Source organism: Vigna umbellata, chromosome 8, assembly GCF_029865625.1.
Source record: "Vigna umbellata cultivar VRB3 chromosome 8, Vumbellata_1.0, whole genome shotgun sequence".
Classification (NCBI taxonomy): Eukaryota; Viridiplantae; Streptophyta; class Magnoliopsida; order Fabales; family Fabaceae; genus Vigna; species Vigna umbellata.
Window position 1 is genome coordinate 48,131,041 of NC_142172.1, and position 142,623 is coordinate 48,273,663.

General features: G+C 32.8%; 14 protein-coding genes, 1 long non-coding RNA gene and 4 pseudogenes across 32 annotated transcripts in view; 9 read left to right on the forward strand and 10 right to left on the reverse strand.

Moving 5' to 3' along the window:
* The first annotated feature begins 4,458 nt into the window (after positions 1-4,458).
* Positions 4,459-6,278, forward strand: LOC124832715 (3-ketoacyl-CoA synthase 19-like). The gene has a single exon (XM_047306989.2). The coding sequence runs from the start codon at positions 4,537-4,539 to the stop codon at positions 5,986-5,988; it is 1,452 nt and encodes a 483-aa protein (XP_047162945.2). The 5' UTR covers positions 4,459-4,536; the 3' UTR covers positions 5,989-6,278.
* A 2,916-nt stretch (positions 6,279-9,194) lies between these two features.
* Positions 9,195-10,997, forward strand: LOC124832074 (3-ketoacyl-CoA synthase 19 pseudogene; annotated as a pseudogene).
* A 2,427-nt stretch (positions 10,998-13,424) lies between these two features.
* On the forward strand, positions 13,425-15,521 carry LOC148194849 (3-ketoacyl-CoA synthase 19 pseudogene; annotated as a pseudogene). Of its 3 annotated transcripts, none has more exons than XR_015781350.1 (2): positions 13,425-14,953; positions 15,030-15,521. The product of XR_015781350.1 is annotated as a 3-ketoacyl-CoA synthase 19 pseudogene, transcript variant X1 (transcript). The 3 variants fall into 3 exon arrangements; XR_015781352.1 differs by having other exon boundaries at positions 13,425-14,915; positions 15,003-15,521; XR_015781351.1 differs by having other exon boundaries at positions 13,425-14,915.
* A 1,032-nt stretch (positions 15,522-16,553) lies between these two features.
* On the forward strand, positions 16,554-17,138 carry LOC148194850 (3-ketoacyl-CoA synthase 19 pseudogene; annotated as a pseudogene).
* Positions 17,139-18,489: 1,351 nt separating this feature from the next.
* On the forward strand, positions 18,490-23,483 carry LOC148194851 (putative protein phosphatase 2C 11). Of its 2 annotated transcripts, none has more exons than XM_088095687.1 (8): positions 18,490-18,718; positions 20,534-20,691; positions 21,961-22,059; positions 22,188-22,346; positions 22,655-22,741; positions 22,859-22,950; positions 23,060-23,131; positions 23,223-23,483. In XM_088095687.1, the coding sequence occupies exons 1-8, from the start codon at positions 18,549-18,551 to the stop codon at positions 23,349-23,351; spliced, it is 966 nt and encodes a 321-aa protein (XP_087951813.1). In that variant the 5' UTR covers positions 18,490-18,548; the 3' UTR covers positions 23,352-23,483. The 2 variants fall into 2 exon arrangements, with proteins under 2 accessions (XP_087951813.1, XP_087951814.1); XM_088095688.1 differs by having other exon boundaries at positions 20,549-20,691.
* A 1,038-nt stretch (positions 23,484-24,521) lies between these two features.
* Positions 24,522-28,156, forward strand: LOC124832076 (ankyrin repeat-containing protein ITN1-like). Its single transcript, XM_047306195.2, has 4 exons — positions 24,522-24,725; positions 24,808-25,335; positions 26,091-26,500; positions 26,967-28,156. The coding sequence occupies exons 1-4, from the start codon at positions 24,701-24,703 to the stop codon at positions 27,798-27,800; spliced, it is 1,797 nt and encodes a 598-aa protein (XP_047162151.2). The 5' UTR covers positions 24,522-24,700; the 3' UTR covers positions 27,801-28,156.
* A 3,315-nt stretch (positions 28,157-31,471) lies between these two features.
* On the reverse strand, positions 31,472-33,081 carry MAKR4 (membrane-associated kinase regulator). The gene has a single exon (XM_047306190.2). It carries the CDS (start codon positions 32,824-32,826, stop codon positions 31,729-31,731), a length of 1,098 nt encoding a protein of 365 aa, XP_047162146.2. The 5' UTR covers positions 32,827-33,081; the 3' UTR covers positions 31,472-31,728.
* A 2,239-nt stretch (positions 33,082-35,320) lies between these two features.
* On the reverse strand, positions 35,321-47,149 carry LOC148194852 (structural maintenance of chromosomes protein). Of its 2 annotated transcripts, none has more exons than XM_088096588.1 (18): positions 46,776-47,145; positions 46,320-46,544; positions 45,652-45,747; positions 44,850-44,902; positions 44,396-44,492; positions 43,322-43,395; positions 41,960-42,074; positions 41,082-41,192; positions 40,212-40,288; positions 39,773-39,839; positions 38,372-38,437; positions 37,869-37,976; positions 37,640-37,770; positions 37,341-37,407; positions 37,169-37,236; positions 36,866-36,959; positions 36,256-36,326; positions 35,321-35,975 (listed from the first exon to the last, which is right to left on the reverse strand). In XM_088096588.1, the coding sequence occupies exons 1-18, from the start codon at positions 46,923-46,925 to the stop codon at positions 35,615-35,617; spliced, it is 2,031 nt and encodes a 676-aa protein (XP_087952714.1). In that variant the 5' UTR covers positions 46,926-47,145; the 3' UTR covers positions 35,321-35,614. The 2 variants fall into 2 exon arrangements, 1 of the variants encoding a protein (XP_087952714.1); XR_015781590.1 differs by having other exon boundaries at positions 35,897-35,975; positions 36,256-36,761; positions 46,776-47,149.
* A 5,164-nt stretch (positions 47,150-52,313) lies between these two features.
* On the forward strand, positions 52,314-54,942 carry LOC148194853 (chalcone--flavanone isomerase). The gene is made up of 4 exons (XM_088096969.1): positions 52,314-52,471; positions 52,562-52,720; positions 54,332-54,555; positions 54,666-54,942. The coding sequence occupies exons 1-4, from the start codon at positions 52,339-52,341 to the stop codon at positions 54,840-54,842; spliced, it is 693 nt and encodes a 230-aa protein (XP_087953095.1). The 5' UTR covers positions 52,314-52,338; the 3' UTR covers positions 54,843-54,942.
* Positions 54,943-56,408: 1,466 nt separating this feature from the next.
* On the forward strand, positions 56,409-59,027 carry LOC148194854 (chalcone--flavanone isomerase 1B-2-like). The gene is made up of 4 exons (XM_088097806.1): positions 56,409-56,566; positions 56,719-56,874; positions 58,326-58,549; positions 58,646-59,027. Exons 1-4 carry the CDS (start codon positions 56,476-56,478, stop codon positions 58,826-58,828), a joined length of 654 nt encoding a protein of 217 aa, XP_087953932.1. The 5' UTR covers positions 56,409-56,475; the 3' UTR covers positions 58,829-59,027.
* Positions 59,028-59,406: 379 nt separating this feature from the next.
* Positions 59,407-60,725, reverse strand: LOC124846774 (chalcone--flavanone isomerase-like). The gene is made up of 3 exons (XM_047324120.2): positions 60,387-60,725; positions 59,890-60,113; positions 59,407-59,754 (listed from the first exon to the last, which is right to left on the reverse strand). Exons 1-3 carry the CDS (start codon positions 60,646-60,648, stop codon positions 59,566-59,568), a joined length of 675 nt encoding a protein of 224 aa, XP_047180076.2. The 5' UTR covers positions 60,649-60,725; the 3' UTR covers positions 59,407-59,565.
* A 2,214-nt stretch (positions 60,726-62,939) lies between these two features.
* LOC124846773 (cationic peroxidase 1-like) lies at positions 62,940-64,871 on the reverse strand (annotated as a pseudogene). Its single transcript, XR_015781780.1, has 4 exons — positions 64,636-64,871; positions 64,193-64,384; positions 63,916-64,081; positions 62,940-63,488 (listed from the first exon to the last, which is right to left on the reverse strand). The product of XR_015781780.1 is annotated as a cationic peroxidase 1-like (transcript).
* Positions 64,872-67,312: 2,441 nt separating this feature from the next.
* Positions 67,313-71,565, reverse strand: LOC124846770 (protein RDM16-like). Its single transcript, XM_088097804.1, has 6 exons — positions 70,923-71,565; positions 70,280-70,567; positions 69,684-70,139; positions 69,397-69,591; positions 68,850-69,010; positions 67,313-68,476 (listed from the first exon to the last, which is right to left on the reverse strand). Exons 1-6 carry the CDS (start codon positions 71,505-71,507, stop codon positions 67,594-67,596), a joined length of 2,568 nt encoding a protein of 855 aa, XP_087953930.1. The 5' UTR covers positions 71,508-71,565; the 3' UTR covers positions 67,313-67,593.
* Positions 71,566-83,791: 12,226 nt separating this feature from the next.
* Positions 83,792-86,321, forward strand: LOC124835037 (ABC transporter G family member 6-like). Its single transcript, XM_088096038.1, has one exon. It carries the CDS (start codon positions 83,888-83,890, stop codon positions 86,153-86,155), a length of 2,268 nt encoding a protein of 755 aa, XP_087952164.1. The 5' UTR covers positions 83,792-83,887; the 3' UTR covers positions 86,156-86,321.
* A 1,533-nt stretch (positions 86,322-87,854) lies between these two features.
* SAC3A (SAC3/GANP/Nin1/mts3/eIF-3 p25 family) lies at positions 87,855-97,930 on the reverse strand. 4 transcript variants are annotated; one of them, XM_088096302.1, is made up of 15 exons: positions 97,584-97,929; positions 97,399-97,470; positions 96,066-96,905; positions 95,572-95,790; positions 95,341-95,463; positions 94,986-95,087; positions 93,621-93,718; positions 92,599-92,773; positions 91,331-91,822; positions 91,086-91,226; positions 90,651-90,710; positions 90,024-90,154; positions 88,959-89,092; positions 88,641-88,876; positions 87,855-88,337 (listed from the first exon to the last, which is right to left on the reverse strand). In XM_088096302.1, exons 2-15 carry the CDS (start codon positions 97,456-97,458, stop codon positions 88,236-88,238), a joined length of 2,913 nt encoding a protein of 970 aa, XP_087952428.1. In that variant the 5' UTR covers positions 97,459-97,470; positions 97,584-97,929; the 3' UTR covers positions 87,855-88,235. The 4 variants fall into 4 exon arrangements, with proteins under 4 accessions (XP_087952428.1, XP_047165852.2, XP_047165851.2 ...); XM_047309896.2 differs by having other exon boundaries at positions 92,599-92,770; positions 95,341-95,790; positions 97,584-97,930; XM_047309895.2 differs by having other exon boundaries at positions 95,341-95,790.
* Positions 97,931-101,839: 3,909 nt separating this feature from the next.
* On the reverse strand, positions 101,840-107,772 carry LOC124835038 (nifU-like protein 4, mitochondrial). 2 transcript variants are annotated; one of them, XM_047309894.2, is made up of 6 exons: positions 107,512-107,766; positions 107,280-107,441; positions 107,018-107,193; positions 106,216-106,319; positions 105,685-105,796; positions 101,840-102,468 (listed from the first exon to the last, which is right to left on the reverse strand). In XM_047309894.2, exons 1-6 carry the CDS (start codon positions 107,696-107,698, stop codon positions 102,397-102,399), a joined length of 813 nt encoding a protein of 270 aa, XP_047165850.1. In that variant the 5' UTR covers positions 107,699-107,766; the 3' UTR covers positions 101,840-102,396. The 2 variants fall into 2 exon arrangements, with proteins under 2 accessions (XP_047165850.1, XP_087953933.1); XM_088097807.1 differs by lacking the exon at positions 101,840-102,468 and having other exon boundaries at positions 105,568-105,796; positions 107,512-107,772.
* Positions 107,773-109,352: 1,580 nt separating this feature from the next.
* LOC124835036 (uncharacterized) lies at positions 109,353-115,195 on the reverse strand. 6 transcript variants are annotated; one of them, XM_088096205.1, is made up of 5 exons: positions 114,958-115,195; positions 114,757-114,828; positions 114,068-114,321; positions 111,176-113,970; positions 109,353-111,079 (listed from the first exon to the last, which is right to left on the reverse strand). In XM_088096205.1, the coding sequence occupies exons 3-5, from the start codon at positions 114,089-114,091 to the stop codon at positions 109,711-109,713; spliced, it is 4,188 nt and encodes a 1,395-aa protein (XP_087952331.1). In that variant the 5' UTR covers positions 114,092-114,321; positions 114,757-114,828; positions 114,958-115,195; the 3' UTR covers positions 109,353-109,710. The 6 variants fall into 6 exon arrangements, with proteins under 6 accessions (XP_087952331.1, XP_087952330.1, XP_047165846.1 ...); XM_088096204.1 differs by having other exon boundaries at positions 114,547-114,828; XM_047309890.2 differs by lacking the exon at positions 114,757-114,828.
* Positions 115,196-120,838: 5,643 nt separating this feature from the next.
* On the reverse strand, positions 120,839-127,642 carry LOC148194855 (uncharacterized). Of its 3 annotated transcripts, none has more exons than XR_015781460.1 (6): positions 127,455-127,642; positions 124,676-126,148; positions 124,381-124,513; positions 123,645-123,893; positions 122,281-123,314; positions 120,839-120,975 (listed from the first exon to the last, which is right to left on the reverse strand). It is a non-coding gene; the product is annotated as an uncharacterized LOC148194855 (long non-coding RNA). The 3 variants fall into 3 exon arrangements; XR_015781459.1 differs by having other exon boundaries at positions 120,845-120,985; XR_015781461.1 differs by lacking the exon at positions 127,455-127,642 and having other exon boundaries at positions 120,845-120,985; positions 124,676-124,841; positions 125,346-125,413.
* A 12,764-nt stretch (positions 127,643-140,406) lies between these two features.
* LOC124835032 (LisH/CRA/RING-U-box domains-containing protein) overlaps positions 140,407-142,623 on the reverse strand; it is a 3,933-nt gene continuing 1,716 nt past the window's right edge. Inside the window, exons 5-7 of the mRNA XM_047309885.2 lie at positions 141,551-141,684; positions 140,869-141,055; positions 140,407-140,776 (exon numbers count right to left, since the gene is read on the reverse strand). Of these exons, the coding sequence (XP_047165841.1) occupies positions 140,675-140,776; positions 140,869-141,055; positions 141,551-141,684 (423 nt within the window). The 3' untranslated portion in view covers positions 140,407-140,674. The remainder of the gene's footprint in view (positions 140,777-140,868; positions 141,056-141,550; positions 141,685-142,623) is intronic.

A 142,623-nucleotide genomic window follows, 5' to 3' on the forward strand; every position in this document is an offset into this window, starting at 1 on the left:
ATAGACCTCTCTTGATATAACATGTCACAGTTTGTCTCTTAGCTATCAAATAAATGCTTATATGCCCTAAAATTGACTTCAAAATGCATGCATACCAGTCTTCTATTCAGACTCATAATGCAGCATTCCATTTTTAAGTCTCTTTTTAGGGTTCCTTCCAGCAACTTAAAAGATCAAAAAAAGCTTTCATGTTTATCCTTTTTTTTTTCATCATGTTTATAACAATGGCTTTAGAGTGCTTACTCAAAAAGAAATTCCCTGTTTTGATGTTCAATTTAAAAAGATATCCGTATTTTAAAATCCACAAATATTTATTTAAAAAAAAATTATAGCTTTTTAAAATAAAAACTAAATAAAATTATAAAAAAAAATATATAACAAATTAAAATTTAATTTTAATATAATAAAATATAAATTAAATTTTAATTTTAATTCTTTTATCGATAAGTAAATAATTAAACAAATATTAAAATATCTAAATAAATATTAATTACTAATTATCTATAAATAATAAATACTTACGTATTAAATGTTTGTCACGAATTTTATCTAAATATTTATAACTCAGTAGAAAAAAAATTTATATAATTTTATTAAAAGATAAATTGGGGACCTCTTGAAAAAAATATTTTTTTATATTTTAATAATAAAAATCATATATAAAATTTTAAAATATGGACAGATTTGTGTTAAATTATTAGATTAAATTATCACTTTTTTCAAAATCTATGGTTTGATTGATAATTTTTGTGATATAGATTATATATGGAACTTATTAATAAAAAAAGTATATCAGTATATTTATACCTTTGATTTAAATATATATTTATATATATATAAAGTTGAAAACGTTAGTGTAGTTGAGAGATTTATGAACCATGCCATACCATCTTATCATCATCTTTATTAAATTCGCATCAGAATAAAGATATTCGTAAAACGTTGTTTACTAATTAATATAATTTAGAGAATATCTAGAAGAGTTGCTATCATAATTCCTCTTTTACTTTTTACTTTTCGAAACGAACTCAATGAATTAATGGGAAAAATATTAACTTGGCATAAAACTTTTTTTTTTAAGTTTTACGTTTTACTTTATACAAACTAATTTTAACTTACAACAAAGTAAAATTTATTTTTTCTTTCTATTTTTTTAAGTGATAAAAAAATTAGTGAAAATGTGTATTTATTATGACCAGGTCTTTGGAAAAAAAAACTTTTTCTGGCTATTAAGCATTATTTTGCTCTGGTCATGTTTTTAATAAAGTCTGTATGAGCCGTTGGCAAACATTAATTAGATTCATAAATTTTGCTTAAAGCTTTAATACATAAATTAATTTAAGATTAATATTACGACAAAACACGTCGAGATGATGATACTTGCTTGAACATGCCAGACATCACGATACACGATCGAAAAGGAGAATGCCATTTCAGTATATTTTTAATAGATATATTATCTCTTAGTTTGATTGAAATAATTTGAATCTACATTTTTCCTTGATGCAATAATATATTAAGAAAATTAAACTTTATCAAATAATATATATATATATTTATTAATTAAATAAAAAATATGTTATGCTTTAAAATTGGACTGGAATGTAGTATACATAAGGATAAACAAAACATTTAAAGAAGAATAGTCTAAGTAAACGAGTTTTAATTGTAATTAATATGGCTAAGAAGTTTTAAACACAGATATCAACATCAACAACTACGTCTTCTTGAGGGCAACGTTGGAGTCATGCTCAATTAATTAATTAAAAGGAAAGCTAATTATTCTTTACATCATGGCCGCTGGTACAGTCCCATGCCAATGAAAGGCTTATGGAATCGTAGATGGTTTATTTTAGAGAAATATTATATCATATGTTTGCTTTAAATTTAAGTAATAAATGAAGAAAAAGTAAAACCTAAAATCAAGAACCAATAGGCAAACTAAGCCAGTTAAGTTTTTATTTCTTATCAACACAATTTATTTTTTAACAGAATATATAAATACATTCAAATTTTGAAAACAACATAGACATCGATTTCTAACTTTGTCATCTTGTAATTGTATTTAATACAAACATATTATTTATTGGAGTGATAAGATGATTTAGTTAAAAGGAAAGTAATAGAAAAAAAATTACGAGTTCAATTTTTTTATTAACAAAATATTAGTAACTAATATTTATGGATAGAAAAACATTATATCATTTACATGAATGATACAAACCTAATAATTTAAACCGTTCATTATATGCTTAGCTACATCTAAATAATTTACAACAATATGTCATCTTTAATACTTTTTAATACATTTTTTTGAATCAACAATGAAGAAATTAAATATTTAACTTAATAGCAATAGGTCATATGTCTCATTCTCAATAAAAGTTGCATAGCTCAATACCAAGAGCTGCTTCAACAATTAAAAAAAATCTTCTCAATAATTAAATTTAATAAACTGTATCGAAACAATATTATACAGCATAATGGCACAGAACAAATACTTATATATATATATATATATATATATATATATATATATATATATATATATATATATATATTTGTTGTTAGAAAAAAAATGATCTTTTTGGGTATGTTTTATTCTTGAGAGCATAATTCTCATGTCCAAGACATTTTTCTTTTTTTACTTCCATAAGAATAGATGGATATTTCATACTTGGGGAGGGTAGATGTTATTTCTATGATAATAGATATTTTAGAAACGTGAAAGTATAAAAAATATACAACAAAGTAGTCTTTTGAATAAATAAAATTACAAATTGACATGTATAATGCACGGTTAAGACAGAAGAATAATTTTACAATAAAATAATAGTGAATAAAATATATCATAATATAATTTATCATTCAATAATTTAAATTAATAATACATATTTTTTAAAAAAATAAAGAAATAGAAGCCCTAAATGAGACTAAGGCTAATGCTTTATTGCACTAGTAATTGTAAAAAAAAAAAAATCTTATGTAAGGGATTGTAGATATTTACGAATAGCTTCTGCTTTGTTTTTTCAATTATTTTTGGTAGTTAAGATGTCAAGCAAATGCCATCTGATATGATAGCAATTAAAACAAAACATTTAAATAAAATAACTCCAGATCCATGAGACTGTGATTCATGCTCCTCTGGTGACGTTAAAGTTTAAGTTGAGAACAACATTTACGGAAAACAATCAAGAAATTAATTAAGCCACTCCATTGGTTCAAAATATTATAATTGAATGCAAAAGAATACAAAATGTACAATGACACCATGTACTAATAATACACACATATATAGTAAACTGGTAGCAGAACTTTATTTAATCTATGCATGGGCTAGTTGATTGAGATATCATAAATATGGAAAAAAAATTACGAAAATGATTCTTTGACACACCTAAATATTTTACATTCATTTGATACTATTTTTATTTACTTTTTATTCTATTTTTTCTTGAAAAAATATAAAACTTTATCCTTTTTAGACCATTTTATCCTTATATCATGTGTCAAATGAAATGTAAAAGTGTGTCATAGTAGCATTTCTCAACAAAATATTGACAGATATTATATATAGTAGACATATTATTTTTTTTACTAATTCATTATTTATTTACGTATTTTAAATTTAATAAAAAAATAATAAGTGTGTTTTGTCAAAATATTATAAAAAAAATATATCATTTTCTGTCAAAATGAGTTGTAACCCGTGAGTCAACCTAGCTTACCACGGGTAAAAAACGGATTGAGTTTGAAAAAAAATTAATTTTTGTTTGTCTTTTGTGCTTGTTTTTTAATTATACGACCTAGTGAATGAATCCGTTTAATCGATCAATATTCATATTTTTTGAGTGGGGTTGGGTTGACTCGTGATCAACTCGTGATCAACTCGTGATGGAGACTGAGTTGAGCCGGTTAATAGTTCTGAAATTACATTCGAGTCTTAGTCATTAAAGTTTCTCAACTCCATTGGGGATGTTAGTTGAGTTCTGAAATAAACATGGAAGATGAAGTTTTCAAATGGAGTTCTGGTTTCGCTCTTCTTCGCAAGCTGGTTGGTCCACACCGTATTTATTAACTTTGACCTACTCCAACGAGATTCCTGTTTATCCAGCATCAATCATAACTGGCCGAAAAAGGGTTAGAAATTTTGCAGCGTCATTTCATGAATGAAAAGTAAATGGAAAACACCAGGGATCACTCACCACAACTCACACTCTACAGTGTTACTATTATTTATTTACTTATTTATATTTACTCAAAGTGATGAAAATTTTTATTTTATTTTTGAGAATGAGAGAGAGACACTTAATCACAGTCAATATCGACTGGTTAAGAGTTGTCTGTAGGGCACATCCTTACCTTTTCTCAGGCAACTTGTCAAACTGGGTGACGCTCAACTTGCACATCGACGTTACATAACTGCCTCTCTCTGTGTATATATATATACACATGTCTTTGCACTTTCAACATCCACAATTACAAACATATATCCTCCTCCTCCCCTTATCCCTAGCTTCTTTGCTATAGCTAGAGATGAATCTTTTTTTCTTCTTTCTCCTTCCCTTCTTATTATACTCTTTCTTTTCACTTTTCAAGTTGATTCTTCAACGTAGAGGCCAATCATGTTACATGTTGGCCTACGAGTGCTTTATGCCTCCAGAAGACACCAAACTCAACACTGACTCCGCCACAAAGATTGTCCTACGAAACAGAAAGCTGAGGTTGGAGGAGTTGAGGTTTCTCCTCAAAACCATTGTCAGTTCGGGGATTGGGGAGAACACTTACTGCCCCAGAACCGTTCTTGAAGGGAGAGAAGAGTGTCCATCTCTTAAAGAGACGTACGAGGAAATAGACGAGATCATGTTCGACACACTCGACAACCTCTTCAAGAAGACGGCTATTTCACCCTCCGAGATAGACATCCTCGTAGTCAACGTGTCCTTGTTCTCGCCGGCACCTTCTCTCACAGCACGTATCATAAACAGGTACAAAATGAGAGAAAACGTCAAGGCTTTCAATCTTACAGGAATGGGGTGTAGTGCAAGTGTCGTCGCTATTGATGTGGTGCAGCAACTCTTCAAGACTTACAAGAACTCTGTCGGGGTTGTTGTGAGCACTGAGGATCTTGGTGCACATTGGTACTGTGGAACGGACAAGAAAATGATGCTTTCTAACTGCCTCTTTCGCTCCGGTGGCTGCTCTGTGATGTTGACAAACAAGCCTTCTCTGAAGAACCGTGCAATATTGAAACTGAAGCACATGGAGAGGACCCAGTACGGTGCTGATGACGAGGCTTACAACTGCTGCATACAGGTGGAAGATGAGCAGGGGTACTCGGGTTTTCGCCTCACCAAGAGTCTTGTCAAGAGTGCCGCTCAAGCCTTGACGGTGAACCTTCAAGCGATGGCACCCAAGATTCTGCCAGTGTGGGAAATGTTAAGGTTCCTTTTTTCCTCTGTAAGGTACAGTGGGATGAAGAAAAGGGAAATGGTACCCTTTTTCACTGGGCTGGTTCTTGGCAGGAACAAGATGAAAAAGACAAAAGTTAATCTGTTGGGAGGGGGGTTGAATTTCAAGACAGGAATAGAGCACTTTTGTGTGCATCCTGGAGGGAGGGCAGTTATTGACGGGGTTGGCAAGGGTTTTAGGCTCACTGAATATGACCTTGAACCTGCGAGGATGGCACTTCACCGATGGGGGAACACTTCTGCTGGTGGTCTTTGGTACGTTTTGGGTTACATGGAGGCGAAGAAGAGGCTGAAGAAGGGTGATAGGATCCTGATGATTAGCCTTGGAGCTGGGTTCAAGTGCAACAACTGTGTTTGGGAGGTGATGAAGGACTTGTCTGATACCAATGTGTGGAAGGACTGCATAGAAAGTTACCCTCCAGAGAACCTGAATAACCCTTTCAAGGATAAGTATGATTGGATCAATGAAGAGTATCTTAGCTTTGTGAGGTTGGATTTTAGCAGGATGGTCCTTTAGGTGGGGTACAGAGGGAGAGGTACAGTTCAGTAAAATAAGAAGAGAAAGGAAAAGAAATATAAACTCTATATCAAACTATACAGGTTAATTATTCAATTAGAAGTTGTGGAATATGCGATGACGTTAATTTCCAGGTTTGAAAGTATTTTATTCTGGTTCGTGTTTAAACACAAAGATCCATATAATTAGTCAGAGGAAGAACAAGTGTAGATTTGATTTGTTGAGAGAAACTTGATGACAAACATGTACTATTGTTGTGCTATTTATGAAATAAAGTTTCATGTTATTAATGTGGTGTGGTTTTATTCACAACTGGTGAATGGCATCTCTGTTAAGATCTAGAAAACATTAAACAAATATAACTTTGTCGAAGATGTCAATCAGAAACACTTTCATGAATACAATCGTAATTCTATATCTTCTCAGTGGCAGAAAAAACAAAATCAAATAATGGAATATATATATATATATATATATATATATATATAACTCTAAGTCTACATCTAATGTACTTAAAAGCTGATTGATACAAGATATGGACATACGTCTCTGATTGCGTATTTTATAAACTCATAATTATCTTATGCTATATTAAACATAGCAAACATACCGATGTTATGTTGTTTCAATTGATTCGTCAAATTTTATAAATAAAATCTCAAATTTTAATCAGTGAATAAAAGAACAGATTGAAAGCGAAGATCTGTTGAAATTAATTATTTAGTGCTATATACTAACAGAAAGAAAAATCAGTGGCTAAAAATACTGTTCTTAGACTAAATGCAACTGAAAATATCTTATTTTATCCCATCTTTTGCGGCCCAATGTCTCTATAAAAGTATAAATAAGATAAATTCACTATTATTAATTGATACAAGTTAATTAGGAAATAGTAAAAAATAAAGAGCTGAAGATTATAGATAAATATAAAAATAAAAATAAAAGATAAAATTAAAAATTAAAGACAAAGATGATAATATAAATAAATAAATAAAAAATAAACCAAACTCTAAACTAAAAAAGGTTGTTGAACAATATTTACACATGTATTGTACATATTCGTATATTTTAATAAACTGTACAGATTGAAGAAACTGTTGAGCTAAACTTTTGTGGAGCATAGCATTAATGACAGAAGGATTTATCTCATATCTAACTTTTTATCTTGCTTTCCTGTGAAAATCATGACTCATCATCTATAAATATTCTAAAGATTGCATAGGTAATATTCTGGAGAGACAGTGTAATATTGAGATGGAGAATATATAACAGTGATGAAATATATAGATATATATATATATATATATATATAATCAAATTTCCTTTTGCTTCAAAATTACATCGATAAATATAAAAAAGTTCATTACATTATAAAAGAGTGCACATTGATTATATTAAGATATTGATTAGATTAAGTTTTTCTATTGAAGTAACATAGTATATTATTAAAGAATGAATGTAACCTTTGTAATATCTCTCAACGAATCCATCTGTATTTTCTGAATATTATAGTTTGCTGAATAATGCAGAAAAAAAAATCTTAAACAGATAGAATACAAACATAATTTCAACTGATTAGTTCAATGTTGCGGTGCCTTTTTCTGACTCCATCGTTTTCCCAATTGGCTGCTGTGAACCTTTTTTTTTTCTTTTTCATTTTTCTGTTCATTTTAGGTTTTGGTACGTACATATTCCATGCAATATATAATATACATGCACATGTCATCCTTCTATATCATATTGTTAGAATTTTTTAACCTAAATCTTTCTTAAGATATTGTATCATTTATCACATTATATATCACTTCTTTGTTTTGATATTTTTCTCCTCAACATATATTAATTTCACAACTTAAAAGAATGAATTCACAACAAAATTATTTGTTACAAATTGAAATATTAATTTTTTGAGTAATCTTCTTTTTTGAATATATGAACGTTTTGTTTTTCAAATTAATGATTGTTTTTTTAAATATCCTTTTTTATGCTACTATACTCAAAGTATTGTACCATATGAGAGATCGACTATAACAAATATCATCATATTGGATCAGTGTGCTATTATGGTAACAAAATACATCTAATTAAAGATTAAAATATCCTAAACACATCATTCACGTATAGTAGATATTGTTCATTAATTCTTAGGATATATATTTTGTCGATTTGAGTATCAAAGTGTTTTCCAAACACCCATTTCACATCTTGAGGGGGACGAAGACTGTGTCAAGAAATACATCTTTAAAAACACTAAAATTATATTACCTATACAATAAAAATCTGTAGGCAATTCAATAAATTCGTAATAATACAATTTTATTTATGGATTACTTACAGAAAAAGATTATAGGTAGTCGTACCAATCTATGAATTCTTTTTGTAGATAATTACATGTGTCTATAACAAAATTACAAATAAATTTATTTGTTGGTAATGACTTACATATAAATTCATATGTAATTATCTTACAGATCCAAACCTGGCATGTACATGATATTACTGCAACAAACTGACATTTTACTGCAATAGAGAATTTATACAATATTTAAGTAATACTCATTAAAACAAACGGTGTCAACATACAATATTGTAATATTCGTAACTAAGTTTAACAAATGTGAAAAATCCAAACAATATAACACTAAAACGATCTGAATATAAAAAACCTATCTTAACATGATTTCGAAAGATAATAATAAATAAAGTCCTTCGAAATAACAATAAATAAAGTCCCTTAATAACCACTAATTTTGTAGTGTTGATGAATGAAAGTAAACATAAAAGAGCATGGGACAGTCAAAGGCCAGATTACTTATTTATTATATTTCCTTTCTTCTCACGCAAGTTGTCAAAGTGAATGAATTTAAGTGAGTTTATTATGAAAAACTGAACGAACTTTACTAGTTAATGAGAGTAATTATGACTAATTCAATAAAATTTATTAGTTATAAGTGCATCCAATTTAAATATTATAATTCAATATTGTTTGCAGTTAAAGTGGATTCTTGAAAGGTGAGGCTCATCCAACATCTTTGGACGTGTGTGTGTGTGTATATATATATATATATATATATATATATATATATATATATATATATATATATATATATAATACTCATGCATTTGCATTTGTAACATTCACAATTACAAACATATATCCTCGTCACAATTACAAACATTCACTGCTTTCTTAGGTACAGCTAGACATGAATCTTTTGTTCTTATTTCTCCTTCCCTTCTTATTATACTCTTTCTTTTCACTTTTCAAGTTGATTCTTCAACGTAGAGGCCAATCATGTTACATGTTGGCCTACGAGTGCTTTATGCCTCCAGAAGACACCAAACTCAACACTGACTCCGCCTCAAAGATCGTCCTACGAAACAGAAGGCTGAGGTTGGAGGAGTTGAGGTTTCTCCTCAAAACCATTGTCAGTTCGGGGATTGGAGAGAACACTTACTGCCCAAGAACCATTCTTGAAGGGAGAGAGGAGTGTCCATCTCTTAAGGACATGGACGAGGAAATAGACGAGATCATGTTCGACACACTCGACAACCTCTTCAAGAAAACGGGAATTTGACCCTCCGAAATAGACATCCTCGTAGTGAACGTGTCCTTGTTCTCGCCGGCACCTTCTCTCTCAGCACGGATCATAAACAGGTACAAAATGAAAGAAAACGTCAAAACATTCAATCTTGCAGGAATGGGTTGTAGTGCAAGTGTCGTCGCTATTGATGTGGTGCAGCAACTCTTCAAGATTCACAAGAACTCTGTTGGGATAGTTGTGAGCACTGAAGATCTTGGTGCACATTGGTACAGTGGAACGGACAGGACAATGATGCTTTCTAACTGCCTCTTTCGCTCTGGTGGCTGCTCTGTGATGTTTACAAACAAGCCTTCTCTGAAGGGCCGTTCGATATTAAAACTGAAGCACATGGAGAGGACCCAGTACGGTGCTGATGACGAGGCTTACAACTGCTGTATACACGTGGAAGATGAGCAGGGGTATTTGGGTCATCGCCTCACCAAGAGTCTTGTCAAGAGTGCCGCTCAAGCCTTGACGGTGAACCTTCAAGTGATGGCACCGAAGATTCTACCAGTGTGGGAAATGGTAAGGTTCTTTTTTGTCTCTGTAATGAAGAAGAGGGAGATGCTACCGTTTTTCATTGCGCTGATACCTGGCAAGAACAAGACGAAGGTGACAAAAGTTAATCTGTTGGGAGGGGGATTGAATTTCAAGAGAGGGATAGAGCACTTCTGTGTGCATCCTGGAGGAAGGGCAGTTATTGATGGGGTTGGCAAAGGTTTTAGGCTCACTGAATATGACCTAGAGCCTGCGAGGATGGCCCTTCACCGTTGGGGGAACACTTCTTCCGGTGGCCTTTGGTACGTTTTAGGTTACATGGAGGCGAAGAAGAGGCTGAAAAAGGGTGATAGGATCCTGATGATTAGTCTTGGTGCTGGGTTGTGCAACAACTGTGTTTGGGAGGTGATGAGGGACTTGTCTGATACCAATGTGTGGAAGGACTCCAAAGAAAGTTACCCTCCAGAGAACACAAGTAACCCTTTCAAGGACAAGTATGATTGGATCAATGACGAATATCTTAGCTTTGTGAGGTTGGATTTTAGCAGGATGATCCTTTAGGTGATGATGTTAATTTCCAGGTTTGAAAGTATTTATTCTGGTTCATGTTTAAACACAAAGATCCAGATAATAAGTCAGAGGAAGAGCAAGTGTAGAGTTGATTTGTTGAGAGAAACTTGATGACAAGCACGTACTATTGTTGTGCTATGGATGAAATAAAGTTTGATGTCATTAATGTTGTTCAGAACTGGTGTTTCTGACTTGCCCGCCGTAACCTAAATTTCTGCATGGCCGTCGCTTAGGGTGTGTTCATGTTAGGTGACCTGGGGGAGATAACTCAGGAGAGCAATTAAATGCATTTAAGGGAATTTGAGGATAATATTTTTATTGTTTTTTTGAGTGAATTTGTGAGTAACTGAGAGTAGATTTGAAAGTAAAGTATGTGAAAATTAGTGTAGGATTTGATTGATGTAATAAATAAAAAATGTGTTTAATGGGTAAAAGTTGAAGATTATCAAAATGTCTCTAGTTATTAAAGTAATATAAAATTATAATTTTTAATGTTATATTTAATTGTAAAAATGTTTATAAAAAAATTAAAATTAATTATTAAAATTAATTTTAAAAGTTTATAATTTAGTAAAATAAAATAAGAGAACAAAATTGATGAGCATAGGAGGAGACAGATGCTTGCTCTACAGGAGAAAAAACAATAATGATTCAGTAATGAATTACATAGACATAAAAGTGGACAAAATATGTACAAGTTGAAATGTTAGAAATGAATATATTAAAAAACAATACGAAAATGAAAGTCGAACGATGAGATTCACACATTGGAGCCGAATAAATGGGTTGAAAGACTTCCTGCATAATGGAGGAACTAAATATAGGGACATTGGAACCAAATACGAGTTCCTTTGTTTTTGTTTAGAAGCTTGGAACCAAATACGTTCATTTTTGGAACCGAAGTTAAATTTCATTTTTCTTCGTCTTCTTGAGTTTGAAACACTCGAATAACGTTAATATTATCGTGGTATTTTACAAAGAGTTTGGGACATGATATTTCATTGCAATTCAATGCAAATCCAAACAACATAACGAGATGGATAAAATAAGGATATCTCGCAAATCAGTACAATTCAGTCTTCACAGATCAACCCAAACGAATAGAAATTAATCAACAATCCATCTGCACAAACAATTGTCCATAGAAGTGAACAAGGCCTTACTGTGATATTTCCAACTAATTCTTCCTTCATTTTTATTTTATGTTGGTGATATGTTAAGTAACTGTCCTTTTTCTGATTTCGATTTCTAAACCCATCCTACCAAAATAATTAAACGCGCAAATTAATGAGAAAGGAAACTTAAATTGTCAGTATATGATTGCTATAGACAAATAATTTTCATTTTGCCCTGTCATGTGTCATTTTCTACAACCCATTGTTATGAATTAATATAGACTCACTGATCATAAAATTTAGGTGCGGTATAAAGATCTAAATATATTAGTTACACTTTTAATTTGTCTCTTTATTAGTTACCATGTCCGTAACGTAACATTCTCTTAAATGTAATAAACTTTATACATTTACATACATAATTTATTACAAAAATTAGGTATAACTAGCTAGCAGTAACAATTCACATTAATTGATTTCTTATATTTCTTTTACCATAAATTAACAATTGAAGTATGAAAGAGGTGTATAGACGTGTCTTAGTATAACATGTCACAATTTGTCTCTTGGCTATCAAATAATTAATCCTTATATTGCTCAGATTTGATTTCAAAGGCATGCGTATCGTGTTGTAATGCAACTTTATAATCATGACTACGATTAGCATTCCATTTTTAAGATTTAGCTGCTATTTGTAGGGTTCCTTTCAGCAACTGAAGGTAAAATAATTCATCATGTTTATCCTTTTATATCATCTTGTCTATCTTTTCAGCCAATTCCTTCCTTTCTCTGATCCTAACGATCGCACACTATTGTTATAACAATGTCTTGAGAGGAACATGGGCAAGTTATGAACTATCATCTGCCTACATATCATTCAATCAATATCTGATGGTTACGTTTTACTTCCCTTGCAATATATGTTTCATCTGCTGCTGCTGTAATAACAAAGGAATAAACATTGTTGATGTATGGTTTCTCACAGTAGCTAGTATAATATGAAATTCGCGTCCACTCTATATTGTGAATTATCACTCTAGTCAAAGTGTGACTTTGAACAAAGGTTACTCTTTATTTTAAAAACATAAATTATGAAAATACATATTTTCATTTTCTTATACCTACTTAAGACTATTTAAAATTAATATATCTCAATTTATTTTATATTTTAAAATATAAATTTACTCTTTTAAAATTATTTTATTCTTATAATATAAATGAATATGAATATAAATGTGTAAATTACTTTTCATTTTTATCCGACATATAGATCATAAGTGGTCGAAGAAGGGTTAGAAATTTCGCTGTGTCAAATGAAAGTAAACTGAAAAGATCGGAGATCAGTCACAAGCCAGATTATTTATTTGTTTATTTCCTCCCTTCTCACGCAACTTGACAAAGTGAATGAATTTAGTAAGTGGGTTTATTATGACAAACTCAATCAAACTCCCTAGTTCCTAAAAGTAATGAGAGTTTATCGCTAATTAAATAAAATTTATTAATAGTATATAAATGCATCCAATTTATATATTTATATATTACAATTCAATGTTATTTGAAGTTAAAAGTGGAATCTTGAAAAGTGAAGCTCATCTTAGCTTGTTAACATTGCATAGCTGCCTATGTGTATATATATGCTCATGCATTTGCACTCATCCCCATATCTCTAGCTTCTATGATATACCTAAAGATGGATGTTTTGTTCTTATGCCTCCTTCCCTTCTTATTCTACACTTTCTTTTCCCTTTTCAAGTTGATTCTTCAACGTAGAAGCCAAGCATGTTACATGTTGGCCTACGAGTGCTTTATGCCTCCAGAAGACAACAAACTCAACACGGTCTCCGCCACAAAGATTGTCCTACGAAACACAAAACTGAGGTTGGAGGAGTTGAGGTTTCTCCTCAAAACCATTGTCAGTTCGGGGATTGGAGAGAACACTTACGGCCCCAGGACCATTCTTGAAGGGAGAGAAGAGTGTCCGTCTCTTAAGGACACGTACGAGGAAATAGACGAGATCATGTTCGACACACTCGACAACCTCTTCAAGAAGACGGCTATTTCACCCTCCCAGATAGACATCCTCGTAGTCAACGTGTCCTTGTTCTCTTCCGCACCTTCTCTGGCAGCACGTATCATAAACAGGTACAAAATGAGAGAAAACGTCAAGGCTTTCAATCTTGCAGGAATGGGGTGTAGTGCAAGTGTCGTCGCTATTGAAGTGGTGCAGCAACTCTTCAAGACTTACAAGAACTCTGTCGGGATTGTTGTGAGCACTGAGGATCTTGGTGCACATTGGTACTGTGGAACGGACAAGAAAATGATGCTTTCTAACTGCCTCTTTCGCTCTGGCGGCTGCTCTTTGATGTTTACAAACAAGCCTTCTCTGAAGGACCGTGCAATATTGAAACTGAAACACATGGAGAGGACCCAGTACGGTGCTGATGATGAGGCTTACGACTGCTGCATGCAGGTGGAAGATGAGCAGGGGTACTCGGGTTTTCGCCTCAGCAAGAGTCTTGTCAAGATTGCCGCTCAAGCCTTGACGGTGAACCTTCAAGCGATGGCACCCAAGATTCTGCCAGTGTGGGAAATAGTAAGGTTCCTTTTTGTCTCTGTAAGGTACAGTGGGATGAAGAAAAGGGAAATGGTACCCTTTTTCACTGGGCTGGTTCTTGGCAAGAACAAGTTAAAGAAGACAAAAGTGAATCTGTTGGGAGGGGAGTTGAATTTCAAGAAAGGAATAGAGCACTTTTGTGTGCATCCTGGAGGGAGGGCAGTTATTGATGGGGTTGGCAAGGGTTTTAGGCTTACTGAATATGACCTAGAACCTGCGAGGATGGCACTTCACCGATGGGGGAACACTTCTGCTGGTGGTCTTTGGTACGTTTTGGGTTACATGGAGGCGAAGAAGAGGCTGAAGAAGGGTGATAGGATCCTGATGATTAGCCTTGGAGCTGGGTTCAAGTGCAACAACTGTGTTTGGGAGGTGATGAAGGACTTGTCTGATACCAATGTGTGGAAGGATTGCATAGAAAGTTACCCTCCAGAGAACCTTAGTAACCCTTTCAAGGATAAGTTTGATTGGATCAATGAAGATTATCTTAGCTTTGTGAGGTTGGATTTAAGCAGGATTGTCATTTAGGTGGGGTACTGCGAGATGGTATAGTTCAGTAAAACTCTTTATATCAAACTATACAGGTTAATTATTTAGTTACAAGTTATGGAATGTGATGATGTTAATTTGCAGCTTTTAATGGATTGATTCTCGTTATAGGAGGAACAGAGTGTAGAGTTCATTTGTTGAGAGACTGCTGTTGAGATAATTGGGTGACGACAGAACATTTGTTCACATTGGGATGAACACAAAACAGATATGTGGGGCTCTTCTGATGCAATAGCAATTGCATGTCCTCCACCACCTTCGGAAGACCAGCGGTACCTGATGGCTGCTTGGATTTGAGTTTCTAGAGACAATTATGGTTTTCATGAAGAAGCATATACATATCTTATTCACTTGGAACAGTTCCTCCTCCCGTTTAACCGAAGCTTTACAAGAATTTCATTGAAGCTTTAGAAGAATTTGCCTTGCTTTTGTTTGTGTGTATACATCAAAGAATGACTTTTCAAATAAGGCTTCTTATTATAATATGTAGTCTATCTTTTGAAACAAAGCTTCCTGTTGTAATATCTAGTTTCTGTTATGAAACAAACTTCCTGTAATAATAATGTAAAATTTAATAGGTCTACGAAAAAGTTTTTGATTTAATTACTTCTTTTTTTTCATTCTTGTTTGTACGATAGATGCTACAAAGTTGATAACACAAGTATATCAAATTTCATAACTAAAAAAACATTAACTTAGTCATATTTTACAAACAACTAATCATGTGCTGCCTCAATCTCTAATAAAGCTTCATTCAAATTTTGGAATGGTGCAGCATCTAAAATAGTCTAACTAAATTCTAATGATTGATTTGATGCAATACATCATTTGGCATATTTCTTTGCCTCTTTGAGTTTAGATAGTTTTTCATCTTCTGTTGTATAGCCCAAATTCTCTTTACCTCCTACATATTTACTCATCAAAAGATTCCTTTTGTTGGGTGTGAATTTTTGTTTAGAACTAGGGTTGCTGACGGGCGGTAATCTTAAATCTATTTCACACCACAACACAGTGTATAGTAGATCACGACAAAAGAGAGTATAATAGAAAGAAAATCCAAAAGAGAATAAAACATCCGAATACGAGAACGGATTCGGTGCACCTTGTTCAACGAAGTGAAGGTTATAAGCACCACCAACTACCAACCAAGAGCACCTCCCACACAATGGTCCACCACGACAGAGAAGAAACAAAGAAGAAGGACCACCGGTAGAAATGGAAGCAGAATGGAAGGTTGTTGGAAGTTACTGTAGTTTGCAAACCTTGCGCTTAAAAGTGGAACTTGAAAAGTGAGGGTCATCGTAGTACGTTAACATGAAAAATATTTTTTTGGTGATGGGTACATTTCAAATATTTTTTTTAAAATAAATTCAAATGAAGTCAATAAAATAATAAAATAATAACATGATAACATGTAGTAAATTGTTAAAAAATTATTATAAAAAGTTGTTAAAAAGTCCCGGTAACATTATCTGTGTGTATATATATATATGCTAACGCATTTGCACTCATCCCCATATCCCTTTCTTCTTTGATATAGCTAGAGATGGATGTTTTGTTCTTATGCCTCCTTCCCTTCTTATTATACTCTTTCTTTTCCCTTTTCAGGTTGATTCTTCAACGTAGAGGCCAATCATGTTACATGTTGGCCTACGAGTGCTTTATTCCTCCAGAGACACCAAACTCAACACCGAGTCCGCCACAAAGATTACCCTACAAAACAGAAAGTTGAGGTTGGAGGAGTTGAAGTTTCTCTTCAAAACCATTGTGTTTTCGGGGATTGGGGAGAACACTTACTGCTCCAGAACCATTCTTGAAGGGAGAGAGGAGTGTCCATCTCTTAAGGACACGTACGAGGAAATAGACGAGATCATGTTCGACACACTCGACAACCTCTTCAAGAAGACGGCTATTTCACCCTCCGAGATAGACATCCTCGTAGTCAACGTGTCCTTGTTCTCGCCGGCACCTTCTCTCACAGCACGTATCATAAACAGGTACAAAATGAGAGAAAACGTCAAAGCTTTCAATCTTATAGGAATGGGGTGCAGTGCAAGTGTCATCGCTATTGATGTGGTGCAGCAACTCTTCAAGACTTACAAGAACTCTGTCGGAATTGTTGTGAGCACTCAGGATATTGGTGCACATTGGTACTGTGGCACGGACAAGAAATTTACATTTTGTGTTTTATTTTATGTGTTGTTACTCTTCTGGGTTTGAGTAGCATGTACTGTTGAGTTCGGTTTCCATGCTATATAAACCGTACTAAAAAGCCTATGGTGGTGTAATAAAAAATGAGATAACCTAAAACCTAAAAATGAGATAACCTAAAAATACCTTTTTGTTAAAATGTTAAAATATATAAATAAAAGTAAATACAGATATAAACAGAATCAAATATATATTACTGAAAATGGAGTTTTTGAAACATGAAACACGGACAGTGTTCCAAGCAAATAATGCAACTAATGGGAGCACAAGCACAGTGACTCTGAGTGCCCTCATTACTACACTGCAGAAGATGGTAGAAGCCTTAACTGCTTCCGTCACTGCAGCCAGAAAGAAAATAACAGTTAAACGAATTCATATTGGGTAGCTGAGGTTTAAAAGAGAACCAAACCAAACCAAACTACCACATTCATGGAAAATGTTTTCTCCCAACACCTTTGTGTATTCTTGACATGGCTTCCTCATAACAACCACTGAATCTGTTCAGAACTTCACATGTCTCTTCATCTATTGCTTTGTTTGCCTTCAAAATTTCTTCTGTGGGGTATGATCTTATCACCACCCTTACCCTTTTTAATGCTTTTTTACTACTTCTAACTCTACTACAACTATGATAGGATGTGATATGCGAATATTATATACAGAAATACACAAACATAACATGTGCTTTAATATCATGTTTTCTTTTTCTGTCTTGTTGATGTAGTTCAAACCAACACTATATCAGTTTATTATATTCAAAAACAGTGAAGCAATGCATTGACGTGGGATATATATGAGTGTGCATGCATATATATATCCTTACATGAGGAGACAATTCTTATTATTGGTTAAACATTACGAGGTTTTGTCCTTCTTTGACACTTCCTTCCGTTCAACCAAACCAGACCAACCGAATATGTTGGATAAAGTACAACAACCTAAAACTATGTTTTATCAGAGAAAAATAATTACATTTCTTTGAGAATTTCTCGTTGTTGTATCCTATAATTAGTCTGATAAGAAAAAAAATTACTGTATTAATTAAGAAGCTACTATTACAAGAAAATCAAATCATTTTTGTGAAGTAGAAAATGGAAAGGAGCATGTCAAAGCCAGTAACTTATATTGTTCGTTTGAAAGAAGATGATAATGTAGTAATTTGCATGACAATGGCGTTCATTCACTGAAGCTCAGTATGGTGTTAGCCATCAAACGATGCTTGATTGTAGGCCAGACATGTATTGGGCCTTTTGCTCTCTTATGCTTATTTGGGCCTTGTTTTTTTTTTTGGCTTCGTTGAAAATGAGTGGACCCAAAAAACTGAAAACAGCGAAATAAACTACGCGTAAAGTAGATAGTGCAAGAGAGAGGTATAGAGGGAAAAAAAAGAGGGAGAAATGAGAACGAGGAGATGGTAAAATGATCTCAAACTCCGACCCTGTAGAACCACTCACTGCGGCCGCGGCCACCTCCGCGGTCGCGGTAACCGCTTCGTCTTCCGCTGAAGGTCAGCCTGCACCGCCGGCGACGCCAAACATTGTGATGTCCTCCAAGGATCACGATTCTCTCTTCAGCGGTGGCGGCATCAGGTGCTTATTTCCATTTACTGTGGGCCTTCCCGCTTTTCTGGGGCCTTTCCTCTTTTTTGTTTCAATTTTCTATTACTTTGGAGTTTGAATTGAGGCTTTTAATCGGCAAATTTGTGATCGACGCTATGAGTAGAAGTTGAGCTCGGAAATTCAATTATCAACGGGATTAGATAAAATGGGAAAATAAATTCTTAGCAGGACCGGAAAAATACGATGATAGCATGCTTGTAAATTGTGACCGTAATTTATTGCATTTTAATGCCGTGGGTTGATGGTCATGTGTTTGTATGATAGGATATGATATGGCGTCGCAAATTGATGATAAGAATACTTGGGTTTGCTCCTTCTTGATATTTAAGCTTCTGAAAGCAGCGAGGAGGGAAATTATAGTATCTATATTAATCTATGTTACTGTTAATTAGAAATGGGCGTTATGGCTTAGTGTACCCTTCTTTTATGTTCATGTTTGTTAAATAATTTCTCGTGGTGCCTTTTTGTACTTTTTATGAATTACAAGATTGTTTTATAAATTTTTCATCAATTGACCACTCAGACCAAACCCTGCATCTACTACTGATTTTAAGCAATTTTTCTGTTGATATTTATATTTTACAGTTATAGTAAGACGTGAAGTTATAAAGTTGAGTGGCGTTGAGGTTGCAAAGTAGTGGTTCTTGTATGCCCATTAAAAATTTGTAATGCCTTTCAAGTTTGTATCATCAGTTTATTTGCTTTGTCCTACCTGGAAGCATCCGTTTCTTACCACATTAGATGAAGAATTTAGGAAATTATGGAATTCTTTTTCCTTTCATTTTGTTGCATTCCCCCTCCCCCACTCAACACCAAAACCCGATAGTTCCTTTTAACTATTCCATGACTGGTTGAACCAGTCAAATTTGGAATTTATTCCATGCCGATTTGCCTTGATTATTTGATCAAATGTGTTATTAACTCGGTCAGTCCTCACATAATCGAACCGGTCTTAAGACTGATACAAACCAGTTTTTGATCCAAGGCCCACTTTGCAATCACATCCAATGCCATGCCTAACTGAACTTTCAATACTGGCAGTCTGGATTTACAGTCACATCCAAGGCTGTTAGGCATTTTGTAGGCTACTTGATATTTTCTCTGGCTTGCTTTTGTGCTACAATACTTGACATTTCAAAGCCTAGTTGTCTAGCTCTCATGCTCTAATGGTAGGTTCAAGTGTTGATATTTCAAGCAATGAAATAGGAAAATTGCGTGAAGGAGGAATCAACTCGAAGACCTGAAATTCATAAATTTAAGTTATACCACTATGCCATGATAATTACTTGGCACGTACATGGAAAATATATGTACAATTTTATAACGCTGGTTTGGGTATGTATTTGGCTTGTACCCTGATATTTGTGAACTTGAAGCCAAAGCAATGGTGGGTCATTTATAGACAAGGAAATTATGGACAGAGAAATTATAAGATTGAAAGTAAAGTGTAGTATCATAGTCATGATTAGGTTTTATAATGTTGATTGTTGAGCAATTAACAAGCTGTAGCTTTTTTCTTACGAGATATTTGTGGTTTTTTAATCAGTTATACATTTTGGTCATGTTTATATAAAATTCTATTTTCTTATATATGTATATATTTTTAACTTTGTGTCCTGTAATGGTACCAAATTATTTGTTTATTTACTGCCATCAACATTTTTTTTTACCAAAATTCATTCAAATTAAATTGTAGGGTTCTATGAAATATATTTGAATTTTGGTTCAGGTACCCTCTTATGTTTTCTAATAATTGTCTCCCAACTCTCAAATATTCAAAAAAAGATTATTTTTGTCTAGCTTTCTCTCTGGAAGTCGAAGTGGAAGGTTCAGCTATGGATATTCCAGTTTCAAGGGTAAAAGGTCATCAATGGAGGATTTCTTTGAGACCACCATATCAGAGGTCGATGGTCAGATGGTTGCGTTTTTTGGTGTTTTTGATGGTAAGCCTGTTTTATGTTCCCTAAATTGGTTTTTTTATCTTTACCCCATTTCCTCTTTTTTTCTGATTTGGTGTGCAACATAGCCAATTTACAAAGCAATTGTAAGATTTTGATTACTTGGTATGGCATTTAGAATAAAAACTTGTGGTCCTGTTTCGTTTTTATAACTTATGTCTTTTTATTATCTGTGCTGTTGGGTGTTGGTGACATGCTTTTTATCATAGGATCAATCTCGCTAGCATGTGCCTCCATGGTGAGTGTCTCAGCTTTTGTGGCAATTTGACAAACATCTTTCCTGTGCGTTCAACACTGTTTCCATTTTCCATCTCTACTAGATTCATCCTACCCTTTGCTTCTTGGATCTGCCACCTTTGCTTTCTTGATCCATCCATGTTTTCTGTTATTTACATGTAGCTCATTTTCTCGCTGTCCAGCCCTTTTTGTTACATGTGGTTGATTCGGACTCTCTGAAGGCTGAACCAACATAGTCTTTCTCTCTGTCACGTCTCAGCAAGTCCCCGTTCTGTTTTGGCCTCTTCTCTCCTTTGAAGGATCGTCTTATTGTTTGACTTCTGTCCCAGTCTCTGTTGCACTCCTCATGTTTGGTGGCTGCACGTGGCTTCTAGATTGTTCTTGCAGAAACCTCTTTGTTAGAGTTCTTTTGTCTGCTTGGTTTGCTCTGGTTTGACTTTGGTTTGCCTACAACATTGGTTTCTATGCTTTAGTTCTCCATTTTCTGTCTTCAGCAGTCTCAGACACACTCTGACCCTTCCTTCTAGTCTTTCGTCCTGGGTGCACTGCCCCTGTAGATATTTTGTACTGGGATGATGATTGTTGAAACCCAACATCAACTATAGATAGGGTCGATAGGGTCAAAGTAGAGCTAATAAAGACTTGGCAATGGACACTTCTTGAGTTTGGGATTGAGTAAGGCACAGCCCAAATTAGAAAATTATTATTCCAACCATGGTTGGTGGAGTCTATATTATATTTTAAAACGGATTTATTTGTAATAAAGCTTAGTCACGTTTAAATAATGGTTTCTAGTTTTTACTTTCTATATTTCCTCTAATGATTTGTTTTCTTATTTGTTAGGGTTATAATCTAGTACATTTGTATAATTAAGGGAATGCTTCATTTATCTCTGGTCCTTATTCAATATTAATTTCTGATATTGATAAAAATGTTATTTATATTATTTGATTAGATATGTTAAAAATAAGGAAACAAAATCAAAGAGTAGTGTTAATTTGCTTCTTATTCTTTTAGGTCATGGAGGTTCCCGGACTGCAGAATATTTGAAAAATAATCTATTTAAGAATTTGAGTAGCCATCCTGACTTTATCAAAGACACAAAGACTGCTATAGGTATGAACTTCATTGTTGTAAATTTATACATATGTTAAAATTTTCATATCACATTACAGTTGTTTGGTTTGCGCCTGGACAGTGTAAATATTAACATGTTTTCTGTCCAATCATTTGTTTCATTGCAGTAGAAGCATTTAAACAGACAGATATCGACTACCTCAATGAGGAAAAGGGCCATCAAAGAGATGCTGGGTCAACTGCATCAACAGCTATGTTGTTGGGGGACCGAATTGTTGTTGCAAATGTTGGTGATTCCAGAGTAGTTGCAAGTAGAGCTGGTTCAGGTTGATGCCATGTCATTTATGTTTTAGTGAGAATTTGATTTACATTGGGCATAATCCGCATCTTTTTAATATGGTGATGAGTGGAGGGAATATGCAGCATGTTTCCTTTCAATGAAGTGCATTGTCAAACATTGGTTTTGGGTCACTTCAGTTTTCCTAAGTTTCCAGTGTTATCCTTTTCAGTAAAATTTCCTTACAAATTGTTTATGCTAGTTGGATAGGCAAAATAGGCTCAAGAAGCAATATATAAATTCCTGTTCCGTTTTTTTTTTCTTGCCTTCTTTTGATGACTTTTTGTTTTAATGTAGCTATTCCTTTGTCTATTGATCACAAGCCCGATAGATCTGATGAACGTCAAAGGATTGAAAAGGCTGGGGGATTTATAATCTGGGCTGGTAAGTTTCTTCCTGTAGGGTTGTACTGTCTTTTTTTTGGGCAGGGGCAGTGGGGGGGCATACTTCACAATAAATTGATAATAAATAAATAGCTTGTACTGTTGCTGGTTGATCCAGGAACATGGAGGGTTGGTGGTGTTCTTGCTGTGTCCCGTGCATTTGGCGACAAACTTCTTAAGCCTTATGTTGTTGCTGACCCTGAAATTCAGGTTGCCTAAATCATAAGCGCATAAACTTTTGATCATCCATTTGGTATTCTGTGTCGTTCTATTTTTTATGCCGGCTAAGTTCCCCTTCTTTTGTTATTTTATGGCTTAGGAGGAAGAAATTGACGGTGTAGATTTTATTATAATTGCTAGTGATGGCCTTTGGAATGTCATATCAAACAAGGTGAGACTATCTTACTCGTTAAAGTTGACCTAAACAAGATAGATTTATTTTTCAATTTGATTTTGTGATTGATTGTGCGTTGCCTTTTCAGGAGGCGGTGTCGTTAGTACAAAATATCACAGATGCAGAAGTGGCATCCAGAGAACTCATAAAAGAAGCTTATGCAAGGGGAAGCTCTGATAACATCACTAGTGTTGTTGTTCGATTTGATATATCCTGATATGCTTGTACTCTTATACTTTAGGTATCTCTCGTTTCTAACAACTGAAATTCTGACCGTAGAAATCATAAATGGGTGTGAATGTGTACTATCTTGTTTTCTAACGAATTGCTTTATTAATTATTTTCATCATGATCTTGCTACTCCCTAATTTATTTTGGTCTTCTATAAATCTTAGTTATAAGGTAGTAGATCATCCACTTAATGTTAACTCAATCTAAAAGATTGCTTAGAAAGTTAAGGTTTCTCTTCACTTAAATTAGTCTCATTTTATCATATTAACTAAAAAAGTACCAATCCCACTTTTTTTTCGTTTATATATCTAAGAATAAAAGTTATTTATTATATTAACTATAAAAGTACATCATTATATGAAGACAACTAAGGAGCAAAATAATAATATTCAGGTCACTTAATTAACAATTTTTTAAGTGATTCAAATAAAAATATATAAATTTATCATGTACTTAAAATTTAATTAAACATTTATATTTCTGTGCGGGTATGATAAGATGCCTATCTGAATATACTAATCATATAGTAAATTTATACTTACTCCCTTAAATATGATAAAATAAAATAACTATTTTTCACATATAACACCATATACTTGACATATATTTGAGTGTAAGGATATGAAGCACATTTTTTTTCCTTACTATTTGAATTATCGTCAAATTCAAATCCACATGTCCAGAATCAAACACATGTCAAAGGAATTTCTCCCCAAAAAGAAGAAAAATATTGTGAGTTAGGTCATGAATCATGATGATGCCAGCCCGTGAAATCGAAGCCTTCAGCTTGAGTCAAAGAAAAGTGTTATTAGTTATAAGAAACAACTATTTAGGTTCACATTACATAAATCAAAATGATTACCAATTTGTTTATTTTATGGAACGGGAAAGAAGGCAGTAAGACTTTTTTTTTTTATTAATTACTTATTTTTTAAAATTTTAAAATAAAACATTTCAATATAAATCAGGCTACTTTGAAATCAATTTGTAAACTTCATCCAAATTTATTTAAATCTGATCATAAAAATATAAATTTTATTTAAAAAACATATATAAATAATGGTTATGTTAAAAATGTTTTACTGATAAGGAAAAAAAAGAAAAAGACAGAAAACTATAGGAAGGACAAGTAAAAGAAAAGTCCAAAGTGTCTTCCTCCGAATGCGTGTGTTTCTCTGAAGTTTCGTGTTTCTGAGTCTGTTTCTCCACTTTCCTTCCACCCATCTTCCTTTACTTTAAGATTCTCAATATCTTGTAATCATAACAATCCAAAACCATCTTCCTCTTACTCCCTTCACTTCCACACTCTCCTCTGTTCCTTCTTCCACCATCTCAATGGCCTCTCACCCAAACCAAACAGGTTCTCCCTCTCTCTCTCTCTTTCTATATTTCTTCACTCTTCTAAATTTTTCATTTTTCGATCACCCTTTTGCTTGTATCAGGAACGGGAGCTGACGGGCAAGGAGAAAAGGACCCCCCATCGCCGATCCCAGCATCAGCCTTTCAGAATCCACTTTCTGAGATATCGCCGTCACCGTCGCCGTCTCCGTCCTCATCGACAGCTCCGGCGCTGGTGCTTTCGAACTCGGGGAAGCGCATCGACCAGACGGGGAGGAAGAAGTACGTGAAGCAAGTGACGGGGCGGCATAACGACACGGAGCTGCACCTGGCGGCACAGAGGGGCGACGTCGGCGCCGTGAGACAGATCCTTCTCGACGTCGAATCTCAGGTTATGGGAACTCTCGGCGACGGCGACGACGACGATCTCGACACCGAGATTGCGGAAGTGCGAGCTTGCCTCGTCAACGAAGAGAACGAGCTCGGTGAGACCCCTTTGTTCACTGCAGCTGAAAAGGGTCATCTCCATGTCGTGAAGGAGCTTCTCAACCATTCCACTGCTCAGACTGTTTCCAAGAAGAACCGATCGGGATTTGATCCCTTGCATATTGCAGCTAGTAAAGGCCACCACTGTATGTAGTATCTCTCTTTCTGGTACTTGTGTTTCTTTGTGCTTTTTTAGTTAGTTATACGAGGAGTTAAGTTATGAACTTATGAACATATGCTCTGCTGCTTGAGGTTTAGGAAAGAGACTATAAAACCTGTAAAGTGAGCAACTCATCCTTGAAAGTGAAGTAATTAATCTAATTCGTTGAACAAACTCTTCGGTTACCCCTAGTTTCTTTAGTTAAAGAGAGTTCTTTGGCAGATGAATGATAATGAGTCTTCTCCACAACAATATTCCTATTGTGTACTAAAGGGTAACAGGGGATTGTTCCGGTGGTGGAGGGATTCTGCCAGATTTCTACTAGCCTTGAAATATGCCATTGGTGGTGATTGTCAATCAGGCGAGGGTTTTGCAGCCTCGAGGTTTTGGTAGCGCCCCCTTATGCGCGAAGTGGCTTTAATATAGGATTGATGGAGTCATGATCATAGCCATTGATTAGAAATTTAGCTGTTGGTATTTGAAGTATATGCATAATGTGTTGAAGTATCAACCTTTGCTTTTCTCATCAGAGACTGAGATTATTTACTTTATTTTTACTTACACTAGAGGAGCGAGATTCAAAGTATAAATGTTTTGGTAGCATTGGGAAAGTTCATTGTGATGATGGACTTCAATTTTTTGGTGTGTAATCTGATGAGATGTTCTTATGTGCCGATGTAGTGCAATGTGTGTTTGGTTTTCTATTCTTCCATGTTATTCATGGTGTATTTTGGTTTGCAGCGATTGTTCAGGTTTTGCTAGATTATGACCCGGGATTGAGCAAAACTATTGGTCCATCCAATTCGACTCCACTTATAACTGCAGCGACAAGAGGACACACGGAAGTGGTGAATGAGCTGCTGTCGAAGGATTGTAGCTTGTTGGAGATTGCTAGATCCAATGGCAAAAATGCTTTGCATTTGGCAGCTCGTCAGGGCCATGTGGAGATTGTGAAAGCCTTGCTCAGTAAAGATCCACAGTTGGCTCGAAGGACTGACAAGAAAGGGCAAACTGCATTGCACATGGCTGTAAAAGGGCAGAGTTGTGACGTGGTAAAGTTACTTCTTGATGCAGATGCTGCCATTGTTATGCTTCCTGACAAATTTGGTAACACAGCATTACATGTGGCAACCAGGAAAAAACGAGTAGAGGTATGTCAACAGTTTCATAGCATTACAAGCACCATATCAGTATAGATGAGGCCATTTAAATGAAGTTGCTAGAACTGATGGGGGGCTCTCACCAAATGGCTAAATATCTCTTGTTGTATACCTGGGTTACTAAATGCTGCTTTTAACTGTCTAAATGTGATGAGTTTTTATTCAAAAAGGAAACATTATGACTTTTTGAATTTCCAATGTAATGTAATAATGTTTTCTTTCCTAATTTTGGCTTACCACTTATAGATTTTCCATAATATTATATAAATGCAACTAAACATCTAAACGAAGGTGGTAACTTGGTATGGTTGAACTTACATTTGTCCAGAAGTTTTGATCCTTTTTGTCTTTGAATTTTTCTTTATAAAACCATGCAAATCCCCTGTATATTTTTAATCAGCCGTCTAAGTTCCTCAAATGAAAATCTAATACTATGGTTTCTCAATTCCCTGCACAGATAGTGAATGAGTTATTACATCTGCCAGACACCAATGTTAATGCATTAACCAGAGACCACAAAACAGCTCTTGACATTGTTGAAAGCCTTCCACTCTGTGAAGAGGCATCAGATATTAAAGAATGTCTTTCTCGATACGGAGCACTCAGAGCTAACGAGCTCAACCAACCAAGGGATGAACTGAGGAAAACTGTTACTCAAATCAAGAAAGATGTTCACACGCAACTTGAACAAACCAAGAGAACCAACAAAAATGTTCATAATATTTCCAAAGAGTTAAGGAAGCTTCATAGGGAAGGAATCAACAATGCCACAAACTCAGTAACAGTGGTGGCAGTGTTGTTTGCTACAGTTGCTTTTGCTGCTATATTCACTGTGCCTGGTGGTGATAACAATGATGGCTCAGCGGTGGTAGCAGCTTATGCTGCTTTTAAAATCTTCTTCATCTTTAATGCTATTGCACTTTTTACATCTTTGGCCGTGGTGGTTGTTCAAATCACCTTGGTTAGAGGTGAAACTAAAGCAGAGAAAAGGGTGGTGGAGGTCATCAACAAGCTCATGTGGCTGGCTTCTGTTTGCACTTCAGTGGCATTTATTGCTTCTTCTTACATAGTTGTGGGTAGGAAGAATAGGTGGGCTGCTATTCTTGTTACATTAGTAGGAGGGGTGATAATTTCTGGAGTTATTGGCACCATGACTTTCTATGTAGTGAGATCTAAGAGAAGCAGGTCAATGAGGAAGAAGGAGAAGCAGCTAGCCAGGAGGAGTGGATCTAACTCATGGCATCATTCTGAATTCTCCAACTCTGAGGTTGATCGGATTTATGCTATTTGATCTTGAACTTGCAACCTACAAAGGGGATCATGAAGAACAAATTGTTGCAAAATGGATGCAGGTGTTTAGAGTTTCCCCATTCTACCACTTAAGAGTTCACTGTACAGGAAATTGTTCTCTCAGACTTCTGCAGCTAATGCTGCTGTTGCTGCTGCTGGTTTTCTAGGAGGATCATGAGGAATTAGAATGAAGCTCTCATCATCATTGTAACTATTAAATGATGCACTGCAGGGCGAATGTAAGCACCTGTGTCTTAATCCCAGGTTGTGATTTGCTAGGAAAATAAATTGAACATTGCTTTAACTTTCACTTTATGTATTGTTGTATTATCAAAATATACCTGCCAATCCTGTTCATTACTGAGTATTTTGTTACAATTTTCTTGAGGCCTAATCATTACAACTACCTAGATTACATACTGGACCCTTCATACATGCATCATGTGCAGTGCTCATACAGAATGAAATAGTACTATACCTGTTAATTGTATTTTTATTTTTATTTTTATTTTTGATGAATTTGTGAGGTGAAAACGAGGTTTGCAATTTGCTGATAAGGGTATGATTGAGTTTGTAATGAAGGTTTTGCTTTTGTTCTCTGATTGACCATCTGCTCTTCTAAAGTGTGGTGTCAGCTTGCAGTTATCCATTTCTAGTAGCGACGTGTAGCAGCCAACTTTGAAAATATTATAGTGGTATACTAAGATGGCCGTTGTTTTCAATATTTATAATAATAAATTAAATAGTTTATGTTGCATAGAATCTCAATTAAAGAATTTTATTATAAAAAATAATTTAATTTACACAGTTGCTACCGATTTAGGAGTAACAAGAACACAGTGATGAAGTAAAAAAAACGAAAAAGGATGGAGCAGCTAGTTTTAAAACAGAACGATAATTAGTCATAATGGATAAAAATGTTTTAAAATATTAAAGTTTTTAAATTTTGAAAGTTCGATATATATTTAGTTATTAAATTTTAAAAATGAATGATATAGTTTTTTTTAATTCAATTATATTAAATTTTTTACCTGAATGTATTTTTTAATAAATATTAAAGTGAGAATATATAAAACGATATAAATAATTTAAATATTAATATTTTTTTAACAAATATTAAAGTAAGAATACATAAAATGATATAAATAACTTAAATATTAAAAAATAGAATATAATTGAATTAAAAATATTATTTTTATTTTTATTTTTATTTTTAAAATTTAAAAACAAAAAATGTGACGAAATTTTAAATAAAGATAAATTCTAATTTTAAGTCAAAAGTTATAAAAAAGAAACATAGTTAACTCTAACAAAAAATAGGATAATGATATTTTGACAATATTTTTTTGACAACATTTTAATATCATCTACATGTCATTTTATGATTGGTCCAAAATTACTCCACAATCAATAATAATAATTATAAATACTAACATGGACCAGTCACAGAATGACACGCAGATGATGTTAAAATGTTGTAAAAAAAATATTGTCAAAAGTATTATTATCCAACAAAATAACACCGAGTTAGGAAATTTTTTAAGAAAAAAATTGATGAACACAAAATAAAGCCTACTCGTGTTTAATAAAGTTGAACAAATCTCGTATTTAATCCCATACATAAGCTTTCATTATTTATAAATTAAATTTATCAAATAATAAAAGTAAGTGAGCAATAGCTTACAGTTTTTTTTTTCTTCTGTTTTTTCAAGTTGTAGCACATGGAAACATTGAAAACCTAACATTTGACAGCTGATAGGACAACAATGGCTGCTACTTTAACATGAAAATCTCTCCAGTGCTCTATTGACTACACTATAATAAGTGATTAACTTCATAAGGGAAGTGTTAGTACAATAGTTAGTTGGTGATCACAAGTTTCGAGTCAAGTAAAAATAAAAATAATAACTTTGTCACCTTTGAAATCGTGAGATCGAATAGGAACACTGAATGTTAAAAGTAGCCTGCCTGAATGATTTATTTATTTTTGAAGAGGAGTAGCGTGGATCTCAATGGAATTTAACAGCATTAAAACCACTGTCTGCACAATAAACACATACAAAATTACACAAAAACGAAAGCAAAAGGAGAATTATGTATTGAAATCTATTTAAGGGAGTGACTTTTCTCAAGAGATGTTACATTACTCTATGCATACAAGCTTTATGATAACTTGTGCTTAGAATATAAGGAGCTGACACAACAAAAATCTATTCAGAATAGGCAAATTTTGAGGACCCAGAATACCAAAGTTGAAAGCAGTTGTCATATATTAAAATTAAAAAAAATAGAGATTCTTGAAGGCATCCACATTATACATAAAATATATTTCATAGCTACAAAGTTGCCAAACATCTGATAACTTAAAGAAATCAGAATAGAACCACCTGAAAAGCTGTTTGTCACCTTGTCTGCACTGAAGGATCCTTTTATACTTCAGGTGTGAATATTTTAACATATTCTTGTACGTATGAAGTTCACTTCCTCCTAACTCTTCTTTTTTCTTCTTTCTCAGTTGCTCTGACAAGCTTTTTGCATTATAATAGAATAAGCTTACTTTAATGGTCAAGAAATTTTCTTCACAGAGAAACTAGAAGCCAGTAAATGTCTTAGAGTAGTAGCCAAGGGACGAAGACATGTGGGCTTCAACAATCATAATGATTGTGACCCTCTTGGTTTCTGATAATAGAATTTAGAAAGGACCTAAGAAACATGTATTTTAATTTTAAAAGACATTTATTTATTACAAAAATTGCAGTATGGCAATCACATTTATTTATTCATTAAAGAAACCTCATAAAATTAATGGAGAATTAGATGATCAAAGCTGACAGATAAGCAATTACAATTCAGTGGCAAATGACATGAAAAGATTGGTGTTCTTTATTTCTTGCCATCATTTGAACACAACTGAGTTACTAGTATTGTTTTGTTGGGTCTATCAAGAGGTCCACCTGAGAGATACAAACATCAATGAGATCCGAGTCCAATAATACAAAGGATTGATACTATTCTCTATCCAAAATCTTAAGACAACATGTTAATGAATTTTTCACCTTTACATAGTACCCTACTTTTTTATTTCTATTCAATGTGAAACTTGGACTCAATGTTGTCTACCTTGTTTGTCAGTGAGAGCCTGGGATTGCATTAGTAGATTCCTCTAACTTTCTCATTTGTTTTGTATGTCCAACTTTTTCTTTTTCAGAAGATCTTGCAATGTACCTGTTCTCTCAATTTAATAGTTGTACATATTATTATGCTTTCCACTTCAACAATTAGGTTTTGATGTCCACATTACTCTTACATTCATTATGTCTGTACTGTGCCTGCATTAATCATTTCTTTCTCATGATTGGTAAAAGTAATTGCATAAAACAGAATCAATTTCTTAGTATCAAGTATCAAACATTTATAGTGCTTGTTGCATTGTCACCATTCTAGTTGACAGCATTTACAAGCAATGAGATTTCTAGTAGAAGATAAACTTTTAATCTACTCTTCTTATCACTGTTCCTTATGTATTGAGATCCATGAAAATGCTTGATGTATGCATATAGAGGCCTATCATAGTGCAATAATTGATTGTTACAGTTGATTTACAAGCTGGAGAAAGATCAAATCAGTTTTTCAGTTGACAGGGTCCAAATTTCAGAAAGAAACTAAAATAAATTTGTCACTGTTTAGGTTGTTTCGATCACCAAGTGATTCTTGAAATATGGGGGGAAAGTTTTTGGCTTGGAAGATGATAGCACAAAGTTGGAGTTTTATTTTCAGAAGAATCTCATTCTGTAGCCATCATCATGATAACCATGAGTGTTTCTAAAATTAGTGCAGGTGAATGAAGCTATCTTTCACCAAAGTTACTTTTGAATTGAAAGACAATGTGTGAAGAATACAAAATAAGCAAAACTACTCTTCAATTCCCGTCAGCCCCTCCAAAGCTCTACCCTCTCATGATCCTCACAAACTGAGGTTCTTGATGATGCAGACACCGAGTAGAGTCCTGCTTCGCTTGCAGTCTTCTTTGAAGAGAACACTTGCTGAGACTTCTTGCAGTGTGCAATTGCTCCCTGGATTGAATTTTCTATCTCTGAATTTGCACTGCTGCATCTTTTCAGTAGCTGGCGAGCTTGGCATCCATATGATTTGTTTGAAAACGAAAATGAAGTTGAGCCAGACAGAAACGAAGATGATGACGATGACGATGATGACTTGTTCCCTGGAAGAATTTTTATGCCGACCGAGAAAGACCTTCTGTGGTGGTTACTTCCATCCTCACTTGTCTTCTCTTTGTAGCTTCTTATGACAGAATTAGAGGACTGATATCTGTCCCTGTGAATTTGGCCATATGGGTTCTTCTTTGCCACTTGCACATTCATATTTAAAATTTCCCTGGCCTTTGAAACCGATCCTTCATCTGCAACTTTGGTTGAGGTTGCATAGGTTTCATATGAGCAACCAGATTTTCCAAACCATGATTTGAGATAAGCCCTTGAAGCCTTCAACTTGGAACCTATTGAAGACTGCTTCAGTTTCTTTGTCCAAGACTTCTTCTGGTTTTGAACAACAAATCCACCACTCGTGTCTGTTGGGTAGGCAAGGTTGTAATACTCTTCAGGGTTTAATTCTCTGCTAACTTGGCAAGAATCTGATGGAGAGATGTTGCAGGATTCAAATGGGGTGCCTGCAATTGGTGTTGTGTAGGTAGTGGCTAGAGGAGTGCTAAAGAACTCCTCAAAGATATCATTTTCTTTGTGGAAAGGAGAGGTTGAGTTTTCAAGGAGTTTTTCAACCATTTGTAACCGAGGGGGGAGGTGAAGAGGGAGGAGTTTTCCTTTGTAGAAAAGCTCATCAGCTGGGGAGGTTGTTGGTTCTTTCTCTTGAACAATGGAAGACATTTGAAACTCAAATTCTCTAGGCTGTGGATAAGATTGAGAATGGCAGAAGAAGTTGGAGTATGAGTTGACTTCCATGTCAATGTAATCATCATCTGCAGGGTCACATGCTAAGAGTGTTGTAGCCATTGTTATTTCTCAGGTTCAGTACCACTCTTCTATTTTGGACTTCTTCTTATGAGGGGATACCAGCTAATGGTTGCAGAGCTTTTATTATGGAAAAATGAAGAGTGGTATAGTACCTCTTTTGAAAGTGCAAAGAATGATTTATTCTAAAAGCAGTAGTATCCTGGAATTAGTGGTATTCTAATCTTGTTGCTTTTTATTTTTTATTTCATGTCTTGTCATTATTGAAGGAGTTTGTCTGCAGGCATCCGAATGTAAAATTAGGACCTCATTGATTTTCTTACGGGGAGAAGCACTGACCCACCCAACATAAAATTGTAGCTTATTTCTAATTGGGATTGCTACTTTTATACTTCTTTTGCTGCTAATGGTAACTAGCATGACATGATTTAAATTATTTTGTTTCCTCAAGAAATTAATAATGCAGACAAGTGTCCAAAAACTTCACCGTGTCGCACTGCAGGTTGGTTACTTGCTTAGTGCCGTTGGCATCATGAAGTCTCGCACAATGGGAAGCTAGAATCAACATATTACATAATGATTGTAGCCATTCATTTGATTACTTTCTAACAAAAACCAATGTTTTATTGTTGCCATTTTAAGCAGAAGGGGATTGTTGCATGATATTAATATTTGGGAATCTCCTGGCAGTGGTAACAAAAGTATTTGAGTCTGATATTATGGGTACTTTTTGTTGTTATCCAAGATGAGTTTTATTGAGAGACACGTTACCAAATGAGATACGAGTCTAATCATATAAAGAACTGACATAATTAATTGTTCAAGACCTTAATACAATGAAGTAATGGGTTTTTCACTTTCATACGAGAGTTGGACTCACTTTTTTGATATATGGGAAAGATGGTCTGTGAATTAAAGAGCCTATTTTGGAACCTTGTGTAACACTAGCGATTTCCCATGCAAGAAAAATGGGTTTATGAAAAAGATATGTCTGGGGGCATGCACTTTGGCATTCATGTCAGTACTTAACTACTTATCATTGTGATGTGCACCAAAATGAGTTAATGAAGAACAACCACAGCATACATTTTGGAACTTTTAACTGGATTCCTGCCTTTGTTTTAACGCACTTTAGTGAATAATTGCACACGGGAAAAGCCCTGGCAAAGCTTTTGGTGTACACGGGTGCAAAACATGGGCATCTTTTTGAAATTATTGGTGTGTTCTTTTGTGTTTATTAATTTGACATTGAAAAATGAAGTTGTGTGGTAAGTGAATAAAGTATTATAGTGAATGCAGAGAGTGAAGAAGAATGAGCAACACATGACCCGACAAGCAATGGTGGGAGAAGAGACTGAGGCCGGAATGCCTGCAAAGCTCGAGAGTTTCTTTGTCATCATCTTTTAACACACTCCTCCTGCCTACTTTTGAGTTTATCATCCTTTTCCCTTTTATATTTTTTAGTCGCAAAACAAAACGATAAGCTCTTACCTTTTTCTTTTTTTTTCTCCCTCTGTGCAATTTCTTTCAGATTATTATTTGCCAACATGCTAACAAAACACCACCAAATGGTTGGTTCTTTCTGTCAATGCAGGACCTATGCTAATGCCCACCTTACTTTCATGTCCAATTTGTCGCCAAGTTAGGTTGTCAAGCATTTTCATTTATTTTCTCAAACCTACTTATACATTATAATATAATGTCAACATTGATCAAACTGCATCTCTATCAGAAAAAAAACAAAAAAAACACTACTTTACTTTTGTTACATCAGATTGAGAAAAAAAAGGACCAAAATTGTCTCGTTGAGCCAATAATTTTTTTTGTTGCCTAATCAAATATAGCAACATCCATCTCAAGGCTAATAATACACCCGGTGCATTTACATGGATAGATTCATGAATTGATTTTATGAATCACATTAACAAGATTGACTAGCAGCTACATGGTGTATGTTCCGTGCTTTGCATGTTAGGTACAGAGTTCACAGGCAAAAATTTCCGGCTATACTTAGAAGGGTTCTTTGAACATTAGGCACATTCGAAACAAGGTTTATTTGCATATAAATTCATTAGAAATAGAAAGAAAAAAAAAACAAGAAAAAGATAAAACATTCAAATTTTCATTGTTTATTTCGAAGAGAAATTAGAAGGAAATAAATAATAAAGAAGCACTGTAAAATAAGGAGAAACACTTGCTATATTTCTTATTTTATTTTATGATAAAAAAATAATAAACAGCTCTTTTTCTAAAAAAAATACAGTACAAAGTTTAATTTTCACTCCACTTTTAAAAATAATAAAGAACTCTGTTAAAAAGGGAGGAACACCTATTATATTCCTTATTTTTTACTCTTTGATTTCTATCTAAATTCTCTTTATCTTTTTCAAACATGCCATAAATGTAGAAAGCTCAAAGAGAAATGTTACCAGACTTTAACACTACTGTTAACTAAAATTTGTTAGAGAAAAATTACATATATAACTTAATTTTGCAATTTTTCAACCAATAAAAGAATGCAAGGTGGGCTAGTAACACTAACCAAAAACAAAATATGACATAAGAACTTTTCCAGTCATTCGATGTAACGGTTCTAGGGTAACCATACTGATTGTTACAAATAATTTTTCGACTGGTCTACATGTTACATATTCATTAATTTACAGAAGAATCAAGAAATTATGCTCTAATGTTTACAAATTAAAAGATATCGGGATACAAACTGAGGCTTCATTAACAACCGACCCATGCTTACAAATTTATGATACTTGAACTTGCCTCCTTATAAAAATACAACAGCAAGCTTAATTACTCATAAATAAGATTTGACCTAACTAGCCAATTCTTTTTCAAGCTCATCAAACTCCCAATCACCAATTTCTTCTGACGAATACTCGTCACTAACCCTTCCAATCTCAGATTCCAGCTTAGCTAACTCGGCTGCATGGTCTAATAGCTGGTCTGCCTTAACTGAAGATGATTTTGGCTGTTCATCCGTCTCAGGCTTTGAAAGCTGTGCACCATGAGCTGGTGCAGAAAGTGACGGAGCACCATCCAACTTTTTCTCAGAAGGTGGAGTTTCAACCTTTGCAGGACTCTCTATATCAAGAATTGGCCTCTCAATAGACTCAAATTTAGTTCGTAACTTTTCAATGGCCTCAAACAGCTCTTTAACTCTATCTTCATCGCTCCTGGATTGGTGCGACCAATAAGTGAAGGCAAAAGGAAAAAATTCAGTACAAGGTGTCTGATGCAACCATAATCTTCTATTCAATAAATGAGAAAATGTTTTTCACAGGGAGAGAACAAAATGGTTTGTAAAAGGTGAGTCTGGGTGAAAACCAGTTAGAGAAATTCTAAATTTCAGCTGGATTTACACAACACATTTATTTTGAACTTGTATCAACCAACCGTTCAATTCTTCGGTTAATAAAGCCACCCAGTAAAGTTAATCTAGAAAGAAAACACAACCTGGAAACTTTCCCATGCTGAGCGTAAAACTGCTGTTTCATAGTATCCACAACACTGAAAGTGGTAATAATCTGAAGCAACGAAAGAAAACCATCAACAAATCCAAGCAAATCATATCACTACTCCATTGTTTTCGTCATGAACAAAGCATGCAGCATACGACATATATCAGAAGATCAAACTCATTTAAGGAGACAAGCCCACAACACCGATAGTCTTATCCTATTAGGATAAATCAGTACAAGCCCACAACACTGATAGTCTTATCCTATTAGGATAAGTCAGATCGAATTGGATACCCTGTAGTTCATTTTAAATCTGCAGCGTGTGTAGTTCAAGAGATCTCACGATTCAAATGTTTAAAGTTTTTTATTTAAAAAAAAAAGCAAATACAGTTTTAAAACTCGTGGGTTATTGGATACAACTGGAGAAGGTGCAGTTCATTTTTTTAACTGCCGAAGATCTGCCTTCAAGGTCAGTTACACGGATCGCATGTTGCCATTAGGCTGAGTCAAAAACCAAATTCACACTTGAACAAAAAAAAACGTTATCATAAAAAAAATAGGTAAATAAACTGCTAGATGAACGAGCCAGTGATATGCATATATACCTTGGCCTCGTACGTCAGATATTCCTCCTCAAGGTTTTTCCTTGGACTTAATCCTTCTGAATCCTCGGTATCTGGATTGGGTGTCATCTCTAACCTGTATCCCAACACAAACATACACACAAGAGCACACACACGAAAATTTTTAAAATTAAAACTTAATACTTTATAGACAAATGAAAATATCAATGATTTGAATACCAGTTCATTTATAGAAGCAAGAAAATCTAAGCTTTTTTGTTAACATGGAGAAAATACTGTACTCCCAAAGAAATTTACAATCAAAACACCCTTAAAAGGTATTACCTCTGATTTAAATTCTTGAGGTTCACGACAAATGTTCCAATATGGTTAATAGAAGGCTCTAACTCTTTCTGCACACAACGTAGCAGGTCATACTACTAAGGGGGAAAACCAGGAGGGAAGCAAAAACCAGGTCATACACCCATTATTTGAATCAGTAAAGCGTAGTATGTACCTGGTAAGCTGTAAGAAGTTGAATGGCCAAGTTCACAAAGTAGTCCTCATGTCTCTCCAATTCATCACTTTAAAATGTAAGGATAAGTCAATAATAATTCGTGAAAAATAAAGAGCAAAGGCAGAATAAGAGTAAGTATAGCCCATAGAATTCTTGTTGAAGGATGTAGTCAACTAAGTATATGTGAAATTGGAATTATTCCTAATATAATAAATATATACACATCCAGGGTCATACTCAAATTAGTTTATTTTACAGGCAGCAAAAACATTTATCATTGCTTAAGTTCAGTTACATACTTGACCAGCTTGTCGTTAGTTTTTGCATTTGACTGCTGAAGAACCCAAGTATCTTCCAGAAAATTAATCCAGGTTTTGATAACATCTGCTTCAACCTTACATGAGTTAATGGATTTTGAAAACTCATCTTCCTGTCGATCAAGGTCAAACCAAAATTTCAGACAACCTGGATGCTGAGCTATTCAGGAATATTCAACCATACGTGGAATAGAAAATTAGAACCTCGAACCTTTATCTTCAGGTGCTCAACTATCTGATTGTTTGCTTCCTCAAACTGGTCTCTCTCTTCCCTCACATTCCATAGTCGTGCTTGAGCAGCAGCCAAAGAAGTGTTAACCTACAATTCATGCCAGATTTCAGTTATTTATAAATTAGTTATGAAAGTCGTCACCACTCCTCCAACAGCATCCCATATATTAAAGTTGGAGTCGTTTTAACAATATAATAAGACAAACAACCATTTATTGCTATTAGCAGTAAACTTGAAGAACAAAATTCACATTCAATGGCCAAAGAATCTTACACATGTTCAAAGTTAAAAAGAGGCAATACAAGGTTCCTCAACAAATATCAATCCATAAGTCGCAAGGATATAAACAGACAACTAGAGTACAAAAATCATCACATTGCATGAGTAGAAATGAAGAAAATAATAAATAAACCCATTTTCTCAAGCAAATATCATTTACCACTCTCACCACCACAAAAAAAAAAAGTTGAATATGGTCATACCTTTTTCAGTTCAGCTTCAAGATCTTCTTTTTTACGTTGCAGTTCAGATATCTCTGCTGTCAGTTCCTGAAATTGAGGAAGAAAGAAAAATCAGTTGTCCCCTACAATAGATGGAAGACATAGTACTGACAGGCAGATGCTAGTTTTTCATTATGGTCTTGGCTCCTATGCACACAAGGAAATTGATCATCTCACTACAAACTTAATCAACCACAGCCCCCAAATAAAAGTGAACCAATTTAAGGGCGTGTGTGTGTGTATGTATATGTATACGTATATACATATGCATACATACATACATATATATATGTATGTAGATATATGTATGTATGTATATATATATATATATGTATGTGTTAGGAATAAAAGAGAATGAGTTAGACACGTGTGAGACACGTGTAAGGAGAGTAATATGTTATAGTTGTTAGAAGAGAGAGAAGGTATAAATAATAAACTAAGTAGGGGGAGAGGGGGATGGGAGAATTGGTTCAGACTGGATATTTTCCAGAGGAGGAAGGTTAGGCTTCCTTGGGGTGATTCTTGTATTCTAATTCACTCTTTCATCATTAATACATATATACATACTTTTCCATTCTTTATTCGAGAGTTGTGGTGAGAAGAGAGTCTTGATTAGGTTATTGGCATAAAGTAACCTAACAGTATGTATCTATATATGTATATTTATGTATCTATGTATCTATATATGTATGTAGGAATGCAAATTAATACGTTCAGGAAAATATCCAGCATAACCTATGAAGAAAGAACAAAATAATAAAACAATTACATATAAACTCCAGATGTTAATGCAATAAAGCTGTTATCAATATTGATCACATTGTTCATATATCATTTTTGTTAAGAGACCCTAATTTGACTAGAAATAGGGTAAAATTTTAGTATATAAATAGATGCAAACCTCACTTTAGTTTTGTGAGATTGAATTAAATTTAAAGTTCATTTTCTAAAATGGTATTAGAGTTTATCCTACCAAAGCTCTCATAGGCTTATCATACCACCTGCTATGGTACCACCCACAATATACAGTCACAAGCTTGAGATGTCAAGTCTTCAGTGTGATAGAATGGGTTGGAAATCCCATATTGATTAAAGACATGACCAAATCATAGTATATAAATGTATGTAAATATTACTTACAAGTTAGTTTTAAGGTTGAATTAGACTTAAAAACTACATTTAAAGAATTGACATACAGAACAACAGCTTAGATAAGTAGACATACAATGAAATCCCCATTTGAAATATGATACATTCCAAAAGCAAATACAAACCAGTAATATTTAGCAATAAACATAATGATTCCCTGTTGACCTTTTTAACTACTCTTTTTCACTAGCTTATACATTTGAAATATAATACATTCCAAAGCAAATACATTACCTTCTCCTTTTCACTAGCTTCACCATCTTTAGCTACTCGAACTTTTAATGCTTCCTCCTTTTGTACTCTGTAAAATTAGAGAGAGAAATATGGTTTAGTGTTCATTAACTTGAGCCAAATAGAATAACAAAAAACCCCAGTTAATCAGTAACATCATCTACAAAAACGGAAACAATGAACTAAAAGAGTAGGCAGAAGGTAGAATTATACCACCACCACTACAATTTCCTAATGAATGGATATACGTCTGGCATGTTTAAACCCACTTACAAATAAAACAGATTTATTGATCGGAAACTGAAAATAAAAACTATAAAGCAAAATGCTAAATAAAGTACATTCAACAAAACCTATTTGTCCGGTGAGTATAAAACTATGAATTCAGATGACAAAAAGTAAAGACAGGAGTATAAGAGAAGATAATATTATGACAGGCTACCTGTTATCTAAAATACGTTTTTCAGCTTTTACAGCAGAGTTGGCAAGAGATTCCGTCAAAACCTTCAGCTTATCAACCTACTTAAGCACAACAGTATTGACATGGATAGAACAATCAAAACATTACCAGAAATATGGGGAACATAATAGACAGAACGACAGAAAACAAGGAACTATATTCAGTGAATAAGAGACTGAGAACATTTCAAAGCAGAATAACCCCAAATGTAAGTTCTACTTCTACCATCTCATTCACTCTAAAATAATAGTTAGATCCAAACTAGGACACCTGGTAGTTTATTGTTTTGCAATTTGAATACAACCTGATAACAAAATGTAGAGAATTAATGTTTACTTTTCTATAATGTCAAGTTAATGGAAAGAATAAAATAAATAATAGAATTAAAAATTACCCGTAATATTTTGTTTATATGATTGACAACTAGAGAAGGGTAAATGTTACAAATCCTTCTAATTTTCTTTTCTGTTTCTCCACGTTCTCTGAGTGATTCAATTTTTCTATTTTGGTGAACTCAAGGTAAGCCGTTCCAATTTTCTTAGCCATAAAATCAGTTTTTCGTGCAAGGAAATATAATCTGTACCTCTAGTAAACATCTTTTTCATATGATTGACAAACTAGAGAAAGGTAATTATGAAAATTAAAAGTGCTAAAAATTCTTTCTAATTTTTTTTTTCAGTTTCTCTCCATTTAATCAGTGAATAAATTTTTATTTTGGTGAACTCCAGGTAAACCATTCCAATTTTAATTGCTCCAAAATATTAGTTTTTCATATCAGGAAATATAATTTTAACCTCTTGTTTTCCTTTCTCCGACCCTTCCCAAAGAAAATAATAAAGGAAGAAAATGTACCTTTTGAGCATGAACTTCAGGGGAGTCTCCATTGCTTAAATTTTTTTTCTTCAGCAATAATGCTTCCAGTTTGGAACAGATTCTAATTTGAGCAAGGGCAATTTTCAAAGCCTGCAAAATTATTGGTTGGTTTATAATCCACTCTCTAACACAGAATGGTCTACACAAAATATAATAAAAAGTAAATTATTATATATAAATCTATATTACATTACAACATAGTGATTAGAATCTTAAACTTAGAATGTAATTTGGCTACCTCGCACTTCACCATATCATAAGATCAATCGCAAATGACTTTGAATCTCACTACACATGAATGAATCTATGAAATTTTTTATCAATACAAATTACAAGATTCAATAATTGTTTTTTTGTTTTTCTTTTTTTCCTTTCACAAATTCTCATGAAAGAAATTGAAAATGCATATAAGCATGAATTGTTCAATGAAAAGCAATTGAAGGAACACTTCTAAACTCATGTATACGAATATTCCACCACTTCACCCACTCATTCAATGCATGCACTCTATTCAACCACACTCCATTTCGGTTGTCATGATAGTTGGTAAGTAAACCAAAAATGCTCATAACAAAAATGCCAGAAAGTATGAAAGCATCACAGTTCAATTAAGAATCAATCACAGTAAAGAACCAAGGAATTTACAGTCTACCAACACCGCTTCTTCAAAAAACATGGAAAATAAGCTCATAACAAGAAACAATAATGGGAGCAGCAGCATACTCGACTAATAAAAAATGGCTGACTCAATAAAAGTTTCAGATAAGCTTGTCTCATATTATTACTATATTAGTCGATGAAAAAATTCATTACTGGCAGTGAAAGGCTTTGAAGAGGAAGTGATGACAAAAACAAACCTCTAGAGTTGATGTTGTTTCCTCGGCAGCTTTAAAATCAACTTTATTTACAGACCCCTTTGAAGTTATTATCTCAGTGAGCTTTTTCTTAAGAGTAGAGGCTTCGGAATCTATTCTGCAGTCAATAAGGAAAACGAGACATGACTTGAGGTAGATTGCAGGCAGTTTTCTCACATTATATTATAACAACATGGATCTGCTGATAACAACTAAAGTAATATCTGAAAAGTACACACTAAATAGAACATTATTTCATTTTTCTTTGATATTAGTTAAAGGAATATATCAGTTAACTTTGTAGAGCTGTAGTGACTGGTTATGCTTATTACATAAATCCAAAGCATCATGGCATTCATTAAGGATAATGAAATAAAGTTAATAATTGTAAGTTGAAGTAAATAACAAGGGGGAGACAGAGAGGTCTCACGCCGTGAAATCTTTGAATAATATGTTCCTAGTCAATGCCAATAAATATATATTTCTCAAAGTAATCACTTTTGTTGAATTTCACTTTTAGTTGTTCATCTGCTAAAAAAACATATTTGTGCTCCATCTCAAATCAATGTGGTTCTGTCCCTGCTCCAGTTGCCTAGCCTAATTGACAATATGGAATACGATAGTGTTTAAGTTGTAACCTCTGAGTCTCTTTGAGTGCTGTCCAGAAGTTTATGACAGCTTCATTGCAGTTTTTAACCTCTTGAGGCTCAATGTTTCTTATTATCCTTTTATATTAAGGATGATGTGGGTTTTGCTCCGTTATCACTTTTATCTATTTACTAAATTCCATCCATCATACAACAGTAATCCGCATACCCCTATTTTTTCATTTCATTGCCAACCACTTTCTCCTAAAATCGAACATAATGGAGGCCTGATGCTGGAGGGAGGTACAAGATTACAATCCCATCACCTACTGCAATAGGAAAAGACATTTTCCACCCAAAGTTACTACTGTTGAAATCCTACCTATAAATTATTCAGGCATTGTATAAGATCAGAGCTACAAAGCATTCAGAGCATGATGTTCTCTGGAGCAACATTATCCTTATTAGAAAAATTGTCACATAAATTGTTTCATTAATTAAATGGGATTATCTATATAAATCACTTAGAGAAAAAGGCTAATAACCAAATTCATAAACAATTTATTACAACACAATTTATATATCAACTGTGCTACAAGGTGAGGTGGCTACATGAATTGCCAGACATTATTTGGCTAATTTAAAGACCAAATCTTCAGAAATATGATAACAAAAGTTATAGATTTTGATATTTGAACTTAAGATCAGTGTCAGACTTGGTTGTCTACCAGCTAGGAACAAAGAAAATGACAAAGGAAACCCATGTCTTCACACTGACCTTGCAACATCAGAATTGATTTTCAACCCAGTGATGGCACCTTGTGCAAATTGAAGCAATTCCTCTCGCTTCACCTAATGAAAAAGGTAACATATAACAATCTTATTGAATGCATAAAGAGCAAGTTTAAGAGGAGAAGACATTCGAGGCCCCACTGAGAGATGATCAATTGAAATGAAATGGCAGCAAAGTGAATTTCAAAGTTTAATGTCTCGACTCTATCTACTGAGTTGTCTACAGAGGACTACATTTCATTTCAATTACTTTCATTTAACACTTATATTCAGGTCGCCTTTTAAATTATGATTAGATATGGATATAAAAATCCATAATTGAAGTTATAAAATTATTATTTTAATCCCATTTTCTCCATTTTAATAAGTTATAAAATATATCATTAACTGTAAAATTAAGTCACGGTTTAAAATTGATATATGAGAAAGAAAAAATTGACTATGTGAATGATAATGCGATGAAAGATCTGAAACGGGATTATTACGCTTGCTGAAAATGTGTGGTGATGATACCATACAGTGCTTTATTTAAAATCAATGATGATTCAACCTAACTTTCAGCAATGAAATATGACACATTTTCCTATTTACATAAAGATAAATTCAGTTCTTTAAGAAGGATAACCATGTTTGGGAGAAAGGACAACTTCCCAATTTGGTTCTCAAAAGTAATTTAGTACTATTAACATTAACATCACTAATACATTATTTAAGGTAGAATGTTTCCAGATAATTTATTTTATTTTATTAGTCTTTTCAACAAAATAAAGTTAGGTTCCTCGTTTCAGAATTCAAATGTTTAAAACCAAAACTCAAAACTTAGTCAAGGAAAATGCTATCAAGGTATTAAAAATGTGCACTCTCAAAATTTAAAGTTCAGTTCAAATTCATATACTGATTAACAAATGGTCTACACATAAAACAGCCTTCCAAGATTTTGTGAAGTCACAACTAAACACCAAAAATACAATTAATCAAAGAGAGGAGAAAACAGAGGAAGCATTTACTTCTGAGCAATACCTATGTCCACAGATACGAGGGAAATAAAAATCATCCTTACCAGTACTTCATCTTCATAGCTTGAAAAAGCGGTTGCTAAATCTTGCAGGCTGCTCACTATGGCATTATGAACTTCTTTTCCTCCAGTAAGACAGAGTCTATATAGATAAGGATAGAGAAAGTAAGATTAGATGTATCTTCAGCTGAACTGCAATATTAAAAATTTCCCACAAAGGCACAAATGAAATTAAAATTTTAGACATTTTTTTCACAATAACAAAACATTGATCATACCCCACGAAAATTGCACCAAAGGATTTCATATACCATATAAGCTAGACTCGGATGTCATTCATAAACATAAGATCAAAGATAAATCATGGCATGAAAATGCGACATGCAAGTTGCCAATGACAAATCACAATGAGAGATCTAAATATCTATCTATCCAACTATTTATATCTATCTATCTATATGTGTGTGTGCAGTTGTGTGTATAAAAGCAATAAACTCACCCAAACATCTCCTGGAGAAGGGAAACCTCTTCCTCGTGGGGAGCATGAATAATCTGAGGAATAGAAAAGAGTTAACCCTGCGGTTAACCTCTATTATCAGCAAAAGAAACAAATTGACTTATCCAGAATGATATTCTTTTACCGATATAATGAAAATGATAAAACAAAAAGCTGCATACACCAAAGAGAAACTGAGGAGAAGAAGGTACGTAACTAGATCAAATTATAATTGATACAATATTATTGGGAAAAACCAAGTCTCACGATGACTAAATATAGAACCTGAAAAAAGTATATAAATGAGGACAACCCTCACCTTCCAAGACGATTATGAGGTTAAATTATGCAAAAACCCACATTGTAAGAAATATTCACAAGAATTTATTAAATTTATTGAAGTAAAGCAAATTGCATTAACTTTTAACATTAAATTATTCTTTTAGACATACAAGGTGCAAACCCACTCACAATCACTAAAGGAAAAGAAGGCAATATATATATATATATATATATAAAGAACATTGTACTTATACTGCATGTGTGTATACATTCTTTACAGTCTGAGACAGTGCATCTCAAGCTTACATCTCGGGCTTTCACCATGTTAATCTCATGTCTCACTTCAAAAGTACACTTGAAACTCGCTTCTCTTTTTGCACCCATTTTGCTAAGACAATTAAAAACACTAAGTTTTATGCTTTACAGAACAAACCATAGATATTTATGTTATAAAGATACCTACCAATATACCATGGGAAGTTCAGGATATTTATACATAATAATCAGCATTAATTGAACATACCATGGATAATGCTATACCCTCTAATGCCTGACTTTGAAGGAAAACATCACGAAAATTTAATGGTTCACCCCCAACATCAGAATCATAGTAAAGAACCTGAAAAGAGACAGTAGAATAGCAAACACAAACGGTTAAGGTAAAAGGATGCAATGTATTCGCTATTTTTAGGAATACATTACCAACATAAAAATTTGGGCACCAACTACCTACCAACAGGGAAGATGTCCTCATGTAATCTAGTTGTAAGAAGGAAAAAAAAAAGAAGCCGACAACAGGAGAATTTTATTATCATCCAAAATACGAGAAGACATTGTAGTGCAAAAACAAACAGCAACAGCTTCTGAAGTATACTAGACTTAGCTAGGGAATGGCATCAATACGCCAGAAATCAGGAGGATTGCTATCAGTGACATCACACTCCTATTAACAATTTTTCTACTATTGCTTAAATTCTACGCAAAACTACAAAATCTGAGGTAGACCTACAAAATTTTGTACTTTGAATAATACAGTGTATTAGGAGAAGTGTATTAAAGAGAGTGTTGCTAGCATTTCTATAATTTTAGAGACAGTATAGTCCTCAAACATATAACGAAATTTCCGCAAAGTATAAAATCGGTCATAGCAAACTACTGAACATATGAAAAAGGAAGGTTCCGAATTCAAACCAGAGATGGTCTCCTTGGGTTCTCCTTGGCTTCTTCAACTGCAAGGTGCTGCTCTAGAGTCCTCTCTTTACCTTCGGCCAACGAGGCTTCAGACAACTTCTGAATCTCTTGAAGCACAGCCACCCATCTTCTAAGCAACTGCACTCTCTCAGGTCCCCTGTAAGAGATAGCAGCGTCTTCCAACCTCTTAATGGTCTCCGCAACACTTCTGTAATTCCTAGCACCCTGCATAGTGTGCACAACAAAACATAACACGAAATTAATATTCTCCTATCGAAATGTTTACACGTCCTAATATTGGTAACATGGCAGTTAGATTGGAACTACGCACACAAAGAGGATGGTTATGGATTGGTCTCAGTTTAGTGACTAGCATACGCACTGATGCGTTAATTAAAAACGAGAGGTGCCATGAGAGAAAATAAAAGAGGAACTGAGAATGGGGAATTTATTTACAATGCGATCCTGAAGGATTTTGGCACCCTCGGCGACCGCTTGACCGGCTTGCTGTACGACGGTGTCGGCGTAGTTCTTGACGGTGCGAGTGAGGTTGTTATTGTTGCCGACTTCGACGGCTTTGCTCACCGCAGATCTCAGCCACGACATGATTGCTCTCGGCCACTCCGAGTCGGAATTCGGCGATTGAAGAACGAGGCAACAAATTTATTTAGGATTTGGAACGTTAGGAGCGATAACGAGACGATAAAGAACAAGGTCAGGGAGAATCACAATGAACACCGACCATCCTCTGTCTTACTCTGTTGTTTGCTTCGTATCGGATTTCCAGAGGGTCAAGATTTCGAGACTCAACGACGCCGTTTCGATCTTCAAACTTTTTTTTTTTTGAGTTTCACTTTTATTTAATTTCTAAAAAAAGTTTGGTCGGTTATAGTACAAACGGTATGAATAGTATGTAAGATTGTAAATGAAAAAATATGACTTGTCTTTGATCATTTTTCTCTAAAAACACTTTTTTAGTAATTTTAAAATCAAATTTTCTCATTTTGGTTAAAAATAAAAGTAAGGATAAGATTACATATATTTTATATTTATTTGACACATAATAAAAAATAAAATTATTATAAATGAATAAACTTTTATATATTTTTTTAAAAAAAGTAAAAAATATGAAAAGTTGTATCAAATAAATATTAAAAGTTTTAAATTTTATGTGTGTGAAAATATTATTTTTTTAAAAATAATTTGACAAGTTATTTCTTTGTGGTAATTAATTAGATGTTAAGTAGGTCCTTGTGTGTTTATTAGGGTAATAACTAAGAATTCAATTTGTTAGGCTCACACGACTAATGTGTATTCAATGGTTTTGTTCTATAAACTTAAATTTGTGCTTAAGTTATGGTAAAAAAATTGAAGAAAAAACTTCTCTCGATATTTGTGAAAAACTTAAGAAATATCCATTGCGATATATTTTTGTTTAAACTTTGTGTTATTTTTTCTCATTTCAGAAATGAAGAATGAGATTGCAAACGAATTAATTTGTGAATGTATGATATTTTTTTAGGTATTTACATAATTATGCAACATCTTATTCAAAATAAACCTCAATTTACTATATTTTTTAGGACTTCAATTTTGAATTGGGTCGTATTATGATGCTAAAGATAACAGAGATGGATACTACATATATGTTTTGATGTAAATGCTTGTTTGTTGTTATTACAAAGGTTTTTGTTAGCATTTTGAACTTTGTTGTTTTCATATTTTTTATTTAAATAAAGAAAAAATACCATTTGGAATTTTTGAAATATAAAAGCTGTAATGTGGTGTGTCAAACATTCTTAACCATATTATTAGGGGAGTTGGGGTACAAGGTGTCATGTTAATTTATGGTGAAAGTTTAAGACTGTTGATGAGTTGAAAATGTTAAATAATAATGTTTTAAATTAACGAAATATGTTTTGAAAAATAATTTTAAGGAAAAGAAACATCATAGTACAGACCTGAAACATATGATAAGTTAGTCCGTAAACCCATATAAAATGAAATGATTCAGTGAATACTATTCAAATCAAATATGTTGGTATTTAATTAAAAATATATTAAAATATGATATTGTAAATTATGAAAAACATCATTTCTCGTAAAAAAAATAGTTATCATTAATTATTTCTTTCTTTACCCATTTGCTAAAAGGTGAATTTGTCGATTTGACTCATCTTACAAAAAATGGTTCTAACTTACATTGATTAGAATAAATAATTCAACAAAATAAAAAGTTTGTATAAGAAAAAGTTTTTAAGGTAATGACAACAAAAATTCTGTGAACACCAACCCATCACTCATTTTTTTAAGTAACAATCGTATTTAAAAATGAAAAAAAAAAAAAAAATATATATATATATATATATATATATATATATATATATAAGTTAAGCTAATATCATCTTAAGTTTATTAAAATGAGACTAGGTGAAACTAAAACAAATAAAAAATATAGATTAAATAAAAATAGATCAACTCAAGTGAAGTTAAGCACGAATTACGACAAAATAAGTCAAGTTGAGTCTAAGATAACTCAAATCAAGTTGAGATAGTTATGTTAGGATAAGTTGAATTAAATATATGTTAATAAAATTAAGTTAGGTTTAAGTCTAGTTAAATCAGGTTGAAAACAAATATTGATTAGTTGATATCATATAAAAAAAATAAGATTAAATTTGACCCAAGTCAAGTACTCATTCGTATTGAAAACCATATCAATTTGATTAATAAAAGATCAAACCCACGTGAAACAATTTTAGATTAAGTTAAAACTAAGTTTGATTAAGTTGATTCAATTAAAATATAGTTGGATCTAATAGACATATTAAGATCTAAATAATCAAAATTAAGTAAAAGTTAATTTATAATTAATAAAATATTTTAAAAATATTTGTAATTTAAAATATCATGTTATCGTAATTGTTTTTAAGTTAGTTAAAATGTTATAATAAATCAAAACTATCGTCATCCATTTTAAATGGGTTTTGGAAGTTGAATTATTTTTCAACTTAATTATTTAATATGCCGATAAAGAAAAACTTATTTAAGAAATGAATTAAGGTTAAAAGCGCGAATTGTGAATCAAATCGACCGCTTTACGTTTTTAGACAAAATATAGTAAAAAATAAAATGCTGGCCAAACTCACCACATAAAAAGCAAGACAAGTGAGTTTTTATATATTTATTTCGAAACGCAAAAATCTACAGTAATAATCTTTATATCCTTTTTACTTGTTAAGAAATTAATCGTTGAACGTAACAGAAAAATGTGAAATCTGATTTTTATATTTTCAAATTCCTAAAATTACAAATCACATTTTCTGCGCTCCATTACGATCTTATTTTGATTAGAACGGATACGTATTAGAGTATATAAACTCGAATATTCTCTGGATAAAAAATTATTATTTTTTAGCTCAAAACATTTATCGTTTATTAGGTTTGGTCAAGGGTGTTATTTATTAAGGGTTTTTGTTCTGACACAACAATAATCAATATTTTAAAATTACTGGTTAATTAAGGAATTGATTTTGTGATCATGATACATAAATGTATGTTCGTTATCATATCTTAATGGATTTGTATTTAATTAAAATAGGGTGTTGCTTCCTCTATTATCACATCTTTCTCTCTTCATCTTCCTTTACTATTTTGTCCCTCAGTAAAATTTTATTTAATTTTTAATTTTACTCATTCATAACCTATTTCATTAATAATCTATTATAGTCTTGTACATGAATAAAATATTTTTCTTTCATTTTAACATTATATTTCTTCCTCTCTTTTTTTCGTCGTTGTGAGATACTACAAATTGCAAAGATTGGTGGTGGTGAAAAGAATTATCAAGCAGTATCCCTTTCGTGGTGCAGTGCGTGGAGTGCTTCCTCGTATTCCAATAAACCTTGAAATAAAATCCTAAAATAAAAAACGTAACTTTTAAATGGAGGTCAACATCCTTCAATGGATGTCAACATCCGTTTGAGGAAAAACGGATGTCAACATCCGTTTGAGGAAAAACGGATGTCAACATCCGTTTGAGGAAAAACGGATGTCAACATCCGTTTTACCTTAAACGGATGTTGACATCCGTTGAAGATGTCACCTCCAGTTACGTTTTTTATTTTAGAGTTTATTTTATTAGGGGACATCCGTTGAAGGATGTCACCTCCGTTGATGTATACTTCCTCATGCTGGTTGATGCTCTGGACGTTCCTCGATGTTCCTCCACATCACGGCGGCAATGAAAGCTTTCAAACCAAAAAAAATACTGGGAAGAAAAAAGAATGGAAGTGCGGGAGGTGGGGAGGTGAAACGAAAATGGAGAAAAGGGAAAAGAGTTCCGTGGGTGGGTGCGGGAAAGTAAAATTAAGGTTTCAAATTATTTAAAATAAGGTAAAAGTAAAAATCTTTTTAACTTAAAGATATAATTGTATTTAAAATAATGTGGGGTAGAGGAAATATAGGATAATGGTGTAGGGAGCAACATCCATTAAAATAATGCATATAAACTCGAATATTTAATTAGAATATATAAACTCGAATATTCTCTGGATAAAAAAATTATTTTTTAGTCCAAAACATTTATTGTTTATTAGGTTTGGTCAAGGGGTTACTTACTAAGGGTTTTGTTCTGACACCAGAATAATCAGTATCTTATAATTACTGGTTAAGGAATTGATTTTGTGATCATGATACATAACTGTATGTTGCTTATGATATCTTAATGGATTTGTATTTAATTAAAATAATGTTTCAATACTTTTAATCTGCTTAAGGACACGTGTTTTTTTTTCGTGAGATGTTAGGTGAGATATGTGTGGATTTTTCTAACATAACATAATAATCAAATGACCCTCCCACTCATACAAGTCAATTTTGGCTCCTTTTTTTTATTTTATTTTGCTATTATTTTCTTTTAAGTCTGCTAGTTAGGTGGGTAGGTGAGAAAGGAGAAGATAAACACGAGTCAGCAGTGTCTTTATGCTTTTAGCATATACAATATATAGAATTTTCCATGTCAGACATTCATTTGAGATTATAGAAATAAATAATCATAACAAATTTTATTTTTTATATTTATAAAATAAAATAAAAATAAAAAAATTATGTATTAGAGTATTGTTACTTCTTAACAAAACATTTATAATTGAATCTATAAGAACGAAGTGTCATGTTCACTGAATAAATACGAGTTAGGTAAATGAACTTTTAAAGTGATAACTAAATTCAAAAAAATACTACCAAAGGAGTTAATTAAATTTAATATCAATAAATTTCCTTTTCAAATATTTTATATAAAATCAAAGATCATGAGAATATCAAAGGAAAGTGGTCAAATAATTGATTAAGTCTTGGAAATTTATTTTCTCAAAATTTTCAAACCTATTGTTGTGATGATGGCATAAACATATAAATATAAATTAGTGAATTTTATTTAATGATTAAATAAAATAGTTATTTTTAACTAATAATTAACTTGTTCATTAAATAGTATACTCCAAGTTTATACTTTTCACATTAACGAAAGTTAGTAAAGTATATTTTAAGTTTATTATTTTGAGAACGTTTTAATTAAAACTTGTCATATATATATATATATATATATATATATATATATATATATATATATATATATATATTAGAATACTGGATATAAATTAATTAGCTCTACAAATATGTTCTGATATTCAGTTGGAATATGCATCGGCAAGATATAATAGAAATGTCCTTTAAGATAATTTTGTTATAAAAAAGTTAAATTAAAAAAAGTATGGGATGGATAAATATGTGGAGCATAAAAAGATGAAAATTGAATAATATTAATAAAAATTCATTTAAAACATGTTAAAAAATATTTATTTTATAAAATTAGTTTGTAGGAGGAAATTTACATTTAAATATTTATTAATTTTTATTTTTAGTCGACATAGATTAAAAGAAAAAGAAAAAGAAAAAGTGTATTACTGGACATGGAGTGCGTCCCTTCCTATATAAGTTTCTGCATTCTTGCATTGTCATGTCATTAACAGAACAGAGTTTGAAAATGGCCACAGCACCGACGATCACCGACGTTCAGGTGGAATTCCTCCACTTCCCTGCGGTGGTCACTTCATCGGCCACCGGAAAAACATATTTCCTCGGCGGCGCAGGTTCTACAACTTCCTCTATTTATGTATAATATTCTGTGTATTTGAATTGACCTATATATATATATATATAAGAGATGAATTATGATGCAGGGGAGAGAGGATTGACGATTGAGGGGAAATTCATAAAGTTCACGGCCATCGGAGTATACTTGGAGGATAAAGCAGTGGCATCACTCGCCGCTAAGTGGAAGGGTAAGCCTTCAGAAGAGTTGATCGAGATTCTTGACTTCTACAGAGATATCATCTCAGGTGAAAACCAAACTTTTAACTTTCAACTTTGAATTTTAAATTCTCAATTCTGAATTTTGAACTCTGAATTTTGAATTCTAAACTCTGAGATTTAACTCTAAACTTTAAACTCTGAATTACGAATTTTGAACTCTAAATTATGAATTCTAAAGTGTGATATTTAACTCTAAACTTCCTTTAAACTCTAAACTTTAAATAGTAAGCTGAACCCGAGCTCTGAACCCTGAGCTCTGAGTTCTGAACCCTGAGTTCTGAACCCTTAGCTCTGAATCCTGAGCTCTGAATCTTGAGTTTTGAAGGATTCTGAATTCTGAACTGTGAACCATTGAATCCCGAACTTTGAACTCCGAATCCTCAACCCTCAATATTAAACTTTGAACCTTGAATCCTGAATTCTGAATCATAAATCCTGAATCTCGAACCCTGAACTTTAAATCATAAATCCTGAATCCCGAACCCTGAATCATCAACCTTAAACCCTAAAAGTCGGCGTAAAATTAATTTTGTAAATGATATAAGTAAAATGATTTGATTTGATAAGTTGGAGGAAGTTGAAAAGATCAGTGTGTAGGTGAACAAAATCAATTAAACTAAATTACTATATGTCCTAACTAAAAATTAGTTTTTCTTGACTTAAGTAAAAATTAATTTAAATGAACTAAACTTCTTTTTTTTTATCAAACTACACTAAATTGTATAACTGCTAATTTACTAATACTAATCGATAATCAATAATTTTATTATTTTTTAAATTATAAACTAGAATATATTTAAAATATAAAAAAAAAAAATTTTTTTTCAAAAATTCAAAATTTATACAAAACAATAAAATAATAATCATTAATTTTATTATCGGAAAATTCAAAATTTATACAAAAATATTTCTTTTATAATATATTAAACACTCTATGTCTCATTAATCCTTTTTCATGTATAAAATAACGAATGCATACAATTTACTAAAAAGTAACGTTTATTTAAAATCAATAATATAAAAACTTTAAAATAAAGTATAAAATCAAAGAATTTACAATTAATTATCTTACCTGTATTAGTTGACGAAAAAACATTAATTAAATTATGCATCAAAACATAATTAAATTATCTTAACTTAACTCTTATTTTATTTATATTACTTGATACTTTCTATTTTAATATTAAAATAAAAATATAACTAAGAATCTTACTTAAAAACATTAAAAATGTTAAATATTTAAAAATATTAATTTTTATACTGAACCACGATATTTTTTAATGACTCTATTTATGTTTTAATTGAATTAGATTAGTTGGGAATAAAACAAAACGACAGTGGTGCAATATCTCAAAAAACGACATTAAGTTGATTTGCATAGACGTGAATTTAAACAAATAAAAAATAAGTTAAGATTGATATACTTAGGTTGGATTTTCGATAGAATTATTTATCTAATTTACGTTTTAGGAGAAAATGAAAATGGAGGAAAATATAATAAGTTTAGCTTTTAATTAAAATAGATTAATTTTTTTTAAGTATAAAATCATACAGTTTTCAAATAATTTAATATATTTAAATTATTTTTTCCCGGCGCTAGGGTATGGTGTTGAGACGTGTTTTTATTGTATTTTTAGGACCCTTTGAAAAGCTAATAAGAGGGTCGAAGATTCTGCCATTGACTGGCACAGAATACTCAAGGAAGGTGATGGAAAACTGCGTTGCACACTTGAAGTCCGTTGGAACATATGGTGATGCTGAAGCTGCAGCCATTGAACACTTTGCAGAAACCTTCAAGAAGGTCAATTTTGCACCTGGTGCCTCTGTTTTTTACAGGCAATCACCGGATGGAATCTTGGGGGTCAGTCTATTTCTTACTTTACCTAATTTAGTAATAATTCCTACGTTAAACATGTTTTTGTTCCTTTGAAATAGTTGAACAATAATGTTTTGTTTTATGAACCCTTACAGCTTAGTTTCTCTGAAGATGCATCGATACCAGCAGAAGAGGCTGCAGTTATAGAGAACAAAGCTGTATCGGCTGCAGTATTGGAGACTATGATCGGAGAACACGCTGTCTCCCCTGACTTGAAACGCAGTTTGGCTTCACGATTGCCTGCGGTATTGAACGACGGCATTATACTCTGAAAATTCAGGATCACACATTATGAACTCGAGTTTTTCAAATATTCTTGTTTTCCATCATCTTCTGCTTTATCAAATCAATAAAATCTGAGTTTGAGTTTCATCGTGTATATGTTTTATATGTGTAATTTAAACAGCCTTCTCCAAACCAAAAAATAACTGTCATGGAGAATGCATGGAAATAATTTGGCATAAAGTAAAAAAGTATTGGTTACACACATTAATATTTATTATAAAAAAAGTGATTATTAAATAATAGATTTTTGTATTTATAAAAGATAAGAAAAAAAAATAGTGTAACTTTAAGTACATTAGTATAGATCTCTAAATAAATATTAATTAAGTACAATGGTATAAATGTTAGGAATAATTTTATAGTTTTAAAAATTTAAACTCTTTAGTGAATCTATTATACTTAAGAAATCAAAATATATTTTAATGAGTTTGATATTATATTAAGAAATAAAATTTAAATTGAACTAGATATCCTCTTTATTTAGACAATATAACGTGTTAAATATTTATATAGATAACATTAAATTTTAATAAATATTTCTAAAACTTAAATTTTGAACTAATTTTTTTTATCTGTATAAATAATTGTCTGAGAGAATCTATTATGGAGATAATTCTTTGGTCTATATGTACTCTTGGGTAAAAAATATCTTGTCGCAATTTTTCCAATCACGACCAGTTGTGTTGCATAATATTCAAAACTTGTTCTCATGAAAACAAAAAATCATTTTCACTCCGAATTTAGATCGAGAAAAAAAAGGGGAAATAGATGATAATTAACATGCTGACATCACTGGCTGCTTTTTAAATTATTAATAAGTCTATTTTTTTCTTCTTCTTCGTTTTTGATATATTTGTTTTGTTTCTATCATCTATTTTTTCCCTTCTATTTTTTATTGTTTCTTAGTGAATCACAACACCCGATAACATTTCAAGAATGAGTTTGAGTGAAATTATTATTTTATTTTATGTTTTTTAAGATTAAAATTTTACATGTGATTAAAAAAATATTAGTATAGTGGCTGATACCTTTTATTAAAGTGTTACATTTTTTAATTTATCTTGAATGAGGTTTCGGTCGGTGGAACAATAAAATGATATTTATTTTTTCTAGCAAGATAAGAAACACAAACAATAAAAAATATAGATAACTGCTAGCTGTTAATAAAGAAAAATAAAAATGGACAATGATTCTTTTACAGACAAAATGTTTTTACACCAATTTATTATTATTATTCACTCTCTCTTTTTTCTTTATAAATATAAAAAATTAACCTTATAGTGAATTATAAAATGATAATTATTAGTAGTCAATGCAGTCCTAGTTTAAAATATCATAATTTTCTTGAGGCAGTCTGGGTCAGGAGTTGTCTCATTTGATGGGATAGGTGATTATGTTATTTCACTACCAAACCAAAAATTATATTAATTTAAAAGCTCGTGATCCATTTTTTCTACCATCAGTTTTTTTAATTAATATTGATTGAGTAAAGAGATTGGTTTGTGTAAAAAAATGTAATGAGAGTTGAAAAAAAAAATGAACCTATGGCTTCTATATAAAGCATCTGAGTTCTTGAAGAAATCAGAACACAAACAACACTCTCCATTTGTTGCTCTTACAATGGCCACAGCAGTCACTGTTGAGTTCCTTGAATTCCCTGCGTTTGTAACACTTCCTTCCTCGACCAAACCCTATTTCCTCGGTGGAGCAGGTCGATTCTATCATGTTTTTCATCATTTAGTATTGGTTTTTGTTTTAAGATTTTATTCTTAAACAGATTCTTAAAAAAGACAGACATGTTTTTGCAGATGATGTGAGATAACAGACAAGTTACCATCTAACATGCAATTTGATTTTGTTTAGGAGTGAGAGGGTTGAATATTGAAGGAGAGTTCGTGAAGTTCACGGGAATTGGGGTTTATTTGGAAGAGAAAGCAGTTGCATGGCTCGGTTCTAAATGGAAGGGCAAAAGTGCAGCTGAATTGGAGTCCCTTGACTTCTATAGAGATATCATCAAAGGTCAAATTTCATCTTTGACTTATATGTTACTCATTGTTTTTCTGTTCTAACATTTGAAAATCTAGATCCAAGTTTGAATATAAAGTTAAATAAATATAACAAAGTTGAACATAAGAAAGTTAAACATGGATAACAACGGTTGGGTGTCCCAAGAAAAATAATTCATTGACTTGTTATTTATAGGATATTTGTTTAAAAAATATTTACAAATTTTAAAATGTTTGTGAATATCAGGAATATCCAATTTATTTTAAAAAATTTATAAATTTTTAAAATAATATATAAATAAAGTTACAAAACAAAATATAAAATATAATATAAATTAAAATTTTATTTTAATTAAATTTAACTTAATAAAATATAAATTAAATATTCATTTTAACTTTTTTTTTACAAGGAATGGATACTTGCACTTTCTTGTAAACCACTTTTCCCAAATACTCATCATTAACTTAAAAAATATATTGATGTTTCCTAGTTTTTTGATATTTGAATATTTTCTTTAATACATTAATATATTTTGAAAACACACTACTAAAAAACCAGTGGAGAAGTTAAATCGGAATTGTACCTTATATTAGTCAAATTCTTTTGAGTGAGAAAATTGGATATTAGTGAATCACTCATTCTTTAATCCAGTTCATTGGTATTGTGTCTTGTTAATCTCTTTCTTCCAAATATCTATTATTAACTTCAAAATATATTGATGTTTCCTGTTTGGTATTTGAATATTTTTTTTTAATACATTAATATATTTTAAAAACACTACTACTGTGGTCTTATTCACTTGAATGGATTTGGGGAAGAGTGATTAAGGAGATTTGAAAGGATTTGAAGGTAAATTTTTTTGTTGTTTATTTGAGTGAATTTGGAGGTAAGTGAGAGTGGATTTGGAACTAAAATGTATTAGTCAAATTAATTGTCATCTGTCCGCATCTTAAAAATATTGAATTCCTTTTAAGTGTATAAGAAAATTAGGTAGTAGTAAGTTACTCATTCTTTAATCTATAACCTTAGAGACTTGTGTTGGCCTTTTTGAAAGAGTAGTTAATGTGACTGTAATTTTCTGAGCTTATAATATATTAACTCTTTTACTATGAAATTATTGGTTCAAATTTAAATAATTTCTTAGCACATGCATTGAAGACAACCTGAGACTCAGGATTTTGTCTTTTATAGCCTTTTTCTTTTTCAATAGTGTCATTCTTGAATTATACAATTAGTTTTGTTTGATACATTCAATGCATAAACTCAACCCCATTATTGTAAGTAGTTCAGATTGAAATGCTCTGTCTTCTCTTTTATGTCTTTATTCGTGGTAGATATTCAATGAGATTTTTTTATAGTTTGTTGTTGATTTTTATAACATGTCCAACAATTATATTCTTTATACGATTGAATTATTGTCATTTCATCATTTACAAAATTGTTGAATGAATGTGTCTAATCAGGTCCCTTTGAAAAATTTATTCGAGGGTCAAAGGTAAGAACATTGGATGGACCTGAATATGTTAGGAAAGTATCTGAGAACTGTGTGAACTTTATGAAATCCAATGGAAGTTACGGTGAAGCAGAAGAAAAAGCTATCGAGGAATTCAGATATGCATTCAAGGATCAACATTTCCCACCAGGTTCAACTGTTTTCTATAGGCAATCACCCACTGGAACATTGGGGGTTAGTATAGTCACCAACTGTTTGTGGAATTGCATAGTATAATGAACCTGTGCACACATACAGTTTACAACATTTCTTTTCTTCCACAAATTGCAGCTTAGTTTCTCAAAAGATGAGACGATTCCAGAAAATGAGTATGCAGTGATAGAGAACAAGGCACTTTCAGAGGCAGTGCTGGAGACTATGATTGGAGAGATTCCTGTTTCTCCTGCTTTGAAACAGAGTTTGGCTACAAGATTTTATGAGTTTCTGAAAGAGGACAATTCCAAGACTGAGTGAAAACTGAGAAATGCATGAGATATACAATGTTGTCTCCTCAGCCATTGGTGGTACACTTCCTGTGTTACTCTTAATCTAAATAAATGTATTCATAATCTGAATAATGTAAACCAGACATTCGAGTAATCCTTTTTTTTATACTATTGTTGCCCATTATGGCGTAATCACTTTCATTGAAAAAACAATGTTCTTTTGTCCATTCTGTTTAGTATATAATTTTTCCTTCAATTTATTAATTTTTGATAATATATGAGATGGACCTGATCAAACTACTATTTTTAGCACTGCCATGATCTTTAATTTACATCACTCTCATCATTATGCATTATTAAATTATTATAAAATTAAACTTTAGGCGCATTATTACTTTACATTTTTTTTTCCTTTTTTATCTTATTCTTCTTTAGCCAACCCACGAACATGTCTCCCGAATCAGGTTGAGCCAAATTGACATTTTCTTAAACTTATTATAAAGGTAGTCAAATTAAGTTGACTACTTTTTCACAACTTTTTTTCATTCAAATTTCATGTACTGTGTTTGATTTCAATAAGCAGAAATCCTGAAGCATGCAAAACAGTTAAGCATAATCAGTTGATTCACAACGAAAAATCAAATACAACAATTCAGAACTTATACAACAAAGGATAACAACACAAGTAAAATCTGAAATTTCCCCCTTATTTATTGGTAACACACCAAAGTGGTAAAGGATTTTCATCATCAGATGGTGATAAAATCAGTTATGAGATTCAGGGACACCCCCCTCTTTGAATAACTCAGATAATCTGGTGGCCAAACTCTGTTTTGCTGCAGGGGAGACGCCATGCTTACCAATCATCGACTCCAACACAGCCTCTGAAAGTAGTTTATTATCTATAACAGTGCTGGCTTCTTCTGGAATGGATCCATCTTTAGAGAAACTTATCTGTTTGCAATATAGATTTCTGATTAAAGAATGAAAAAAAAACGTACTAATATTTCTAGAAACAACATAATGTGTAAGAAATGACATGATGTGAAATTGATGCATGACAACAGCTAGAACACCATAATCACTAACCAATAATGATCCATTGGGTGACACTGTGAAAAGGATAGAGGAGCCTGGTGGGAATGTTTCGTCTTTGAAAACAGTAACAAACTTGTCTATTGCCTGAGCTTCTGCATCAGTGTATATCCCAAGAGACTTCCAAATGGCAACACAATTTTCTGCAACTTTCTCTGAGTATTGCTGCCCCGTCAAGGGTAAGATCATTGTCACCTGCATAAATTTCTCAAACGGCCCTGAACAGTGAACAGAACATCCTTTAATTTCTTCGCATTCACATGCGGAAAACAACTCTAAACCTTACAAAGAGGTTCCATTACATGTTACAGCACATTTTCAGAACACTACATCCACAACAGTCATATGATTATACCATTATTCAGAATATTTAATTTTAATACATGTAAAATTAATTTTTTTCAGTGAAAACAACTTCTTAATTAGATATAACAATTGAAAAGGAATAATGACCAGACATATGTAATTTCAGTTAGTAATAGGTTGATTACCTGTCACGATGTCTCTGAAGAATTCGATGGATTCCGTTAATTCTTGAACAGACTTGGCGTTCCATTTGACGGAGAGAAGAGGAACGGCGTTAGGTTGGAGGTAGATCCCAATGGCAGTGAATTTAACGAAATTGTCTTGAATCTGGAGGCCCCTGACGCCGGCACCGGCGAGGAAGAAGGCGGTGGCGGAGGAGGGAGGGTTGAGGGTGGGAGGGAAGGTGACGTTTTCGACGTCTACGGCGGTTACGGAAGAGAGCGACATTGGTAAAGCAGTGAGTGAGTTAATTTGATATGTAGGAATGGGAAATTTAAAGAAAAAAGAAAGGCGAAGGGTAGGTAAGAATGAGAAATGGAAGGTGGCGCCATCAAGCATTCAATGCAATCTTAAATATTCGGTCTAACTTCTTAACTTATTTAAAAATATTAACCTTTTTCTTTTAATTTGGATTTATTATTATTATTATTCTGACATGCTTTCGAAATATTTCATTTTGAAGTTTTAAAAAATATATTTTTTAAAATATTGTATTTTTTAAAATACATTTTGAAGTTTTTAACAAAATCCAATAAAATACATTTCTTAAAAGGATTTATTTATTTATCCTTAATTCAAGCATCATCAATTCTCGTTATGATTTTCCTCTTTTATTTTTCTTTCTACTCCTACCACAACCCAAACAAAGTCTCGGCACTTTTAATATGGAGTGTGCCTAACATTAACACTACGTACAATGCTTTCCTTCTTAAGTAGTTCAATCAATGGCAAATTAATAAATTAATTTTTAATACAATTATTTTAATTTTTTTTAACTACATTTACTATTTTTTTCTCTATTTTTTTTTTACTTTTCTTTAATTCGAATAACATCACTTCTCATTTTATTTTCTCTATTTTCTTTTTCCTTGTACTCGCTTCCCCCATTCAAACTAAGTTTTAGACAAATATTAACTTTTTAATATAGTGTGTCTAACATTAAACCACGATTATTTAGAAAATAAATTAAATATTTTCTTCCCTAAAAATTACTTTTTATTCGAATTTCCATTCAAATGTGTATATTTTTAAGTGGCTATAATAATATGTAGACACGTTATATTAAGAAAGAAAGAAAAAATATCAAATTCTTATGATTATTTACTTATAAATAATTTTATGAGCTAACTCGTATATCTTTTATTGAAAAATTGACCGAGTTCATGCATTTTTTTTCTATTTAATCATTTTACGTATTGATCATATACACTAAAAAGTCAAAAGAGTGCAAAGGTATTCTAATAACTTGTAAATTAAAAATATGCTCTTTTTTCTCATCCATTTAAGGATACCACATAACAAGAAGGTAATTATAATATTTTGATAAATTCAAAGAAAAGTTGGTGAGATTAATGATTCTCTCTTATTTTTTATATTGTCTTAAACACATGCTTTCTTATATATATATATATTTTTTCATCACTCATCATTATATATAGGTCACTAAAATTACATATTTTTTTTGTCTTTAAAATTACTTTTTTTTTAATATTTTGTTGTATTGATAAGAAGGAAAACACTAAAATGGTAGTACCATAGACATTTATATTATATATATATATATATATTATATATATATATATATTATAAAAGTAAAATGGTCATAAAATGAAAATTTTAAAAAGTAAAAAGAGATTGTGTCAAATAAATATAAAAAATTGTGTGTTAAAATATCATTTTTTTTATAAAAAAACAACAAATAGCCTTAAAGTTTGTTGTATAAGTAGTATGGTGAGGTGACATATTTATATTCATTTGATACATGAGAAGTAATAAAATAATTATAAAAAAAAGAATTTTTTGTATTTTTTTTTTACGTGAGTAATTCTATTTTATGCTATACTCGTGATTTAAGGGAAGTCAAAATCTTAAAATGTGTAAAGAAAGGGCTTACGCAGCCCCTCTGTCAAGCAAAAACGCGTTTCTTCACAAATACAGAAGCCTTCATAATACTAATATAATATAACCTAGAAAAGATCTCTCAGTGAATTTGATGATCTAGCTTCAATAGTAAATATATATTTGAAGCCACCCAATATGCTTTGGGATTTATGCCATTTTTTAAGTTTCTTCAAAATCAAACACATGCATGCACCCACCCTTATTTTAATTTAATTTGTTATATATTAGGTTATAAGTGTGAGTCACATTAAATAAAGGATTTTTTTGAATAAAATTTAGAGTCAGAAAATTTAGCTGGATTAGAGTTTTACATCATATAGAAAAAAGAAAAACTTAAACAATATATAAAAACACATTAATGAATAAGGATATCATGATGTACATTCAATTCACATAGGGGTAAGATAATTTTAAAAGAATACATTTTTATAATTTTTCAGAAAAAAAAGTAAAAAAAAAAGAAGGAATAGTATTAAACGAATGTATAAAAAATTATGTGTCTCAAAATATATTTTTAAATTTATGACTTTTTCATGTAAATATTACATGAGTTTATCATAGAACCATATAAATTACAATATAATTTGCAATTATGATAATATATACTAAATCATTTACTTCAAGAATCTTCATATATATGTTTCATTGATTACTTTAGTTAAGAAATTGCATTAGATTACAGTTGAAGGTGAGAAACAGAGGAAAGAAGAAGGCTTTATTTGATTGAATACATATAATTGAAGATGAAGTTGGTCAGGTTGAAGGAGGATTCACTCGGCTGCACTTTTTCCTGATCTCACCGTCTGAACCAGTAAGTGGGGTCATCATGCTCATCTTCAACATTGCAGCTGCGAAATCCTTCTTGAATTTTGCCATGTTTCTCGCATAAATAACTACTTGATCCTTTGTGGGGCTATTAGTTCCATTGACGCCGTTGAAGAGCTGTTGATCGGAGTGGACCAGACCCTTTTGCTGCAACAAGTTCTTGTAGAACGCATTGTCAAATTTGAACGGAGTGGTCGAATCGAAAGCACTTAAGTTGTCGTCACCACCTTCGAAGGGACACTCTTGTTGCTTTTCCTCTGCAAATGTCTGGTCGATGTTGCTCTCGTTATAAATCCTCTTTCTGAAGAAACGACACCTCACCAGTCCTATTGAGTGACCACCTGAACCATCAAGAAAAAAAAGTTTATCAAGATCGATACTTTATCGTGTTGCATCCATCGAGGAGGTTCACTAGATAGAAACAAGCACACGTACGAAGGATTCACACCACTCTTTAAAATAACATTAAGTCTCCAATTTATGGGTCTTTAATTTTTATATATGATTCTACTTTCTTATTTTTATCCTATTGTTGTGACTCACACTCGAATTTTCAATGATCATTTCAACAAGCTATTTTGTATATGATATGTTGGATCTATGTATATGAGTTCAACCATATAAAGATTCACACCACAGAAAACTGTAAGACAACTAGTTAACGAGTATTTCAATGTACAGTGTTTTACTTTCTCATTTTTATCCAACTTGAATTCCCAACGTATCAATCATTTGAACAAGCTATTTTGTATATCAGTGGTGTTTTACCTGATAAAGTAACTAGTTCTTGGACAGTGAAATTTTTCTTGGCGAAAGCACTGGTGAGGCCATCGAGATCGAAAAAAGGAGCTGGTAAGTCTGAATTAGATTCGGCTAAACTTGCTGTGGTTGAATCTCTTCTGCCTAACGGTACTTCCCATCTTGGTCCACCAAGCTGAGATGATTTCAACTTATCTTAGAAATCACTTTCTTTTAATGCATGTCATTGAATTCTGCAACATATCTACGAACCTTAATCGAACAAGATAAAGTAGCAAGTACTTACTTCAAAAACAGCGTCTCTCGCAGCAACGGCTAAGATGTCTGCACAAGAGACAACATCTTGGCACATGTTTTCCAACTCTGATTTTATGTTATCAATCACATCAAAACCTCTAAGAGAGTTAGCATTTGGAAACGAATTCTTCTCCCCAGTGAAAGTATCCGTGTCGTCTAACAACACAGATGCATCACATCCCTGTAATACCAAAACAAAACAGATCAATGTCAATTGATTTTCTCTCAACCAACACACACTCACTTTTCATATTCAGTGTTTATATATAAACTCATTCAGTTTGGAGAGTGATCATTATTCTAGACATTGCTGAATGCATATAGAGTATTAATTGTAGCTCATGCATGCAGCAATGCACCATGGAGGAATTAGCTAGAATGTAAAGTTTTTATACGTAAACATGATGGTGTTGAGAGAGAAATGAGACTTGCTTGAACGAAGCAGTCATGGAAATGGAGTCGGAGCAAGGATGCCCCCATGCGAAACTCATTGTGCACAGCTTGTTTCACTGCTTTCCTTATGGTGGCAAGAGCACCAGGGCAACTTTTTCATAGAATTTAGCAGATAACTGAGCTGAAGTAACCCCAATTACACATGCAATCAGAGTCAGACAAAGTTTTAGTTTGAAGCCAGGAAAAGACACACTGAGAGAATTTGTAGTGGCCATTGCAAAAAGCCAAGAATTTTAAGATTAATGGTTGTTGGTTATCATGGCCATGAAATGATACTCTTATATACTGCAACATGATTTTGGTTAATGTAGCTATATGGTCCATATCTTCCGGGTCAATTGTGTATATATTGAATCATATCTGAGGAAGAATCATTTGACTAAAACAAATTGGAGGAAGAGACATGCAAAGGCGTGGAAAAATGATTGAAATTACGAAACCGTGTATAATATGAAGTTGTTAGTTAGCTGTATTGTGCTAAACATGTTTGACTTCATCAAATTCTTGCAGATTTCACTGCAAGGCACTGCATCTGCACTCAACCTATAAGGCTGGATCGATTCAAATATAAGAGAAAAAAAAACTATAGTTTGGTTCCTACTTGTTGGGTTATGATCCCTTTGTCTATAATTTGGTCGAAGGAAAACTATATAGAAAGCTTATTGAAATTTAGGAGAAAAGATGTACTTTGTAAGAAATAAGACATTGTTACTGTGATAGCTGGTCCATTTTTTTGCTGTTTAACCTTCTTCCCCAAGATCCCTTTCTTTAATTTGGTGTACCAAGAAGACAAATATAATATATGTTAAGAAGTTCAATTAAGAAGTGAGTTTTATTCTCCCTAATAAAAATAGGAAGTTAAGCTATATGAAAAAAATTGTAAATTTATTTTTTTAACATTTTGAGTTGAATGTGATATCAATATTTTATGAGTTAAATAATTACTTGAATTTTTTTTTTACTGAAAATAGTATTAATTTTTTTATATAAATTTATAAAAATGTCTCTCATCATTTGTCATAAAAACATGTTAATTTTTTTTTAGAAATCTGATAAGTTAAATTATTAGAACTTAAATTTATTGATAGGTCATCTATAGCAATCTACGCATATAATATTAGGAATTTATTGAAAGTTAAAAAAAAAAGAATTGGAACTTAATTGATTGGTTGATAAGTTTCTGATAGCATAACAAGCATACTTATATATGTGGACATATAATGATTAAAAATCAGTAAACTTATATTTAAATTTGCTCTTACATATCAGACAAAGTACGCTTCATAAAAAAAATAAAAGTGAATTGATTAAGTACGTGCTTATAATAATTTATTTAAAATGAAGACGTTAATAAAGGAAGAGAAAAAACCTCTTTTTTAAAAATTAGTATGAGCAAAATTGGAAAAAGTGTAACTCTTAGTTTATAAGTTATATACTACTTTAAGTATCAAATAACAAGAAACTTTGTTTTCCCAAAAAGGCTTCCTAAGCAAACATTTCAATAATCTTATTCCTAATAAAGAAATAATTGCAAATTTATAAAATTATCATATCATACACATTTAAAAGAAATATATACGAAAAAAAAATTACGTTTGATTTAAATTCTACGAAAAAATAATTACTGGAATTAGATACGGAAACAAATAGATAATTCAAATAGATAATGAAAATTATTATCATTCAAATATAAATATATAGTCTGCACTAACTTGTGTCGCTTCTAATGTTTTTTAAGTAGATATATTCCCACCTTTAAGCTAGGTATCTCTTAATAATTACAGAGAAAACTGATATTCCATAATAAAAGGAATTTAGTTAAACAAAAATATTTAATGCTGGTTGTTAAATCACATATTCAAGTGAAATGTAAAACGATATCATAAAACTGAATTGATAACTTCCATTTTCATACCATTGCATTTTGAAAAAACAAATAAAAATTAAGTGCAGTATCTTAGAAGTCGTCAGTTTTAAGCTTTGAAATGTATTAAAGCTAAAATTGGCTGTGGTAAATGTTGATGTTTTTTTCAGTTTCAAATATATATGATTTCAGTTTCTAGAATTTTGATATCAAGGGCTGAATTCAAACTAGGAAAATGACTTCATAGTTAGGTTTGTCGAGTAACAAGGGAAAATTTTGGCAGCCAATAAATAAGCGATGGTGGGTGGATACTGTAGATGATGGAATGAAAGTAGACCGTGAATTTATAAGCATTTCACTATCGTTTTTCAAAATCTCTAAGTCAGTGGCTAAAAAGTTAGAGGGCACCGGAATAGTTTTTTGTGGAAATAATTAGTGAGTGTTCACAGCACAATTTGATCCAACTTTTGGAAATAAGTCATACGAATTATACAAATTCAAATAAACTAATCTCTTGCACAACAATTTGTCAGGTTACTAATTAAGCATTATGAAACTTAAGCTATTTTTGATTTGATAATTGACAAAATAAATTAACATAATCCAAATTAATATAACTAATTCAATTATGATCAATCTGAAAAAATGACATTTGTATAACTACCAAGTAATAGGCTGAGAAGTTTGAAGTTCAAAAAGGCTTCATTCAACTCAATCAACCAGCTACTTTTTCAAAAATCCCTCGTACCACCTTCTATTATGAATAACGGCTTTTCAGTGGGTAATAGGGTATGTAGGAAGGGAGATCAATAAAATATTAGTATATCAAATCAGAGACATGGAGACATAGTCAAATCACAAAGGCTTCAAATCTAAGCAAATGTTAGCAGGCAACCATTAACATATTTGACTGGATCCTATCCAAACCAACATGAAAAGGGTTACACCACCAATTGATCTGTCGTGTGTATTATTTTGTTTAAAACACTGCTAAATGCAAATTATAAAACTGATAACTCACCAGAAGGCCTTATTAAGGCCAATAACGAAGAACAAAAACACTTTAAGACATGTCAAACAGCTTCATCGTCTACGTAATTCACAGCTAGGTCCCAATAATGAGGAACACCAGCATCCACAAAAACTTTACGGCCGGCTGCTTCAGTGATGCAATCATGAACGCTGAACTTATTGAAGCTGGGTTTCGCAACACTTCCTTGCCACACCAGAACACACTTATTGACAGTCTTATCATCATCTGAATCTTCATCTTCTTCTTTCTCTTTTGAAACTTCACTCCAATTAATACGCCTGAGCATAAGTTTCCCATACCTCTTAATCGACTTGCTTCCACCCTCAACCACAACAATACTAATACCATCGCAGATCACAGCACATCCAGTCAAACGGTTCTCTTGAGCATTAACATCAACTCTAAAGCGGGACTTCGGATGTGAGAGATCATTTATCTTGTAAAGAGAGACAAGAGTCTCCGGTGTATTTGGGTCATCAAACAGCTTCCTTTCCTTTTTCTCCCGCAGCTCAGCAGGAGTAAGCTTGCGTGCAATGTTTCTATCTATGTGAGCCTGTTCACGCTCAGCAGCTGCACTACGGACTTCTTTTTCAAGCCGAGTAGGATCTTGAGTTGCTTCAGTGCCAAGTACTTTCATTAAATTGCTAATCTTGACCTTTGGTTTTGGCGGTTCTATGACACCCTGTCTAATCATCTCCTGTCGATCCTTCTCCTTAGCTATTCGTCTTTGTGTCCGGAGTTTCTTCTGTTCTTGCTTAGTTAGTTTGAGTGGTTGAGGTGGTGGAGGGGCAGGCTCAGCAGGTGGTTCAATTGGTCGAGGATGCTCCACATAAATAGTGAACTTTTCCATTTTCAGTTTATCTTCGCCTATGATTCCATTGTCAATATCACCATAATTTCCAGCATGCAGAAGAGGCACGTCCCTGTTAAATTCAAATAATTAACAGGACACAATAAAATGAGACAATACCACACTCAAATAGATTCCCAGAGTCAAATGTTCATTGTCAGATTCAATTTACCAACTATTCAACCAGTCTGTTTTTAAACTACTCGACTAGTTTATTCCAGTTTGTCACATTGTATCTTCTAACATGATTATAGTTATCATTATAAACAGAAATAAAAGAACACAAGGTCATAACTACTTGAAGTCTTAAACCAACCAAATACAGTATACATGCTGAATCTGAATTGCTATAATTTGTGACATTCAAATAACACCCTAAAAAACAATCATGAACCTTTTATGAACGCAAATAGAAAGCTGCAGTTCAGGCTGTGTCATAAACTTACCACCATTCAATTTCTGGAATTTGGTCCTTGGGTTTTTCCTTAATTACAACTCTCTCTGTTATTTCTATTAAGTTTGGATTTATATCAGGAGCAGCCTTTGCCTTTGCCAACTGTGCTTGTTTGGCCCTGTGCTCTTTTGCTTGAGCTTCTCCAAATTTACTCTGCATAAGCCAAATAATAATGACAAAGCTGTCAAAGCACATACAAGGCAACTGAAAAGATTATACGGAACTACAAGAAGGGGATAGACAGGTAAAGATTACACGGAGCTGAGACACCCTATTAGGGGAGTCTATGTCTACAGAAGCAGATATAGGAGGATCAAGGGATGAAGCCCTGTAACATTGTAACAAAAAGAAATAACTAATAACTGACTATAAGTCATTGATTAGGTGGGTATCATAAAAGAAGCAATTGAATTTGGAATGGTGGTATCAGAATTGATCATTCTTGAGGAGAGGACAAGTCTCTCAAAAACCCGTGACTCAGTTTAACATGCAATCAACAAACAAAGACTTTTCTTTCTACTCATTTTCTGTTCCAGTACCTTCAATTTTATTGATTCAGCATCTCGTGACCATTTTCCTTCCTCCACAAACTGGAAATTCATCCTCTTCGGTCGCAGAAGCTTTGTTTTATTAATACCCATCCTTTCATCAAAATAAGGATCAGATTCAGGATCGATATCCAATACAGGTTTTAGTATTTCAAATGCGTCTTTCTTCTGTTTGTTAATGTTGACCTGGAATGTTAAGACACAGATTCTACAGTTAAGACAGGAATCCCAGAAAAGGATAACATGTATACGAAGAAACAACTAAGAAAACACCAGACCTTTAATGTGCTAAGGTTGCTGGGCTTAGTCACATTAACAACATTTCCATGTTCATCTATTTCCCGTCCCTGAGCATCAAGACGAAGAACAGGGGCCTTAGTGGGTTTCTGTGGAATGGCAACATCTGTTACAATATGACCAGGAAACGTATTTATTAGAGGAGCAAATTGTGGATCCGGATGAAATCCCAGCCTAGCAGCAAGCTCTTGAGCACGCCTGACAGCTTCAAGGTTGGGTACATTTGCAATACCAGTAGCGCTAGTGCCACTAGCAAGAGAATTTGCAAAAGTAGCAGGAGCAGTTGATGGGAAAATTGACATATTTGCAACTGGGCCCAGAGAAGTTGAGGTGGAAGTTTTTGATGTGACTCCAGCAATGGAAGAGGGCGCTGTAGATTCACCCTTTGAACCCAACTTTGAGTCTCCTTGCAAATTTTGGGTAGAACTCTTATTCAACTGCACAACCAAAAAGCATGGCAATGAATGCATTCGGAGGAACAAGCATAGCAACAACAAAATATATCAGTATCGTCTGGCTCTGGCGGCTATTAACGATAACTATCCAACTGACAATAAAATGTGCAACATTAAAGTACCTGAGGAATTTTCTTCAGTTTTTCTGCCAACTCTTTCTGCATTTGTAAAGCTTTCTTAGCCTTGGCTAGTGCATCAATAGAGAAGCTTCCGGGCTTTCCAGCAGTTGAAGACGGCCCATCTGTACTAGATTTTCCAGTAACCTCATGAGACCTGGTAATACTAACACCCTTATTTTCATTTGTGGTAAAATTCGAAGATACCTTGATGGGAAAAGAAGAAGAAGAAGAAGGGGTCAAAGATGTCTCAGGCACAGCCAAGGGTGCCACAGCAGATGATCCCAATGCACCCTGAAAGAGCAAGGATAAAACGCCAGTGAACGTATGTCCCTCTCCAAGTATTCCAACAGGAGCGATCAATTAACAGAAGATAAGGAATTAGAAAACACAGAACATAAACAAAATTCGCAATTAGGTAAAGAGAGAAAGGATCAAATTACATATCGATAGTTGGTTAAGTAAACTAGCAATCCCATTCTAGTTCATTAAGCAGTAACTGAAATCAGACAACTCTGTAATTTATTAGGCACACTATGGAACCAAGCACATTGCAATTCATCTATAACCAAGAAAACTAAAAGAAAATGCTGTGAAATATCAGAACGTTAGTTAAAAAATAACATTGACATAGGGGAAAGAAGCTCACGTTTTGGACAGATGCAGCGTCTTCGAAAGAAGCAGAGGCATGGGAGCCATTGGTGACTTCCTCCTTGACATTGGCCTCAGGTATGCCCCCGATTTTATCATCACCGTTTACTTTCTCTTCTTGTTCTTCCTTCTTTACTTTATCCCCAAATTTCCTCCGTTCCCTCCGCTCGTCGGAAACCCTAATTTTCTTATCCTCGAAGTCTCTCTCCTCGCTGAGCTCCCTCTCTTTGCGCTTGTGAGAGTGCGAGGAGTGTCGCGGCTCCACCGAATCTTCCCTCTCCTCATCGCGTTTCACCTTCGACCTACTCTCTCTTTCTTGAACCCTATCCCTGTCCCTATCTCTGTCCTTGCTTCCTTCTCTGTCATGAGCCCTATCCCTATCTCTGTCCCTGGATTTGGGGTCGCGCCTGTGATGCCTGTCTGATCGATGATGGCGGTGGTCGTCGGAGTCGCGAGCTCGGTGGTCATCGGAGTCGCGAGCTCGGTGGTCATCGGAGTCGCGAGCTCGGTGGTCATCGGAGTCGCGATGGCGTTCGGAGTGACGATCTCTGCTTCTCTTTTCGGATTTGTCTCTGTCGTCCATTTCAGGGTTTGGATTGGAAGACGCTTCTTCTGCTATTGTAAATGGGTTTACCTTTTATTATACTTTGTACTATAATTCTATATTTATATATGAATTCTTTTCCTTTTTGCACAATATATATTAGCCTGAAATGAAAAAAAAACTAATAAAATTTGCTCTGATGGCACGAATTGCGATTTGGTGGCGCGAAGTGAAAAAAAAAAATACATTTTTTAATTAAATGTAAAATTATCTCAATAAGTTCAATATAATTTTACCAAATGAAGTAATTTTTATTTAAATTCAAAATCGAATTTATTATTATTATTCAACTTACTCCTTTTTTTCATCTGAATCAGTTTGTTAAACATTTTCTTACACGCCCTATTTATGTAAATTGTTCATTTTCTTATCAATGTTTACTTTGTCTTTATTTACATTAGATTATTTAAATCAAAATTTAATTTTTATATAAAAATATGTATACACCTTTTCAAAACTACTATGAATACAAGTATTTTAAATTGTATAATGCATTTTTTAAATTTTCTATAACAATGTTATGAAATTAATGGAAAAGGCTACTAACATCAATATAAAAAATATAAGTGTAAAAATATAATGATAAGTATCATGTGTTTTTTTATATTATTTCACTCTAGATAGTTGATGAATTTGTTAAGGCAAAAAGTCTGTTTGCAAACTGTTCTACTTTTGCATCTTTATAATCTATTAAAAATCCATTTATCTAATTCGTTTTTTATTTTGATCCATGTTTTAGATTTTTTTATCTCCATTTTATTTATATATATATTTTTTAAAATTAAAAAATTAAAATTGCAAAGTAGTGGAAGTGACAAAAATCAAAATGTTTGTTGTCATGTGAAACGACTACAATCTTCCTCCACCACCATATTTTCTCCCTCCACCTCCCCAATTCTATTACATATTTTTTGAATCACAAAACTAACCTTTTATAATTACAAAAATAACATTTTTACTTTTTAATCCTAATTATTTACTTTAACCCTAAAATTTATCTTTCTATCCCTTCTCACTCACCTCTCAACCCTCTCAGATTCTCACCCAAACTCCATCACATCTATTTCTCATCTTCCATTTTTCCTCCATATTCGTTTTCTTCCTCCTTCAACGGTTCGACGGTGTATACTAATAACAATAAAGATCCTCAAAAATACATTATTAAAATACATCAAAATATATTCAAAAATAATATATCAAAAAATATAAATTATATTATTTAAATATCTTCAAAATTAATATAAAAAAACGGTAAAATATAAACCGTATAATCTTTAAACGGATGTCAACATCCGTTTAAGGGAGAACGGATGTCCACATCCGTTTAAGGGAAAACGGATGTCGACATCCGTTTAAGGGAAAACGGATGTCGACATCCGTTTAAGGGAAAACGGATGTCGACATCCGTTGACGGATGCTCACATCCGTTTAAAGATTATACGGTTTATATTTTAGGGTTTTATTACACACCTTCATGCCTATGAACTAGCACCTTGAAGCACCACCACACTCACGGCTGAAGATAAATTGCTTTCCCCACTTTCAATCTTACTAAACACAAAGTCCACCACACTCTCACGTCACAATTCTATAAAAGAGAAGAAGTGGAACATGAGAGACAACCCAATGATAGTGGAACAAAAGAGACAACCTGGGAAAAATAATAAAGAGAAAGAAGAAAGAATGATAAAGAGAATGAATGTTCACGTGAGATTTTAAATAATATTAACCTTAAAATTTTAATAAGGGTAAAATATGAATGAAAAAAATAAAAAAAAGGGTAAAAGAGGAATGTGGTGGTGGAAGAAGCAAGTTGTGGTGGTGGAGGAAGCAAGTTGTGGTGGTGGAGGGAGTAACACCCTTAACTACATGGATCATTACGGTTGTTAGTGGGTGTTGCTCCCTCCACCACCACACCTTTCTCCCTCCACCTCCCCAATTTTTTTTAATTCCAATTATATCCTTAAATTAAAATTTTTTACTTTTACTATTTTAATTTATTTCAAACCTAGTTTTCCTTACATTATTAAAATATATTCAAAAATAATAAATCAAAACATTTAAATTAAATTATTAAAATATTTCAAAAATAAAGAATAAACTAATAAAACAAACCCTAAAATTAAAAATGTAACCTTTGACATCCTTCAACGGATGTCAACATCCGTTTAAGGAAAAAACGGATGTCAACATCCGTTTAAGGAAAAAACGGATGTCGACATCCGTTTTTTCCTTAAACGGATGTTGACATCCGTTGAAGGATGTTGACATCCGTTGAAGGATTTTGACATCCGTTGAAGGATTTTGACATCCGTTGAAGGATTTTGACATCCGGGATTTTGACATCCGTTGAAGGATTTTGACATCCGTTGAATGATGTCACCTCCGTTTAAAGGTTACGTTTTTTTATTTTAGGGTTTTATTTGAAGGTTTATTCGAATACGCACCTTGAGAAAGCAACACACTGCACCACGAGAGCGACACTGCACCACGAGAGAGACTGCTTGATAATTCTTTCCATCACCACCCTTTACAACTTGTAGTATCTCACAGCGACAAAAGAAAGAGATGAAGAAATATAATGTTAAAATAAAAGAAAAGTATTTTACTCATATACGAAGAACTAAAATAGGTTATTAGTGAAATAGGTTGTGAATGGGTAAAATTAAAAAATAACCCTAAAAATAAAATTTTAGTTAGGGACAAAATAGTAAAGGGGAGGTGGAGGGAGAAAGGTGTGGTGGTGGAGGGAGCAACACCCGTTGTTAGTGGGCTAACCCACGAGTGATGGGTCCAACAATCTGGAATAAATGTTAGGGTATTTATTTATGTACCTCCATACTTTCTTCTCGCACCTCTTTAAGCAAAGTGAAAGGACAAATTTGTCCTCATTTTTTTCTCTACCTCTCCCTTCACTTCCACCCCATCTTCTTCTTCACCTCCATCTGCATCCAAACCTCTTCCTCCATTGGCGTCCATAACCAATTTTCTTAACAAGTCAAATTTTAAGTTGGATTCCAATGCCATTTTTTCATTTCAAAATTTAAAGCCATTGATTACTCGAGCAACTGCGATGGATGTTCTAAACTTTCCCAGACCCTTTATTTTGGAAACTGGTTCCCCATGGATAACTATTAGTGCCACTTGAAGCCAAGATCATAATCCAATTTCCTTTGTTTCAAAGTAATTCACTCATTAATGCAGAAATATAGTATGCAGAAGCAATTTACTGATGTAGAAAACAATACATATAAATTTATATTGTTTGTTAGTATTTTGAAGGTTGTGAAAGGAGTAGTTGATGTGGTAGAGAAAATGTAGAGATAGTAGAATGTAGAAGTAGTAGTTGAAAGAAGTGTTGTAGTTGTCTTTAGTTGTAATAGATGTTAGCTCATACAAATGGTAGATGTTGGCTTCATACATCAAATGGTAGAGTTCATGGGTATTTATAGACCCATAGATTATTCTAGAACATACTAGCCACAACTTATGTGGAATGTTCTAGATTTTTACCTATGTAGAATATTCTTGATTTTTCTTCCTATCTTAGGTTTTTCTAGAATATTCTAGAACTTGTATTACATTTCAATTCTTCTATTTAAGGAGCTTCTACATTCTTCTAGAATTTGCATTACACTTTAATACTCCTCCTTAATGCAAATTCGGTAACTCCAAGCATTGTGCGCAGTAGTTCAAATCTTGGTCTTGGTAATGCCTTCGTAAATATATCTGCAATTTGGTCTTCTGTTGGACAGTACTCGAGTCGAATTTGTTTAGTTGTCTCTTCATCTCGAATGAAGTGATATTTAATGGCTATATGTTTTGTTCTTTGATGATGGACTGGATTTTTTGCTATTGCTATTGCCGATTTGTTATCGCAATAGATAATAGTCGGTCCATCTTGTGGTTCACCCATTTCTTCAAGTATTCTTCTTAGCCATATTGCTTGACTTGTGGTTTCAGCAGCTGCTACATACTCTGCTTCTGCTGTTGATTGTGCCACGGTTGCTTGCTTCTTTGATGCCCAAGATAAAATACCCGATCCTAGTGAGAAAGCATATCCTGACGTACTTTTCATGTCATCCATTGATCCTGCCCAATCACTATCTGTGTAGCCAATCATCCTTGAGTTACTCATGGTTTTGTACCATATACCAAACTCCTTTGTGCCTTGTAGATATCTTAAAATTCTTTTTCCTACTCCATAATGAATTTGACTTGGCTTTTGCATGAATCTTGATAGAAGACTTGTAGCATACATAATGTCTGGTCGTGTGGCTGTGAGATAGAGAAGACTTCCAATTAAACTCCTGTAGCACGATGCATCTGCCTCTTGTGCTCCATCATCTTTCTGTAGCTTCTCATTTACCACCAGTGGAGTAGTGACAGGTTTACAACCATTCATCTTGAACTTCTTTAATAGAGCTTCAATATATTTCTTTTGAGAGATAAATATACCTTCCTTTTCTTGTTTCACCTCTATACCGAGGAAATAGTTCATCAAGCCAAGGTCAGTCATTTCAAATGTCTTCATCATGTCTTCTTTAAATTCTATCATCATCTCTATATTGTTTCCTGTATAGATAAGATCATCGACATATACAGAGACAATGAGATGGTACTGACCTTGTGCCTTAATATATAGTGTTGGCTCACTCTTGCTCCTCCTGAATCCTTGATCGATGAAGTATTTATCAATCTTGCTATACCATGCTCGAGGAGCTTGCTTCAGGCCATATAATGCTTTTTTAAGTCTTAGTACTTTGCCTTCATTGCCTTCGTTGATGAAGCCCTGTGGTTGTTCAACATAAATCTCTTCTTCGAGCACCCCATTTAGAAAGGCTGACTTGACATCCAATTGATAGATGTTCCATCCTTTTTGTGCTGCAAGAGCTATTAAAACTCTAATTGTATCTAAGCGAGCAACTGGAGCAAATGTCTCATTGTAGTCTATTCCTGGTTGCTGTGAGTAGCCTTTGGCAACCAATCTTGCTTTATGCTTTTGTATAGTTCCATCAGGATTGAGCTTTGTTTTATATATCCATTTGACTCCAATGATGTCTTTTCCATGAGGGCAATTTACGAGTTCCCAAGTGTTATTCTTCTCAATCATTTTAATCTCTTCTTCCATAGCCTTGACCCATACTTCTTGCTTTGATGCTTCTTCATAACAGTTAGGCTCAATCACGGCCATATTGCAAGTTTCATATATGTCTACCAAAGATCTTACTCTTTTTGGACTAGATTCAGGTGAAGAATCTTGTTGTGCAGGTGGAGAAAGCGTACCTGAATTTTCTTCCTCTTCTTGAGTTTCTTCTTGAGATTGTTGCACTGGAAGTAAAATGTTACTTTTAACAACTTTTTCTTCTTCCCAATTCCAAGAAGCATTTTCATCAACTTCAACATCGCGACTGATGATGAGCTTTTTCGTTTGTAGGTTGTAGACTCGATAGCCTTTTGATTGTGTGCTATATCCCAAGAATATTCCTCGTATAGTTTTGTCTTCAAGCTTGTGCCTCCTTTGATCAGGAACATGTATGTAGCAAATAGACCCAAATACTCGTAGGTGTTTAGCCGATGGCTTTCTCCCACTCCAAGCTTCAATAGGAGTCTTGTCTTGGACTGCTTTAGTTGGACATCTGTTTAGAATATAAACTGCAGTGTAGACTGCTTCAGCCCAAAAAGTATTAGGCATACTTTTCTCTTTCAGCATTGATCTTGCCATCTCCATAACTGTGCGATTCTTTCTCTCTGACACGCCATTTTGTTGTGGAGTATATGCGACTGTAAGTTGTCGCTCTATGCCTTCATCTTCACAGAATTTGTCAAACTCGTGAGATGTGTACTCCTTGCCACGATCACTTCTAAGTACTTTTAGCTGTTTTCCACTTTGCTTCTCAACAAGGGCCTTGAATTTCTTGAATACTCCAAAAACTTCTGACTTTGCCTTTAAGAAATAGACCCATGTCATTCTAGAGAAGTCATCAATGAAGAGGATGAAATACCTGTTGTTATGATGTGAAGGTGTTCTCATCGGTCCGCAAACATCGGTATGAATCAACTCCAATAAGTCTTTTGCTCTCCATGCTTTGTCTGTCGAGAATGGTAATCGATGTTGTTTTCCGAGGAGACATCCTTCACATGATTCATTATTCTCCTTCAAGCATGGAAGATCTCTCATCATGTTTTTCGTATATAGAAGTTTTAAGGCATGTGTGTTGAAGTGGCCAAATCTCCTATGCCAAAGCCATGAGTCATCAACTTCTACCTTCATGGCAATATTAGTTCCAGGTTTGAAGCTTATAGGAAAGCTTCTATTTCTCTTCTCCATTTTTACTTGGCCAATTTCTATCATTTTATTGTCATAAATTTTGCATGTATCTTTCTCAAAATGAAGAGAATATCCATTCTCCATCATTTGGCCAATACTTAAAAGATTTTCTTTAAGATTTGGAACTAGTAAAACGTCTTTGATGAATTTAGTACCTTTCTTTGTCTCCACCATGACAGTTCCTTTGCCTCGAGACTCCACTGTGGTACCATTTCCTAGCCGAACTTTGACATTGACAGATTTATCAATGTCTTTGAAGATACTTTGATCTTTTGCCATGTGATTACTGCATCCACTATCCAAGTACCAACTTCCTTCTCTACCAGAAGATTCTTGATTAGCGTAGAATAAGAGTTTCTCTTGATTATCTTCTTCCGCAAAGTTTGCTTGATACTTATTTTTATTACGACAATACTTTTCTACGTGACCAAATTTCTTGCAATAGTGGCATTGAGGTTTTCCATGATGCCAACAATCTTTTTCCAAGTGACTTGTCTTTTTACATATGCCACATGGAGGATATTTTTCTTGACGAGTCTTCGAGAAGCTTCTAGGATTTTCTTTATTTCTAGAAATTTCTTCTCTACTTTTATTTCCTTCATATTCTTTATTCTGAGACCGTAATTTTAGTTTTGATTGAAAGGCATTTTCAACCGAGTCTTCTTCATGCCTTTTCAATCTTTGTTCATAAGCTTCAAGAGAGCCCATTAGTTGTGTGACTGACAATGTAGCCAAATCTTTTGTTTGTTCAATCGCGGTTGCGATTGCATCATACTTTTGGGGAATAGAAATTAAAATTTTCTCAACGATCTTTTTGTCAAGAATATTTTCCCCATAGGCTCTCATCTGACTAACTATTTCTTTTATTCTAGAATAGTAGTCTTTAATGGTCTCAGATTCTTTCATTCTTAATAATTCAAACTCTCGTCTTAGAGAATGAAGTTTAATATTGCGTACCTCGTCACTTCCTTGAAACTCCTCTTGTATTGTATTCCAAGCTTGTTTTGCACTTGTGGCACCAATTATCCTTGGAAAAATTGTCTCATCAACTGCTTGTTGAAGAACAAATAAAGCCCTTGAATCCTTCTGCTTGTTTTCTTTCAACTCCTTCTTTTGAGCTGCAGTAAGAGTAGAGGTGTCTTCTGGAATATTGAATCCCTCTTCTATGATATCCCATAAATCTTGAGAGCGGAAGAATGTCTTCATTTTGACACTCCAAAAATCATAATTTTCTCCTTTGAAAATAGGTACTGGAATTGATGATGTTTGATTAGTAGTAGCCATGTGTTGAGAATATATTTGGAAGTAGTAGAATGAGTTATAGTTTTGTTTGAGGTAGTTGAAAATTTTATCTACGCCCAGTAGATGACCGAACGTAGCTCTGGTACCACTGTTAGTATTTTGAAGGTTGTGAAAGGAGTAGTTGATGTGGTAGAGAAAATGTAGAGATAGTAGAATGTAGAAGTAGTAGTTGAAAGAAGTGTTGTAGTTGTCTTTAGTTGTAATAGATGTTAGCTCATACAAATGGTAGATGTTGGCTTCATACATCAAATGGTAGAGTTCATGGGTATTTATAGACCCATAGATTATTCTAGAACATACTAGCCACAACTTATGTGGAATGTTCTAGATTTTTACCTATGTAGAATATTCTTGATTTTTCTTCCTATCTTAGGTTTTTCTAGAATATTCTAGAACTTGTATTACATTTCAATTCTTCTATTTAAGGAGCTTCTACATTCTTCTAGAATTTGCATTACACTTTAATATTGTTGATGTTAGAAGTCCCAACTAAAATCAAAATATAATTTGTATTTTAGATTGACTATTCAAATTTAAATTAATGATTGTATAATTCAAAATATAATTTTATTTTACAGATTATGTAATATAAAAAACAGAGCATGAAAATATATTAGATATAGTAATGATTGAATTCAGTCGTAAATTTTAATATGGCAAATGAATCCAGATACTGAATCTTGAAAACACAAGTTATGGCCATGAATCTGAAAAAGAATCTAGAAAGTTAGAGAATTATGAGTCTAAAAGTGATAAAAAAAAAGTTCTTAACACACGGTTGAGAGTGGACCAACAACTAAAAACCTAATAATATATTTTCTTAACACTTGAACACGAAATCAAGGTAACTTTGCAAACACATTTCTTTATTTACTTTTCTTCCTTAATTACAGTGTCTGACTTTCTTCTTCACATTTGACAATATCCATAATTTCATTCTCTTTTGGGCATGTCGAAGGGTCTGTTTTTTTTATAATGATACGTTTGACAACATTTTAACATCATTTACGTGTTATTGGTCCAAAATTATTCCTCAATCAATAATAATAATCATAAACATCAACATGGACCAATCACAGAATGACACGTAAATGATATTAAAATATTGTCAAAATATCATTATCTTTTTTTTTTTCTTTCTTGATTTGTATAAGGGACTTTCAGTCCTTTTTTCTATATAAGAAAAAAACATAATTAGGATCATTTCAAATATGATTAAACAGTAACTTTTAAGTATTTGAAAAACGTTTAAGATAAAGTTTCGAGTACTCTAATATTATAATAAGAAGTTAATTTTAAATTTAATTTTATAAAATAAAGTTTTCTTCTATGAAAGTTACTGTGGAAAGGCACGTAAGTTATGCAACAGAAATAGGAGTCGAAATTGAACCAAAACGTTTGACCAGAAATTCTTACAGTATCTTAAAATATTACGAATTTAATAGATAGAAAATGATGATGTGATGAGTATCTAAAAGTATGTAACAGTGACTAATTTAGCACAACTAGGTTATGAATTGACGGTGGTGTGGAAAAAGAGAATCAGAGAAAAAGTTAGTGATAAGAAAAGAAGGAGAATCCAAACACATAAAACAGTGACAGTTAACTAGATGACCAAACACCCACAGAGATAAATTATTTGAAGGAAGAGAAGGAGATAGTTGAAGACATTGAGAATGAATGAAGGATGTGTGAGCACATGCAGAAATTGCTGATACCCAATTTTTGTCTTGACTTTGAGTGGTTTACGTGGGAACGCAGTCACCGGGAGAGAGAAAGATTGGTAAGAGTTAGCTTGCAGGTTGGTATCTTTGGGATGGTAGCCCACCTGCATTAACTACCCTGTTTCTGTTGCTTTTTTTTTTATTAAGGTAATGGTTTGATACTAAGGTGGTCTAAATACTTATCCATATATCTTCTTTCAAAAGCTCTCTTCCTAAATAAGATATCTTATGTATATATAAATTTTGTTTGTAATAAGAATATTTGAAAAACTTGTTTTATGGTTGAAAGTGAGAGTGAAAAGGTGAGAAGGTAGCAGTGTCCCTGCATTGACACCAAGGTTGACAATGTATATGTAATCAAAAGTCGTTTTTTTCTTTCTTTAAGAAAGAAAGTGGTTAAAGTTTATTAGATCTGCAATCATATTACAGTATCAAAGACAGAGATTACAGAAGAAAACAATTTTAATTTGTAAAAGGTAACCAACCGTCACCTCTGACCATTTTTCAATCCCTGATGATGTTGTTGGACTTTGGCCGGCCATGTTTTTTTTCTGGAAGCCAACACAGAATAATGAAAATCTCAGCTTTTTAGGTTTAACACAGGGAGAACACAAGATAATAGAGGGCAGATGAAAATGTTAATTGTTTCGACGGGATTTAGAACCTTAATCCAAAACATTCAAAGTTGTCTGCTCTGATGTCCAGTTCGGCTGTCTTCACTCTTCTCCTTGTCCGAGCCGATGGGAAGGGTGCCTGCAAAAGACACTCCGACGCTCAAGTCAGTGACTTTGCGTAATAATCTTGTAATCAAGATTTAGTTATCTAAGCTCTAAGTTTCAGTTCAAGTTCCAGTTATCTTTACCCTTTGCCAGACAAATATTTATAAATTATAATGAGCTTGCCGTTAGGTCTGACTCATTAACCACCAATGAATGACAATATTAATTGTCAATAAATGATAATTATTTTCATTAACTCCCCGACAGTTATTACTATTAATTACTTTAACAGCTTATTTAACCGATCGGTTCATTGACCTGAGAGGTATTATCGGTCGGGTAGATTTAACCGATCGGTTTATTGATCTGAGAGGTATCATTCTGCACCCTCACCGTTCGGTTGGCTATGATCCCATAGTAACATTAATATAATTAATGCATCTAAGTATTTAAAAATTTAATAACAATAATGATAATTTGAAGGTAATGTAGTGTGATAATTTCGTTTTGGAGTAGTGTTGATGGTGATTCATATCAGTTGCACATATTCATCATACATTGACCACTGCCACCTTTTCCTCCGTTCCTTACCATTTTCTTGAGTCTTAGTTTCAAATTTTTCCACATTTGATCCAGGAACTGTTCGGCGTCATCCATCACATGGCGCCAAGTTTTACGCATATTTCTTGCCTACTTTGGTAGCTTTACGTGCACAACTTAGTAAATTTATCAATACAGTGAATGCATTTTGAAACTTTTTCCTTCTTTAACAAGGAGAAGTAACCAAAAAGTGTAAGAAAAATGTTCTTTTAATAACTTATTTTAACAATTTTTATACAAAGTCCTGATCTGTTAAAATATACGGATCAATAAAATAATGTCATATAATTTATTGTAAAATAGTTGTTAAAAATATTTCTTAATAATATATCTTGATGTAAATACATTATAAGAAAATAAAGGAAGATTTTATCCTCGGTTGCCTTTGGTCTCTGGAACTGTATACTGTATACTTTCCGGTGAAACTCATTATTTAATGACATGTTGTTGCAACACTCGAATCATAGTATTCATGGCACTGTTTTTTATTAAAGGAAACGATGATCCAAGAAGACCAACAACATCAGTCATATTATATAGGTGTTCTAATATAAGTGGTTGTGAGTGAAATGTACAGAGGATCTGTTTGGACAGTTTTTCAGATAATTAAGGTGTGGTTTCGTGAATGGTTGCTCTAAAGTTGATGATGCAATTCGGCCAATAACATTATTCGTGGATGGAGAAAACCTTGCCTCAAAACTACGTCTAACATCAATCACCCCCCCTTAATAATAATAATAATAATTATAAATATTTTGTACTTTTGGCAAAGTTGTATAAAAAATGGTCCTTGAGAGCATAAACACACCCTTTAATCAATACCCACGCATGAATTGTATAAGATAAGCAATTAACTTGCATTTGTAGGAAGTGTAAACCAATAATCAGGAACTCAATTCTATCAAGACGGAGAAAAGATTATTTAAAGTAATTTTTATTGACTATTTGAAAAAAAAAAAGGTTAATAATAAAACATACGGGTCATTTGACACATTTAATATGACACATTTAATATGAGTAAAATAATCATAAAAGAGTGATTTTTTAGTTTTATGAAAAGTAACAGTATTATACACTTTTACATTTATTTATGTAAACTATAAAAATAGAATGGTTATAAAAATATAAATTTTTATATTTTTTCAAAACAGAGTAAAAGGTAGATAAAGATAATATCTGTAAAAAAATTTAGGTGTGTTAAATAATATTTTTCAATGTTAAATTATCATTTTAGAAGAGGATTTAAAAAAAAGAAAGAAAAAGACAGAAGAATATTTGAGGGGAGAAAGGAATTAAAAAAGAGTAGTTTTGTTGTAGAGAAAATAGTATTGGACCGAAAAAGGTGGTAGTGCATGAGGAAGAATTACGTGGTTAGGCCACAGTAGATGGACGCCCCCACCTAACAGGAAGTAATTTGAATTTCAAACAGTGTGATGAATAAGATAAGACAGATAATGAGATGAAGTGTAAAAAGAGATACATACGTTTGGGTAATTCATGAATTAGGAGTTGTAGGTCACCTCCAAATAAAACCCATACATTAGTCAAAACCCTATATTAATATCCAGCAAAATCAAACCTTCCACATCCATTTCCATATATACTGCATAACCTTCAACCTTCCTTCTCCAACTCATCAACCACTTCAACACCATCACTCCCTCTGAAGCTCCCCCAGAAGCAATGTCATCTCGCATTGTTGCGGACAATTCATTAGCGATCAATAATGTCACCACTCCCTACTTCGACTTAATGGAAATGGACGACCTCACGCGCCGCCCCGCCTCCGCTGAGATGCCCACCCTTGGCCAGCTCCTCAAGCACGTCGGGGACGCCAGGAAGGAAGCCTCCGGCGACGGAAGCGAGACGCCGGTGCATCACGCGCTAGATATAGTTGACGCCGCCGGAGTTGGGCCTCGCTCGCTGCCATTCGTCCTCTCCTTCAGCAACCTCACATACAGCGTCAAGGCGCGCCGCAAAATGAGCCTCTCCTCTGTCTTTCCATGCCGTGGAAGCCGCCTCGGCGCGTCCGCGGTATCCGAGGCTCCTGCCGTCGGCGAGAGCATGTTCAGGCGGACCAAGACGCTCCTTAACGATATCTCCGGCGAGGCGCGCGACGGCGAGATCATGGCGGTACTCGGCGCCAGCGGTTCTGGAAAGTCAACACTGATCGACGCGCTGGCGAACCGAATCGCCAAGGGAAGTCTAAAAGGCACGGTGGCGCTGAACGGCGAAACGCTGGAATCGCGTCTACTGAAGGTGATCTCTGCGTACGTGATGCAAGACGACCTGCTCTTCCCGATGCTCACCGTGGAAGAGACTTTGATGTTCGCAGCGGAATTCAGACTTCCTCGCACGCTCTCCAAGTCGAAGAAAAACGCCCGCGTCCAGGCTCTCATCGAGCAGCTAGGTCTTCGGAACGCCGCGAAAACAGTTATCGGCGACGAAGGTCACCGCGGAGTATCAGGCGGAGAGCGTCGGAGAGTTTCCATCGGCATCGACATTATCCACGACCCTATCCTGCTGTTCCTGGACGAGCCAACCTCGGGACTTGACTCCACCAGCGCGTTCTTGGTGGTGAAGGTTTTGCAGAGAATCGCACAGAGCGGAAGCATCGTGATCATGTCCATTCACCAACCGAGTTACCGAATCCTAGGGCTTCTTGACCGCATGATCTTCTTATCACGGGGCCAAACCGTTTACAGCGGTTCACCGTCGCAGTTACCGGTTTTCTTCTCCGAGTTCGGTCATCCGATTCCGGAAACCGACAACAGAACGGAATTCGCGTTGGACCTGATTCGCGAACTGGAAGGCTCCCCCGGCGGAACGAAGAGCTTGGTCGAGTTCAACAAATCGTGGCAGAGCATGACGAAGCACCATCAAACGACAACTGAGGCGGAACGGAACGGGTTGTCGTTGAAGGAAGCAATAAGCGCGAGCATTTCGCGAGGGAAACTGGTTTCTGGAGCCACGAACACGAACCCGAACCCGTCGTCGATGGTGCCAACTTTTGCGAATCCGTTTTGGATTGAGATGGCGACGCTGTCGAAGCGGTCGTTCTTGAACTCGAGAAGAATGCCGGAGTTGTTTGGGATAAGATTGGGTGCGGTGATGGTGACGGGGTTCATTCTTGCGACCATGTTTTGGCAACTGGATAACTCTCCCAAAGGAGTGCAAGAGAGGCTGGGATTCTTCGCCTTTGCCATGTCAACAACTTTCTACACCACTGCCGACGCGCTTCCCGTCTTCCTCCAAGAACGCTACATTTTCATGAGGGAAACTGCTTACAACGCTTACAGAAGAATCTCCTATTTGGTCTCGCATGCGCTGGTTGCGTTGCCGGCACTAGCGTTTCTCTCGTTGGCTTTCGCGGCAACCACGTTCTGGGCCGTGGGCCTGGACGGTGGAGTTTCGGGCTTTTTGTTTTATTTCCTGATTATATTTGCGTCGTTTTGGGCTGGGAATTCGTTCGTGACGTTCCTTTCCGGTGTGGTGCCTCACGTGATGCTGGGTTACACCATCGTGGTTGCCATTCTCGCGTATTTCTTGCTGTTCAGTGGATTCTTCATCAACAGGGATAGGATTCCCAGTTACTGGATTTGGTTCCACTACCTGTCACTGGTGAAGTACCCTTATGAAGCTGTTTTGCAGAACGAGTTCGATGACCCAGTGAAGTGCTTCGTGAGGGGGGTACAGATTTTCGATAACACGCCTCTTGGGTCGGTGCCCCAGGCTCTGAAGGTTAAGCTTTTGGACGCCATGAGCAACACTCTCGGAATGAACATCACCACCTCCACCTGTTTGACCACCGGTTCCGACATTTTGCGGCAGAACGGGGTCACCGATTTGACCAAGTGGAACTGCTTGTGGGTCACCGTCGCCTGGGGATTCTTCTTTAGATTCTTGTTCTACTTCTCCCTCTTGCTGGGTAGCAAGAACAAGAGGAACTGATCATCATCATCATCCCTGAGTTTCAGTTTCTGCATTTTTTTGTTTTTTTGTAATTTCTCTATTCTATTTCTTCTGTTCTTGGCAATCGACAATCTGATAAAAACTTGTAATCTCCACTTTCATAAATTACTTAATTATTTTCATAAACTAGTGCAGTGTTTATCTGTTTCGATTAAATTTTTAATCATTTAATGTGTTACCGTATGTGTTTCGATTATTGAATGCATTTAGTCCTACTCTAGATATAATCAAAGAGTTAGAAATATAGAAAAATATATTTTAAATAGAATATGAAATAGAGTGGTGATACTCTCACACCAGGGAAAAAATATTTATATTACAACTCAAAATAATAATATTTAAATCATATTTATGTTATTTTTAATTTAAAATTTTAATATATTTATTATGTTATTAGAAAGAATTGTAAAATATATGTTTTTTTAGACTGAGTGTCAAAGCAGTATTTCTCTATGAAATTTTCCTTACTAATATACACTAAAGTATTTTAATTTAAGTAACACACGGTAAAGGTTTGTGTAAAAAAAATATAAGTGTAACACATAAAACATATAATTGGTTGTTAAATTAACAAAATATTTAAATATATGTTTAACTTATCAATGAAATTAAAATTTATCATTATTTAAAACTTTGATATATTTAAATTTATAAACTTTTAAAATAAATTAATACAATCATTTTAATTTATGTTTAATTTTTTTATATATTAAATGTGTTTTTTTGCTTAATATTAAATAAAAAACGTAATAATTTAAATAATAACATGAAACATGTTTAACATATAAAAAATTAGATTAAAAAATATTAATTTATTTTTAAAATTTGAAAACTAAAATTTATTAAAATTTTAAATAAAAACTAATTTTATTTTGGTATCAAATTTCAAATACTAAAAATATATTTAATCATTAATAAAATCGGTTGTTTCGTAAACTTAATTGATAAATTCATATCTATACATATATACAATGATGAAAAGATATGTTTATGCATGTATATAGGTAATTTTATTTCATAAATAGAAAAATTGCTTTAGGTAATTATAACTTTAATTCCCCATTAATATTTTACAGATGAGTTATTTTCTTATAAACAAATATAAAGAGCGTAATAACTAATAAATAGAGTAGTCGGTGTTTTATGATCGAAAAATAACTAATTCTTATCTAAAACTACAAAGAAATAAAACTAGTTTAAGATGATACTGAAATTCAATTATATAAAATTACAGCAAATTGAGAAAAGTAATCGACTATTTATTGCCATAATCAAACATACTAACATATTTTATATTTTTAATTCCACCTTTTGTGAACAATACTTTTTATAAAATTTATTAAAAAGAAAAAGATCAATTGTCTGACTAACTCGGGAGAAAAATTCTAAAAATATACTTGTAATTATGCAGAATATATTTTAATTACATAATACAATAGTTAACCACAATACTTAACAAATCTACCAGTACCAAAAGTCTAGTCTAAGAAAAATAACTTATCAAATGACGTCATTATTAAATTTAGCTATTTGTAATTTTATTCATAGAAGAATTCGGTGATTTTGATATACATATATAACCAAAAACAAATGTGCAGCAATTATCTAACAAAATATACATGTTTCTTCATCTCTTTCGGCCCGACTTTATGGTTTTATTAGATGGAATTAACCAATAGAAATCAAAAGCATGTTATAATATTTTTTATATAAAATATGAATATTTGAATTCTCGTACAAAAAATGAGAGAGAAATTGAGGGAGCTTATATAACTATTTTGAGAGGTAAATTACATTGCATTGCACCTATAGTCCTGGCCTTTCTCCAGGAAAGAATAGTAAGCATCGAAACAATTAATCAATCAAATATTTATAAGGCTGTATGTTACGTATTCGTTGGAACGTTAGGCGGCTTCATATTTGTCTCTTCCCATAGTGTATATTCCACTTACTAATCCCAGGTTTGACACTAAGTTACACAGGACCATCCATCACACAGCCTTTGTTCTAGCCACGTCATATCACATATCATTCTGTGCCTCAAAAACAATAAACTTGGCTATAAAGGTGCTCGTGCTAAAAAGTCATTCACAGCAAGATTCGCATCTCCGTGGGCAACAGCATCCTCTGGCTCCGGCATACACAGAGTAGATGCTGAAACCTGCAAATTTAAAATGTCCCATCAGATCACCCCCCATAAATCAGGTTAAGAAAACAAATTTAGAAGTTGATTAGTCACTGAATTTCTAGACTTATACTGCTGAACCAGTTCATGCAGTAAGTTCAAAGCAACTCTCAAAATGTGGCAGAAGGCAATGCAATGATGTTTCAAGGTAACACTATCATAATGCTCAAGATGAATGATGTTTCAACAAATCAAAATATGTCCGGGAACCATAAAATCTTGAGTAGTGTATCACCCACAGGACAGTGTGAATGCGAAGGATAGAGAGATCGAACATACTTTGGTATCAAGTAGAGTATCTCCGTTATTATCAGTAATTATGCTAGCACCGTGTGCTTTCAACCATTCTGAACACTCTTCCAAAGCATCTGTATCTCTTTCATCACTTGCTCCACTTATGGCAGCGCCGGTCGAAAACCCAAGAACCTGAGAAATGTACGAGACAGGTAGAGTTGGACGATAAGACCGGCACATGCAGGTCACAGCCTTATAACGCATCTTTTCAACATATAGATCTGTGGAAATAAAATAAAAATAAAAATTCACTTCATTTTATCCCCTTAACACGGTGAAAACAAGTTAATTTCAAACACTCACCCATAAGGCAGGTGTTCAGGTTAGGAGCTGCTTTGTACAGTCTAAAGAATGCAATATAATTTCCTGAAGTTACAGCGGCACGAACGGCAAGGGCATGTTTTACAGCTTCATCCTTCTTTGCTTCGAGAGACAACCTGGTGTTGAGAACATTAGACGTTCAAATTTGAGACGTTATATGAATCATGGCAGAATAATTGAGACTGGCTATAATAATACTATTATTACAATAATTCGTGGAAAATATTTTGATGCAATCCTCTATTGTTCATCAGCATCTGAGAATCAGTGATTTCAACCCAAGGTCCCAAATAGGGATGGGGTCAAAATTGACTTCGGGGGCAACTACGAGACAAACTTCTAATATATTTTAAGTATAGATGTGTAGGTCATAAATTATCTTTATAATTTAAATCATAGTAAAAATTAATTCATAATATAAATATTGACCCAGTACATTCATTCCTAGACTCAATCTTTTTATTTTCTCTCAATTAAACATTTTAATATCCTCTATATTGGATGTATATTTTACATGCTGTAAATTATCTTTATAATTTAAATTATAGTAAAAAATTAATTCAGAATATAAATATTGACCCAGTAAATTCATTCCTAGACTCAATCGTTTTATTTTCTCTCAATTAAACATTTTTAATATCCTCAATTTTGTATGTACATTTTACATAATATCTTTATAATTAACCAAAAACATTCTCCCTCAACCATTTGAACTACCACCTTCTCACACACATTTCTATTTGTTAATTGTCTATCACTTTTTTAATTTACTTCCTTTTGTCTTCATCTCCGGATTAAATTATTTTTCAAAATAAATTATCAATAATAAAAAACCATCTTATTTCACAATTTAAATTGCTTATTGTAAATTCAAAAAGTATAAATTATATATTTATATGTATTAACTTATTACGAACTCTAATTATATTACAACTTTTATATTAAAATTGATTTGTTACTTAAATTTTACTTACATAAAATAACTATTCATACACCCCCAACTAAACTTTTAGATTTATCAAGAAGGCTTGGAAGAGCAGGGCAAACCTGGCCATCGATGATACGAGATCTCTGTTGTTATTTGAATGCATAATAACACAAAGCAAGTTGTAAGCCGCAAATTCCATATCGGAGCCCTCAATGCCTTCAGCATAAAGAGTTGTTAACTGAGATTGGCACTGCATTCACACAAATAGCATCGTTATCTAAAGTTTATTTAAAAGTTGAATAACATTGGCAACTTCTACAATAAATCATTCATATTTCAAAAGAATGGTACCCAAATTTCATCCTTGATTTAAAATTACAATTAACTAATTCATAGCATTGATTGCCTTTATGCCTTGTTTGGTAGAGAGACTAGAGAAATAGGATAGATAGTAATTAAAACGATGAGTGGAAATGGGTGAGAAATAAAGTAAAAATTAGAAAGGTTACTAAGGTGAAGAAAAATAAAGAGAAGAGAAGAGATCGAGAATGAAAATAGGCGATAAATAGAGTGAAAAAAAAATTGATAAATTAAATTTTCTCCTCCCTATTTCCACTCTAACCACTCCAACCAAAAAAATCATGTGTGAAAATTTTAATCCTTGATCTCAGAAGGAAAACAGATGCACAATTAACAAGAAAACTAAATAAAGCATTTTTCCTCACAAGATAATATACAGAACTAACCTGATTATATTCAGGCAAGTCCCCAAATTCTAGTGCCAATCGGGCATGTGTTTCATACACCTGAAGCATTGGTTCAAGGGTTACTATCAAGGGCAGAAAAGTTGGAAAATATATCATAGTGTATACAGAAGATGCAAATTACCATCACAGAAGCCTTTTTCTATAGGTTATATCAGATGACGTCATTATGTTATATCAGAAACGAATTATGATATGCAGAACACGTTAAAATAAGAAAAATATAAGTGGGGGACGATATGTTCTCACTATAGATCTCTTTACTTCAATAAAGCTATGGAGATTTAAAATTTAATGAGGTTCCTGAACAATTTATCAGTAGCATAGCCAGAGAGATGCAGGGGAAGTGGGAACCATTAAATTCTAAAGAAAAAAAAGAATAAGCAACACTAGAATGCTATCTTTCAGAAAAAATACCTTGACTGTTAATTGATTGCGTATTCGTTGAACAGTTAGGTCTTGGCGAATGGACTTTAACTGATCGCATTTATAAAGGTAATTCTTCTGAGAATTCTTAACCATCAATAGTGCTTTCTCAAGAACCTCTTCAGGTCGTACCTTTAAGTTCATAGCATTTTAATAAGGTTCATAGTTAGGGAGTGAAGGAAATAGATAGACAGACAAAAGTAACAGCAATTTAAATTATTGAGGGGAGACATTACAGTTGCAGGATCAGGGGCAGAAGTTAGACGCAGGTAACGCTTTTCAATTTCCTGGCAAGTGCCCTTCACAGTTAGAGCATCCCAGTCAATATCCTCGACAGCTTTGCTGGCACCATCCTCAAAAATTTTGCTCAGAACCAAGGCACTAGCCCTTCTATTGTACAAGTTTCCAGCTCCAGCATGTTTTTTCCTAGAGTGGTTATTTTCTGTTCGATGGCCTTGTAAATCAAATCTCTTGGAACGATTTTCACGTCTTTTCCTTTCCTCTGGTGTATCACTAAATGCCATTGCAGAAGGATAATACGAAGTCAAACTTTGCTCCTTGTCACTATCACTAGATGCATCACCATTTTCAGAAACAATAGAAGCATCAGTAAGACGCTGCTTCTTAAATGGCCTTTGGAGAGCCTTATTAGACATTCTCTGCAATAATGGAGAAAATTTAGTATTCCTCAACACGTCCTCCTTGCTTTCTTTGTTTTCCATTGCCACCTGCATGGCATTTTATGAGGTAAATGAAACATTAATTCTTTAAAATTTATAGGCACACGTACTTCTCATTCTCAATGTGATTGTACTTTAAGAGCACTTCTGGTATGAGGAAAAAAGAACAATACTTCACATATTAAAAAGTTCTTTTAAAATGAATAAGTTACAGACATATAACAAATCCATGCGTTTGTAAACAAGGGTACCAGACTCCAGACTCAACAACGAATAGCAGTTACGCTATAAGTAAATGATGACAGCTTATAGAACAATATAAATAAGTAAAGCAGTTAAATTGGTTAAACATAATACAATACAATGAACTTAAAAAGCTTTATGAAAAAAATAATGATGACAATACATAAGCCAACCAAATGACACAAAAAAAGAATCATATTATACTAGCTCACTCACAGAAGCTCAAATAAAAATTCCAGGATATTGAAATGTAGAATAAAAGTGAGCACATTAAATATATGGGATGTGAACCTCAAACTTATCTGAAAAGCAAAGGATCATTCAGACTAGGATAGTGCCATGGGGATCGCAAAGCAACTATTATCCAGATCATGTCAATGCATAGCCTCAAACATAACCCATAAGATAAAAATGGCATGAAATCAAGCAAAACCAATATAAAAAACTAAAGGGAAAACAGGAAAACAAAAGGTAAACTAATTAAGATGCGATTCCACCCAATTTGTGACAACAAGTAGCAAGAATGACACCAGCTAGAGCCTTGAAAATTCAATAAACTACTTGAACAAGCATATAAGTACCTTTCTGTCCTTTGCATTAGGTACCCAACTATTGTACTTTACAGCATCGTTAGTTATTACCACTGGATTCTCAACTGGCTTCTCCTCTGGCATTGGCTCCCACCTACTTTTCGAACGTCTAGGACTTTTTTTATACTTTGGCAATAAAGAATCCTGGGCTGATGACAGTGAACTACTGCACCAAACATCAACAAATAATATTTGTCATAATATTACATCACTCATTAAAATAACATTCGGTCGTCAACATTATAATTTACTGTTACAAAGGATGGGATGCATATGAATCACAGATGCAAGGCATGGAATATAAGTATGAAAAGAATAAAAATGAGGATAAAAATAAAAAATAAAATAAGACATGCATCACTTTCCATTAAATTATCCTAATTATTTAAAGAGGAAGCAGATAAATAATATCAGAACTTCCAAGACATTAGATGCTTCTAGTTGTTCACTCAATAGTTTTTATTCCTTGATGTATTGCTTTAGATATTAACTTGATCAAAAGGCTACACATAAGGTGATCGTTGTCCAAACCTTTATAACCTTTATAACCTTTATAAGCTTTAGATTTTAATAGTTTCTAAAATGTCACATTTACTGCAACAGAAATGCGTATGAACTTCTAATAACATTTAAAATATATAGGTTCTTATTGTGTATAAAGGGGAAGCTCCTATCATACTAACTATCACATCAAACAAAATTCTTAATAGTCTCTATAACTATTTTAATAAAGTACTGTAATTCTCTGTTGTTCAGCATAATCTATTTACTTTTACTTTAAATTTTTAACTTTCTTTTAGTTTAACTACATTCAATTTTTCATTTTTTTGGCCCTCCCTACCACAAGAAATAAGCTACTTCAATTCCTCTTTGGACAAATTCCAGATGGAAAATAGGAAGAAACAGAAATTGACCAAACAATGAAAATTAGAAAAGAGCATAAGCACCTGAAAGTTATACTCAGGTAGGTTCAATAATGATATTTCAACCAACAAAAACAAGAGAAATCATACTCTTTATTGATCACATCTGCATCTGGCATTGGGAAAAGTGGTTCCATATCCCAATTTCGTGTGTTGAGGGTACCATCAGCTGTTGCCTTAGTTATCATCTGCAAGTAGGTTAAGGAATCTAGTAAGATTATTATTGAAGCAAAATAAAACAATAATCAAGAAAACAACCTATATGATTGATGTTAATAGCGAACAACAAAAAGGACAAGAAGATAGAGTATAAAACTGAATATTTGTTATACACAACAATGCAATCCATCACATGGATCCAACAGGATGATGCATTAGATAGTACCCTAATACTTAGCTGGCAGTTAACCAGAAATGAGCATGGGAACTGAAAAACATGTCAACGATTATTCTCCAAAGTCAATTGCCATAAGTGAAAACAAGTAAAAATAAATTCCAATTCTCAGACAAAGCATCAGATAATAATTGTCCCCTTTGCAGGCAAAAACTGCAATTGTTTTCAGTAACATTCTTGAACGCACTGGAGGAGACGAAGACCAAGAAGGATTTCAAAAGAAATTGTCAAGAGAGATCTCATGGTAAACAATATTCCTAAAGCTCAGGCTTTTTACTGCACTGAATGGCACCATGTTCTCCCTGTAGCTCATAAGAAGATTCTACAGCTCCGACATTTCTCTTTCATCCTTATGCACACACAAGTTGTGTGCTTATTGAAGGGAAAATTTACAAGACATTGTGTGCATGTGCAAAGATTTGGCAGCAGGTATTTATTCAAGAATTTAATTATGAGATATTGTCAGTATAAAGTCAGTATTATAAAAAGTCAATAATCTTATCATGATCAGATGACAATGTAAAAGGCATCAACAATGTAGATGCATCTAACTAAATTTTCTATTATGAAGAGTTTCACAGACATGCACTGTCAGTGTAAAACCTTTTATACTAACCAATCAGAAATCATCCCTAGCATGACTTTCAAGATAGTCATTATAAAAGTTAATATACCATACATGCCGGTTAGTGATTGGATGAAAAATGACGTGGGTATGTCCGCACACAAATGTCCCTCTATCACTTACCATTAGCTCTATAAACAAATGTCAACTTTTTTTCCTTGAATGACTCCAGTATCAATTTAAAAACATGAAGGCAAGTTGTACAAAATTATATAATCAGATACTTCTTCTGCTCTAAATAACTAAGGTCAAGACCATAAACTCTGTTCTGTTTGATTCTAACGTTATATACAAACATGTATCATTTACCATAGAGTAAAAGCTCCAAAACTAGAAGGGAGAGGCAAACAAATGTAGCAAATACATAAAGAGCAGAATATGAAAGAAATATTATCAACATATATTTTCTTCTTCCAATATACGACTAAAAACCCACCTCCTTCATGACACCCTGACATGCAGCCATTTGCTTATCATCTTTACAACGAGCCAAAGCTCTTTCCACGTACCCACGTAAAGACTTGGGAAACATACCAGGCTGTGAGCAAGAATAGTTCGGTACTTATTAAAAGATAATAAATTTTTTTTTTTCTTTTATGGAAAAATATACCTAAACTTGTAAGTCCAAACACTTAGGTCCCATCAACTCATAGTACAATGATCTTTTCTAAAACTTTATTTTTCTTATAAAGCAAATAATGAAATGAAATAAATAAATTGTCAGGATGATAATAATTTAGTATGCATTATGTAATTTAAAAATCCATTGAATATTATTGTCCAAATATCACCTTAAGTATGGAATTAGCAGCATCGTTAGATGATACTTTCTCTGCTGGCTTTGGTAACGAAACAGCTATATACACAGGTTTTGGCGCAGAACCAGTTGAAGAGCCATCCTTTTCGGCTTTGGGCTGTCCAAATGTCAAATTTGAAGCAATTCGTGGATTTGTAGGAATTTGAAGTTTGCTTACCCGTTTTGCATCTGGAGACGGAGCACTTTGTACAGGTGACAGGTTTACCTGTTGAGAGGGGAGAGGCAGCGGTGGAGGAGGAGGAAGGTACAAATTGGCTCCTTGAGAAGATACAGTCTTCTGTTGATCCTGAAATGTATCATAAGAAGATTTTAAATCCAAAGGACTTTGATAGTTTGGCTGAATAGGATTAGTTTGTTGTATCTGAGAAGTTTGGGGCCCATGTTTCCAGTAACTATCGTGGTCACCACCATTTACTGCAGCAGGCTGACCACAAAAAGAAATGAACATAAAATTAATAAGTTAACTAAACTAGACTTCCAAAAAAAAAAAACTAATCATCCAAATACAACAATCTCATAAAACTGAAGCCAGACAAATATTAGATATCCATCGTGGAAATTTTTTTATTAGAAATGGAATTCAACAAATGCCATAACAAAAGCAACTTGACAGTATGAATAATAATGTATCTGCTCTGTCAGGTCAAATATTCTAAGTAATCATTTTTCCACACTTTTGGTCTGAAAGTAATCTCAAACCTGAAAAGAAGGTATAGCAGAAGAGCTGGACTCTTGCCTCCAAAATGGTGGATATGACTGCGGAGGCTGGCTACTTGGAGTTGCATAACCACTAGTAACTGCAGGAATAGGGCAACCCAAAGCAGATGAACTTGTGACAGATAAGTTCTCTGTCCCAGGTGCACAGCTGACTTCTGTTTGGTTGTAGTAGTCTGCCCACTGTTTGTACTGTTGCTGATACTGCAGTGAAGTAGTGGCAGCACCAGAACTATAGGAACCACTGGAATCCGGGGTGTAATTAGTATATGGATGAGAAGAGTAACTGCCATTGTTCCACACAGTCGCTTGATTTCCATATCCGCTGCTGTTTTGGTAACCTCCAGTAGTCTGATAATCAGCAGGATTGTAATAAGTGCTTGAATAACTTGCGGATCCAGCATAAGACCCAGTATTCTGAAAGGAGGAAATAGGCTGATAAGGAGCACCTGTGTTTTGATATGCTCCTACAGGCTGTGAATAGGTATGATTAGGTTGCTGCTGATAGTTGTTATAGTAGCCCGAGTATCCCATGCTGCCATAACCATACGGATTAGAAGAACTTGGGTATGATGCGTATGCATTGTAATCTTGGGTTACATTAGCTGTTCCCAAATTTGATGAATTACCGGCAACTGATGATATATTGTGTCCATCTTGAATGCTTCTTGCAGGCGGCTGTGAATGTTGATCGTACTGGTAGGTTGGATTAGAATAGATCCCATTTCCTGTAGAGTTATGAGCAGTCCATGATGCAGCTTCAGACCCAGTTGTAGTGGGAGCATAGGAAGTTGGATGAAGTTGGCTAGCATCAACGTGCCGGTTCTACAAAAGAGATTACGAGTTACGCTTTACGTGATCAAAGTATACTCAACTGAACCGTGCAAGAATTAAGTGATACAAGGATGAGATATCATTCAGGCCAAAACACCCAAAACAGAAAAAATATGGTGTAGAAATTAAATAGGAGTCCATTTACACCAGTAAGAGAATTAGCCGCTTAGCAAACATATTTTTTCCCTGGAAGACAAATCATTCACATAACAGGCACAGAAAACTTCACCAGCAAACTCTTACGACTTACTAACCGTTGAAAATATCAAAAAGAATGATTGCAGCAGGCTCTCAGTATTCAGCAACATACGGATCAAAATTTTAACGGATGAAAGTTTGTATGAAGAACACTTGAACGACATCAGTACATCACATTTTCAAACTCATTAAATAAACAACACTGTTTGATTCACAAACTTGACCATAAACATAAGCATCTAAACAACTTAGTTTTTAAGAAACGGAACCACGCTTCATAGATTACCTCGAACAGGTGTGGCTCCGCGGGAGCTAAGGTCTCAGTATTACTTCCTTCGTTCGCCATCTCTCGGAAACCCTGATTGAGCAAAAACAAAAAAAAAACACACACACGCACATAATTAATAATAAAGTCGGTGGAAATAGGAGAAAAACCCTAATAAATTGATAAGAAATGGCAAGAGTGAAAACCTCGGGAAATCTCAGAAAAGGAATAGGGAAAAGGTCATAACGGTGAAATCAGGGAAGCGATAAGGAATCCGAGGAAGCAGATAAGCAAATTGGGGAGAAGAAGAAAAATTAATGAAAAGCAGAAAAGAAAAACAAGTAGCAGATAGATAGATAGATAGATAGATATGAAATACTACGACGGAGAATAAAAAGATTGAAAAAGAAAGAAGGGGAAGGACTTTGCAGTAAAACGTAAAAAGGGGTTACAGGCGAAAACGCCGGAAGAGAGAGAGAGATGGGTTGGGATGTGCTTTTGAGGGAAAAAGTTGGGAGAAATAGAATTCGTTGAGGGAGGGACTGTGCAGAGGTGGGTCCTCCGGTGGCGCTACAATATTACATATAATTATACTAATCTTTGTATTTTCTTTATCTTAACCGTTTTTTATTAGAGATATTTATTCGATTAGGTTAATTAGATTGATTTAATTGAGTCCAGATAAATTAGATTGATTTCTGTTTATGATTGAAGTAAGTAAATTCCACGTAACTAACTTTTATAAAATTTTAGTGATATGTTTAGTATCAATAGTATGAGATAGACTATTTATAAGATAAACTGTCTTTTTTTAATTACAATTTTTAATAAAAGAAAATTATCATATTAAGACAAATGACTCAAACCAATCTAACTTGCTAAGTAGAGAATTAGTTAAAATCAGTTAAAGGTAAAAATATGAAAATTTAATTTAATTTAATATATTTTTTAATAAATTGGATAATCTATTTTGTTCAAACGTTACTGGCCTACAAAACACCCTAATTTTGGAGGTTAAAAATAATAATAATAATAATAATAATAAAAATAATAATAATAATAATAATAGGAAAATTTCTTATTTACTCTACTACCTAATTCATACATTTGTCACTTTCTTTTTTATGTATAGAAAAGATGTCATCAAAGTTGGAGACATGGTTAGTAAAGTCATGTTAGAAACATAAAATTTGATCACCCTTAAATATTGGTAAATGTTTTTTCTAATATTATTATTTTACTCTTTTGAAACTTAAAAAAAAATATATATATATATATATATATATATATATATATATATATATATATATATTTCTTAATTCCCCGTTTTTAGACACAACTTTTTTTTGCCTTCTTAATTTATAAATGGCTTATTGAGTCCTCACAGGACTTTGTTAAAAAATCTGTGATTATTCTGTGCACTTTTTAAAATATGACAGATTTTAAATGTGTCAAATTTATATTAATGAGTAATGTTTAAATATACATTGTGGATAGTTTTAAATTAAATTCATCAAATTTAATCTAGTAGAAAAATCACATAAATTAAGATAAGTATTTAAAATTGAATCAACCTAATAAAAACAGTGAGTTTGGTGTAGTTTTTTAAAGTTTGGAATAAGTCTAAATCAAATCAAGGGAAGACATGTAGTTGAAGTTTAATGCTACATGGCACTTGATTTTTAATTTTAAAATATTAATTGAGTTTTAAGTTGAACAAGACTCTTTAATATTTTCTTATGATACTAAAAGTAATAAAACTATTATAATAGTTCTTATTGTAATTTTAAAATTAAATATGAACATTTTTTATTTATTTATTAGTGATTTTTTAACTAAAAAATGGTTAATGTTTCGAATATATGAAGTCGAGTCTTCTTACCATTGTTTATATATTTTAAGATCAAATATTTCTAAAGTGATCCATTCTTTATTTTTGTCTGATTATTTTCTTAAATAGAATAAGTTAGTTTTTTTATATTGCATGTAACTTTTTTTATTCATACGTGGTGTTTGAGTTTTCTTTTATTAGTTTTTGTTGATCTATTATATGCTCTAATCATGCTATTATATACTCTAATCATATTTGTCTTCTTCAAAAAGATCGATTAGAGTTTATTGTGCATTTAAATGTGTTTTAAGAAATTTTATTGATTTAGTTTGTCTCTCATGTTAATTGCACAGCTTTTTTAGAATTATTTAAAAAAAAAACTTATATGCTTTTTTATATATTATATCACTATAATGATTATGATGAATAATTATATTAATATAAAGTATTTTTTTGTTTTATCAATTTTATTTAATAATGGTATACTATGAAATAGAATATTACATACATTAAGTTGGTTTGAATGTAACATCCCAAAAAATACAGTGTAAAGCCATATAGAGAATAATCACATGTTAACAATATTACATATCAGTTCAACGCTCGACTATATACCATTATGGCCGAACGACCTTACATAACAGCAGGGAATTTAAAACTAACTCTAGATACTACTAGACCGAACGTTTATCAAAATATACTAATACCGCATGGTCTTTACAAAAGATAACGCCAACACCAGACCGAACACTCTCAAGGTTCGGTCTTCACTTTCATTGCGTCTTCCAATACTTCTTCAAGCAGCTTTTCTCCTTCTGCTCATATCCACACGGATGATCATTGCAACAGGACAACGACAGGACGTGCAACACAGACAAAATGGTAAACAGGGTAAGCTTATGTAATTTAATTTCTTCCACAACAACATACAACATTCATAAATAAACCAACGACACTCAAATCAATCATTCATACATTCAAGGCATGCAAAAACGACCACTTGACTCTGACTGTCCGGACTGTATGAATCCTGTGTAGCTACGACGTTTGTGCACCCGGGTGATGTAGTAACTGGGATACCCTCAACAGCTGCCACTTGAGGTTGATCCGTTTCGTCCAAGTTAACCTTATGGACTAGGATCTCCTGCCATTCCCACACGTGACTTACTCCTCTCTACATGAGAACGGGTAATCATGGAATATCAAGATGAACGTCCGCTAAGCTTTGCCCACATTCATACTTTACCAATCAATAATCACTTTCTGAGATATTCCTCCCTGTAATACTCGTTCATAATCAACTATTTCATACACATCACATCTTAATCCTTCTCATACTTAATCATCCATACATTCAAATGAAAAGAGATCATACGCTTTTATCATAGCCCAAGTACGACTGGAACAACGCTTCTTAGAAACTAACAAGACTGAGCGTTACTCATCTACTTCAATAAACAGTCTGAGAGTTCATGAAATAAAAATAGTTGAATAAATAGATAAAAAAGAGGATAAAATTGAAATTAGAGAGTTTTTATAATTGCCCTTAATAAATAAATTAATTTTTTAATTATTAAGCATAAAATAGAAAAAGTAAAAGTGTACCCCAGAAAAAAAAAATATATATATATATATACACACACTTATGTTACACTAATTATAGTGTACAAAAGATATTAATTTTTGTGAGCACATTTCTTAATTTTATTTTACTTTCATGATACTTTGAGAAATACCCTTATAAAACTGCTGTGTCTATTATTTTTATAACTATTCTTTATTTCATAAGAGAAATGTGAATTATATGGCTTCTAAGATAATATGTGTTATTTTCTACGAAAGAGCTTCTGATGCATGTGTTAAACTATAATAAGCATGTGTTTTATATTATTGCGACTTTAACAATGAAAGTTTTCCAAACAAATGTTTAAAATTTTAATATTAACCTACATTATGTAATAAAAATATTGAGGACGTAGCCGTATTGTTGCTCACTTTTTAGTATTATTTGTTTTTTTTTTATCTTCGAGGCCCATCGCATATAATAAAAAGAGATGTTATTTTAATTTCACGCACATTCCAAAATACATATGCTATATTTTTGTGTTTTAACAAATTAAATTTTTTTCGAGACTATTTTTCCATAAAATATCACTTTGCACTTTATATTATAAAACAATGTCTGGATTATGTTGTTGCTCATATAACATAAGAATTGCTGCAGTACATTACGTCAGCAACATTAATCCATCGTGTACCTTAATCCAACTTTGTGTTATAAAAAAAATATAGTTTAACACAATCACTTTAGAAATATTATTATAACATGCATTAATACGTTAAGTTAAAAATATAAAAATTAAAATAAAATATTAATAGTTCAAGTTCTCAAATGAGTGTTTTTCTTTCATTAGAGTCAAAATATTATCCCTTTAATATAGTACAGGATTTTAGAATCAATTCAACGATGATGAAACAATCTAAATTGTTTAGCGTAATACTGGAATGAGCACCACTAACTGCTACTTCAAACTTTTGAGCAGTACCACTAACAGCTCATATTGCAATCCACAAACCAAACTCATATTTGCACCATTGACACAACACAAAACATAAGTTAATCCAGTAAAATAACCTCCAATACCTAAATAGGCCATGTATTAAGAGATGTAAAATGTGGGATAAAAGTAGCAGAGTTGTATGAGGACCAATGCAAGAATTCCAATAACAGGCGATAAAACATGAACGTGCCATGCCTGTTACTGTTCTCCCTGACATGCACATAACATATTCCAACACTACAACGATGAAATAGGGGTGTGTCTGAAGACATGCAACGGCCAAACAGTGCCTTGTACTATTCCAACAACCTCAACATAAAGGAATGACCAAGAATCACAGCTAAGGGGCAGAAAAATATTGGTACAGCACCTGGTCTCTCTGTAATGACATTGTGCATTGTGTTATTAATTTACCTTCATCCTGTGTCAGCAAGATCCAACTATCCTGGAATGATGATGTCATGCCTACTACATTGTATCATACTCACGACTTATTAAATATGTAATTTTAGTACACTCACTTTTGTTTCTATCCCGTACTGCTGTTGCATTGTCTCCGTTGAGTGTGAAATGCATGTATGACGAGACTAAATGCAGGTAGCTGTTTTGAGCAAAAACAACAAAATTTCAACTACTCATTTGTCCACTTAATGTTGCTTCATCATCCTGAGCATCCAGTTCTTGTTCCACACCCTTGACCTGTAAGTGCGGGAGGCAGCATTAAATAACGCTTTAAGCAAATATAGTATAAATGAATAGTTCATATAAAATTCATTTTATTATCTCTCATTGACTAAATTAAATGATAAATACTATAGTCCTTGTATTACAAAATTCAATATGAGAAAATAGAATAAATAATGTGTACAAAAATTCCACTGCCGTTTGATCAACCGTTATGTATAATAGCAGTATTTAGAGTTATATCAATTGATGGTTCATTTACTGATTATTAGTGTAAATTATTTTACAGTAATTGTGAATAGAGATTGAACTCAAAAAGATACTATACTCCTACAAATTATTGCTGAAAAATTTGGATTAGCTAATCTTTATAACAGGTAAGTATAATCCATATTCCACAGCTTAATGCAATTGTCAAAAAGACAACTGACAATTCTGACTCAACGTACAAGGAAGGAAGGAAGGAAGGCAGGTGTATGCAACCCTGGTCACCTTATTCGGTAAAGTATTAAGTAGTTGGTTATCCACTTTTAAAAATTAGCTTTTAATAGGTAGGTTCCACAAGTATTTAGGTGTTTATCACATGCTCTCCATCTAATTAAAAATTATACAATTATCAAATTTTACAAATTAATTTAATTAGTCCCCTAACTTTACCACTGTAATATGGGCCAAGTTAACTTGATAATATGCAGGGAGCATGCAAATGATTTCTGTCAGATCCCATTAAAACACACTCAAAACTCCAAGCAGTGGGATCCATGTGCCAAAGAGAGAGTGAACGTTTCAGTGAGTGAAAAACAGGTGGCTGCAGGAGAGTGGCCGTTCAGTTTGGGTGACGGCAGTACTTAATGCCAAATTTCAAATGTCGTGCCACTTCTCTGCATGCTTTCCTTCTTCTCCAAATTGCTGAAAACGTTTTCTCCTCCTTCTCTCTAAAATCTCCACCTTCTCTCTAAGAAAATCTCACATTTTCTTCTTCCGATCACCTCTCAGGCACCGTTTGAACATTCCCAGCGTCAAGAGCTTTCGTGTAAACCGATCGGTTTGTGATTCTGAGCCGGTGAGTTTCTTTCTCTTTAGCACGTTCGTTTAGTCTCGCATGCAAATCTCTATTTCTGGTCGCCTGAGTGAATCGTATAATTCTGAGTGTTTCTGGTTTTCTGTTTGGTTCAGTATTCCTAAAACGTAACTGTCGAACGTTAAGTTTTTGGTAGTGGGGAGCTCTATTCTGCCTCGTTGAGAGTTCGGTTACGTATAGAGGTAAGGGAAGCTTATATAATTTGATTAAATTCTTGTTTTGAACGTTGGTATGTTTGCATGATACGTTGTTTGATTATTTGATGAGTATGAAATATGTGTGTACTGCTTGTTTGGATGGTGGATGGAGGAATGATATACGTTGTGAACTGAGTTGAGATAGGACTTGATATTCAAACGGTAGTACTCTGAGTAAAGGTGATAGTATGATCGAACGTCATTAGCGAGCGTTCGGTTCTTCTTGGGAGTGCATGGTCTTAACTGATTCCTCATGCTTTAGGGATAGTGTCTAAGAGTCTTTATGTAATACTATATAGGATTAGGTAAACTGTGACCAAGAGTTCGTATTAACCGTTCAATTTTCCTTTGAGCGTCCGTCTATATTAAGTTCTTCTTCTACAAGGAATTTCGTTAATGAAGATCGTGTTATAATACTAGATATGTATAAATGAGTGTTCGGCCTAAGTGTAGACTTTCTTTAGGTTTCCTAAACAGTTTAGTTAATGTATTATATACTACTTAAGGTCGTAGACGTTATCGTTCTTTTTCATTAAAAATAAGTGTGGCGCAATTATATATATATATTCTTTCGTTTTATGTAAGTTTATTAGTGCTCGGTCTTGGACCAAGCGTTCGATCTCAGTAGCGCTCGTTCCTGATAAGTACTTGGTCTTGGACCAGCGCTCATTCGATAGTGTTCGGTTTCTACAGGGCTCGGTCTTAAACCAAGCGCGGGGTTTTGTTTCAGTAATCTATTATTACCGTTTTTAGAATAAGAGTCTTCAGCCAAACTCGATAGCGTTCGTTACTTCATAGTTTCTCATCAGTATTAATATTGGGTGTCAAACAGTGTTGGTCTTTAAAAGGTGTTCGACCTAGAGTCTTAGTACTCGGCCTAGGCTTCATGTCGTCCAGTTTGAACTCTTAGGGGTCTGTTTATTGAGGTGGATAAATTCGTAAATAGCGCTCCGTCATGTTAGTTTCTAAGAAGTGTTATTCCAGTCATACTTATGCTATGATGAGAACGTATGATCTTATTTCATTTGAATATATGGATGATAAAGTATGAGAGAATTTGAAATGTGATGTGAATGAAATAGTTTGGTGATGAACGAGTATTCCAGGGAGGAATATCTCAGATAGTGGTTATTGAATTGTAAAGTATGAATGTGGACAAAGCTTAGCGGGCGTTTATCCTGATATTCCATGATTACCCATTCTCAAGTAGAGAGGAGTAAGTCATGTGTGGGAATGACAGGAGATCCTAGTCCATAAGGTTAACTTGGACGGAACGGATTAACCTCGGGTGGCAGCTGTTGAGGGCATCCCAGTTACTACATCACCCGGGTACACGAACGTCGTAGCTACACAGGATTCATACATTGCGGACAATTAGAGTCAAGTGGTCGTTCTTTGCATGTCATGATGTATGAATGATGATTTGGGTGTTGTTGATTTAATTATGATTGTTGTATGTTGTCATGGAATAAATTAAATTACATAAGCTTACCCTGTTTATCATTTTGTTTGTGTTGTGCGTCCTGTTGTTGTCCTGTTGCAATTATCATCCTTGTGAATGTGAGCATAAGGAGAAGAGCTGCTGGAAGAAGTATTGGAAGAGGCGGAAGTGAAGGCCGAACCTTAGGAACGTTCGGTCTGTTATTAGCTTTATCTTTTGTAAGACCGTTCGGTATAAGTTATTTTGTACACCGTTCGGTCTAGTGTTAGCTAGCGTTCGGTCTTAAATTTTCCTGCTGTTATGTAAGGCCGGTCGGCCGTAATTGTATCTCGCTAAGTGTTGAATTGATCTGTAGTATTCTTAATATGTGATTATTCTCGTATATGGTTTTACACTGTATTTTTGGGATGTTACAATTTCAATGCTAAAGGAAGATTAAGTTCACCATCAGGTATGATAACAATAATAAATACATTGTGCTCATCACAAAAAGATATTGCCAAATTTGTTACCTCAGGAACATAATGCATCAACATATTTTCAATGCCTGATTTCAGAGTCACCGATGAACTTGGGCAACCACTGCATGCCCCTTGCATTTTAAGTTTTACTATTCCAGTATCTCTGGAGAAATCCACAACATAAAATACCAGTCAGTAAAAATATCAGTCAGATAATTGACCAAATATTAACACTTAGTACAGTATAGTCAGTAACGGCTCCGAGGACAATTCATGACAGTAGGTTAGTTTAGTTAGAACAATTGACATGTTATATGTATAAAAAAAGAGGGAAGCAATAGAATGAATGTTTTTAGATTGGGAGGGAAAGCCATCACAATGGCTCAAGAATTTCCTGGGACTTGAGGAATATGCTTCTGCACTATCAATTTCCTTAGGATCCCTCCTAAGAATTGTGCAATAAAGTTAATTTTTTACCATCTGTTTTCCCATTTTCTTTTAAAGTTGTATCAAAAGTTAGTCTATTATATATCCATGCTCTTCCTCGATATTTTTAAAATAAAGAAGTTAAAAGGAACTTACGGGTCAAAACCTCTATATACGATGTCCCCACCATCATCTTGCACTGCTGGCCGAATTCGAGTCTCTAACAGCTCCTTGATCATCGCCACTGTTTCAGAATCATCCTGTATTAAAACAAGTATACATACCATTTAGTTCTGCCCTTCTCAAACTTCCCATATACTACAAGATCAAGACAGGCAAATCTCATACTCCGGGACACTCCGACCATTGTACAGAATCTTAAAAATACTGTCTGCATGTTTACTAAAATAACATGATTAACTAAGATATTTGTTAAAGATCTCATATTTACTATCAATATGACAAATAGTAGTGTATATAAGTTAAAGACAACTCTCACACGAAGAACTAACTTTTAATGTTGTTCCAAACCAGAACCTTAAATTCTAAGATGATATAGGAGACTTTGCCAATGATTGCTGTTGGACATATCAGACCAGGATCAGATCACCCGTCCACACACGTCCAATCCTACAAACTTCTGACTCGAGATGTCCAATCCGTTATAAGAGGTGCAATAATTGCTTCAAGAACCAGTTTTCAGAGTTCAGTCAGGTCAAGACTCGAAATTCTAACACTTAATATTGCGAACCGCACATAAAAAACAAAGCCCAGATTAGGAATTGAATAAAACCCTCCGTGCAGTTCTCTTTTCTCTAGAGATTTTGTTATTGTTCTCCTACGAGGATTAAACACCCGAGAAACTCTAATCCTGACCGGTGACCAGTACAACAAATACCTAACAAACTGCAACTAAATCCAAGTCACGGAGTCTCACGAATTATCGAAAAATGCTTACTTGGTGAATAGCCGTGTCCATGGCGGCGGCAGCTTGAGAATCTAAAAAGAGAGGCTGACCGGAAGAGTAGAAATCCATAATAGCGGCAAAGACCTCGGGTTTCAGAAATTCCCAGGCAGCGTCTTCCGATTTCGTAACGGTAACGAAATCGGATCCAAAGAAAACGCGAGTAACGCCTGCAAGGCAAACGGGGAGGAAGCCGATAGAATCCCTAACAAAACTGGAAAAAGGGAAAGCGAACGAAGAAATGAAAGAAAGAGACCGTCTATTGCGAAGAGCGATTTGGCGAGCGGGGAATTCATGGCGGAGCGAGGGTTAGGAAAGTCGGCGCTTCCAACCTGCATGACAGGCCTGTCGGGATAAAACATGAGAGAGGAGGGATTGGGCGTGGCCTGCGTTTGGATGAACATGCTCCTACGTTGCCCTGTGAGGTCAGAAATGAAAACCCATTGCATTGGAAAAATTGAGAAAAATGGAAGAAGAAAGGGACAGACCGGTGGAGAATCGAAAGGGTGGTGGGTGGCGGGAAGAGGAGAACGCATTGCGGCGAAAGGGCGCGGTTGCGCAGAGGCGGCGTGCGATAGAGAGCGCAGTGTTATTATTGCTAACTTGCGCGGGTTGTTGGAATGGAAGACGCGGTCGTCTTGCCAATCGCCAGAGAGTGGTAGCACTACCTCTCATTCTTGGTGTCTTGCTCCAGTGGTTGATCAACAATTTCTCAGACCCTAGCCTTCTCTATTCGTCTACTCATCAAATATTAGTACTGCTAATTTCCTTCTTCTTTTTTCAAGACTTATTTTTAGTTAGTTATCATATATTTATCTAGTATACTTTTTTTTTTTTTGTGAAAAGAGTTATTATCTTTTCCTTTATTACAATTGTGTGTGTATTTTCCTTCTGTATTATTTAGATTTTTTTATTATTTAGCCTTTTATTACTATAATTAGTTACAATTGTTTTTAATGTATACATCATATTATTATAGTTTAATTATATTTATTGTAGGTTTTCTTATCAAACTAGTGTACTTTTTCTTTATTTATAAAAATAGTCACTTAAAATAAAATAGATATAGATCAGTTGTGTCGTTTTTACATAATTTTATTATAAGAAAAATCTATTAAGATAATGTCACTTTAGCATTTTAAATTAATCTCACGTTAAAATGACAATTTTAATTCAATTTTAGTAAAAGTTATGTTAAAGTAACACAATTTTAACTTAAAATGGTATGAATTGAAGTGGTGTAATCTTCACATAATTTCAATCGAAAATATACAATGAATTAAGTTGTGCTAACGATTTATTCCTATTGATAACTTTTTAAAATTTTAATTTTAGTAAATTGGTAAAAAAAAAACATAACCACTAAATAAAATAATCACATTTGAAACAATGATCACTATTAGTTTATTCTGTTCATTAAAAATATTAAAAAGAGAATTGACATCAAGTTTTTCTTCCTTGTAGAAAAGTAAAATGTCAAACCAAAAGCATATTATATGTAATTTTCAAACACACAATTCATAGAAATTGTAGTTTATGAAATAAATTGTCCTAGACAATAAACTAAAATGATATACGTAATCCATATATATTTTATGAATCAAGAAAAAAATTAAAAAATAAAATTAAAAAAATATATATTTTAGTCATATATATCTTTACTGATGATGGTCTAGTTTGAATCTAACAATAAAAAAATAAAAGATTTGTCCATAGATTTGTGATTCTTCCTTTTTCTTTTCTACCTTAAATTTCAAACTTCACCTGTTGTTCTTACATGTAAAAATAAAAATAAAAACAGTCATTCTTATTTTAGCTTTACCAAGTAATATTCATCAAAACAAAAATTTAATGACAAAGAGTAACAATTGCATTGTTTTTTCAACTTCTATAATGTGAAAAACTGTATTTTAATAAATGAGGAAAAAAATACATGTAATTATTCTTAATTATTCTAAACTGTTATTTAGAAATTAAATAAAAATTTATATTAAGTTTATTCTTTCTTCTAATTGAGATTATGATTTTTTGGATTTGTAGAGTGGTTATTAAATTATTGTGATTACAAAAATAATTTACTTACTCGGTAACCAAAAAATTGATAAATACGAAGACACTCGTCGTCATGGACGGCAGGAAATAAGTGTTGGCGTGAATGAATAAAATTTTGTGGTGGGTTGGTTCTCCCATTGACCACATAATAGCGGTCGCTGTCAATAATTGACAGATTAAACTTCATTTAATGTTATTTATCTGCATTTAATATACCTTTCCTTGATTTTTAATTTTATTTTAGTACTACTTCCCATTGCTGGTAGGAACAGGAAAGTGAAAAGAACCAATAACATCATTCCAGTAAGTAAATTATTAAAAACGAAAATGTCTGTTGGGTTGCATGCACATTACCCTTCCTCCATTCGGAGCCACACTTCATCTCATTCCTTCACCAACCCTTCATTTCATAATTTACTTCTTCCCCTACAAATCTTTGCCACATTTGATGATGCGCACGCATGCTTTTTAGAATCTAAAGCTATAGGTAGTAGTAAGGAAAATGAGCATTAGTATTATTATAATCTAACTCTAATTCTGTAGGTGAAAACCCAGCAAATGTAAATTCCATAATACTCCTCCAACATTCCGCAGGAGGCTTATGTACTATCCATAAGAAGACTATGAGGGGGAAATCAAAATCTTTTCCTCTTCACCCGTGAAATATCATCAAAACTGTCGTCACTCCAAACCTGTCCTCCTCCTCCTCCTCCACCACCACCACCACCACCATGTCTGAAGTTCTCTTCCTGCTCGTCCATATTTCTTGTTCTTCTGGGTGGTGGCACATTTCCCGGTCGCCCCTTCATTCGCCTGTCAAAGTCCCTTTCCCGTATGTTGTTGCCTCCTCTTTCATGAAAATCTGAATCATCTGAACAGAATCTATAGTGCCTAGGTCCCTCTTCTGCATTAAGGTGAAAATTCTCACCAACGTTGTTATTGTATGGAGGCCTGAAAGTACGCACAGGTCCTCGTCTCTCTCCAAACCTTCTTCTGTCCTCACCGTTTCCTTCACCACTAAGCTCGAGTAACCTACCAGAATGCATGGGGCCCCCAAAGTAGTCATCATCGTTATCCGTGCGGTCCCGAGGATCTACAACATCAAACCTCCGGTTCCTGATTAGAATTCGACCAGACCTTGGATGTCCATGGTCCCTGGCAGAATCAATGTCCCTCATATCATTAGAAGGTCTTGACATAAACGAGGGTGAACCATGTCTCCTCACCACTCTCTCTGCAGGGAAAACAGGGCGATCGGGGGACCTCATCCTGTCAACCCTGTAAAACGGTGATCTTCTATGGTTTAGTTCCGGATGTCCACCAAAACTATCAGGGGATCTTCTTCTAGGAGACCTCCTTCTCGGAGATGACCATGGACCGGGTGAGCGACTCCTAGATCTTATGGGTGATTTGGAACGCATTCGAGGAAGGCCTCTTCTCGGCATGGAAGAAAAATTCCTACTCCCCCTTGTAAACCGACCATCCATTCCCTCAAATGTCTGGGGACGTGTGAACATTGCATCCAAGTTATCCTCAGGCAAACCTCTCAAAAATTTATCATTGTGCCTCACCCCAACCAAGTCTGAACCATCACCAATACATCTATTTGGACTAATGTTTCTTGGATTTCTATGACCAATTTGGATGCCATCTCTACCTCCTGGTGAACGCCTCCTTGGTGCTATATAAGAGCCATCACTCATCGGCTTTCTGCCTAATCGACCATTCCCAACATATGAGCCATCGGGTGCAACATTGTTGTACTCCAGATCAGTATTGGCAAAAGCAGATGCATATTTAGGCCTCGGCCCACGGAACTGATTTGGACCATTATAAAACTCGCCAGAAAATTCACGGTCAGATTCCCATTCACTACGAACTGAGTCTAGACGACTATTGAGTCTTCCTCGACCACGCCCAAAATTCAACCTAGAGTTTCTAGGGGACATATCCTGATGTCTTTCTCTTGAAAATTTGTGAGGGCCATCAATATAAACATCATCTCTGAAAATTAAAACAAGAAGAATACGACTTGAGGATACGAAAACAAACTCAGTGGATAAAGGAGAAATAAGTTATTCATACTACTAAAAAGTATACCTTCCTCTCTGTAATTTATCCCCATCAAGTGCGTCAGACAGTACATCTCTTGCAGGTCGAGATGACAGTTGTGATCTGCCTGAAATGGACCTAGTTTTACCAGGGGATGAAGAACTAGTAGCTCGAGACAGATCTATAATTCTACCTGGATTACCACCATTATTAACATCTTTGGATGCATCATTGGCATTTGCAGACAATTCCATATTTGGCAATTCTAGATCAGTTTGTTTAACAGTGTCAGTTGTTTTGACAACCTCATCAGCACATTGGACATCAACCCCATTGCTTCCATCAGTAGCTTGATTGGAAAGTGATTCTGTCACCAGAGCTTCAGAGACGTTTTTACCTTCCAAAAGATCTAATGCTTTCTTTTGCAAAACATTAACTGGTTTGTTGCCATGAGCAGCAATGCTGGACTTCTCGTCTTCCAATGATTCTTGCAGACACACATTTTTGTCAACGACCTTACCAGACCTCTCGTGCATTTCAATGTCCATAGCATCTTCACAATTTATTTCACTTTGAATTACAGTCTTGTTGTCATTTTCCACTACCTGATATTGAGCGGCACAATCACCACTCACCATTCCTTTCTCCATCTGCTTATTTACAAAGTTACTACAGTCAGGGTGCTCTACTTCTCTTACCTCACATATGTTGTCCTCTGCTATGGAAGGATCCAGTGGTTCCCGAACCTCACCATCTTCATAATCATCATCTTCAACATACCGCTCAGTATCCACAGGAATAGTTACAGCATGATTCTCATCTGACTCGTAATCGGAACCATAAGAATCCTCCTCCAACATGTCACCTGACAGGGTTATCTTTTCTTCATCACTTGCACAGCCTTCACCAGAGCCCCGGGTAGCAGCCAGAGGCTCATTCATGAGTTTCAATCTGCATGCATCACGATTGGCAGCATTTTTTTCCTCGGTACTAGCAGAAGAAATTTTCAGACCAGAATTTTTCAACTCTGAACCATTATCAACCACAGGCACAGTAACTGCTTCTATGGTATCTTGCTCGGAATTTAAACAAGTTCCATGACAAACTTTCCCAACATTGTCTCCATCCGTAGAACTAATATTTTCAATCTGGCTTACTGTGTTTTCACTGGCTGATAACTCTGCTGTACACCCAGGTTTCGCTTGAGGACAAGCTGCCTCGGCAGATATTTGTGTTGTATCAGGCGCAATAGACATCGCCAATGAAGGAGAAGAGTCATCCAATCCTTGTTGTAATTCTTTATCCAACCGATCCCTTTTATTCACAGCAGCATTGGAATTTTCCTGATTACCTGTATGGTCTACTTCCTGTTTAACTGAGACAGCATCAGCTTTCATTAAATTGTTAACATTGGACAACTTAGAACATTTTTCAACGATAGGCGGAAATAGTTCTTGTTTCACAGTCACGCTGTCCAATGAACCCGGCGTAGAGGTATTAGCTTCCTTCAATTCCTTTTTCAAGTTCCCATCAAACGGTTCTGGCTTTACCAGCCTAAAACTAGAAGTATTTGCATCACCTGCTGCCAACGCCACACTAGGTAAGCTTACATTGGGAATAGAACTACCAGAATTCAATTTAACAGATAATTTAGCGGGCTCTTCAGTATATTTCTGAAGAAAAGGAGTAAGAGATAGATTACTGGAGTCACCAAATTTACATTGCTGTCCACACATCGCTGATGGAAAAGTGAAATCTTTTTTCTGACTCTCTTCACACACTGGCTTCACAGATAGAACACTTGTTGGTCGGGTCATCCCTGTAGAACACATTAACTGCTTTTCAACAACTAAATTTTCAGTAATTTTCAGCCCATCAACACATGTTTTAACCAAGCCAGCTTCAGTCCCAGATTCTTCCCATGCATCCATTGTCGTATTAAGATCCCAGTTTGCCCTGTTAGAATGAACAGGAGTCTTGTTCCTATCAGTTTTAGCATCAGTATTTAAACTGTGAGAACTGCAGTCTTCCTTGCTTAAAGATAATTCCAGTGAGACAGATTCCGATTTCTCTATTTTTAGGCGACTCTTGTCATTCTCCACACTTTCAACAGCTGGAAAGAGGTGTTCCTCTAAGCTTAAAGATAAACTAGTACTTCCTGAAACTAAAGGACTCTCTTTTCTACAAATATCTTTGACATTTTGCTTGCTCACTTCAGTTCCAATGCTAAGAGCAAGACCTTCCTTTGCAGCCAATAAGAGTTCAGGATTGCCCTTGATAATTTGGGATTCCAACTTTTTATTGATGTCTTCACTGAGTAGCACAGTCTCTTTGCTATCCCTGACATCCAAAGTACACGATTGCGTACCAAGGTTTGGTTCCTCAAGTTTCGGTATAAGGAAGATAGAGTTGCTTTGCCCCGTGTTCGCATTGGCAACATCAGTACTTGCTTTCTTATCTTCAAGCGCAGGGATTCCATTAGCATCAGATAAACTAGAAGAACTAGTAGAAAGAGTTGAACCCGGTGAGGTGCTTGAATGTTCCTTCCGTAAGGCATCACTTTCTTCTGAACGTGAAGCCTCTTCCAAAGAGGACGAAAAAGGCTGAATAAACGGAAACCTTCTTTTCTTGATTGGTGCACCTGCAATACTGGCATTTGATAAAGTTGATCCTTGAGAAGTGCTTGAATTTTCTTTACGTTGTAACTCAGTTTCTTCAGAGAGAGAACATGGTTCCTCAGACACAGGTGAGGAAGAAGGCTGAAACGAAGGAAACCTCCTTTTCTTGATAGGCACACCTGCAATTAAACCACTAAATTGCCCAGCATAGGACTTTACCCCGGTCTGTCAATAGAAGATCAAGTAATCAATATCCAAAAAAGAACAAATTGGCATGCTTCTCTAATCGTAGTTAGCTGTAAATCAGAAAGGAAATAAACACCTCTTCATGTCCTGAAACAGGCATGACTCCAAAGTAGTCTTCTAAAGAGCTCACAAGTCAAAAACCCTTCTTTTAAACTTTAGTTATTACGATTGAATAGCAAAATCCTCAACAAATTTATTGAAGTAGGCTACAAAAAATCAGGCACTGAATTAACCATAGGTATATATCCTCTAAAAAGCTTCTCCTTTCCGAGTAAAACAATCCTAGCCTTACTCTCACTTCTAAGGTAAAGACAAAGAAGTGGCGTCAACCTGCAAAACACAACACAGACACAAGATCGTAAACTCCCATGAACAGATTGATTACTGGTTGCGATCAAAGCAAAAAACAATTTAACAAAACATCAGTTTGCAAATTTAATTAAGCCTCTGGTCAACCAAATCCCCTCGTAAAGTTACTTAGATCCAAAATTAACTGCCAAATACAATCATAATAAACAAACTCCACACCAGTCCCTGTAAACACTTCGAAATCACCTTAAAAGGCAGACAACGAGCAGAAAACACAATCCAAGCAAATTACCAAGAGAAGATCCACCATAAAACGACCAACAAGGCCAAAATTCACCAAAACAGAATCAATCAAAAGACGAGAAAAAAGATCCGCTCGATTACATCATCCTCGTTCATCAAATCAAGCAGAAACCCAGGAAGAACCCCTTTCAACTGCAAAGTTAGAATAATGACCTTGAACCGATAGAACCCATGAAAGCGAAGAAAGGAGTCTCAGAATCGAGTGGCGTGGAATCAGATCTAAACCTAGAGAAGAAAGTAATAAAGTATAGGGCATGGCATCATCGCAAAAAAAAAAAGAATCGCAGGGCACGGAAAATTCAAGGAGGTGCAAAGGAAAAACGCCAGATCTTGACGAAAAAAGCAAAGAGATACCTGAACCCGATTGGTTGTGAGAAAAAAAGGGATAAAGAAAACAAAGGGGTTTGGTTTGGTGTGGGTTGAGGTCAAGCTCTGCAACTTCCACGACACAACAAACAAAGTGGGAAACCAAGAAGGAACGAGCGAGAAAGAGATAAAAGGAATCTCTTTCTCTCTCTATCTCTAATCTCTTTCTTTCTTCTGTGTGTATCTATCTAGAGAGAAAAAATTAGGGTTTGCGGTTTTATGCTGATTTTATTGACTTTGTGAAAAAGGTAGCTTATCTTCGTTTCTATATATTCTATTCCACCGACGTGACGCATCAACTAACCTATCGCCATGTGTTATCTTCTTCCACCTGGCTCCTTCTCCGCTGTTGATTTTCTACCTTTTTTTTCCTCCGTCCGATTTAAAGTGGTGACTTTTATTGTGGTTCTTTCACACTGGCAACTGGACCTTCCTGTCTCTTTCCTTCAATATTTAACCTAATTTCGTTTCGTTATCACTTTGTTTATTTCAATCTTCAATAGACCAAGAATAAAGTATGGTGCAAGTTGCCCAAAAACGTCACTTTATAATAATTCATATAAAAAATATACTACCACTTTGCAGCGAAGTTTTAAATTACTTAAAACTATACTCGCAATTAAACTTTATCATAAATATGTTTTTTAAAATGTTTATATCAATAAATGTTTGATTTATGTTAAAATTTAAATATAAATAAATAACCGCTTTTGATATTTGTCTGTTATTATATTATAAATCATAACCGCTAATCTTTAATGCATAAAAATATATTAACTTTCTACAGTATATTGTTTTTTTTTGTTGTGGTTGATTTTGTTTCAGATATCTGTACTTGTTAACTGATGTTAGTTATTATTATTGGTATTTACTTTAACTATAACTTGTGATTTATAATACTTATAAAAATTTATGAGTATTTTTTTTTTATCGTAGCTGTTTAGTATATTATATTGCTGTATTAAAAAATTTAAAATAATTGTAGTTTATACCTTCACTTTTTTGTAAATTTTTTTCAACCCTTTTAAATTCAAATCTTTGGAGCCTGGTAACCTGCCAAAAGTAAACATGGTAAATTCTTCTTATGAATTATGGGCTAAATTATCACTAATTATAAATAAATAAAATACATACATTAATGTATACAAATTTTATATATTTTATATATATTTCCATGTGTACACATGCATGCATATATATATATATATATATATATATCATTTATTTCATAAAATAATAGAGTGTATACATTATTGAAAATAATTCTATGTGAATTCTTTTAGTGATATTATTTTAAGGTTTAAATATGTTTTTATCCCTTAACTTTTAGTGAAATTTGAAATTAGTCTCTCTTTAAAATTCTGGCCTAATTTAGTTCTCAAACTTTAAAAATGTGTGGATTTAGTTATTTGAACTAAACTTTGTTAGGTTTATTTGATGTTTCAAGTGCCTTTCATGATAGCATTTGAGTTGTTTATACCATTTGACACATTTTTGCTTCAATGTTAACTGAGAAATGCGTTTGAATCATCAAATAAAGTTAACAAAATTTGGTTAAAAAAACTAAATTCACACATTTCTAAAGTTTGGGGACTGAATTAGTCTAGAGTTTTGAAAAAGGACTAATTTCAATTTTCACTAAAAGTTAAGGGATAAAAACATATTTAACCCTTATTTTAATATGTCATATTTTAATGGTTAGGATGTGTATGTGTTATCTATTTCTGTATAGGTATATAATTGTTTATTAGGTAATTTGAAATTTTTAAATTGATATTTCTATTCCTAATTTAGTAACTTACTTTTAAAATATATATTTAAAATTTCTTGTATTTTTTTATAATTATTATTTTTATTTAAATATTATTATTAAATTTTATACAATTATAACTTTGATCTTGTTATTTAATATTAAAAAATATATTTTTTTACATTAAATATTTGATAGTGTTAAATTTTATTTATTGTAATTTTTATTTTTATAAAAAATAATTAATATTTGAAAGAATAAAATAATATGTATAAACACAAATATGAGTATATTTATTATTAATAAAAATAAAAGGAAACAAAAATTTCATACTAGTGTATATAAAAATTAAAAAATTAAAAAATTAGAGTCCATTTGTATTTGAAAATTATATGAGATTATTATATATGCATTGATCCCACCTTCTTGTCATACATATTTGTATGGCAATTATAAATGGATAATTGTGCCTTTTGTGCCTTCCTTAGGTGACATGTGCTTTGGAATATATTTAAAACAAAATTCATAATATTTTAATGATAGATAATATAGATGGTATTTTAAATTAAATGTTTTTTATATATGATTGAACAACTTCTTTTATATATTTATTATAAGAAAAAAATATAAATATTTGTCTATAAATGATTTTTTTTAAATTCAAATTATATATAAGTTAAATTGTGTAAGTTATATTTTTTATGATATTTTTATTTTTATTTATGTGTATATTTATTTTTAATTTATACATTTCTTCTATTTTTATCTTTAGGGATAACTTAGGAAGAAATTCAACTTAAGATGCTTATTCAAAAGTTAGGTAAAGCACATTACTTGTTTCTTATATGTAGTTTGTGTTATTGTTTTCCAAATAGAGTTTGAAACTATGTAATGACAACTTTAATAAATAAAGTGTTTGAAATTGTATAAGTACAAATAGTGTTTTTAATGTATTATTTGCGTTTTTTAAAAAGGTACATAATTTTCAATAAATTTATCCTATGTTTTAGTTTAAAGAAAAATACTTAAAAATAGCTTAAAAGAGTCGTCTGTATATATTTTCTTAAATAAATTTACATAATTGCATTTTAAATTATCTTTACTCGAGAACTTAATTAGCTTTACTTGATAATTTGTGTTTTTATTTTGAAGTAATTGCTTTTCACATATGTTCTTGAGGCGATCAATAGCTATTTTTAAGAATGGATTTATTAAAAATTTGTTTTTTTAAATTGAAAAATTTAATAACTCGTGATAAATCATACCAATATATGCTTTATTTTGGATATTTGCGACACCAAAGCACTGTAATAATAAAAATTCAATATTGAAATGAAAATATGGAGTTCAATTATTCAACTAAAGTTTTTTTTTTAATATTATTACTAACATGCGAATATTACTAAAAAATAATGTAATATAAGAAAGTTTTTTTTTTTTTTTACGGTTTTGAAATTTTCTAGAAATTTTCAGCAGTTATATTAAATGCATAGTTAAGTTTGGAATCTTTTACGAAAATAAAATATGACAATTTATGAACAAAACGGTTGGTAAGTATTAAAATATTATTTTGTTTTTTTATAGTTCCTAATTTTCTCCTTTCTAAACAGATTCGTGTATTTTTATTATACTTCTTTAATTTACCTAATTTTCATTTCAATTGTTCTTTAGTTGACCTATTTTTCACTTTGATAGCCATTCAAGTTACCGTTTTCATTGTCATTAATATTTCAATATTATTCTTAACCCGTTATATAGATATTATAGTTAGGGAATATTGTTTGAATTTTTTTTGTTAGTAAGAGAAATTATTATGAGTATATATGTATTGTTGGTGTTGTTATATTTTTCTTTTTATACATATAACTGTTAAAACATTTCTAATGTTTTATATATTTTAATGAAATTATATTATTTTGTTTTTTTTTTATTTTTGTTTTGATCACTAAATAGTCATGTTTTTTATTCAAATTTAAGGACAAAAATAATGAAGGGTTTACTACGCTAAAAGCAAAAAAAAAAGTACAATTGACTTCGTAATGCTATTTTAAGGAACTTTAAGACGGAACATTAATGTTGGGACAAAAATAAGGTTTTAAAAAGATAAATTATTATGAAAAAGTAGTTTTAAATATGTCATTGTCTCCCTAGTTTTAAAAGTTTAAATAGTATTTTTTTCTTCAATTCTATAATTCTTCATTGAGAGATGAACCTCGTTATCTTTATACTTAGAATAAAGGGTTTGTTATGGTAAATATATTAGTCTTATATTACTTAAGATTAAGGATAATTTAAATACATTTTTTTCCTTCAATCATCTTAGACAAATTGTAATAAAATTTCAAACTTCAAAGCATATAATATTTTGAATATAGTGATTGATTCTAACGATAATATTTCAATCGAAAGCGAAATTGGTTAGATTTGTTAGAAATGTATAACAGAATGTTTATCAATAAGATTGAATTAGTTTATTTAATAAAAACTGTGTCTTTTAAAAAAAATCTTCTTATAAATTGATTTTATAACAAAAATTAATTTTTTATAACTAATAATAATAAAGATAAAAACTATAAGGAAAGATAAATTTGCATAAGTAAATTTAGACTTGTTGGGATAAAAAAAAACTCTAAATTCAGTTATTAATCTCTCAAATCACTGAACGTAACCAACAACATATAAGAGAATAAATTTAATGTTATACCTTCTGTGACACATAAATTATGAATGTCTCTTTTTATATTAATTTAATCAAATCAATAATGGCTAACGATAAATTCTCTCTTTAAAAAAACTACTTTTCCTTCAAACCAAATCATCTCACTTTTTATTTATTTTTTCTTTTAAATTACTACAAATCAATCTTATATTCTCTTTAATATTTTATTTATATATATAATTTCTTTGAAACCACCTGAACATTTGTAACGTTGTTTCCGACATAATTTGAGTTAAAAGATAGATATTAATATTACAAGAAAATAAAACAAATTAAAGATTTATTTATGTTTTGAGTCAATAATAAATTTTCAAAATTTGATTTTTTATTAATTATATAATTTGACAGTTATTTTGTATTGTCATTAACTTTAGATATTGACACACAATATTTTGTCACAAAAATTCATAATATTAGGATCTTTACAAAAATTTGTTTTATGTAATTTAAAATAAATAAATAAAATATAAAAGTATAAAAAGTATATAAAATTATAAAATCAAATAATTAACTAATTATAAATTTACAAAATGCAATGTGTATATAAGATTTAATTCGAATAAACCGAATTTTCAGTGAATCAAATTTTCAGTAAAATTCAAATTTACTTGTTTCAGGATAAGATTCTTCACAACTCAATGAAACGTGGAAGCATTTTTTTTCTCAGTATATTATAATTTATTACAACATTTGTTTACTCTCTCATCGTGTCCCTTGATAGGTCTCTGTTTGCTTCCAAGACAATACAAACTGGAGATTGCATTTTAAAGGTTCTTTACATAGTGGTATGCTTCGCATTCTAAGTTGTGCTCGAATGTTATGTTATGCCACTACTTACACATGTCGCAATGACCGCTTGCTCTTGATGCTACGCATAATTGGTTGACGGTTCGCCGCCAGCCTTTCGAAAATCGTATCTCTGTTCTGCTCCCCAAACCTTCCGATCATCGCACATTTGAGCCCTTCCCATGTGCGGTTTCTCGCCTTCTCTCTCAAAATCGATACCAATAGCAAGCGCTCCCTTCCATGCTTACGTATGCAATTCGAACTTTCTCTTCCTCCGTCACTCCCTCCCTGTAGTTCGAAAAAACGTTCCGCTCTGTTGATCCAGTTCAGTGGATCCACCCCTTCGAATACGGAAAGTTCTACTCTCTTTCGCCAATTAAACTGTCCCTCTGATCGTTTCGTCTCTCATCCTCCATTCTCCTCCTCTCGCCTCCCTCTCCGATCACCATTCATAGACGATTGGCTCCCGTCCGATGTCCGATGCCCCCTCGTGGTCGCGATTGCGACCTCCTAACATGAGCATGACTTCTTGAAGGTCTTGGCGAATGGCTGCTGAGTCTTGTCTCATCGCTGCCATTTCGGCCTTCAACCCATCTACTATAATCCCCAAAGCTTCGAGCTGGTTCTCCACCACTTTAAGGCGTCCTTCATTTTTTCACTCTATAACTCCGATCACTCGCCACCCAAATCCGGCAGGTCGGACCACTTGTTAGGAATCTCAGTGAAAAATCCTAACAGACTCTCTCACTCCCTGTTATCAACTTTCCACCGAAAAAATAATCAAAGAATGAATACCGGCCTATACAAAGTATGTAATTCTCTAAATAAAAACAATACAATGCTTATTTCTTTTTATACCCATATTCCCCGCATATTCCCCGTCTTTTCCTAACTGGTGATGCAATTAGGAATTCTACTCCTCTACTCTCTCTTCTTCCTTCTCACATAAACCTTCCAGCCTCTAACAAAAGGTGTTGATAAACATCGTTTATTATTATGTTGTTTTGAATATGAAACCCATTCTTAGTTCTATTTGTGATCACTTTAATGTTGAGTTTCCAGTTGGTTCTAGAGCATGGGGAAGCACAAAGGGTCCGTAATGAGTTTTTTAATACTTTTATAGATTCCATTTGCAGATTTCTTAAACCATGATGGACTTTCAGAAGCAATTGTAATGAGTAATGGCGACCAAAAATGCTCAGAAGTTTGATCTCTCTCTATCTCTCAGTCCATTTTTTTTATTTCCACTCTTTGTCCCATTATGTATGGTATGGGGTTATATTTTGGTGTACTTACAGCACAAATCTTTAAAAGTAACAGAAATAAAAATAAAATGCAAAGCATGAACTGATAATCAGGTCCTGTATTCGAGTAGCAAAGTCCTGCTGCAGTAAGACTCTTTATCCAAATCAAATGGGAAAAACTACACCTAACACATGCACACACACACTCTTTTAAACTCATGCACTTGAATTTTAATTTAATTTTGGAATTTTGTGCAGATTACAGGTCATTGATTATTGTGCTACCAATTTATATTGTTCAGTTTTCGTGAGTTGGAATTTATTACAAAAAATTTAGATTTCAGCTTTTCCCTTCTTTTACTCAATGGAATTAATCAGTTACACCATTCCTGAAAAGTTCATCTTTGACTCTTTTTGGTTCTTGATTGTTAAACAACTAGCATTACTTAGTTTGCTCTATAACATTTGAGAAAAGAGAGAGAAAATATTGTGAAAAATGATTTTATTATCTTAGTAAAAGGTTTCAACAATATACTGCACATACACATGCACATGTAGTAAATAGATTGGTAAAGATACATTTACAAAATGAGTATATGATCTACACACGTACATATTGAAAAATTAGAAATGCTAGACACACAACATGGATGATTCAAGAAGAACAATTAATTTGAACCAATATTTCAAGACACACAACGCATACTCATGACTCAAAAAACATATTAGACATGTTGAAAAACATAAAACAACAAGGAATTCATAAGAACAAAAATGAAAAACAAAATGGGTAAGAACTTTTAGACACTTACTCTTGAAGACTTGCAAGATAGTGATCATAGCTCTTGATACCAAATGATGGAAGTTGCTTTGAGGATGCTCTTTCAACATAAGATAATCTTCCAAGTGGGTTGATGAAGCTTCTTCAATGGATGGCTCCATATGAACAATGATAGTAGCAGAAGCAAATAGAGATGAAGAAGTTTGTGTTGTATGTTCTTCTAGGAAGTTAGACCAACCATAAAGAAGAAGGTATGAAGAAGTATAGAAGAAGACAATTTCATAGAGTGAGAACTCAAGAAGAGAAGTTTTGCAGTTTTTGCAAAAAGACTGTAAATTCAATCAAGTTTTAAGGATTACAAAAAGGTGCCGCTCCTTTTATAGGTGAAGGAGAAGGCTAGAGAACATGGAATATTTAGGAGTCTTTCCATCATTTAATGAAGAGCCTCATCATTAAATGAGGAACCTAAGCATTAAATAAGAAGCCTAAACATTAAATGTGAGGAGTGAGCTAAACTGTAAGGAACCTTATGCTTAGTAACTAACTTAGTCAAAGCATTTAATACAAAAGACTCCTTATAACTAACATCTTCCAAAACCCATTTCTAACTCATTTTAGGTGTTACCTTCTAGCTAAGGACCTAATAGTACGCTAACTCTCTCTTAAAACAACTTTAATTTTTTTACAAGTCATCTCAGCAAACAAAAAATGCACAAATGAGTCATATAAATTTATAAGACCAATGCTCCAACACAGATATCGCTCAGAGTGTCGGCTAGCTTCTTATTGTAATATGTGTCACATATGTTCAAGAGTTTTCTATTAGATGCAAATATGCTACGAAGACCATTGTCTTGCAATATATCTGATCTGTTGCCTTATCTGCATGTGCAGGTATGCCGATATTTTGAACCCACGCTCTAGTTTCTCAGCTGGATTTACAAGCCTTTTCCATGGAAGTTTCCCATATTGTTTCCACGCCATGACAAGGCCAGCACGTTCTCTGGGAACTGCTACAGAGAGGCCACCTTTGGCCTTCAAAGTAGTATTTCCACCATACATATCCTGAAAAATGGATAAACAAAATACATCTTAGTAGTTGTTTTTAATTGCTTAAGCATTGCGTAATCATCCACACTGAATTATAGCCATGTTTGAATGCTTAAAATCAGTCTCAAGAATTAACCCTCAATGTGAAAAGATACATTTGTACAACTTGCATCTCTCAAAATCATGACAAGGTTATTTATTATGAGATGAAAGGAATTGAAATAAAAAAAAAAAAAAATTGAGGCACTTCCGGTTTTCTCTCTTTTTCTTTGTCCTGAGTCTCAATCGTGCAAAAATTCATGAATTAAAAGTATAATAACGGGAATGGTTGTAGGTAGATGATACCTTGAAGCAAGAGAAGGAGCAGTTTCTCTCATATCAAAGGCCTTGGACACCCCATTAGCCTGCCTGAGAAGCATAAAGGCTCCATCGCCAAGGCCTAGAGGCAGGATTGACATCCCCCAAACTAAGATTGCATAGATGAAACAGAGATATCACAATGTCAATGAATTATCTCAAAAGCCTGCAGGAAGACCACCCTTTCTTGGATCACTCGCTGCCACAAGCCTTTTATTTCCATTCACTTTGGTTTTTCTTGATGACACAAAATCGTCTATAACAATGAGTTGACAAATGGAAACATATCGGAGCAACAGTAGTAAAAACATAAACAGAATTCTTTTTACTTGAACTGAGCCAGGGGAACACAGATTGCGGGGAGAAAAATATAGACGTGGTTGTTATTCCGGTACAATTTTTAAACTTTTGATAAGTCATAACATTTTTCCTTGGTTTTAATGCTGTCATTCATTATATATCTATAACACACTTTTAAGATGCCTTCGTAAGACTTTATTAAAGCTCATCTTATAATAACATATGTACTTGGAAGAATTTTATGAGCATGTTATTTCAATTTTTTCTCCAGAACAGTTTATTGAAATAGTTCACAATTTATATGTAAACAGTTTAAACTGATTTACTGTTTTTTTTTTTTTATCGAAAAGTAGTTTATATCAGTTTATGCATACCAGAGCTTATCAATCAGAGTCAGGGGAAACAATTTAAAAGTTTAAGATACCTGATGATAGTCCCTTGGAGCCGTTACAGAAGAAAAAGGATCCAGTCCTTTACCGAAGTTTAAGATACTCTGAAGTTCCACAAATATTGTAAGCACCTCCACTTGCACCTACTACAGCTTTTAGCTTCCCATTCTGTATGGACATGGTAAGAAATCATTGCAAGCGAACAATGAGTACCTTAACTAGTAATAACGAAAGATTTCAAAACCATTATTGAGGCTGAAAATGGGCAGTAGTAGATGACATAGATGATAATATCTATAGAACAATAAGAATTTAACATAAACTACCCACAATTTAACAACATGTTGTCGTAGAATGATATTAAGAACCCAATTGCTTCTTGATGATCATCGAAACGCTTTCCACACACAATTGCAAGTAGTAAAATCACTAAAACAAAAGATATCTCTATCTTGAAGTTTTGATTTTGTGTGTGCGCCTCATCGTCTTCCTGAAACTTAATTTTTCATTTCGATGAAATCGGTCAAATATTCGATTCATAAACTTTTACAGAAAAATCTATAGAGCCAATACATGTAAGCAATGTTAAAAATAAAACAACTACAAGAGTAAAACCATCTAGTAAAAACGAGAACAAATTCGATGTGATGTCCCACAAGCGTAAAGTCCTAGGTTTTAAGGCCTACGTGCTAAGTCCTAAATCCTACCCTTACTTTCATCTAAGCCCTAAATCCTATTCTTATTTTGATCTAAGTCCTGCCTATGCCCTATGCCTTCTACCCTGTGCACTATGTCCTAGTCCCTAGGCACTATATCCTATGCGTTGCACACTATGCTATTAGCAAAAGCTCCAGTCAAGTTGAATAATCTGACTTTGTTATTATGAATGTTTGTTATATGTTTATAAAAGAAACCCAACACACCGGCACACAGACATATCAGTATGATACTCGGATGAGATAACAATGCATGTGTATTGATGGCAAGTGGAGACTATTACCTGCTCTGCAGCATGACTGACTTCTCATTCACAATAAATCATGTCAACAGCAAAAATACTCCTCTGCAAAAATACTCCTCTGATAAATAATATAAACTCAAATTATTAGACAATCTACACGATCATTCAATGCAGTTACAGATCCGATTATCAAATCTGATGTCCAAGTTAAAAAAAACATCGTAACAATCTTGTTATCCAAGAGTCATAATTAAATTTTGGTGCTTCAAAACGTTGGCGTATAGCCATGACAAAACATAATTTTGCCTTCAAATTTCAGTGTGCATGGGACAGAAAGGGCGCAGATGTGGGTATGTTGGTTCTTCATAGAGACCAGAAATGTCCTAGTATGTTTTCTAATTAGGTTTTCTATTGCATTAAGCTAAATAAAAATAATCAGACTTCAAAAAAAATAGTGTAAAAGGTTAATGATTTAGTTAGGAGTCATCTCCGTTCTATCATACATGTATTTACAAACCGGTTTGAGTCCTGACCAATGAACACCTTTCACGTTGTGTAACTCTTCTGACAACATCATCTTCATCGTTCTCAGTATATTCGTGATCAGGTTCCTGCTTCCCATTCTCTACACTAGGAGAGTGTTGATGCTAAATTTCACTGAAAATCTATCTGTTCGCTTTGAAAAGGGTATTATTCGTTTTGATTTTGATGCTTTCCCAAAAGATAAAACATTCTCATACATTAAAGATGTTGGATCAGTTGAAGGAGATAAAAGATCATGATGGTGATTTATTGGAGTTCCAGGAGTATAGTCCTTTGTATCATCATCATTATTTAAGTGTCTGCATAAAATGATTTCTTAACTAACATCAAGCAGTTCTTCCTGCCTCGTCAACTATTACATAACCATAAAGAAGACAGAAAAAAACAAACACCAATTGAACCAGTGTACATGGTATTATACTTGAGAATTAAACTGTAAAATAGTTCTAGAGGACTTAATTAATCCCTTTCATAATCTTCTATTTATAAAAATAAATTGACACAATATAATAATGATAAATAGGATAATCTACACATAATATAATCATGATAAATAGGATAACACAATATAATCATCATAGATAAAATAACCATAGACACAATATAATCATAATAAATAAGTAAATATTCTAACAATTATATTCCAAAATGCATGCTCCTTTATATTAAAAAAAAAAAAGTAAAGAGAAGATCAAACACAATTCCAAGGAAAAAAAAAAGAAGATGTTCACAACAAATTGAAGTTTGAAAATATGGGGTTAAAATATCATTTTCTACAGGGAGTATGTTATACTTGAAAATAGGTTGGGAAAGGTTCAAAGATTAGTCATAGAAGTTTGACTTGTAAAAAGAAATGTGATTATGCCTTAAAAAGTAAGGCGAGAAAAGGTATGTGGCTTGAATTTAGTTGAAAATTTTACACTACCACTAACTTGCTTTTGAGACAATAGTTTCAAACATAAATCACTTATATTGAACTTCAATAATAACCAAATTAAATCTTATAAAATCAAAAGTCACTCAAAATCAAGTGAGCAAGCGCCCTCATAAATACATATTAATGGATGTACATAATTATCTTTTTTATTTATTAAAACATTGAGAATCATTAAATCAACACCTAAAATTATTAAAATATAACATTGAGAAACTGAAATTAAAAACAGAAAAAAAAGAAAATCTGAGTTAGAGCACATGTTGTTATGTTGTAACGTTCATCTCAAACTACGAAATATCTAAAAACCAAAACATCTATTTCTGAACCAAAACGTTAAATCAATATTTCCTCTCATAAAATGGAATGAACTAATTTCGATGTTTTTGTTTTTTATTTTGAATTTGTACTTTTATATTCTTCATAAATTCTTCATAAGAGAAACAGAAGTGTTTCGAGTAATACACTTTTCTCTGAAACATTTATTTCATATCAAACAAACGAGTTCCGTAGATTCGTTAGCAACTTAACGCGGATAACAGAGTACACCTTCTTATAGACTAAACAATCAACCAACTACCAAGAAATAAATAACACTTAGTGAAAATACTAAACAACGAAAACAGCAGAAGAAGACGTAAACAACGAAAACAGCAGAAGAAGACGCAAACCTATTAAGGTAATGAAAGAAGTGAAACTGTAGTTGGTGCAGAAAGTGACACCTACGCATTCTCAGAAGATTAACCGATAAACTGTTGGGTATGAATACTGGAAAAATCGCTACATTTTCTGAGAATTTCTTGTTCTTCGACTTTTGAATTCGGAATTGATTTCCTCTTCCATTGCGCTTTTTCTCTCTCACTTTGTAAAAGAAAGAGAAATATGGCGGGAACTTTGCCTGTTAAGTATATAAAGATTGTCTTTATTTTATTCCAATTATGCCCTTTATAAAGCACGTATTAACACACAGACAAATAGCGCGGCTTTGTCACTGTTTATAAAAAGTCATTCGGAATAAAACAAACTAATTTTCTGAATTAAAGTTTTTCATAAAAAAGATAATAAATATTAAACTTTAATTAAGAAAATCAAACATATATAATTTCAACGGACAATTACTATCATTGTAAATAGTCATAGATAAGAATTGTCAATGTCCATCAAAAGATAAAAGAAAACTGTGAAAAAATTTTAATAGAAGGAAATTTGATTGAGGTGCATTATATCGGCTAAGGAGAAATCCGAAGCCAAAACAGGCAACCGACCGGCTGTCAGACAAACATGAATCAGGAAAGGTTAATATCATTAATGATCAATTAATACGTTTATTTATGAGTGATTGACATGTCATATTACAAAAGAATATGATATTAATGGATAATTAACACGTATTATTTGAATTATTGTCATATCAAATATGAATTAATAAGAATGAATATAGGGTTAATGTCCAGGTAAACACCTGACTCTGTAATAATAAAAATATAGACGTCTTTATAAAACATATCTCACTTGAGGGTCGGAGTTGCAGGTCAACTACCTACCGGAATGGACTGCGTTCTTTGAGAGGATGGAAGATCAAAGGTGAAGCACACAAGTTGAAGGTTAGTGTCTCAGTCTCACAAATCTACCGAAATATATATATATATATATATATATATATATATATATATATATATATATATATTATAATATATTATTTATTCATAAAAATAATCATATCACATGTAAAAGTTTATATTAATTTTTTAAATAAAATATAAATAAGAAATTTCGAAGAATCAAACACCTATGATAACTTCTACTATTTTGTAGATTAATATGTTACACGATTTGTATTACTTTTTTTATCTATTAAATTGATTTGATATTTTTTAATTAAATAGTTGTTGTTTAATCTTTCATCAATTGAATAATGTGTTTATTATTTTAATTAAAATCTTTTCGTGTATAAATAATTATGAGATTACATGATTAATTTATTATTTTACTTAAAAAAATTTGATATATTAATAAACATGAAGTTATATAATATTTATTATTTTCATTAAAAACTTATTATAAAATAAAGTCAACCCATATCATCATTTATAAACTATTAAAGATTTTTTTTGTATTTATACCTCATATTTGATATAATGTAAAAACAAGTAAAAAAATATCACGATAAGAGATAACGGTCATATCATTCAAATTAATAAAAACTTGATGTCAGCTAATTAATTTAAATTAATGAATTTTTTATACTTAATAAGCCAACAAGTTCTAATAAAAGCACAATTAAAAGTATTTAAATTATAAAAGACTTGAAATTTAATTAAGTTCATCAAATAAAAATGTTAAATGAATTTCACATTTATTCCTATTAAAAGTGTTTTTTTCTTCTTTTCTCTATAATTATTATTATTATTTTTTTTTTGAGAAATTACTCTGCTTTCTTCGAAATACAAATGGAAATACATACGTTAGATGTGTATTTATTTATTAAAATAATTATTTTGTTTTAAAAAATAATTAAATTCAAACTAAAAGACAGTTAAAAAAATTAATAACATACTTATTTTAGTTTAAAAGTAATATAAAAATAATAAGAAGTTGTACACATAAAAAATACATGTTTTTATTACCGTTGTTTTACATTATATAATTACGTATTTTTCTGTTTTACAATTCTTTTTTGAATTATTTGAATAAATAATTTTATAAAACACTAGTTAGAGACCAGAGATAAAACCAATTTTTAATATATAAGTAGATATAAAACTCATTTTATAAGCCAGTTTTGTGGAATTGAATAACATACTATCAGAATTATGGTTAGAATTTATCATAGTGATACTTGTGATTTTTTTTCAAGTTCCACGTGTTTACTCTTGTTAAGAAACTATTCGTCATATTTGATATTTCGCAATACGTAAAAATAATTAAACAAATAACGCTTAACAAAATAATCATCACATAGTAAATTTAAAAACATACAAATTTTGTACTTAATAATTAAGACACAATTGAAAATATTTAAATTAAAAAAAAATTAGTTGAAACTTATTTAAGTTTATTAAATGAAAACATTAAATACAATTTATACATCTAAACAATTGTTAAATGTAATTTTTGTCTCTTCTTATAATTTTATGATATATTTTTTTAAAATTATACTGCTTTCTTAAAGTATAAATATGTGAAAAAATAGAAAATAATATATTAAAAGTGATAATATATATTAAATAATAAAAATTATTTATTTTAATATTAAAATTCACGTATAAATATAATTTTATTTAAGAAGTTTTATTATTTAAATGAGTTAAGTTTTATTATTTTAAATATAAGGTTAAATATGGTTTTAATTTGATTGGCTAAGGAGAATCCGAAGCCAAAACAGGTAATTGACCGGCTGTCAGACAAACATTAATCAGGAAAGGTAAATATCATTAATGAGCAACTAATACGTTTAATGACCATATTAAATGCGAATATACGCGGTTGATGACTGATTGACAGGTCATATTGCACAAGAATATGATATTAATGGACAATTAGCAGGTACATTAGTAAGTATTATTGGATTTATTGTCATATCAAATATGAATTAATGAGCTTAATTGTTACAAGCCCTATAAATATAGGGTTAATGCCGAGGTAAAGGGATTTTAATCTATTATAATAAAATATAGACCTCTCTATTAAACAGATCTGACTTGAGCGTCGGAGTGTCTTCTGCAGGTCAACCACCCATCGGAATGAATTACGTTTTCGGAGAGGATTGAGATCAAAAGAGAGCAGAGCAAGGAAGGACGACTGACCCTCGGACCAATTCCACCGAAATAGTTCACTTTTAAAACTTTGGATTAATTGATTTCAAATGTATTTGATGATAATATTTGAATTGTTTACGTCATTTAACCTAAAACACTTGTAAATTATCAAATAAACTTAGTAAAATTATATTAAAATACCTAAATTTAGGCATTTTTAAAATTAATAGTGTTTTCGGTAGGGGTTGAGATTCATTACTCAAAGCATTTAAAGTTGTCATGTTGGATGAACTTCATGACCATCCTAAATTGTCCAAATTCGCCATCTCTCCTCTTTGTCTGGGCCGTGGAAATGAGTATTTGTCAAAGCACTATGACGCTCAACTAAGTGACTTTACGTACTAATTTTGTAATAAAGACTATTAGACTTAATTACTTGTCTTTTATGTTAGACATATATTTATATTATAATAAGTTTACCATTACGTCTGACTCATTAATCATCAATAAATGACTTTCATTATTTCTATTAATCTCCTATCACTATTATTCTCTTTAAATGCCCATTGATAACTATTAAAGCTTAAATTAATTATCAATTAATTACTGTTCTGGATCGATCGATCACTTCTTTACTGGATAGTCGACCGTCTGATCCTTAACTGACAGGGTAGTTATACATTACAAAAAGATTAAATTAAAATTTTGAATAGTAATTATATAATTTTTACTAAAAGTTAAGAAAAAACCAAAATTATATTTAACCTTTAGATAAATAACGTGTAAATATAATCAATGAATGAAAAAGTGCATGAAAGAATGCAACACATCTACAGAGCCCCACACACATGTATATATATAGAACGAAGAATAATGGTAACAAGCACAGAAAATGTCGATCTCAATCTCAATTCATGTTTTCTTTGTGGTTTTTTTTGCAGGGTGTTTGAATTTGCAGAATTCAGTTGCAGCCATTCAGAAAAATGACTCAAGCGGTTCTATAGATATAAACATTATAAGCCTTTCCATTGAGAACGACTTACCAAGCTTACCAAAACTTTTATTTTCTTCTGATTTTGAATCAAGAGCGGAAATTGGGCATGGGAATAGAAATGCTTACGTAAAATTGCTGAACATGAATAACCACACCGGTATACTCGTATGGAAGCAGTGTGCAAAGTTCAGCGTGATACCTAGCATGGAAAACGGACATCAACGTATTTTCTGGTCAGTCAGAGAAGATGCTTTGTATCACAGTTGGGACAATACAAATTGGGAAAAAAAGGAAGATTGGGGTTCTTGTTAGCAATTCTCTCATTTATTAATAATCAATAAATCATACAAAATCAAATAACTCGTAATTATCTCTATTGCTTAGCCCAAATTTTAATTATGATTAATCCGAGTTCCTCATCTTTAATTTTAAATTAATTTATTAGATTAAAAGCGTCTCATAAATTTATTCACATAAGTAAAATGAGCTTATCCTTTATTTTGTTCGTCTTTGTATTGTTTTTTGAGTAAAAAATAGGTTTAATCCTTTTTGACGTCCCTATTTGTGTAGGAATGTCTCAGATAGGTCCTCGTTTTCTAAAGTATCAAAATGGTTCTTAATTTTGAAAATTGAGATCAATTGAGTCCTTCCTGTTAAGTTGGGTGGACGGCGTTAAAAAAATTGATGAATGAGATGCTGGTGGACGAGGGTTCGTTCGCTGGTGGACGAGCGTTCTTTCGTCATCTCAACATTCCACTCATCAATTTTTTTAACGCCGTCCAGCCAACTTAACGGAAAGGACTCAATTGATATAAATTGTCAAAATTAAGGACCATTTTGATACACTTTAGAAAACGAGGACCTATCTGAGACATTCCTACACAAATAGGGACGTCAAAAAGGATTAAACCTAAAAAATATTTTAATTTATTCACCGTAATTCAAAAGCCATGCAACAATTTAATGTGATTCTTGTTTTAATTAATTATTTATTTAAAATAATTTTATGTATAAATAAATATGAGATTACATTATTAATATAAAAATAATATAAAAATATTAAGTTATACTATTAATATTTTAATTTATTATTTTACTTAAAAAAAATCATATATTAATAAATACGACGTTACATGAGTTTTATTATTCTCATTACAAATTTATTATAAAATAAAGTCAACGTTCATGTAAACATTTATAACTATTAAAGATTTTTATTTATTTATACCTCATATTTGATGGCATGTAAACAACAAATAAAAAAATAATTAAATTCAAACTAAAAGACACTTAAAAAAATTAATAAGATACTTTTTTTAGTTTAAAAGTAATATAAAAATAATAAAAAGTTACACACATACAGAATACTTGTTTTTATTACAGTTATTTTACATTATATAATTACCTGTTTTTCTCATTTATAATTCTTTTTTTAGTTATTTGAATAAACAATTTTATAAAACACTAGTTAGGGAACAAAGATAAAACCAATTTATAATATATAAGTGGATCTAAAACTCACTTAAGTCAATTTTGGAGGTTGAATTAGTCTTAAAGTTCACTCCTTAAAATCCTTAAGATACTGTACTATACCCGGGTAGCCGACCGTTTGAGGGTAGTGTCATCTGCACCAATCGATAATCCAGTGATCGCGAGTCAGGTAAGATGAACGTCATTAATGGTCAATTAATATATTTAATGACCATATCAAAGGCAAATACATGATATTTATGGGTGATTGGCAGATTATATTGCACAAATATATTGTATTAATGAATAACTAATATAATTAATGGGCTGGACAATTATGAGACCAATAAATACAATATTAATGTTCAGGTAAAAGGATCTTATTCCAAATTACTGTCAGAATACAAAGGGGGCAGTTTTTTCTGACTTGAGTGTCAGAGTATTTTCTACAGCACCACCCCTGGCCGGGAGGACAACTTAAACATTGGACGAACGGATTGGCATAGTGAAGGTCATATCTGCAGGCAGAAGAGGCTAGGATTGAAGACGGACAACCTCGGACCCCAATTAAACCGAAACAAATGGCGCCCACCTTGGGGCCGAGGCGTGCAGAAGAAACCCAGCTTGAGACCACAATGGTAGAGCAGCGCCAGTTACAGGTGCTTCAGGAGATGCAAAGGCAGATGCAAGAACTAAGGGCCGATCGGTGACATGACAATTCGCGCAGTAGGAGCACGAGTAGGGAACGACCTCTTAGGGCTCATATCAGTTAAGTACAATTTGAAATATGATATTCAAGAAATAATACCAGATGTTTTTAGATATTTGTTAGCTTATTGTTTGCAACCAAAAACTCACCTCTATCCAGAGCGGATCTACGACTCGTTCGGTGATTCCACAAACGAATAATCTCAACCAAGAGCGAAGCACACGCACAGCTCGATGATTCCACAAACGAATCACCTCTACCTAAAGTGGAACTACGACTCGTCCGTGATTCCACAAACGAATAATCTCAACCAAGAGCGAAGCACACGCACAGCTCGATGATTCCACAGAGGAATCACCTCTACCCAAAGCGGAACTACGGCTCGCTCCGTGATTCCACAAACGAATAATCTCAACCAAGAGCGAAGCACACGCACAGCTCGATGATTCCATAGACGAATCACCTCTACCCAGAGCGAAACTACGACTTACTCGGTGATTCCACAAACGAATCACCTCTACCCAGAGCGAAACGACGACTTTCTCGGTGACGCTACAAGCGAATATACTTCGACCAAAAGCTCCTTGGTAGAAGAAGACAATCACTCGTAATCTCATTCGGTCCAACTGTTCCTACCACCACTTAACTGCCTGACTTATAAAACCCCTTCGCAGTTGCAAACAACTGCTCGAGGCTTGGGGGCTTAATGTACTATACCCGGGTAGCCGACCGTTCGAGGGGAGTGCCATCCGCACCAACCGGTAATCCAGTGATCGCGAGCCAGGTAAGATGGACATCATTAATGGCCAGTTAATATATTTAATGACCATATCAAAGGCAAATATATGGTATTTATGGGTGATTGGCAGATTATATTGCACAAATATATTGTATTAATGAATAATTAATATAATTAATGGGTTGGACAATTATAAGGCCAATAAATACAATATTAATGTTCAAGTAAAAGGATCTTATTCCAAATTACTATCAAAATACATAGGGGTAGTTTTTTCTGACTTGAGCGTCAGAGTATTTTCTGCAGGACCATCCCTAGTCGGGAGGACAACTTAAACACTGGACGAACGGATTGACATAGTGAAGGTCATATCTGCAGACAGAAAAGGTTAGGATTGAAGACCGACAACCTCAAACCCAATTAAACCGAAACACATACTATTAGAGTTATGGTTAAAATCTATAATAGTGATATTTGTTATTTATTTGCAAGTTCCACATTGTTTACTATGATTAAGAAATTATTCATTATATTTGATATTTAAACAACATCGCTTAACAAAATAATCATCACATAATCAATTTAAAAATATACAAATTTTGTACTTAATAATTAAGATACAACTGAAAATATTTTTATTATAAAATAAGTTGAAACTTATTTTAGTTTATTAAACGAAAACATTAAATAAAATTTATACATCTAAACAAGTGTTAAATGTAATTTTTGTCTCTTCTTTATAATTTTATGATATTTTTTTTAAACTATACTACTTTCTTAAAGTATAAATATGTGAAAAAATAGAAAATAATATATTAAAAGTGATAATATATAATTTATTTATTTTAATATTAAAATTCACGTATGAATATAATTTTATTTAAAAAGTTTTATTATTTAAATGAATTAAGTTTTATTATTTTAAATATAAGGTTAAATATGATTTTAATCTCTTTAAGTGAATATTGAAATTAATTTACTTTTAAAACTTTAGTTTTATTTATTTTAAATGTATTTGATTATACTATTTGAGTTGTTTACATTGTTTGTTTGACATAAAACAATTGTAAATTATCAAATAAATTTAATAAAATTATATTAAAATAACTAAATTTACATATTTTTAAAATTAAAAGTGTATCGAGTAGGGATTGAGATTCCTTACTCAAAGTATTAAAGTTGTCATGCATACTGGATAGACATCCTGACAATCCTACATTGTCCAAATTCAATCTCTCTCATCTCTGTCAGAGGCGTGGGGACGAGTACTTGTCAAAGCACTCTGAGGTTCAAGTAAGTGACTTTGCATACTAATCTTTTAATAAAGATTAGTAATTAGAGTTAATTATTTGTCTTTCATGTTAAACATATATATATAAATATTATAATGAGCTTACCATTAACTCTGACTCATTAATCACAAATGACTTTCATTATTTCTATTAATCTCTCGTCAGTGACTATTAGTTTCCTTAACTGCTCATTAATAATTATTATAACTCAGATTAATTATAAGTTAATTACTGTTTTGGACCCATTGATCACTTCTTTACTGTGGATCGCCCAATCATTAACTCACAGTTTAGTTATACATTACAAAAAGATTAAATTAAATTAAATTAAAATTTTGAATAATAATTATTCTTAAGTTTTATAAAAATTAAGAGATCAAAATTATATTTAATCCTTAAATAAATAACATTTAAATATAATTAATGAATAAAAAAGTGCATGAAAGAATGCAACACATATGCAGAGCCCCACACACATGTGTGTGTGTATATATATATATAGACCGAAGAATAATTGTAGGTGACCAGCACAGAAAATGTCGATCTCAATCTCAATTCATGTTTTGTTTGTGGTTTTTTTTGCAGGGTGTTTGAATTTGCAGAATTCAATTGCAGCCATTCAGAAAAATGACTCAAACGTTTCTATAGATATAAACATTATAAGCCTTTCCATTGAGAACGACTTACCAAGCTCACCAAAACTTTTCTTTTATTCTGATTTTCAACAAAAAGTGGAAATTGGGAATGGGAATAGAAATGCTTACACAAAATTGCTGAACATGAATAACCACAGCGGTGTATTCGTATGGAAGCAGTGTGCACAGTTCAGCTTGATACCTAGCATGGAAAACGGACATCAACGTATTTTTTGGTCCGTCAGAGAAGATGCTTTGTATCACAGTTGGGACAATGCAAATTGGGAAAAAAAGGAATCTTGGGCATCTTGTTAGCCATTCTCTCATTTATTAATAATCAATAAATCATATAAAATAAAATAATTTGTAATTCTCTATTGCTTCGTCCAAATTTTAATTATGACTAATCCAGTTCTCATCTTTAATTTTAAATTAATTTATTAGATTAAAAGCGTTTCATAAATTAATTCATAAAATTAAAATTAGCTCATCCTTTCTTCAATTTTGTTCGTACTTTTTTTTAAATAAAAAATATTTCAATTCATTCTGTATAGCTCTAAAGTCATGCATCAACTTAATATAATTCTTATTTTAATTAATTATTTATTTAAAATAATTTTATGTGTAAATAAATATGAGATTAAATTATTAATATAAAAATAATATGAAAATACGAGGTTATATTATTAATATTTTAATTTATTATTTTACTTAACAAAACTTCATACATTAATAAATACGAAGTTGTTTGAGTTTTATTATTCTCATTACAAATTTATTATAAAATAAATTCAACGTTCATGTGATCATTTATAACTATTAAAGATTTTTATTTATTTATACCTCATATTTGATGGCATGTAAAGATACAATTGCAAATCTTTAAATTAAAAAGAAAAACACTTGAAAGTTAATTAATTTTATTAATTAAAAACATTAAATGTATTTTACATGTATCCAAAAAAAACATTAAATGATATTTTTTATCTTTTCTCTATACTTTTATGATGTTTTTCTGTTCTTAAATTATTATGCTTTCTTGAAGTACAAATGGAAATACACACACTATAAGTGTATTTATTTATTATTAAAATAATTACTTTTATTTAAAAAATAATTAGAATCAAACAAACAAGCAGTTAAAAAAGTAACCAGATAATTATGTTAATTTAAAAACTATAAAAATAATAATAATTTGATCACAATAAAAAGAAAATCCTCTTTACTACAGTTATTTTCCATTACATAATAAAGTATCTTCATCATTTTACATTTTTTTTTTGTCAGTTATCTTGATTAATAATTTTATGAAATACTATTAATATTTCAGTTATGGCTTAATTTGTGGGTTTGTAAATAATGAGAATGACACCAAAACCGTTAATTATGACCAAAGCTAAATGAAGCATTGAATTTAATTAAATGAAATGTAGACAAAACCAAATGAATCAAAAGTGTTTATCAGAATGAAAGCATATGAATATTCACACGTCTTAATGGTTTCTAACCGCGAGTTAATTGGATTTATTACGAGTTTGACTTAGGTTAGATTTAAGAAAAATATAACTTTTTATGTGGAATAGTTTTTAATTCGGCTCACTCGAGTTAAATCTATGATGAACCGGATTGACTCACTAACTTATCTAATTTAATTTAATTATTTATTATTTTTTGTTTTAATATTATTGGTTATTTTTTTTATTATATTATAGATGGGGATAAAAAAATGTTTTAGAGAAAAATATTATAAATTTATCTATTCAATACTTTGATATTATAAATGAACAAGTGATAAAAAATATCAATATTCAAAACTTATTTGTTCGACATTGTTTTTGGATTACGATTCAATTATATAATATTTTTTTTATTTTGAATTGTCTTTGAAGTTTAACATATTTTAGAGTAAAATTTATTTAAATTTGAAGTAAAAAAATTATAATTTTTTTATTTTAAAAGAACTTATAATTAAGTGAATCAATCTATTTAACCCATCAATCCGTGACAAAATGAATGAAATTTAAGTTTTTTTTCAACTCATTAACAAGTTAGTCGAATTAGGTTAGTTGAATGACCACGCATCGAGTCACGTCTTTTAAGATAGATAGAGAGAAGCAGAATGGTAGCTGACAAGCACAGAAAATGTGGATCTCAATCTCAATTCGTGTTTTCTTTGTAGTTTTCGTTGCAGGGTGTTTGAATTTGCAGAGTTGGGTCTATGCTACTACTTCAGATGCAGCCAGCCAGAGAAATGACTCAAAGAGTTCAGTAGATATAAATCTTATAGGACTTTTCATTGAGAAAGACTTGCCTCAACGTTCAGTGTAATACCTACTACCGAAAAAGGACATGAACGTATTTATTGGTCCGTTAGAGCAGATGCTTTGTATCACAGTTGGGACAAAACAAATTAGGAAACAAGGAACCTTGGGGTCCTTGATAGCAATTCTCTCATTTACTATTAATCAATAATTCGTACCAAATCAAATAACTGTTACTTATCTCGCTATTACTTAATCCAAATTTTAATTATGATTAATCCAAGTTCCTCACCTTTAATTTTAAACTAATTTATTATATTAATAGTGTTTGATAAATTACTTCATAAAAGTAAAATAACAAGTTTGAGTTTTTCAATCTTATTGATTAATGCTTGTGATAATTTTGTTTTCGTATTCACAATTTTTTTTTTAAATTTTACCTTTTTAAATTTAAATAATTATTTATTATAAAAAAAATATTTTTAAATTTTATTCTATTAATAATATTTTTCGAATTCGAATAATTATTTATAATAAAAACTATTTACATAATAAAATATTATATATTATTTTAATTTATAATTATTTTTAATAAATTTTTACTATAATTAAAAAAACAAGTGTAATTATGTTTTTACTAGTTTTTACGCAATAACAATAATATCAGGAATTCGTTTATTTTGTGATTGTTTAAAATAGTATGCATTAATCAAAGCGTTCAAGAAGATTAGTGAGTACGATATCAAAATCAAAGAAATATAGTATAATATTACCGAAAAATATACCAAGTAATAGTCATATCTGCAAGGCCTATATATTAACAAAAAAAAAATCCTATGAAGCATATAAGAAAAATTAAACGAAACTATTTTAATGCCGAGCTCTAGAATTTAATAAAATGATACGTATATATAGAAAACTTATCTTCTATATCTTTTTATCTTTACTTTTTGTTTTAATCGAAGAACTTTTATTTTTTATAAAATAATTTTCATCATCTCTTTGACTAATTTGATAATTAAAAAACTTTAAATCTTTAAAATATTTCATGTTATTATAATCTTAATTATATTTTTATTTTCTTTTAAATAATTTAATTCAATAATATATTAAATTATTTATGAAACTCATTTAATCATTTTAGTTCTTTTAGTATTATTTATTTCTATCATATAAAATATTACTTTGATAAATTTTATACAATTATTTTTATTTTCTAATTTATTATCCTAAATATAATTTTATAATCACAATTATCTTTTATTTCCTATAATATAATAATATGTTAAATATATTTCTAGTTCTTAAATTTTTATAAGAAATCGAAGTTCATTCCAATTTCAAAGTTCAATATAATTTTATCCTCAAACTTTAAAATTCAATAAATATATTCCTTCTAACCAATTACACACACACACACGCACACTTAACACTGTTGGTTGTATGTAACATAATGTTGCTCTCATCTTCTAATTACCAAGTGAACTAGAATCAACTCAATGCAATTACCTTATCGTAATGAACCACTTATTTTACAGTTACCATTTTAAAAACTAATTAATAATTTATATTTAAAAATAATTTATTTAATGTTTTAAAAATTAGACTTAACTAACTAATTTATTACTCATTATAATTTAACCCCTACAGAACAGACACGAGCTCACACACGTATGTTTAAAATCTGTAAAATACACACATTTAGCTATTCCATGACTCATCTTCATTTCACCTTTATCTTTCTTCTCTATGAAATCCCTCCTCGTATACCACAGCGGCACTCACAGAAGTTCATTACTATGAAAAATACAAATCAATGTATGCACAAGGTTACGTCATATCCCAGTTACAGTTTGAAACATCTAACATATGTACAAGTTTAAGTAAACACCGGAAAGTAAAAGACTGGACATAACAACGGAAGCCCATCAGAGTAATTTCCAAAACATTATAATCAGACAGCCATGGTAGCTTGAAGCCAAGGAAAGGTTGACATTTTCATCTATGAATCATACCTTTTTAAGTATATAGATTTATGAAATATATGCCTTGACCAGATCTGTGTCGCTGCAAACTAAACCCGTCCTCGGGCAGATGATTCTACCATTATTCTTCTTCGCCATCTCTTCAAGAGCCTGCAAAAGAACACCAAATAATTAATAAAATTATCCTCATAAAAAGTGCTTATCCATGGAATATCTAGACGAGTATCTAGAATAACAGGAACCTTAGTGCTATAAACATATCCATTGGGCAAGACTTGCGGTGGGTTCTCAGTGTCCATTAACTCCTTTGTTATATAGCAAACAAGCTTAGAATGATGCTGCTTTGAGTACGGCAATGGCAGGGCTAATGTGCGGAAAGCTTCCTGTGATAGCGGATCTTCTTTTGTGCAATCATCCTCGTAACAATATCTTTATCAAGTCAAGGGACATATCTAAGCTTTAGCAATGCATACACTAACACTAACCAATCAAATTTACAAGAGGCTATAGTAATACAAGTATGATCCTTGAAATCATTCACAACAAATTAACACACACGGGTCATTATCATGAATTGATCCATAAGGGCTCAAGACAGATTATCAGTGTCAAGTATGAAATTTCATACAAAGAATGCTGTTCAACTTCAATATATATGGAGGGTTTTAAAATAACTGCATGAAAAGGGAACCGAACCACTCCAATCAAAAGGAATTTTCTTTAGTAGGCAAACCATTTAATACCATTAATTCCCTCAAAAGGATAAGGAAAGTCCAAGTGTTTAAAATATTTTTTTGGAAGGATGGCGGGGGTGTTTCAGTTATATGTATGCAAACATGGCTATCCACACACAGCATAGAAGCATCTAGCATTAAAAGAAGTGTTTCCAGATGATAATCAACAGTTCAAGTTGTCAATGGATACGGTGTCTTGAGAGCGGAAAGCCCAGCTTGCAGATAGATATTGAGCAAGGGTTCTAACGTCATGCCATATAACTTGCAGAACTCCTGTTTGAATTGGTCCACTAGAAAATCCCATTGCTTATCTTCAAATAAAACCTGTAAAAGAACATGTAAGAGAAAATTATAAAGATTTTAGTGCTGAAATGTCAGCTCCTCAAGACAATAATGCAGTAGGAAGCAAAATTTCTGGCAAAGAATTACAGTTTCAACAATATAATGTTTAGACTTTGTGTGAAATACTACAGGCATAAAAATCTTCGTCAACAAGTGATCAGTGGAACATAATAACCCGTGCAAATAATATTTCTTGTTGTTAACCTAATCAATACAGGATTTTTTTTTTCTTGGCCGTGTGAATTACATAAGACAAGTGCTAGGTAAAAGTCCAATCGATTATTGCAATACTAGAGAATATAGCACAACTTACAGGTTTAAGACAGTTCGATTTGTTGACTACAATTATTAACAACTAGAAACATTTAAAGATTACATCAATTAGCATATTGGTTGTCATTCCTTTCTTTTCCACAGAGTAAAGTGTATATAATTAGCTTGAAGGACTACATGCTCTTGTACAACGGAGTTAATGTTTTTAACAGCAAAAGAAATGAAACAACTCTATCTTGTACTGTGTTATTGACATTTACATAGTTATCAGGTCCCAAACCACATCATGAATCAGTCGTTCAACTTTTCAATCATGAATGGGGGGAATCACAATGTATGATAAAAACTTAAACATACAAGCGCAAAACTAAATTACTCAGAAGTCACTAATTCATTCTTAAATGTCACATTGCTAGAGGAACTCGTGAACTCCATTAGCACCCTTTCTATTCCATTCACATAACCATTGAAGACTTCTAAATCCTCGGATGAAAAGTGGGTAGGGGGGAAATGTAAAACAAATGTGGGGTGATACTAAAGGGTATCAAATTGCAATTCTAATTACAAATTCTAGAATTCTAACAACAGGGAACATGAATACAATCCTAACACCATTGCATTGAAAGATAATAAAATTAAAGACACCAG

Coding starts and splice junctions, on each gene's coding strand:
- LOC124832715 (XM_047306989.2), top strand. CDS start 4,537: ATGAATCTTTTTTTCTTCTTTCTCCTTCCCTTCTTATTATACTCTTTC.
- LOC148194851 (XM_088095687.1), top strand. CDS start 18,549: ATGATCTCAAACTCCGACCCTGTAGAACCACTCACTGCGGCCGCGGCC. Junction 20,692..21,960: donor GTTTTTTGGTGTTTTTGATG/GTAAGCCTGTTT, acceptor TTATTCTTTTAG/GTCATGGAGGTTCCCGGACT. Junction 22,742..22,858: donor GGGATTTATAATCTGGGCTG/GTAAGTTTCTTC, acceptor TGGTTGATCCAG/GAACATGGAGGGTTGGTGGT.
- LOC124832076 (XM_047306195.2), top strand. CDS start 24,701: ATGGCCTCTCACCCAAACCAAACAG. Junction 25,336..26,090: donor AGCTAGTAAAGGCCACCACT/GTATGTAGTATC, acceptor TTTGGTTTGCAG/CGATTGTTCAGGTTTTGCTA. Junction 26,501..26,966: donor CCAGGAAAAAACGAGTAGAG/GTATGTCAACAG, acceptor TTCCCTGCACAG/ATAGTGAATGAGTTATTACA.
- MAKR4 (XM_047306190.2), bottom strand. CDS start 32,826: ATGGCTACAACACTCTTAGCATGTGACCCTGCAGATGATGATTACATT.
- LOC148194852 (XM_088096588.1), bottom strand. CDS start 46,925: ATGTCGTGGCTGAGATCTGCGGTGAGCAAAGCCGTCGAAGTCGGCAAC. Junction 38,438..39,772: donor AAGCTAGTGAAAAGGAGAAG/GTAATGTATTTG, acceptor CCTCAATTTCAG/GAACTGACAGCAGAGATATC. Junction 36,327..36,865: donor ATCTGACGTACGAGGCCAAG/GTATATATGCAT, acceptor TCGTTGCTTCAG/ATTATTACCACTTTCAGTGT.
- LOC148194853 (XM_088096969.1), top strand. CDS start 52,339: ATGTCATTAACAGAACAGAGTTTGAAAATGGCCACAGCACCGACGATC. Junction 52,721..54,331: donor CTACAGAGATATCATCTCAG/GTGAAAACCAAA, acceptor TTGTATTTTTAG/GACCCTTTGAAAAGCTAATA. Junction 54,556..54,665: donor CACCGGATGGAATCTTGGGG/GTCAGTCTATTT, acceptor GAACCCTTACAG/CTTAGTTTCTCTGAAGATGC.
- LOC148194854 (XM_088097806.1), top strand. CDS start 56,476: ATGGCCACAGCAGTCACTGTTGAGTTCCTTGAATTCCCTGCGTTTGTA. Junction 56,567..56,718: donor CTATTTCCTCGGTGGAGCAG/GTCGATTCTATC, acceptor GATTTTGTTTAG/GAGTGAGAGGGTTGAATATT. Junction 56,875..58,325: donor CTATAGAGATATCATCAAAG/GTCAAATTTCAT, acceptor GTGTCTAATCAG/GTCCCTTTGAAAAATTTATT.
- LOC124846774 (XM_047324120.2), bottom strand. CDS start 60,648: ATGTCGCTCTCTTCCGTAACCGCCGTAGACGTCGAAAACGTCACCTTC. Junction 60,114..60,386: donor CTTCAGAGACATCGTGACAG/GTAATCAACCTA, acceptor TTCACTGTTCAG/GGCCGTTTGAGAAATTTATG. Junction 59,755..59,889: donor CACCCAATGGATCATTATTG/GTTAGTGATTAT, acceptor TATTGCAAACAG/ATAAGTTTCTCTAAAGATGG.
- LOC124846770 (XM_088097804.1), bottom strand. CDS start 71,507: ATGGACGACAGAGACAAATCCGAAAAGAGAAGCAGAGATCGTCACTCC. Junction 70,140..70,279: donor AACTGAAGAAAATTCCTCAG/GTACTTTAATGT, acceptor TTGGTTGTGCAG/TTGAATAAGAGTTCTACCCA. Junction 69,592..69,683: donor GCAACCTTAGCACATTAAAG/GTCTGGTGTTTT, acceptor TTAACATTCCAG/GTCAACATTAACAAACAGAA.
- LOC124835037 (XM_088096038.1), top strand. CDS start 83,888: ATGTCATCTCGCATTGTTGCGGACAATTCATTAGCGATCAATAATGTC.
- SAC3A (XM_047309895.2), bottom strand. CDS start 97,458: ATGGCGAACGAAGGAAGTAATACTGAGACCTTAGCTCCCGCGGAGCCA. Junction 95,791..96,065: donor CTGCTATACCTTCTTTTCAG/GTTTGAGATTAC, acceptor TTTTGTGGTCAG/CCTGCTGCAGTAAATGGTGG. Junction 92,774..93,620: donor GCAGATGTGATCAATAAAGA/GTATGATTTCTC, acceptor TGTTTGGTGCAG/TAGTTCACTGTCATCAGCCC.
- LOC124835038 (XM_088097807.1), bottom strand. CDS start 107,698: ATGAGAGGTAGTGCTACCACTCTCTGGCGATTGGCAAGACGACCGCGT. Junction 107,442..107,511: donor ACCCTTTCGATTCTCCACCG/GTCTGTCCCTTT, acceptor CTGACCTCACAG/GGCAACGTAGGAGCATGTTC. Junction 105,797..106,215: donor GTATATAGAGGTTTTGACCC/GTAAGTTCCTTT, acceptor GGATTTCTCCAG/AGATACTGGAATAGTAAAAC.
- LOC124835036 (XM_047309890.2), bottom strand. CDS start 114,091: ATGCCTGTTTCAGGACATGAAGAG. Junction 113,971..114,067: donor CTGTTTCAGGACATGAAGAG/GTGTTTATTTCC, acceptor TTCTATTGACAG/ACCGGGGTAAAGTCCTATGC. Junction 111,080..111,175: donor GATAAATTACAGAGAGGAAG/GTATACTTTTTA, acceptor TTTAATTTTCAG/AGATGATGTTTATATTGATG.